Raw genomic sequence first — 112,005 nt, 5'->3', positions numbered from 1 at the left:
TGTGCTGGTCACTTCAGGGAAGTAATTTAGTCATTTATGATCACATGGTGCTGGGGCGCATCCTCACGATTCATTTTTAAACTGAAGTCATTCGTGGTGTTACCCGAGATTTAAACCAATTGGGAAACATTGCTCAATTTAAATATAGGACTATTTTTATGGGACAGTTCAAAAGCTGAAATTAATTTGAGGAGAAACACAAAAAGGTTTCACTTATTTAACCATCTTTATGTACCTACTTTCTTCCTTCCAGTGATGTTTAAGTTCATAGTAATAATGATATTGTTAACATTTTGATAAAAAATAAAGTGACGTCTTTCATGTCTTTCTTCGCACATGGAATACAAGCAATAACAATAACAAAATACAAATTTATTCAAAGAAGTTCGGCTTATCTTCCCATACCGTTATCAAAATGTTATTTATATTTGTTTTACAAAATGGAAGAATAACATTTTTATAGAGCCTGTCTGTCTGTCTATATTTGTAGTGATTTAAAACACTGCTCTCTACCGGGGCCTGTTTGCTTGCATAATGGAACATGACTGTGGGTGTTTCTCAATTCCTATTTGTGCATCCTCTATACTCATCCCCATTTGAGCTCCACCTCCTAAAGATGTGAGGAAAGGATGCAAGAAAAAAGAATTACAGCAATTGAAATGGAATTCTCACTTGCTACATAAAGATCATTTTCTATCATCAAATATCATTATACCATTAATTAAAAAAATGACAAATATAAAAATCTAAACTGCATTAAATCTAAATTACATTTTACATCAAAAATTCAAAAAACACGAAAACCCCCTGTCAAAGACATGCATAAACCAGGGGTGCCTCATACGTCCTGAAAAGTGAAGCTGCGGGATCTCTGAACATCCCCTGGTGACAGGTCATAAACCCCGCCCATTCCATGTAAACAAATGACGCATGAGCCACACACGTCGGATATTTTTCGTCAATTCATTACAATGGAAGGAAGCGGCATCAAGCTGTCCATCTGTTTTATATGGCTTAAACATGCTGTATACGACATATGTCAAATCTGTCTTGTACATTAATATACTGCCCGCATAGTATATATAGACTTCTGCATAGGATACACCCATGGACTTCCCATGAGGCCTCCTCACTTCTCATTCCTCACCTCCTTACAGTGCACTGAGATGTCCTACAAGATGGCTGAGCGCGATTGTTTTCTGGGTCACAGGCTGGAGGACGGAGGAATGAGTAGCACGAGGAAGCATTACCTTCAGTATACTGAGAATAGACTTATAGGTGGCTTTGGCTTATGGACAAAACTCCAGATATCATGTCTACATAGTACTGCCCCTGTTGCGTTCCGCTAATTCAATCAGGTTTGAACCATGTTTTATAATAACTGTATGATCATTTTAAATAATATTATTATTCTGTCAAATAAGGATTTGTACTGAAATTGAATCGCTGAAGGTTTAAAAGGTGTCTTCACATTGACATAAACAAATGTTTGTTTGATCGGAGATATAAATGATTGGACAAGATTGCCTGTGATGTTTGAGTCTGGTGTAAAAATCAAATTAATTCTGATCTTCAAGCTTTTATTATGCACTAGATGCAGATGTCAGTATTATTTTTACTGTTGATCAAGAACCATGTCACATGTGAGAAAACCAAAATCAGATGTCGGGCCACATATAGCGTTGGTGTGGATGTCGCCTTAACATTTTGCCATTTACCAGATGCTGCTACCTAAGGTGATTTTCAGTTCACCAAGTACAGGCTAAATTGAACATCTTACACTGCAGAATTTGCCTGTCTGTGAGCACTGCCAAAGATCAAGGTCATCTGCCAATACAATTCACAATAACCCAACATTCAATGAAAAATGGTCTTTGAAAACCGATTCAAACAAGCATCAATTGCCTTTGGCACGCTGAGAAGCCCATTCATCCAAAATATCTCCGTGCTGCATATCTCTACATCAGTATTGCTGTCTATCAAGCCGTCGTCATCTCCACACGTCATTCCAGACACTTGCACAAGTGAGCCAAGTGTCTGGAAAGACTCCACAGAAGATCTCCAGTGTGTCATTGGGTTTGTGTGGTAAATTCTCCCAGCAGAGAGCTGAATCATGAGCAGTGCAGGATTTATAAAATAACTCTTATACCCAGACTTGGGATCTTTGGTTCTTAATATGTGTGTGTGATTATGCAATCTGATCTCAACAGGAAATGTAACGATTTTGTTTCATTTTTTTTATAGGACTTTTCATACCAAAAAGTAGTATACTTGAACTTCACTAAACATAATCCAAATGATTTTAAGTATTTATTTTAAATACACTTTGTGTACAGTAGTAAATATACTATACTAGTGTAACACTACTTGGGATTAAGATGGTTCACTGTTTAGTTTACAAAGTATGCAGATACATTTTTCGTTTGTACTTATTGCAACCAGGGGCGATTCTAGGTTTTCACCAAAATACTCAGCCCGTTTTCATAATAAGAGTACTAAAGCAATCTCAAACTTGTGTGCAAATTATAGACTCTATGCACGTGGGGGATAACCCGCTTCAGCTTGCTGAGCCACTTCCGCACTCAAGGGGTGAGGTAATAGGTCACCAAGCGATAAGGATTTGTTTACAAAAAAAATGTTCACATTTCAGCGAACTGACAGCACTACAGTTCAGCATTCATTCATGCATCATTGCTTAAAGTCACAGTTTAACTCAAAATCATAATGCTGATTTTCTTACACAGCGTTGCCGTGGTTATTATAAATGACTTATCCATGCACATTATTCTTTTTTTTCCATTATTTGTGAATGTAGCTTGATTCATATAGCTTGAAGACTTTCCCCTTTTTGGTTGTCGATGTACGATGTAGTGTTTGGATAGTTTGACTTAACATTGTTGATCGTAATCCTGGATGCATCTTGAACAACCGAGTGAAAAACGTCACTGTTCCCTTTGGATACAAGTTCAAGACCAAAAAATTGTTGTTAATGAAAGTACACTTATACTCCGAATAAACTACTAGTTTATTATACTAATACTAATACCATTACTTTACTATACTATTTACTGTAAGTTTACAGTTTTTTAATATTATATTGTTATATACAATGTACAATAAAACCTTCAACAGTTTAACATACTACACATAAAGAACACAGTAACAAGTGAAATATATTTAGAATACTTTGTGTATTTGAAGGCATATTCCACCCAAAAAATAAAGATTCTGTCATGACCACCCTAGTTGTTCTAAATCTGCAAATATTTCTTTGTTCAGTTGAAAACAAAGAAAGATATTTAGAAAAATGTTAGTAACTGACATTTCTGGGACATCATTCGCCATAGTAGGAAAAATTAAAATAGTAGTCAAAGGTGGCCTTGAACTGTTTGCTGTAATAAATTCTAGAAAATTTCCATGAGGTTGTGATGAATAATATGGTGGAGGATGATTTTATAGTGGAGGAATGAGAAAGAGACAGGCGGAGAGGTAAAAGGTTATTTTACAGATGAATAAGGGATGTGGTTTTTGGATGTTGGTGTGCAGTTGCTTGAGTAATATTGATGGTTGCTAGAATTGTAATAACTTTTCCTCTGTGTTAGTTTATTTCTCACTTCGGGTTCGGCGAAAGAATATTGTGTGGGCGAGGGAAATATCTTTAGTGCTTTGGTTTGAATGTTGTAACACACGCAAGCACATTAAGACCCAGTGAGTCTAGTGGATGTGGAGGTTACTGCCTTTTCAATTATTCAGAGGACAGCTACATGGCGGCTGGTAATTCACATTGAGCAGGATGGGTTCATGCTGACGGTGTTCCCCTTTTCTGATTCATCATTAAACATTATGACTGTATGAATCAGAGCCCTAGCAAGCATTCAGCTGAGCTCTTCTGATGCACACAAGCAAGCGCAGATAGAAATATAAACCCTCCGTCATGAAATTTTAAAGGCTTTCATGAAAGGGCACATGAGTGATGAGCTGACGCTTATCCAAACTGCTGCAGGTTTGAGAGAACAGGCGAGTGCTTCTCTGCTCAGCATTTTTCAAGATGCTAATGGTCGCTCATCGCCGATGGAAATCGATACAGCCAGCTGGTGTGATGCCTCGGACCTTGAGAGTATCAGTGGCTTTGGAGGAAACTCTGGAAGTGATCGATACACATGTAGAGCAAGAGGCACTGTCTCAATGTCAACAGACAGATCACAGATCTAAGTGAAACAGCGATGTCCTCCAACACACAGCCAGATACATTTTTACACGTTTTTACCAAAACTGACATAATTCACTGTGTTCATTGTCTCTAAAAAGTGATTTCATCATTTGTTTGCCCTTATGTGGTTTATGACTCATTATGTAATTGTAAAGGTACTTCATCCAAAAAAATTAGAATTCGGTTATCATTTACTAACCCTCATTTAATTGTGGAACACAAAAGAAGATATTTTGAGTAATGTCACAGTGGTTTTGTGTTCACAATGTAAGTAAACTAGGGCCGATGTTGTTTGGTCACCAACGTCCTTCAGAATATCTTATTTTGTGTTCTGCAAAAGAAAGAAAGTCATACTGGTCTGACATGACATCACGGCAAGTAAATGACAGAATTTGAACAATCCTTTATGCACAACACTTTTGCTTGATCACGGCCTGTCTTCCAGGACTGTTACAGTATCAACTCAGACACAAATAATGTGCTAAAGTCAGCAAGCTAATACAGCTTTCTTTTCTGTCATACTGTCTGAGATCGAGTTGCTTCTCATTGAACAGCCTGGAATTCATCCTTTCATCAAGGTCAACAAGACCAACCTTCAGTTTCAACACTATTAAAAGCGCTTAATGGAGAATTGATGGGCTCGGAAATGAAGTCGCACGTTTTTATTTCCTTGTATATGTTCCATAAAAAAGAGAAATAGGTCCTGTTAGTCCGTGACCCCAGTTATGTGCACCTTCAATCTGTGTCTCTTTCATCCAGCATGTTTCCGGCCAGTGGCCCTGAGACCCTGATAGATCGCTGATGCTGACCGGATGCTTGCTTTACCTTGACTGTCACATCATTGGGACCAGTACCGGTGTTAACCACCATGCAAACCACGCAAATGGATAGGGCCCCGCATGCTTGGGGGCCCCCTAGCGGTCATAAGTGGATACTTTTTTGATGATAGCTTTTGACTTCGATGGGCATGTTTGCGCTTCACAGGACGCAGCTAATAACAGACAGGTCTGTATCGGTTGATAAACCAATAAAAACATATAAAGCTAAGTGGTGGGTTACCTACGCTATGACGCTCAGCCAGAGGCGCAATCGTCCGTTCATGACATATTGCTAACATTTACAGGAACAACATTCTTTATGTGAAGTCCTTCAAAATAAAAAAGTCATGTTGGAGAAAAGTTTAGGCTGCAATGGAGTAAAGTGACACAGCAGAATGTCAACATGTGATTTTTAAAGTGTCTTACAATTACTGCTGACTGATATTGTGAATAAAATGTTGCTGTTATTAGATGCATCTGCGAAAATTATATAATAATGAGTTGCTGGCTCCATATAGTGTTAAAAGCAAACTGCATGGTATATGTTTAATGGACAAATGAGTCATGAAAGACAAAAATATGATTTGAGACCAATGTCTTTAACTTTGGTTTCCCTGGAAACAGACAGGTTGCTTTTAGATCAGTTCAAATACCACCTAGCAATGATTCTGTTTACATTAGCCCATTTCTTAGGCACATCAGTAACTTGTAGATTTGTTTTTTGCTTGAAATTATATGAAACTGTTGTAATTGCCTAGTTTAAGTCAGTCTTTAGTTAGTTAGATCATAGCATCTATCTTGTGTTTTTTTTAGAGAGGAAAGTATATTTGATACCCTTAAATATGTCTTAAAAATTCTTGAAATTTTCAGCAATTTAATTTTTATAAGTGGTATGTTAGCTCACTGTAGTCTAGAAAGAAAGCACTGAAATCTTGAGGGTTCTTTAATCAAATTAATTTCTATAATATTTACTTGATTTGTGTTCATGCTATTTAGTTTAAATTATTATTAATAACTCAAATTATATTACATTTTAAATTACAGAAATTTGAAGTGCGGATAATAATAATAATCAAATATTAGATGCCAAAATAAAGAATGTTTATTTATACCAAACTGTAAACAATTTTTTTCTGTGCTGTTATGTGGTTCAAAAACTCAGGTTATCTATGATGAAATAATGAAAAAACTAAATTCACATTTACAAAAACTGCAACAAAACACTGCAAGTTTTAATGTGCCAAATCTACTGCATTGTAATTACAGCATTTATCGCAAGTTTGAAACTATTACATCTTATATGACAGATGCAGCTTTTCATCATATGCATTTTTTTCATGCTTTATAATATCACATAAATTACTCAAAATATAGAAGCTTCAAAAGTATATTTTTCTTCAAGAATATGATATAATGTTAATATAATGTTACATGGTATGCTTTTTTTATAAATATCATCTGTGGCCGTATCTGCCACAAAAAATGGTTCCCCTATGATTACGAGCTAAGAACCACTTTTGCAAACATTTTACATAACATTTTATATTTAGTCTGCTGATCTTGTAGCAGCGGACAGATCATTCCACAAATGTGGAACCGATCCAGAGAAGATACGTGAGAGAGATTCTTTACCTTTTTGGGCTGGCACCTCAAGGAGTTGTTCGTTTGCAGAGCGTTTGGATATGGTGGGTACATAAATCAGCATTAGTGATGGTCTTGTAGGCCTGGAGCAGAGTTTTGAATTTGATGCAATTGACTATAGGTAGCCAATATAGCATTAATGAAGAGATGGGTGACGTGTGCTCTCTTCGGTTCATTGAAGACCACTCTTGCTGCCACTGGATCATCTGTAGGTTTTGTTGTGCAAGCAGGAAGTCCACGTAGTAGCGCATTGCAGTAGTCCAGTCTGGACAGAAAAAGAACCTGGATTAGCAGTTGTGTAGCATGCTCGGTAAGGAAAGGTCTAATTTTCCTAATATTTTAAAAGATGAATCTACAGCACCAAGTGGTGCTGGCAACTTGATAACTGAAGTTTATCTGATCATCGATCACCACTCCCAGGCTTTGGCCATTCTGGAAAATGTGATGGTGATGAACCCAGTTGAATGGAGAGGTTGTGATGAATCTTTGTGTCGGCTGGGATTACAAGCAGTTCTGTTTTTGCGAGTTTCAGCTACAGGTAATGGTCCTTCATCCAGAGCGAGATGTCAATAAGGCATGTTGAAATGCACGCAGAAACAGTAAGATCGTCAGGATGAAATGATATGTTGAGATGTCTATCATCAGCATAGCAGTGGTAGGAAAAGGCATGTTTCCGAATGACAGAGCCTAGGGATGTCATATATACAGAAAAGAGCAACAGTCCAAGCACTAAGCCCTGAGGCACACCTGTGTCGAGATGTTGGGATTCCGAGACCTCACCACTCCAGGATACTCTAAATGACCTATACCTGAAAGGTAAGACCTTAACCATTGTAGCACCATTCCAGAGACACCCAAAGCCTTGAGGGTCTACAGGAGCATGTGGTAGTTAACGGTGTCAAAGGCGGCAGATAGATCCAGTAGGATGAGTACAGATGAGTTAGAGGCTGCTCTTGCCAGTCTCAGGGCTTCAATGACCGACAGCAGTGAAGTCTCGGTGGAATGTCCGCTCTTGAAACCAGATTAGTTGCTGTCCAGGAGGATGTTCTGCGTGAGAAAGGAGGAGAACTGGTTACATACAACACGCTCAATAGTTTAGGAATGAAGTGGAGGAGAGATCTGAAGTTATCAAACACTGCAGGATTAAGAGGGGGTTTCTTCAGTAGTGGGGTAACACGGGCCTCTTTGAAGACTGCCGTAAATGTACCAGTGGTGAAAGACGAGTAGATGATGTTGGTCAGAGTGGAAACAACCGATGTAGTGATGGCCTGGAGGAGATGAGTGGGGATGGGATCAAGCGGGCAGGTCGTTAGGTGTTTTGAAGACATGGCCTTGGAAAGGAGAGATTAAGAGGGGAGCGAGCATGTGTCGGGGTTTGGACGCGTTCAAGAGGTGGTGGGCCAGAGAACTGACTACTGATGGTGGTCATTTTCTTAATGAAGTAAGTCCGATGAAGGTGAGGGGGCAGGCAGGCAAAGAAGAGGAGAAAAGATTTTAAAGAGAGTCAGGTGAGTTGATGATTTTAGCATGGTAGTACACAAGCATGGGAGTTTTCACAGAGGAGACATCAGCTGAGAAAGAAGAGACCGATAGAGTCAGAGGTCAGTAGGAACTTTAGATTTGCGCCACTTTCTCTCAGCAGTCCAGAGCGTAGTGCAACGCTCACGGAGAACATCAGATAGCTAATGAGCAGAAGGGGATGCACGGGCAGGCCAAGATGTAAGAGGGCATACGCTGCCTAAGCAGGAAGTTCGTGTCGAGCAAAGAGTGTCGGTGGCACTTTTAGTATTCAACAGAGAGAGCTGTTCAGAGGGAGGGAGCATGGCGGAGACTGCAGAGGATAAGCGGGAGGGAGAGAGTGTTCATAGGTTGCGCCGGACTGTGACCAGTGGGGAAGCATGTGTAGTGTCTGGAGAAGTTAGGTCGGGTCGAGCACCATCTATCATGCAAATGATCCTTAATGGACGAAAGTAACTGTGTGTGTAGACAGTGAAGCAGCTCAGAGAGTTTGGAACAGAATCTTAGTGTCAACTGATGCACATTGATCAGCCCGGACCACAGAAGTCTGTGAGTAAACCCTGAGAAGCCTTTAATGTGTCTGCCTGATTTATAGAGTGGGCAGAGAACCTGTCTGCTCAAGAAAAAAACACATGTAAACCTGCAGACGGCCGATATAGCTCTGTGATACACTTCTAGCCTCACACAAACAAAACCTGTGTTTACTTTCACAGATCACCTGTTTCAAAAAGTGACAATATTTGACCCCTGGTTGGAACTTCAGGGCTATATAAAGGAAAAGTCACAGATGAGAAACTTTTGCTGAAGTCCCCAATGCCACAGATATTTCTCCCGAAGAAAACACTCTCTGTTAGATTGAATTGTTGAAATCTCTACCAAAACTCTGAGTTCAGATTTGTCAAGTCTGCAATCAAAGGTCAATATTATTGAAGATCTTAATATGAACTGTAACAGTTCTCATTAAATTGACCAAAATCCAGTTAATTTTACCTCTCAAATCTACATTAATTTCACACTTCATGGATTCAACAAGCAATTTTAAGAAAAATACAGAGACTACATTAAACTGTTATTTAAATTTTACACAATTGAAAACTCCACCACTCTGTTAACAACTCTGTTACTTTTACAAATTTTCTACCCACTTGGCAACTAGATCTGTTGTCTAGAATAAAATAAAATGGTAAATAAGATGTTCAACAGAAATGAACTAAGGGGCATGCAATGGCATTTTTTTCCTGCATTCAGTGTAGGATGGTTTGGTTGGAACATCTTTCTTTATGAGTTTGAGTGTTATCTTTCTTTATGACTATGTGTGTTAGGTGTTGGGTCTGAGGTCGGCTCTCTTGTCCTTGGCTTGGCACAACTCACAGAAAATCATCACTGACAGCATGTACTATATGATTCACAGCGTGACATTAGTTCATCACAGACCAGCGGGGCCTCTGGCTTTGGTCCTGGAGAAACTCTACAAAGAGAAATGTTCAGAAGTTTTCTTTTAGTCACTTTAACCTTCATTTAGGCCACATTTATTTTACTGCCTTTCCAATGGGACAACTATGTGGCCTAACGTTCATGTTTCTGTTTAGACTGCTACCATTTCAGTTCTAAACAAGAGTGACTTGTAATCATTTTTTTTAATAAACTGTACAACTACCTCTTTAATATGTCTCTGTTACTATAGTTAGGCTACAGGTCTTATTTAGAGCTACCAGGAAAATATAAAAGTGGCTTGACATTGGTTATTGATTGGTACAGACAGTACTGAAGCCGCTCCTGTAAGCGTTCCTAACACATGAAAAGAACCATGACAAACCACCAATGAGAATATGAAACTATGATGATAATGTGATTTATAACAATAGTGCAAAGACTGCAAAGTCATGTCTCAGATGTTGCTCTTTCATGACGTAGACCTTACCTACACCGGATGCGATGCGTTGCAATGAAACATAACAAATATAAATAGAATCCAAAATAATTTGATATTTGGTCCTCACTGGATGCGGCGTGATGTGACAAATGCCTTGTTCTTAATGGGTTGGTCGTGTAATGTCGCGCCACATCGCATCACTCACATCTGGTGTAGACAGGTTAGGAAATGTTGTCTTAGATGTTTCTTTTTAAAAGAGCTTATGAGAAATAGAACTAGATATGAATAAAGACCGTTTTTGACACACATTAACTAAACTAATCTGGTTTTCAGATCAATTTGATGACAAATGTATGAATGTAAAACATGAATGAAATGATTTCAGACTTAAATCAGACCAATGTTCTTCTGAACACATACTATACGATAGTTTTGTGAGAAAAACATTGTGAAATGTAAGTCATCATATCTTGAACATAGCAGTCTGAATCTAATTCTGGTGAAATTTAATATGTAGATTTTAATATGTACATTAAAAAACAAATTGTCGCTGTGCTTCTAAAATGTTAAATGTACAAAAATCACAACTTTTTAAATTATTTAATACTTTTGAATACTTCTTTTTTGGTTTGATATTTGCAAACACACAGTGACGAACAAAGGGTGACTAATAAAAATGATTTATGGCAAATATGGAGTTACAAGGTTTCAGAATGTCAGCAGCAATAATTATCTTTGAAAGAGGACACCGCTATTTTAAACATTTAAAGAACAACTTCAGTCATTTCAAAAGCAATGTGTCTGTTTTATTGCCTGAAACATCGTCCGTAACGTTGGATTGTTCATATAACCTCGAAGAGGTCCTTCTCTTGGTCTGTGTGAGTAATTACCCCGTCATTTATCATTCTTCCTAACTAACTTCTCCCTGTCAACCTTGAGTCTGTCCTAATTATATGCTAAGATGTCACGGCTTCTGGCTCACGGGCCACCATGCGCACATGCTACTGTATGTCTATGTGTTCTGTTGATGCACTTTCTGCATATGCATCAGGCAGCAGCACCACGTGACTTCAAAGCTGGAGCCAGCAGAGATTTATCAGCTCTGACACAAATTACAATGTTATGTATGTCATTGGCATACAGTAAATATTCCTCAAGAGTTAATGCTGGATTTAGAGGAATGTATTTTGGGTGTATAAATGCTGTCACGCCATTTGAACCTGCGGTTTGATTCAGGTCAGACTAGATGGAGGCTCCACGTTTAGGTTATGATCAAAAAACCTGCTCGCACCTGCAGGTCTGGCTATAGAACAGAGCAAATCTATAGTTTGTTGTACATGCATGTAAAAGCTATTGATTTCTAGCTCTCTCTCTCTCTCTCTCTTTCTCTCTCTCTTCCTATGACAATCAATACATATCCTGTGCAATGAATGCAAGGTCAAAATAACAGAACAAGGGATGTGATGTTATCTGTAGTGTTTCATACTACTGTCCTCAGTCATAGTATGAAAATTTCTCTTTTTATATCACTAAACATCTCACACATTTGTATTGTTGTCTTTGTGGGGATTTGCCATAGATTGGTCTTATACTGACCTTATGGTATTTCTTTCCCTCGATCATGCTTATAAAGCTAACCTTCACACAGCCTCATATGCAGGACTCTGTCCGTGCTGACCGCATCTATGTCGTGTGTATCACATCAATCCTCAGGACCTGGCACCAGCATTACCATTTAAACCCTGCAGAGAAAATCTGCACCTTTCTCTCTGTAGATGCCACATGGAGATTTCAGGACAAGGTAATTGTGCTTTATTTCTCCCCAATCCGTGTCTATAATGCTCCTTTCTCTGGCACACTGCAATCTGAAATTCTAAAATAGGTTTCCGTGCCTGGATACACAGGTGTCAAATCCTGCGGCTGAAGGGCCACTTCCTGCACACACCAGAGCCATCTGCACGAAGCCTTCAGGAATTCCTGGGCAAGAGTGTTGGAATAGGGTTGAAAATAAACTCCCTCTGCAGCACTGTGACCCTCCAGGATCCGGATTTGAGACGAGTGGTCTAGTGTTTCTCCAGCGTTAAGGGCTGCTGGAATCTTTGTATGTACAGGATGTTAAAAATGAAGTATTCCAGCCTGGACTAGGTCAATGATGTTGTATGATGTTGTTATTTTTTCCATAAATTCAATTCAATTCAATTCAAGTTTATTTATATAGCGCTTTTCACAATGTGTATTGTTTCAAAGCAGCTTTACAGGGGCAAACAGGAAAAACAGATAAGTTAGAACACAGCACAGTGCATGGTGTTTATACAACGAGTAAGATCATTCTAATAAATAATATCTAATTTCTAAATAAATAAATAAATGAATGAATGCAATGAATGCAGAATGAATCATTATTATTAGTCACCCTTCATATTTGAAACCTGGTTTGGCAAATTTCGAACTAATGAAATATATTAAGACGTGCTTGTCAACACAGTATTTAATCATTGAAAGGTGTTTTTTCCATTTTCTGAAAAACAGCGAATTTGGACATATAAGAAGGACAGCGACGATTGGTTGTTTAAATCACAAGGAACAATTCTGAACTACTTAGATAGTCAAGAAGTTCCACTTGCTCTAATCTGTGCAATTCAGCTGGATCTGCATCTCCAAAAAACTCTTACAAAACAGACCTCTGTCACTGAACTCAACTCTGTAAATGTGAGAAATGTCATGCAAACATGGTCCATCCATCCGATCATGACATTTATCCAACTCACACGAGTTACAGTTGTGTATAATTTATACAATATAATTTAAAATGTTGATACGATTTTTGTGAGGAACATCTTCCCTCTGTGTCTGATGCTGTTTATCTCCAAGCTAAATTCTGTGGAGCGGAGAAAGACTCTACTTGCTGAAAAAAAGCAGAATATGGCAAAAGAGCTTGAACATCAATATGTGAACATATCAGAGATCCAGAACTACAATCTAAGATAAAAAAGCCTTTATAAAGTGAGAAGAGGGAAACTGGAACTTCCCAATGACCTGTTCATAAGACTGCAAAGGTAATGGATCAGAAAGTAAGATGAGAGTTTGTGTCTGTTTGCAGAAAGTTTGTAAAATGCTTTGAAACACTGTTTATGAATAATATATTTATTACTTTTTTCAACATTGAACGGAATTGAAACTTTATGCACATAACAGTATAATTCTGTAAACCAATACTGCAAATTGTGCTATACAAATAAACGTGACTTATTTTGCATACACGGTCGATTTTGTTGTGAGGAATAAAGGTATTGGTTATTGTTCATGTGTGTTTTTGTTGTGTAATGTAATAAACACAGGGAGGCTGTGACAGCGCTGTAGGGATGTTTGTGGGAGGTCAGTGGATCTGGATGGAAGGCAATGCAGGTCTGGTGTCAGATGTAGATGCTGATGAGGACTGAAAGTGGGGCAAGAGCACATCCTGTGAAAATGTCAGCAGACAGAAAGATCACAGCACTGACAGAAGATCAGCACAAGAGAAAAGACAACAGCCTTGCTATCAACACTATTCAGACTATAAACATACAGATATTTGTGTCGTCTCTAAGGTTGTCTGCAGTTTTAACCTTCACATGATGGACGAAAAAACTCGAGACCTTTACACCTCTAGACTCCTTTTTTATGTGAACAGGAAATCAAAACTGACAGTCATTGTGCATTGTTCAATGCAAAACATCCCACCTGGAGCCGCTTCAAAAGGACTTTGATTCAAAAGAGTCAACATTAACTGAAATGAAAGGGATGTTTCAACCTTAAAATTAAGATTATTTTATTCCTCACGCTCATGTAAAAACTCTTTGACCTTCTTCTGCAGAACACATTTTCTGCAGAAAACATTTGAAAACATTTAAAAAACCACACAGAAAAAACAGTCAAATACAAGTTCTGAATGACATGAGGGTGAATAAATTATACATTTTCGAGGAATGTACTGTCCCTTTAAGTGGAACTACATTAGCCGTTTATTTTTGTAACACAAGCACAATGTCAAATGAGCTGTCCATTACTTTATCCCTTTCATTATTGCTGTTTACCACTTTTCTTTTCTTCGCCAATTTTTAACCTGAGATATGTATTATGTGTATTATGTGCACTTTAAGAACGAGTCAATAATTAAAATTAAAATACCTAGAAGCATGAAAATAATTGAGAATAAAACAGGCTTTACAGGATCCGGCCGTCTTGTGTCTGACAGAACGGACAGAATGTCTGGTTATTTGATAGAAAGTCATGACAGTAGCACTCGCAGGGTTCAGAGTGGAGGAGCTCAGCAGCTCGGGCCAAAAGCACCGCCCACAGTTCATCATTTATTCACTAACACAGCACGACCAGTCTCCCTTGCATCCGTTTCTCCTCTGCTCAACGTCTTCAGTATGTCATGACCAGTCACCTTTCACTGCTGCGTTAAGCATTTTTTCAAACATATTATAAAACAAACATGTTTAATAAATTAATTGACAAAACATATGCTGAAAAATTCTTTTGTAGTTTTTAAAGCTGTGAGTTTGGACACTGTACTTGTTAGTGTGATACTGTAAAACGTGGAAGTAGATTTTAATATGATTGGTGGAAAGTTCAGCACAGCAATATTACATGTTGTCAAGGACTCTTATTAACTTATTTTCCCTTCTTTAATATTTCTGAGAGGGGGATTATCTTGATTAGACACCTGTTATCTGAAGCGCTTTGAGATTAAGAATCACACTATGGTGTGTTGTCGTGAGCCCACCGTGTAGACGTCAATGACGCCCGGGGCAACACAAGTGACGCATTTATGTAACACCTGCTTCTCATAATTAATCAGAAACACCAGAGAAGACAAAAGGAGTGTCAAAGCTGCTCAAATCTCCTGCTCTCTGCTGGAAGTGAGTGAACCTGTGGAACTGATCAAATCTGTTCATTTCACACTTCAAAAATCATATTTCTTCAGACACCTTAACAGACTCGCCTCCCATTTAATATCACTACTAAAATGTTTCTTACTAAAGAAAAATCTTGCCTTCTTTTTTCTTAGTCTTTCTAAGGGTTTAAATGAAGTAATATTGGTGTAGTCTGGAGTGATAATGAGGCCAATAACCATTTTGTGTAACAGCAGTTATGATCAAATGTGTTTTGAAAGCACATTGAGACTTTGGGAAACTCTTGGATAATGCAATAAATTCTTCACTCTAGATTAAACATTTCTGTCAGATTTAAAACACAAAAACTCATCAGTTCACACGTCTTCACCTTGTGCTATCAACACCTCGCATCCTCCTGCAGCCTGTGGTCTGATGTAAGAACTCTCCGGTACTCTGCAGCCATCTTAGATCTCTGTCCGTTTCAAACTCATCATCTCAGTGTCAAGGGTCTCTCGTATACACTAAGCCTGTTATGTTTAGTGTTCCCACTGTACTAGGCCTATAATGGTTGTTCGCCTGTCATGCACAATAATTCCAACTACTTGTATTGAGTTTCAACTGCAATTTCAAATAAATTGGGCTTTGTTAATTTATCTCTATATTGTAATCTTATCAGGATGTTTTTGTTTTGTTGATTTTAATTGTTTTGTTGGTGTGTTGTTTAAATCGATTGTACAGCACCTTGGTCATCGACGGTTGTTTTTATTGGTGCTATATAAATAAATTAAAGTTATATCACACAGAAGAGTGGTCTTAAAGACCCTAATAAATCAGTTAATCGACTTTCTGTGGTATAGCCTTGAGATTATGTATATGATAGTGTTCTCCAAAACTATGAGACAGTTCCCATTAAAAATATATGTTTTCAATTCTTATTTCAATTATTTTGGATGATTCGTTCTTTACATGCAGATTTTCTGTCCAATCACAAGCTGTCCAAAGCATCCTGCCCCCTTTATTACAGTATGAGCATCACCTTGCCAGATTTGTTATTGATAGATGAACAATAGCTTATTTAGTTATCCAACTGTAAATTAGAATTTGATAAAATTATATCGAATGCAAATCTTTTAGTTTTCTAACATTACTAATTTTCTAAATGTCACATTCTAGCAACTAGATTAATGTCAGTAAGAGTTAACAGCTAATGTTGGTCTTTTTTCAGTACAGAAGTAAATGTAGGCAGCATATAATATATACCTTGAAATTTCAGTTTGTGCTGCGTTTTCTGAAAACATGAACCCAAAGAAACCGATCAGATCTCATCAGATTTGAGCTCTGATCAGATCAATTCATTTGACATGACAGGTGACTGTGGCAGACATTCAGAAAGATCAGTGTGCACATCAAGGCAATGGCTTGGTGACATAAGTTCAACACTTTGTCGTCTCGTGCCAGCATGTGTGTTGCGTGTTTTCTTGCATGACGGCTTCAGGAGGAAACCACCATGTCTTCTGGCAGGTGTGAATTGCATTTCTAGCTTCCAATATTTGTGTTTCACTTCACATAACAGGAAAATATTTGGTGTTTGACAACATGCTCAAGTTGTTTAAAGTGTGTCCTGTGCACATGCACATATGCACTGTGGTCTTTAGTTGGATTCCTGTCTCGAAACAAAAGTAATTATTTTGATTTAATAAAGCTATATTATAGTATTGTTATCAACCATTTATTTGACAATGTTAACATATTCAAACATTGTTTCAAAGCCAGATTTCGAATTTCTTGCCATTTTAACAGAATTGTAGCTGTTAATCCAGACTGAAGAAAAATAGACAGGATTGAAGTGCACAAAAATAAAACCAATCGACAACCTGCTCAGTTCCTCAGGCCATATCTATCATGACCAAGGACACGCTGACATCTTCATGTCAGACCTCATCTCACTCACATGCCCTGGACATCATTCTCTTCATACCTGTAACACTGCTCAGTGAACATTCTGTACTTGCTTACTTATAAGACATATGTATGTATTCATTTACTATTGCACATCCAGTGATTTCCTTCAGAACATTCTCACTCTTGTACATCTTATTACCCAACTGATCATTTCATTTCATTGAATTTTGAGCTGTGTCGCTAAAACAATGCCCTACCAATTGATCTACAGGAAAACGGAATGTTGGGAGGTTCTGAATGAGACAAATCTCTCAAGTTTTGTGAGAAAAGCCATTTAAACCACATCGTCTAATCGTGAAAATACGAATGGGTCATGTTTTCCGTTTTACACTTTAGCTGTGCATGTGAGAAAACTCTCGTTTCTTTTTTGACACTCGTTTCTGATTGGCTGTGATTTCTGATTGATTGTGCCTAGTCACACCCAGTCACCTCAGTGATGTTTAACATCTGTCAGCTGTGAGATTTAGATGCCATGACTCTAAATCAACCCTTTGCCTTCGATTTGCTAAATCCCTCTCAAAACATGATTTCACACAGCTAGAGCTTATTTTACCAGATCCACTAGCATTATAACACTCAAGATTTGGTTGTCTGGGTTATGCTGCTGTTATTCTAGCATGTCGACTAGATGTTCACACATTCTGTAGACATTCTCAATGTTTTCAACAGTACAGGTGCTGTAGCATAAGATTGGTCAATCGTCCAAGAGGGTTTTTCCCCTAAAAGTGTTAATTGTATTGTTAAAGAAGAGAAGAGATGCTCCATGAAAATGTATTGCAGGTGAATCATTGAGCCCTCAGGGAAATAAAAGGAGGTTTGGGGAAATTACAGATTTAACATTGCCACGACAGAGAGGTATGGATCCTTTAGGAAATAGTTTTTCTAATAGACAAAGACACAGATGATGCGTTCAGTTTATAGACTTAACACAATTTCCCATGGAAATGCTTGGATGGGTTCAATTTTGAGAACCCAATGTTATATTTCTACCTGGAAGAAAGTAGCTTGACAAAGTAAAAGAAAATTAAATCAAAATGTTTCCTTCTAAGTAAGTATGCCCAACTTTTGTTTTTGTTAAAGCTGTAATCTGTAAAATTATCCTCTCTATCGCCATCTCTGTTTGACACGTTAGATTGCAGGCTTCCTTGCAAAGTGAGTTGAAGTTAAATGACATCAAACTGACATTTCATTCCAAATACTATAATGAATCGTATTTGATTTCATTATAAAACTCACTATTGAAAGCTATTAATTAAGTTTGCCCTTGTAATACTGACTTTTTATGTACTTGCTCAATAATAGATTGTTGCCTATGTTTAACCAAAAAGCTACCGGTTGCAGCTTTAGCTTTGCATGGTTTTAAAGACACTCACAAAAGTTTCACAAAGTCAATAAAACAGGATTGGGGCATCACATCACTCACAGCTGGTGATGAATGTATCACCTGCAGGGGGGACGTCTCAGTCAGAGGTGACTAAGAGTAACCGTGACTATGTTGACTCAAAGGCCTGTGAAGCAGAGTTCTTTCAACATGTTTCAAGCTTTTAGAGCCGCTGGAATGGACTGAAGGAGTTTTGCCAAAACTGTGTCATTCAGCCTCTCCGTCCTTGCCCAACATTGACTCTTTCGGTTGCAAAAGTGGCAAGTACTATTACAGTTCACATTCATAAATGAAATAAACTTCTACAAAGTGTCTTCTTAAGATGTGTTGCCGGTCAAGTCCTTAAGGTCATTCAACTGTGAAGTCATCTGTAATGTAGTTGAATTTCTTGGCCCCAAGGGGTCTGAAATAAAAGGACCTCAGTTGCCCCTTAATTCCGGCTACTCCCTTCGGTTATTGCTTTTGTAAAGCGGGAACTGCTGGTTCTCCTTGCATCCGGAGTACAGATGCATGTTGGAATGAGCTGTGTATCCTATTCGACCTTGAGGAAATGACGTGTCGTGTGCCGCAGCAGGGCAGAAACTCATAAATAAGAATGAAGGATCGCCCAGGGGGCCCTGAGGGTGCAGAGTATTCTGGAAGCTCAATGAAGACACTAAGACTCTACCTCCCTGCTCACCTGAAGATTAATTACAACCACCACTGCATTACCAACTGACCCCTCAGAGAGACCTTGCCCCAACATTCCCAACCCCCACCACCACCGCAATCTCTTCCTGTTCGTCGTGTATTTTTGCTGCTCCCAAGGGACACGTGACACTTTAGCTGGGCTTCAACAACACATTAGAGATATTATTACTCTAATGAAGTGTCTTGAGGGAGTCCTGCTATTATGTGTTAAAATGTACCACCATTCCACTGTTATCTATGTGTTATTATCTTAACATGGGAATGTTTGGTGTTTCAAGGTCCTCTCATTTGTTCAGCGAAAGACTGTGAGTTTCGTAGGGGGGATGGATATCAAATTAAATGTAACATAAATGACTATGAAATAGCTTTGCCTAAAATAGTAGCAAGCATTGGGATTATCGATTGTGGTGTCAGGAAAATGTCAGGCTTTGTGGAAACCCTGTGGCTCTGTATGCTCAACAGTAGAAAAACTTCCAATTATTTTTGTAATGCAGCAGGTTGATACTTACACTTTATTTTTATTATTATTTCCAACCCAGTGTTGGGTCAAAAAGGGACGAATCCTGCCGTTGGGTTAAAGTAACAAAGAAAATCGTTTACATCTATCCATCGATTCCAACAATGGGTTAAAACAACCCTAGTCTCGCATAGCCAGACCTTCATACCGAAGGTCTGGGAAGTTTGACTGCTTTCATTAGCCAAAGCCCACCCAAGAGGCCATATGACTTACAGGTAAAGCAACCTGTCACAGCCAGTTGCTGGCACCCTGGGTCCCCATCTGAGGGTACCATATTGCTCAATGTTTCTGCCTGTTTTGTAAGGACTCCATATCCCATCATACCTTGTGTCTTGTGATTGTTAACTGGTTTCAGCTGTGTCTCATTTCCTGTTTGTCCCTGCATCTGTGTCTTTATAGCGTTCTTTATTGTGATCAGTTGTCTGTTGTCAATCGTTGTTGGATGTTACACCCACATGTCTCTCTTGTTACCTTGGATGCTAATGTTACCCTTTCGTGTGTCCCTGTGTGTTTTGGATTATTCTGTGGATGTAATGTCACGTCACGCTGTGGACTTTATTAAAGGAGTAAACGGTGGCCGCTAGGTGTCACTGCGCTGCAACAGAAGAAAACGCAGGCAAACACAAAAAACACAAGCAAACTCAGAAAGCATCTTCATTAGTTTGGCGACACATGCCCTGCAATTACTCGCAATACAAACAAACACAGTAACGCGCTGCATATACTCGCAACACAAACAAACACAGAAACGCGCTGCAAATTCTCGCAACACAAACAAACACAGAAACGCGCTGCAAGCTGCACAGACGACAACGGAAATGTTTCCGGGGGACCGCAAAAACTGATGCACCTGATTGAGACGCGCTTCATTTTGAGTGTTCAAATTCGTTTGTGATGTTGTCAGCCACATTGAAGGTAATTGCTTTATAACTTTATTTTAACTTTCTTAACATACGTCCGTAGGATATTATTAGCCTGTCGATTTGAACAGTTTAACAAAAACTATGAGACGTAGTAGCTGCTCGACTTACCTAAACAAGTGTCACTATAAAAAAGTTTAAAGGTTTAAAAAAATGATTAAAAACTTGTCAACTTATTCTAGTTGACATAGTCAATGTGGCTGACAACTCCACTAACGAATTTGAACAGTCAAAATGAAGTGCGTCCCAATCAGGTGCATCAGTTTTTGGGGTCCCCCTGAAACACTTCCGTTGTCGTCCGCGCAGCTTGCAGCGCGTTTCTGTGTTTGTTTGTGTTGCGAGAATTTGCAGCGCGTTTCTGTGTTTGTTTGTGTTGCGAGTAATTGCAGGGCATGTGTCGCCAAACTAATAAAGATGCATTCTGAATTTGGTTGTGTTTTTTTGTGTTTGCATGTGTTTTCTTCTGTCGCAGCGCAGTGAAACCTAGCGGCCACCGTAGGAGTAGACTGCACTTGGATCTGCTTCCTGTTCTCCTGCTTGCCCGATTCGTAACACAACCAATCACATTTTGTGCCGATGTTAAGTGGCGTAGAAATGTGCCCGCAGTAACATTCTGGTGTGAATTCACAAATGTGTCAAAGATTAACAGCAACAACAATGTTTACGAGTTTATGCCGTGAACCTCGCATACTTAAGAATTTAGCGTTTAGTAGTTTGTGATTCATTCTTATAGCAAACGTTGTAAACACGACAGCTTAGTACTTCAATCAGATGGCTTCGTGTTGTTTTTCAGGTGGAACGTTTATAAACGCGACACGCACGTCTCCTGGAAATCCTGTAGAATTCAACAAATCCAATAACGACTTTGAACTTGCTCAAGTTTTTCCAAGTAAGTGTGCCTTATGCATCAGCATTTTTAGTTGAAGCATAGGTTATTTTACAACCCAGCGGTTGGGTTTATCCCTTTTTGTCCCTAAGTTGGGTTGAAAGTTACACAGTAGATTTCAGATAGTAAGTGGTACTGTTGAACATTGTGCTTTAGCAACACAAATGTCATGTTCTTTTTTCCCCCACTGAAATAACTGTACACCTTGAATGCATTGTAAATTGCTTTTGATAACAGCATCTGCCAAATGTATAAACGTAAGATTCTATTACTGAACTTCGTGAGATCTCATGACAGAAAATTAAATAAGCATTAGTTTTCAATAGTAGTGTTATGCTCATTTCATCCTTTTGGGGTTTATTTTGACTGCACATCAATTAATGCCTTAAAGCAACACTACGTGGTTTTTCGACCTTAAAATAAACCTTTTGTTCAATCAGCTCCCTTCTTCAGTAGTCAGGACGCTGACCAGGGAGTCAGCCATTTTAAGGGCTGTCTCATTCGGTAAATCCTTCCAGTAGGCTACACTGAAATGTTCGTTCCCCAAAAATTCCCACAATGCACCGTATTGCTCCCTATGTTTATTTACGGGAAATCATGTGACAAGTTTTGAAGACCGAAGTTTTGATTTAACCCAAAATCACAGGAGCCAACTCAATGAACTTCATGAAAGCGATATAACTTAATGTATAAACAAACGTTGCTAGACAGGCAGGCAACACAATCTACTTGACAGTAAAATGTTATATTCAACCAAATTTGTGCACTGATATGTATGTGCATCATAAAAGTGTTAATCATATGTACTTCAACCAGTATTTAAAAATAAAGTGGGTTTTGCCGGTTGTTGATTAATACCTGCTGTGAAGTATCAAAATGCGCTTAAGCAGTCACATCACAGGAAAATAAGTGAATTTTATAGACAGTTTCATCTTAACAACATAAACAAACGTTACTACACATGCACCCTTTTGTGACCCCAACTGAACTTCCGATAAACATTCACAAACAATATAGTGCCTGAAGATTATTTCGGATAACAATCAAAAGAAACCGAGAAGAACCGTTATTTGGCTAAACTTGTCTCTCCGATATTTTGATTCTAGGCTGCAATACCAAGCTTAACCGCTAGGTGTAACGGTACCATACCATGCAACCGAACAACAGGACCCATTCAACAAATGGTTTATTAAATAAAATGAACATACAACGAAATTCAAATAATCATTTATTTAATACTATTATTATACAGTAAAGTAATAATACAAATGATTATTAACTTCAATTAAACTAAATATAAATTGTTAGATTATTAGACACTAGCCAAACACAAACTGGAAGTTAACTGGGGGTCAGGTGCATAAGCGTCCAATGAAATAGTCTATAAACCCTAAAATGTGCGTGGAAAATCGTGCGCACATTTTATTTGTGCATACAGAACGTTTATAATGTAAATGCAAAATGAGGCCGCTGGGGTCTCATTTCTAAACTTGTGCACACACACAAAAGGAAGATATATCTATAAAATGTATGTGTGCATAAGCTGAACTGTAATAGCAACACACACAGACAATGTGTTACCCAAGTCTGCCCTATACGCTCAAACATTTGTACTTTATATAAACTATTTAGGCACTATTTAGGCTACCAATGGTAGGCGTTTCAAATGTCTGTTATGTGTGTTGTCCATTCCTATGCACTGCAGTGAAGGATGAATGTGTCTTCCTCGCTTTAGAAGTATTGATTTAGCTAAAGCTGCCACACCTGAAATAGCACAGACAGCACACACACATAAAAGCTTGAGAGGAAACAGAGGACACTGGGGGATATGATACAATATTCCCATCTCATGTTTCTCTACTGTACAGAGCAGGTGATGAAAGGCTTTGTGTGCTGTATATACAGAACGTGCCAAGCTCACAGGCAAACTGTAACTAAAAATAGAACAACTGTACATGTTTCGCCTCAGTCTCTCAGGATGTAACCTGCTTTCCTTTCTTGAAGGAGCGTGAGGTTTTTTTCAAGCCCATCCTCTGTATACCTGAGTCAGCCATTAATCACAGGCAGGTTGAAGTGTGCTGTGGCAGCCGCGGGGAATGCTGGGTATGCAGAGCGGACACATTAATCACACACTGCATGCTAAAAGAGCTGAAAATGACAAAGCAAAGTAACTGTGTTATCCTGCTACTGGTGTCCTGGAGCACGATCAGCCTGTATTTAATACTAATACTCTCTATCTCTCTCTCTCTCTCTCTCTCTCTCTCTCTCTCTCTGATGGGTGTAGCATGATAAAGCAAACATTGTATGAAAAAATTGTGCAGCTCAGCCTTGCAAAAGCTACTTTGATTTATGCTGGCACTGGCTACGGAAGCGATGACGCAGAGTTTCGTGTTTAAACCTTATCTCACAGGAAAACGTAAAAACTTTATAGGGTGGCAATTGTCGTTTTCGTTTGATTATTTTAAAAAAGCAAACATAAAGGTCAACACCTTAACCCACTCATAAATACAACTCTAGAGCGAAAGCAAAGCATAAGAAAATGGAAGAATGAGATTATATTAGTTGCCAGCAAATCATTAAAACGCAAAATAGTTATGAGATTATGTTTTTACATTTGAAAAATAATGTTTAATGCACCTTTTTTCATTGTGCAAATGAAATAATCAACTCAAGGTTAGTAAAGGATTGTCAATCACCCGTTAACATTATTAAAATGTTTTTAAAGCTGTAATCGGTAAAAAACAGCAAAGAACCTTTTAGAGAACTGTGTTAAAAGAACCCTTTCTTATAGACGGTTTTATTTTAACAACATAACAAACGTTACTAAAAAGCATAAACAAATGCTTTTAACATATTCGTAAACAATTTTTCTTGAAGAATTTATCAAGTCCATTGCTAATTCGTACTGATGTCTATTTTGCATTTCTACAAACTTCAGTCGTAGACAGGCTGCAGTACTGAGAGCTGCTCATCTCATCTGGTCATCTTGACCTCTTTCAATGGGACACAGGTAGTCTATTATTTCACCTTTTACTCATGAAACCCATTTTGTTGTATGTTCCTTTTATTAAATAAACAATTTGTTGAATGGATCCTGTGGTTTTATCGCATTTAAACATCTAGCGGTTGAGCGTGATATTGCGGTCTAAATGAAAAATTTTTGAGTGACAAGTTTAGCCAAGTAACGGTTCTACTCGGTTTCTTTGGATCTTTATCAGAAATAATCTACAGGTGCTTGTGAATGTATACCGGAAGTTTAGCTGGGGTTTCAAAACTGCGCGTGCACATGTTGTTAAGATGAAACCGTCTGTAAGAAATGGTTCTTTTAACACAGTTCTCTAAAAGGTTCTTTGGAAAGCCAAAACTGGTTCTTTGCTGTTTAGCACCTATTTTAGGTGAAAAAAATAACACCTATTTTTTTACTATGATAATGATTTGTGGTCAGCTATGGTGTTAAAGTTCACTAGTAAAAGGAATTTATTTTTGGATCACAATGGTGCTGATGCAGTTTTCACAGTCCTCATTCTTGGCATAACACTGTCTCCTGATGGGGCGGAATCACAGCCAATCAGAACAGCGTGTGGATGAGCTCTCTCTGTTTGCTGCGTTTCTCACACTCATAAAACACATTCACAAACACATACCTTATATTTTCATGACCTTCATCACATACAGCAGCATGTTTTAACAGATGTCCTTGTTAAATGTGTTATTTAATATGTATATTTCTTCAACCTACACAATCCTTATCCATGTGTGATTTGTTTTAAACTTAGGTTTCACTATGGACGTGTGACTAAATTAAATGACACTTTTGCCAGTCTTCCCGTCATTAATGTCTTCTTCGACTGCTTTATCTTTCTTAGACTGCCATGTGTAACTGTGTTGACGGATTCTGGGTAATAGCAAAAGAAATTTAAGAGGTCAGCATTTTTGAATCTCTTGTAGGTCTAACCCCCCCCTGTCTCTAGGGAGGTCAGAGGTCACGGCACATTTTTAGTCCCTATGGGTTTAACCCTCAAATCTCCTGTTTCAGCGGATCCTCCATTACATTGATTTCACCTCACATGGTTGTCTGATCACAGTATGTGATAACTGTGAAATGTCATATAAATTCAGTGTTTAATTTGACTAATTTATTGCACTGCATTCTGGGATTATATTGTCTGTCATGTATAATATGCTGCTTCAGATAGATTTTTCTTGCTATCTGTTGTTTGGAAAAGCCTAGTGTGCTTTTGTCTTTGAATGCTGTATAGTCAAGCTAACTGGGTTTTAAATCGTATGCCCCCAAAATCAGAGCTTCATGCAGCTACATCATTTATGGGACTCGGGATGGAAAACAGGTTGGTGTAAGATGTTAGTCTTCAAATAGGACTATGGTTTTTATGAAATACATTTACATGAGTACAGACCTGATTCTTTTGCATCTTCATGATATTGATGGACTCGTGTGTGTCTGTGTAATGAGATCTCAGGCCAGGTGCTGGGTTGGTTTGGGTTCACTGCTCTAATTGGGTTTCATATTCTTCAAGAAGTGCAGTGCGGTCTTTTGATCTTTCTCCATACTGCTGTTGATGACAAGGTGGGAGGATTCATTACATTGAGCTTTTTGCTTATCTAATGTTGGGAAGTAATTAGCTTTGCTCAAACGGGCATCTCATCTGTCCATATAGTAAGTAAGATTCAATCTTGTACAGTGTATAGACTTATACTTTGTTTTACTGTTGTGGGTATAAAGCAGAATAGATTCATGTAAGTAGATCAGACTGATTCATTTACGTTTGCTTTCCAGAGGTCTATAGTGCTAGGGGTCGCCCTTATAAATCCATAGCTTATCAAACCTCCACCTCTTCCATCCAATGACTACATTATATCTAATTTAAAAGAATGCTAGACGACTTCATGTCCAGACAATAATCTCAACCCACTCAAAGTTTAGTCATAATCTGTTCAATTCATGACATCCACTTATTTACAGAGAATCTTGTTTTCAAGTGGCAGACTATAGCTGGGAATTTGATCAAGCAGTGTTTCCAAGGATCAGTCCTCTACCGGTCGCAGTTTACTTTTAAACTCCTTTTCTCTCTAGATATCTTTATATCATCTCCCTTTAGCTCTCTCCCTCATTTTACCTCTATGTCATCTCAGTGTATTTTTCTCTCGTTGTGTCTCTATATTTTAACCTTCTCATAAGAACTGTTTTTGCAGTTTTCACCATAAATTCTGGCTCACTTTTCATATTTGTTCTGTTCAATATTAATTTATCAGAACATAATAGAACATTATAGAAAAACAGAAGAGCATAATTGAAATATTATCAGGTGGAGTAACTGGAGTCATCAGAACATTATGGAGTCATCAGACCATCTGTGGCCTTAGAATTAAGGTCATCTCTGAGTTCTGAGCAGTTTTGAGATATTGAGCTTTAAAGGTTTTGCATTTCATATAGCAAAAATAATATGAGGACCAAATCTCTTTCATACATAAAACAGACAGAGAGCCTAAATTTATTCTAAATGTACAATATCATCATTTTCTGAAATTTTTGGAACAGGTCAAACGCAGATACAACCTTCTGATTCTGAAATTCCTCTGATTCTTTTTGGTTCTATCTGCAAATCATTCATTAAAGCAATACATTGTCAAACAACACAAACAAATTGCTTTTCATTTTTGATAAAACATGAAATTAGTGTTGTAAAAATGTAAAAAAGGTACGTTTACATAGTTTTTATGACATTTATTTCATATTTTGGACGCATATCTTTTTGTTCAAGTTAAGCATAAAAGGCTGTGCTAATTGTTTTATCCAGTGCAGCTGTTCATTTTAGTTTGGTATATGATGGGTATTTCACTACATTATTGTAGGAAAAATAAAATTTATATTGGTTTAGTCAGAAAGAAGCTACTGTGATCAGACCTAGACTTTATTCCACAGAAGGTGAGACAGGTAATTCATTCTAGAGATGAGTGTTGCTGAATAACATGATAATATTTATTATTGTAACTAAGATTGTTGACTATATGGCCTTTAGGGCTTAATATTGTAAAATGTTAGGTGCATTAATCGCATTATGGGGGTTCATGTAAACAGGAATTACGAAGCTATCAATTAGTGCTGCTGGCTAGTGTTGTGTCTATAACTAAATATAATATAAACTCCTCAACAAAACGTAAAACAAACAAAAAAATTATTCAGTTTGATCTCTCCTTGACTAAGAGTATTAATAAAACATTCAACCTTGAGGTTTCTTTTAAACATTGTTTTGTGTTGCACTGTTTCCTATATTTTCCACTGTCACTGAGGAGTCCCGTCACATGACAAAGAAAACTGATCCTGATTGGTCCTCTTGTGTGTATTCAAAGTGCTGATTGTATCGCAGATAAAACCTTAAAGCACCAAATTATAATTTGATTTTGTAGAACCTTTTTGTTTTCTTAAAAAAGTCCCAAAATGTACACATTCAAAAAAATATATGACATAATGTAAATAAATTGTCACAGAATAAAATTATGTGAATATCTAAATTTTGACACAAATGTCAGATATAACCATATAATTCTAAGGCGACGGATTGTAGAATTATTAGAACATTGCAGTTATCGTAACTTTATTGAATTATCAGAACATTATAAAGTTTGCAGACCAATGTATAAAGTCATCAAACTGTTGTATAATTATCAGAACATTATAGAGTTTTTAGAACATTATACTATTATTGGAAGATTGCAGCATCATCAGGTCTCACTGTATTGAGTTTTGAGAACATTGTACAGCTATATCTGAACATTATAGATTTATTGGAACATTATAGAGTCTTCAAACATTGCAGATTTATCAGAACATTGTAGAGTTATCTGAACCGTATAGTAGATTTATCATCTTTGTTTAAGCAGTTCAGCATGTTCAAGAAGTGTTTACGAAACTGTCTATGTGAAAATGGGAAGTGTTTGAGAAATTCACCTTCAGCAACAGCTTTGAGTTGTAAGTACTGTAGGAGAATATCAGAGCCATATTTACAGAACAGAATATTGCAGTCCTGCAAACGGGTGCTTTTTACAGGGGGCATTACACAACCATCCGGAAAGAGATAAAAACTGCATAGCAACACACAAAAAACGCTGTGACCTTAGCAACGGAATTACAATGCATCCAAATTTCACACGGACAAGCACCGTTGTGAAATATAATTTACATAAACATACTTCACGCATGTATATTTATATGACTATCCGTAAAGTTTCAAACAGAGCACTGAGGAGTTAATGAAGTGAAGACTGACCACGATTGACTGACAGGAATATGGAGCGTATGAAATAAGCATGTATGGAGCGTTTATGAGGCTTGTCACGTTAAGCGTGTTACGCTTGCTGTCTTATCTGTTACTGAAGGTGTGACCTCAGGCCGGCTTCATGACATGATTGAGAGAGGCCACTGTCTGTGAGCACAATTAATGATGTTTGTGGCTTCACAGGCCAGCACAGTTCTGCTAACAGCCTGCTGATGAATCCTTCTCCGCCTGCTCTTTACTTGACATTCAAACATTGATCCCAGATTTTCATCAGGCTTCGGGATTGAAAGAAGCCAAGCGGTGTGGCATAAATTTTCAAACCTGTATATCTCAAGCCATAAGTCAGAGAATGTGAGAATCGTGGAGCTCAAATCTCAGCCTTCCCCAAAAGTCATATATAATACAGGGATGTAATTTTAACAAAAGATACAATGCCAAAGACACCATAAATATAAAACTATAAACATGAAAGATTCTCATTTATTTTTTGTATCTTTGGACTGCAAGTGCGACTTTGCAACCTAACTTATTTTACGAGGTGCATGATGAATAAAATTTTCAGTCTAGAATAGTATGAGGGAATTAGCAACAAATTAATACATCTTTATCTTTTATGCAATTGTTTAAATGTCAGACATGTTTCTTTAAAATAAAAAGTGCTGGCAGAGCTGGGAAATCTCTGATCAGCGAGACAGCAGGGGTATAGAGATCAAACTCGTGTGTGTGACATCCTCTGGGTTCTTCACATCCTCTGGATTCTGATTTGCTCCAGCATTGGGCCATTCTCAGAAAGGTCCAGCTGATTGGCTCTGCTTCATCATCTGTCAGTCGATACCTGCAGCATCACTGTACAGAAATATGAGTCAGTCTTGCAGCTGAAATGTTCCTGCAGGTTTAAACTGTAACTGCATAGAAACAGGGAGGTTAAACAAAATATGAGTAAAATATGCATTAAAGGTCAAAGAGAGAGAGAGACAGGTGTAAGTGTCTAAAACTTATAATGGCATATAACACAACAGGGATTGCTAAAGTTAACCGATTCTATTAATGGACCTGCCAATCTATGTGTAAAAATGAAGAAGAAAAATGAGGCAGGCATCCTTACAAGTCATTTTCACCCAATAATTTGGCTAAGAATGGTTATTTTGATCCCCTCTATAAAATAGTAGATACACAAATGTTCATCAATGGCATATAATCATTTGGTTTTCTGAACGATTTATGTTTGTTTTTCAATCAATCAACCAACCAACCAATAAATCAATGAAGTTTTCAGGGTTGGTTTCCAAAATTAGGTTGATTTGTCTATTACAAAGACATCATTTTGGCCAAAACTGAGGGAAAATGTGGTATGTTTTTTATTATCCCAGAATGCACCACACTGAAAAAGCATTCCCAAAATGGCCTCCAATGACTTGCCTTGAAATAAATGTAAAACTGTTTATTATGTAATCATGTTTTTATTGTTTTACCTATTTGTATTTTCTCAGTAATTATGGCTAAAATCAAAACAAACCAACTACTGTTTGATTGATTTTAATTAGAATGCACGAATAAAAAAACACAGAATTCTCTTTTTGGAAATAAACTCTTCAAATATACGGATATTATCAATAACCGCGATCATCCATGATTATCAATATTGTATTATACTACACACATGAAAACACTATAAATTATTTATTTATAAAAAAATTAAAAGTTAGCATTTTGCTTTTTGATCGTGTTTCAGTGGCTAAAGGGATACATTTGACTAATAACATTGATTTATTGTTAAGAAAAGTCAATGCTATCAAAAAAATATTGTTATTGTGAATGATTTGGTCATGATAATGAAGTGAAAGTCATAATTGTGACGGACTGTTTTGCAAGACGTAAACACTGGTCCAGATGCACTTCCTGTTTCATGCGTATAGACGTAAATACAAAAAAAATTACGAAAAGAACATTCAAAATGTAATCCCAATGTTAAACAAACTTCTTTAAGATGAAATTAAATGCAAAATGGTGTACAGTGTATACCTATGCAACCAGTACTGTATTTATCTTAAACAGTGTTCCAGGGCAGATGTACTCACAGAGATATAGTGACACAATGACAGAGGCTGATGTCTTAACAGCTCTATGATTAATGTACACAGTGCTGAGCCTCACGTGGGAGCAGTCGCTCACTTACAGCGCGCTGGAGCAGCTAAATTTACACACTGGTCAGCACACACAGGGACCTCAGGGATACTCACCAGCGCACACACATTCTGCTGGGACCAAGAGAATGCTTTTAGATCCTGTTTTAAAAAAATAGTTCCCCAAAAAAATGACAAATGTCAATATTTAATTGATCCTTGAAACACAAAAGAAGATGTTAAGAAGCTAGTCCTGGTCTGGTGCATCTTACAGGGGCATTCCTAATGTATAATGAAGTGCACATGGTCTTGGACTGATTTGACGATATTGTTCTTGTTTGTCCAGTTTTTCTTTTAAGAAAGAATGAGGCATGAGGGTGATTAAATGATGACAGGATTTCTCATTTACGGTGAAGTGTTGCCTTCAAAGGACACTTCTTAAGAGGTTTGTGAAGGTAAGATCATGTGATTATGCTGTGACCTTTGAGTGTGTTTGTGTGTCAGCATCCTATGTATTTCTCTCTCTCTCTCTCTCTCCCCATAAGGTCAGATTCACAGTAACCCGAGATCTTTGCATTTTAAATACTTTGACATTGTGCAAAAAAATCTGCCTCGTCCAGGGTTTTCAAAGGTATTTTTAGTGGTGTTTGCAAACCCAAGCATGACTATTACTACTGCTGGTATTAGTGTTTGTGATTTGTGAACTACACTGTTTGGGCTAAATCAACAAGAGTTTTGGTGCGGCAAGAAGATGATTTGTCTCTTACAGGTTGCCATTTTTGATATCAGATTATTTAAATTCTCATTTGTTTTTCAAGTATCAACTTAGTCTCAGATATTTCTTCTAAAGTTGCTTAAACAGAAAAATTCGAACTGAAACAAAATATAGCTGCAAGCAGCAGTTATGGGGTAAAGCCCAACAATGGGCGAAATGGAAATATTTTGGACATGTCAGATGATCAGACTTTGAAAACCAATTAAAAAAACATAGGGAAAGGCACTTAGAACACGATGACATTTGTATAACTTGTGACCATTAGGTGGCAGTGTCAACACATTTTTACGTGGCAGACAAAATGTTCCAGTGATGCTACATACCAAGTTTCATGTCAATATACAAAAGTGTCGCGAAACAGAAACATGACCCTTTTGAGCGCTCATCATAGAGAACGCTGTATACGAGACCGGTCCGACTAATCAACACATCCATACCTTTTAACAGGAGTGTCCCTAGATGCTACACTACAGCTTTTCTGTAGCTCAGTGGTAAGAGCATTGCGTTATGGGTTCGATCCTAGGGTATTCCAAATACCTATGTAAAATGAATAGTATAATGCTATGTAAGTCGCTTTGGGAAAAAGTGTCTGCCAAATGCCTAAATGTAAATGTACACACCATATTTTGTGTAAATTGAACAAAAGCTCTAGAAGGAGTTCGACATACTATACTTTTCAATATAATTCAAAATGGTGAAGTATATGTTAAGCATGAGTAACTGTAAATATATGAGTAACATACCAATACGGCAATATTTTCATATGTTATTAGCAGTTCTATCAATTTTGTTATATCTTGTGACCACAAGAGGGCGATGGCCGAATTTTATTTTCTTGTGCTGTGCCAACGACCCATATCAAGATCCATATCATATATGCAGATGCCTGTAAAATACTGCATTTATGACTAAATTCAATTTTGGCGACACCCACAATGAATGACTGATGAACATGCAAGAATGGTTCAACCAAAAGACATGATCTTTGTCTGGAGTGTCTCTAGATGCTGCATAACACATTTTGTGCAAATGGGACATACGGTCTAAGAGGAGTTCTAAAAAGACTTTTTCAAAATTTCTAAATGGCGGGAAAATAAGCATGACGGAAATCGACGTCATAAGGTGCATTCGAGTCATAATAAACTTTGTGTCTAGACCATGCGGTTCAAAGCCAAAATGTAAGTGAATGTTTGGACTGTTGGTGGCACTAGAGGGTTTGAGTAAGAGAATTTGCCATGATGATAGTTCAGCCTGTCCTCTAACAGAGTGCCAAATTTCATTATTTTCCCTTAGGTGCTTGACCCCTAAAGACTTCAAATCCATGAAGAGTATGGAGGTGTAAAATAAATGTAGATTTTGGAGGTAACCTAATATTTAATGGGAAAATTTGATATTGAGATCTTCAATAATATTGACTTGATTGCAGACAAATCTGTGCTTAATTTGTGACTTTGTTGAGATCTCTTTTGAAAATGTGATGAAGTTATTTTATTATTATTTATTGGTAAGTAGTAGTAATCATGAAATGTGTGGACTAGTTACATTGAAATGTATTAAAAATCAATTCATTACCAACCCAAAGATTCACACACCTAGTTGATAACCGAAAAAGCCAATTTTAAGATTATTCAAATGAATTATATCTTTATAATCTGCAGTGTGCAGCAAATAAAGGGCAAATGTGATAAATATTTATGGAATAAAAATAAAGAGGCAACCAGACCATTGTTCAGACATCCCGCTGGGACAAAAATGTAGTGTGAGGCGCATATTTAATTCCTCCTCAGGCAGGCATAAAACAAACGCTTTAAAGAAAAAAGGCAGAAGATTCAGAGCTTCTCATTACCAGCCTATGAATTCTTTATCAGGTCATCAAATGACTGCAGTGCTCACAGACTGTAAGATCTGAGAGAAAAACAGCGGTGCGTCTGGATTTCTTTCTCATGCATTTTCAATACCAAATGAGAAAGACTGCGCCGGTGTTGCCTAAACATATCATGTGTGTGTGTTTTCTAAACATTTGCATGTCAGCAGGGTGATGCAGATTTTCGCGTGGCACCCAGTAACATTGCGGTACCGAGACATACACCACGCTGTACTAGACTCCATTTACAGAGGCGTTGCCATCTGTAAAGCTGAGCAGGGTTCACACGTTTACGTGACTGTGATAATGAATACAGAGGATGCGACGAGGATGAGGGGAGAGGTCGTTTAAAGGCACGGTTTCCTTTAATCTGATCTACATAAAACCAACATCATCTCATCGACAAAACCATTTCTGATTTAAAATGAATGATACGAGTTTGTTGCAGTTATAAACCAAACTTTGTTGTACTGTATGTAACTGTGACTGAAATGATTATTAGGATAATCTATGGTAAGAAATTATGCTTTATTTGCAATGCAAAATCTAAACCTAAAAATCTAAAAAGTTGAACGTTGAATTTTAATTAAAAGGTCAATTTTATATTGGACTGTTTTTGTTGATATTATTCTGTATTGAATGATATTTATAATCAATCTTTATCTCAGTGTTTTACATTATGCTTGTTGCACTGCAATTTGGGGATTTCCTTTACCCTTAGGCTGCTAAAATACAATACATAAGAATAAACAGTGATAGTTCACCCAAAAATAGAAATTCATAATTAACTCACCCTTTTGTCATTTCAAACCCGTATGACTTTCTTTCTTACGCATAACACAAAAGAAGATATTTTGAAAAATGTTGTACCCCATTCACTTGCTTTGGTTTTGTGTCCATATACGTAGAAGTAAGTGGGGTCCAGTGCTGCACGGTTACCAACATGCTGCTGAAAAAAGAAGGTCATAAAGGTTAGACATGACAAGAGGGTGAGGAAATGATAACAGAATTTGAATTTTTGGGTGAGCTGTCACTTTAAAGTCCCAGTGAAATAAAAAATTACAATGCCTATTTTTTCATGAATAATTGAAGCTTTAATTGTACAATTTATCTATGTGGCTTGTTCTCTTTTTAATATTTGTGTGCCCTCATAATCTTCAGTTAAAATCTGAAAATGCACTTCCGTCATAAATGACATATGTATGGCATGGATGGAGCATCCTTTAACTCCTCCCCTTCAACGTACAGTCTGCTGCAACGGCTCTTTTTATATATCCAATCAAATCGCAGAGAACGACGAAAGCCAGGTTTCTATTTTTCTCATTTGAAATTCCATTTCACTCGGAAATGCATCAAAATGAGGAAGCAAAACGATCACAACTTCTGATTCAAGGGGACTTTAAATAAAACAGTTCCATATATTGGAACTAATAATAATTCATTACATTTACAGTATATACCCCTTTTCTGGGTACTCAACGCGCTTTACGTGGAAGAAGGGAACCTCCTCCGCAACCAGCACCAAAGTGCAGCATCCACATGGATAAAACTAAGGGAACATATTTCAATATGTGAAAAAGTAGCAATACTTTATGTTTTATTTAATAATATATTTTACATTAGTATGCTATATATTTTCAAATAAATATTAAATGATTTACTATATACATGTGGCTCTAGAGGGTTTGAGTTAGAAAATTTGCCATGATAAAAGTTTAGCCTGTTCTCTAACAGAGTGCCAAATTTCATAATTTTCCTTCTGAGCTTGACAGGGTGTCTACAGATACAAGCAAGTTAAATTTAAGACTTTTTAAGACTATTTTAATGCCCCTTTATATGAAATTTAAGACCAAACCTGCAATGGACATACACATTCTAGTACATATATATTTCATATACACAGACTTAGAAAACCTGAGACCACTCAAATTACTTTCAGTTTTTCTGCTGACAGAATTTCACCCAAATACAAAATATAAATATTGCTTTATATTTGCACAAAGGGGTTTTCAGAATTCATAAAATATTTTTTGATGTATAAAGAGGTTTATAAAAATAAATGCATGTGACCCAGTCTGAGAAAACCAGGATAAAGTCTATGTGTAAGTGCTCTTTATAATCTAAAACAGGGTCTTTCTTGCCATGAAATCTATAAATTGCTTTAAATAATGGTTACAATGCGTCTGTAGGCATACGTAAGTTTTCCCAAAAAACAATGGCGACCTACAAGACTGTGGGGTAAGGTTGTGCTATGCTATACCTTTTAAGGTTTCTCCAGCAAAAAGTAGATTTACTGCAGCACTACAACCAGCGAAGGCCTGGCATGTATACTTCACCTCATTGTCTGTCTATTTAAAAAAATCTCTGGGGATCTTCTCCAATGTGCTATTCTCCCCTCTTGCACTTTCTTTTCACTTTTGAATCTATGGTTCTATTCTTGCTAACAAAATTTTAGAAATGAAACTAATAAAATTTCTCGTCTGTCATCGTCCTGTCAGTCATTGCGTCTCACAGAGGAGGCTGCTCCAACCACCTGCATTTGCATTGTGGCAATGCATTCTGTGACAGCCAAGCACTATTTACTGCAGCAAATGTGAAGGTCTAGTCTTCTTAAGTATTGTTTCTTCTAAATCCCTTTAATACCTCGATTCTCGGGTCTTAGCTGCACTGCCTGTAAGCTTATCTGTGTGTTTGTGAGTCTGCTGACAGTCAGAGGACAGCGCTCTGTTAAGGAGGTTTGTTTAGTGCTGGTGAATCAGACCAGAGTTTCTTCTCAGGTGACCGCAGCAGCATGAGGAAGAGCTTACGGTCTTATATCATGAATAATAGGGAAAAAAGCTGACAGAGGAACTCCAACCTGTCATTTATTCCCACATGCACACTCAATTCATATCAACAGCATTTAATACAACAGTAAAGAGATAAGCAGCCATGTGGAAGAGAGGATTGAAATACAGAATATGCTGATTATAGGAAACCTGCATTTGTCTGTCTGTTGCTGGGGTTATTTTTAGATGGTTTGTATTTAGTGATGTCCTGATGCAACAAAAATGTGTCAGTAAATTAGCTCACTAGGCATTTTATCAAAACAACTGTCATCTGAATGTATCCAGTACATATACACACAAGTCATGTTGGAGGCGATTATGCTTCATTCTGACCGTGACAGAGGTCATGTCGGGCAAAACAGGTAACAATAGATCAAAAGTCCAATGTACAAACAGATTTTCAGTGATGTGCATTGTGTTAAGCATTTGATATAATTTGCCCTCAGCTCGGAAAAGCTGTAAAGTGTTACATTTGAGACGAGACAACCGTTTCAAAATGTATACACTAGATTGTAGCTTACATAATCATTCCGCGATTCATCCGTCTAATCCCCTCCTATCCGCTAGCCTAATGTCATGTGATTGGTCACATGGTGTAGTCTGGGGAATGACGCAAGTGATGATAATGAGTGTCAGCTGTGTTGCATGGGTATCGCATCTCTTCGGAGGAGATCGGAAGCATAAAAGGACAAGGGACCGGAGTGTACGGCGAGAGAGGACCAGGCCTAGATTTTATGTTATGCTTTATTATGTTTGTGGGGACGGCAGTCGACCATGCAGGAGCTGCCAGCATTTTACTTTCGTTTTGTGGTTTGTTTATCTTTTATTAAAAGGGTTACACTCCTTTGGTGTCATTTGAAAACGAATTGTAACCATTGTTTCCTCAGAAGTTCTTCCTTTTGTAGTTTAAATAAGACACACTTAGTTTCACACCTTAGAACACAGGTTCTAGACGGCACACGAATCATGAACGAGCGACAGTGTTTTGGGGGAGGAGAGTGAAGTTTTTGCGGCAGTCCCAGCAAAACGTAGGCGGGGACTATGTCTAGTGACGTAGATACGTGGCAGTACTAGTTCACGTCTCGTTTGCTTGATTCAGAGTCGACTCCCTTTTTTACAAGCCAATAACTTTATTTATTCACCTTCGGGTTTACGACTTGGCAGACTGCTTACTTTCAAACACGGCAACATAACACACTGGATGAAATGTAATTTTCATGATCTAATGCTACTTACTCTTTAATTTAAAGACCTTTAAAACCTTTCTTCACAATGAACAGGAGAGTTTCTCTTGTAAATGTTTGTATGTTGTTTTAAGAAAAATCTAATTTCACAATGTTTATGGTTTTCGGAGATTTAACAGCAAAGAACTTCTGTAAATTCTAAAATATGAAATGAACTGTGTGAGAAAAGTAGAGCTGACTAAATACAAACACTAGATTTAATGACCAAAGCTCCTCTCAGCATGAGGTGAGACAGTCGCTGCAGTCGCTAATCCGTGAGGATTTACCTCTGCTGAGGCTTTTCTGCTATTTTAAGTCTGAAAGAAAATGAAGACAGTAAACCACCGAGGCCTAAAAATATCACCCAAACACACTTGAGGAGCCTCTGATATTCAGGAGATGCTCTACGAAAAGAGATGCTACACACTGTGTATCTTGCCACACCTACTTCACACATTTGAACATAATAATGTGTTCGCCCTTCAGTAGGATGCTCCTTATTGTTCTAAAACACAAGTACCTGCTTTTCTAGATCTTTCCTTGAAAACAGACCAGCTTAAACCAGATTTTTTTGGTTACATTTACATTTAGTCATTTAGCAGACGCTTTTATCCAAAGCGACTTACAAGTTGGGTAAACAATGGAAGCAATTGAGTCAAATATGAGGACAACAAAAAGCATAAGAACCATAAAACATCCCACAGAGCCTACTACAGTGAACAGAGCTGTCAGGATCGTGGAGTGGTGAGGGGTTAACAGATTTTAATATATAATAAAGACAAAACCAAAAAGCCCACGAGGGGGTTTATAATCAAACAGGGGACTATAACACCAGGACAGGACTAAGACTAAATACACTAAAACAGGACAAAAGTAAAACATGACATAACTACATATAACTAGACTAGATTAGACTAGACTAGACTAGACTAGATTGGACTAGACTAGAGTAGACTAGACTAGACTACAATCAACAGGGACTCACCACAATAACACAAACAACGAGTGACAATGAACCAGCACACGACAAGAAACACAAGGTCAATAGATAGGGAGAATAATCAATCGGGGACAGGTGTGGGGCATAACTAATTTACAGGAAACAACGAGACGAATGGGCGGGAAACACAGACGAGACTCAGAAATAGAGCATTCAAAGAGGCCCAAACAACCTCTCTCTCTACAGGAAACAAGGGATCCTGTCCTGGCTCTGCCACAAGACCAAGAAATATAAGACATGATGAGGCAGAACCCTGTGTAGGATCTGGCCAGACCAAAGGTGACCATTTGGCCATCGTAAAACACCATGACCTCTCAGCAGGAGTCTAACCGGCGCCAGCAAGTCTGATCCAACTGCCCTCTCTTAAAGCACCCATCATTTGACCAGGATAGATTCCATTACACTTCCCTGGACTTCAAAGGAGTCCCAACGAGGAGGGTGGAGTGCTCCCCCAACATGGACACCAGATGTTTCAATAGGAATGGGGCAATAGGTCATTCCTCTTTAAATTGTCTTCTTTTCTCCTTATCCACAAAAGAATGTTCTAAATGGATATACATCTATCTCTCCACATTGTAGGTGTGTTCGCATGTTATTCAGCCTTGCCTATAACTTTAAAAGCATGTATGTTTAGTTGTATTCTCGTACAAACTCCAGGTCAATGTACTTATTATCCTGGCATGTTTTATATCTAAATGTTTCTCTCTTCATTCCTTAAAATAAAGTGTATAGGACAGTAATGTGTTTTATAACATACTCATTTTATGTCATTCTAAGAGTTTTACAGCACCAAACTCCTAAGTGATCCTAAATGCAAATAAGCTAATAAGCGAAACAAAGAAACATTTATTTTGCGCCTAAAATCTTCTCATCGAATTGGATCGTCCACCTTGGAGGGGCGTGAACCCCCCAGGCTTAAAACATCCGTGAACGGAGCATCGATGCTCATCTTGTGTCCTCGCGCTCCTGCCCGGCACGTCATCGAGACCTGTCTCTCGCCTCGGAGACAGTCTTCTTCCGGCAGCTTTTACTTCGGCAAAGTTCGTTCTTCTTCGCCAGCCAATCCGGCTCCAAGAAAGAAGTAGACGGACTCACCCGCTTGCTTTGAAACCATCAGGACTCTGAAGTCCCAGCACACTCAGGAAACCAATGCAAGTATCTCAACTATATCCTGAATAGCTGCGTTTAAGCTGTAACCCTTTTTAACTAAGGAGACTGTCCTCGATGGTCCATGCAGATGTGAATAGCTGTTTGTAATACTGCCACTCTTTGCTTTGTCTATTTCTTCCATTTCTTTACTGCTTTTACGTTTCATGTTTGTTTGTTAGCGTTTGTTAGTTCTTAGTTAGCCGGTTTGTTTTCCCTTTAGTGTGGTCAATAAATCCGTATTTGTCTCCACGCTCAAATTGTTGCTGTGTTTCTTTATCACATATTAACGTCACTTAAACTGCTTGGTTTCGTTATAATTTCTGGAGCGGTACTGTACTACAGTAAGAGTGTTATGTTTCCAAGGCCAGGAAAGTAATATTTCTTAGATTTGATATACGATCTGCTGATCACTCGCTGGACGAGTGCATTTAGTTTGTCGCTATTATTAGGTCTGCTGAATCTGATAACAGTGTATAAAATAGTTACTGTGATCAAACTCATAGTTCCCCGAAATACACTACACCTGACACAGAGCCAAGTTTAGTTTATCTAAGCATGCATTTATTTATTTATTTATTATTTTAATGGATATTGTAGAAAAAGAGAATCAGAAATGATCCGTCAGGTGCTGATGGAAGAGATGTGTTTTCAGCCAATTCTTAAAGATGGCGACAGAATCTGCTGATCTTGTAGCAGCAGAAAGATCATTCCACAAATGTGGAACCGATCCAGAGAAGGTTCGAGACAGCGATTTTTTACATTTTTGGGATGGCACCACAAGACGTTTATGCTAGTTAGTTAGTGCTGGTTGAGCAAACAGACCATCATAAAAGAAAAAAATTAGAAGACTTTCAAATTCATTGGCCCTTCACCAGTCCTTCTCTTGCCCTTGTGATTTCCCTAGAATTACTTTAACTTGCAACATCAAGATAATGGCTCCCTAGTGTCTGGTCCCTAATTGCCACCCCCGTGAGTTAGTTACACCATATCAGTGTCAGAGTCTCTAGAGATCAGATTTACTCGCAGCAGTGCATCATGGGAATGATTGAGCCAGGACCTAGAACCTAGAGATTCTGCTAAGCTGTTTGGGCCTTAGTTAACTGCACCCATTCTGGATCAACCAGCTAAGAGCTACTTAGTGGACTTGCGCTAATATGCTTTCACTGAGTAGACTACAGTGGCTTAGAAACAATATTTTTTGTGGCGGGACTGTTCTCGTTGAATGCATGGGTAATTTAAGCTTTCCTGTAGCTCAGTGGTAGAACATTAACAATGCAAGGTTTTGGGTTCGATCCCAGGGGATGGTACATACCTATGTATAAATGTGTAGGATAATGCAATGTAAGTCGCTTTGGATAAAAGCGTCAGCCAAACGCATAAATGTAAATGTATGCTATCTGTCATACACACAAATGATTTCATATGTAGCAGCGTGCTACCGACACTGAGACTGTGCCCAGGGAATGCTTTCTTTTGGAAAAATGCTTCTCCCAAATATAATATACAATATTTATGTTGCCACCAGGAGGGTTGGTGAAATTTGTTTGCATTTATGCAACATTACCATGTTTCTTTAGGGGTTGGTTTTCTTCAAATCTTTTGCTCAAGGGTACAATGATGCAAGTAGGTATTCCAAAGCAGCAATTTTTGGGATTCTTTCCCAGATATATAACCACCACCCACACACCCAACATTTTTAATGTGTGACTGTAATTACATTATAACCTCCACTCACACACTTTAATGTGTGACTGTAATTACGTTAGCGCGCATTTTCTTTCTCTTTTGTTAGATTTTTGTGCATTTTGCCGTTAGCTTCTACAGATTAAGCTTTTGTATAGACATAAATATATTATGATAATCCAATTCAATGAATATTACCGAGATCAATGTGCGCAAAACTGCGTAACGGCTGGATTACATACCAGTTTTAAGTCGATATTGTTCGATATGCTCTGAATATTTATTTTTTGTCTTTGTCCCTCAGGTGAGATATTCTTTGATTTAACAAAATTGTGGCAAAATTCACGCTGCGTGTTTTGTCCCTCAGGGCCGTTTGAATAAGGGAAATTGTTCACACCTTACTTTACAACTGGAATTTTAGTCTCATTGGTGAAAACAGTATAAATCTTTTTATTGGACAGGAAACATAATGTGAGAAAACTACCCAAAGTTTCAGCACTCAATAAAACTCATATTTCAGCAGTTCAGTTACAGCAATTAAAATATTTCATGGACCACGGTACAAGAAACGATCAAACCTGCTCCCATGAACCTTTTAAATTATCTTCCACTGTTACACCAAGATCATGATTCCAATTTATTTTATGATAAGTCGTCAGATCCATCCGGACAAAACTTAAGCATTGCACATATTCAACCACTCACAACCACTGTCATTGAGTTCGGACTTCTTTGACTTCGTGACCGCAGATCCCACTCTGTGTTTCTGTGGTGAGTCAGTGTTTTCCCTGCCAGAATGAAAATTAGTCTTTTCCCTGCTGCCTGCCAAAATGCCTCCTACAGTACAGTGCGGAACTGTCCACAGCGATTATTGTGCTTCGTTATTTAACAGATGCTTTTCATCCATGAAAGCTAACGGGACAATAATGGCAGTCCTTGATACCCCTCTCTGGAATTTCACATTACACATTTCTGATCTGCTCAATATACTAACTGCCTGGAGATACCACAGTCAAATTCAGCGGAGCTATTTTTGTCTCAAAATGATGTTTTATTAACAAAGTTCGGGAGGAACCTAAGCATATAATCAGCCCGCCGGTATACCAGCAGCAATCAAATATAGCTCAAGCATGTGACATCATCACAATCATCTCGGCTGCTACAACATCAGCAATCACAGCATTCACCCTATCATCACAAGCAAGCTCCATCATAAATAGACAAGCAGTCTTACCTGATGCATCTCGCAAGTTCTACATCCCTCCTCCACCCCAGCTCCTCTCATTTTCCTCTTAGTCCCGCAGGACCCCCGGAGGGGTGTGTTCTGGGCTCGATCCGGTTCCGAGCCTGGCGCACTTGCCCTAACCAGGGTAGAGTGCTTCGGGTTCGGATAGACCCGGTGAGCCCACTCCTAGCACAGCACGCCAAATACGCATAACCTTCATATCCATGCTTTACCAATTCATCCTACAATCTAGCTGCTTATCTGCCAGGGTGAACTCGTGAATTTTCACGTAAAATTAATTCTGATACCTTTCCACTGTTTTAAAGATATCAGATTTTTTGGACAGAGAGGTTTTGCAATTCTGGTGTTAAATTTAAATTTCTCCTCTTTCCTTTTAAAGGGTAGTTGCTCAGTCATGTGAAATTGTTTGTATTTGTTGTAATGTATTTTACTTTAGAACCTGACTGTTGCCCGATTCACAACTGTACTGTACATTTTACACAATGATAAGTTAAACCATCACGTTTTATGTAGTGAGAAATAGCACATGTAAAGATTAATAACCTTCCATATTTTCAAACAGAGTTGGCGATAGTAGAGCGTGTATCAAGGCAACTCTGCACACAGATGCAGTCAATGTAAACCGACCTCAAAGCTTGCTTTTCATAGATGTGATCGCATCGGCTGGGTGTGTGCCCTGCTTAAGGCAACTGTGAAATCTTTTGATTAAATTTTGGTTAAATGTGATTGGACAGACAGCAGGACGTAAGGTAAAAACAGCACATGAAGTATTGCTTTAATCCCAATATCCCTATTCTCAACCCCAATCCTGTTAGGTAGTGATTTTTGGCACTCAGATTTTCCTTATTTGAATTTATTTTGTGTACTCTTGTGAATCACTGGATTTTGATAAAGGACTTATTTTAAAATGTAAGAGTTGTGCTTGTCGGTTGGATCCTCTAACAACTTTACAGTTGGTTAAGATGCGTTCATGGATACAGCACATATTACTATGTGGTAACTATACACTAGAGACTCACAGCTGCTTTATGTACCGAGCATTATGCTGGTGCTGTTGGAAGATTGCCAGTGTTTGCGAGATCTGTCCGACCCGAGTTCACCCTCCACTTCACTTTAGGAGATCCCCTGGTGTTCGGCTCGAGGCTTACACTGATTAACTGCCTTGCTATTCAATTACAAATACATAATCAGATTTGCTTTCGACCCTCCGGAGGATATAACACAATGGACCAAATCTACACAAGCACCATAACATCTGGTAAATTACATTTAGATATTTATACTACGGATTTTGAATCATGTTTACATTTCAATTCTTAACATACGTATTATCAATTCTAAAGATGTGCTTACAATCTTGAAAAGCAAGCCGTTATTTTATAGCAATTTTGTGTTATTTTTCATATTGCTATATACGCTTTTTATTTCAGTTTAAGTTCAGTTTAATTTTGAGTTAATCATTTTAGTTCATAATCTTATTTCACTTCAGTGCGTAGGCCACATTTCTGATTTTCATTTAGTTTTTTTAATAATGTTTATGCTTATATTTTATTTTATATATTTTTTTAATGGTTTTACCTTTAGCTAAACTACAATAACAGTTAAAAGTGTGTTATTTCTACCCTGTCACAGTGTGGACATCAGTAACAGTACGCCTTATAAAAATAAACAACACAATAGTTTTATAGTTTTGTAGTCTCATAATGGCCACACCATGTTTGTGCATTCTGAAAACATTTTATTAAAACAAATTATCAAAAAGGAAAAAGTTGATCATTATATTGTTTCCCATAGCAGAGCTTAGGCAAGAATAAATGTAACCATATATTGAAGTTTTGAATTCGTACACATTATCTTTTAAATTGTGTGTCAATATTTTGGCATGGACTAGATTATTGATATCCTTATGGATAACATATTAATACTGAAAGCCACAAAACATCAACTTTAGCTGTAGTGGTGATGGAGCAGTGCTTTCTGAAAATTACCCCTACAAACAGTGTCTTCATATTCTTCCTAAGGCCAGTGTTAATGTCGGAGAATGACCAGGAAAGGACACATGCTGGCTCTCAGTGTGACCAGCACCGCACACATGCTGCCTCCACATCTCTGACACACTTTGTTTGTTGTTGTTTGTTTGTGAAGCTCATGATGAATGTAACCGCCAAGGCTCATAAACTGTATTGATTGGAGCCAGCAATCTGCAGGTGAACCGGTGAGAGAATTATGTGTGTGTGTGTGTCAGTAGCCGCGAGGCCTGAACAAAACTCACATCATTCAAACCGCTCAGGAAAGCTTCGATAATAATTGGGTTAGAATAAATGGGGCATGATTCTTCAAGCTATTAAAATGTGGGAACCCCAGCCAACCCACAGCAGCTCCTAGTTAGAGAAAATCCAGTGAGGAATTCACCGTAGGGGAAACACAAGAGAGAAGAGAGGGACATTTACAGATACTTACTTCACATTTCACAAGTTAAAATACTTGGAAAACAAGGAGTTATATGATTAAGGCATTTGGTTCTCCATTACACTCTGTGATCCAGAGGTGTAAAGAGTACCTGAAAACCGTACCTAAGTAATAGTACAGATACCTCAGTTAGAGTCTGCTAAAGTATCTGATTTTAACAGTACTTGAGTATTTTACTCATACTGAATATATGCTCAAAGAAGCACTAGTTCTCAACACTTAAGAGACATGTCACCGTAAAATAAGAAACTTAACGCCTCAAAATTGCAACAAATCATTTTCGACACAATAACCTACGTCTATTATAAACACCCAAGTCTCATTTAAGTTCAACTGCTCATAAGTAAACAAAACTCCTTCAAAAAGATATCTTCAATATAAGGGATAAATAAAAAAAAGTTAAGTATAATAAAAAATTCAAAGCCTTTTTGCACTGGAAATGCTGGTTTTGGCCTGCAGTCATGTCCTCATTTCACATATAAACCACCAGCGATTGACAACTACCTGACTGTACTCGTATTAACATAAGGAAGCCATGTTGACAAGTTTTAGTAAAAAAGGGCGAAATCCACAAGATTATGGTACCTTCAATGCCCTGTAAATGGCAACATTAATTATTTTCTAGCAAAAATCAACTGGTGTAAAAAAGATAGGTGCCATGCCAAATTCAATGTGTTATTGCATTAGTCATTGCAAATGTAGTGTAGTAAAGAGTACATGTTCAAAAATGTAGTCAAGTAGAGAGTAAAAGTTGCTAATAGCTTTCTTACTTAGTACAACTACAAAGTAGCCAGTAACTAATTACATTTACTCTACTTTACTTCTAATACAGTGGCAAATGTTAGCAAATGCATTTACTTGAACACAAACCTGTCATATAACATGACAATATTTTATTGAGTTTAATTACAGCAGGTATGTATTAAAATATCAAATTAGAGACTGTATTCTTTCGATTAGGGCACTAAACAACACAAAAGATGATATTTTAAACTCCTTATGTAGCAGAATCTGTGCTGGTTTGTATTGGTCGCCTCCAGTTTTCCCTTTGTTTTGCCTCCAGCTAATGCCGTGACGTCTGCGCAAAAGGGATCTATGATATTTGTATAAAACAAAAGCAAAAAGCAATATGGCTTTTTGGGGGGCTTTTATGATATTTTTATTGGCAGTTTTGGTCTTGACAGTAATGGTCTCCATACAATTTTATTATATGGAAAAGAGCATTTGGATTTTCTGTACAACATTTATACAGTTACACATGTGTTCTTGACTTTGCTAAATGTTAATTTTCAATTTCTGCACCTTTATAACAACAGTCACACTGCTCCCAGAAGGCAGCATTTATTAACACAAATCCTGGGCTGATACATTCGGCAGGATCTTAAATAAAGATCTGTGTTAGGTGAAAGTGGTGTTTAGTTTCCAGTAAAAATTAAATAAAACATGCTTCACTAAAGTAATAAATGTAAATATACAGTAAATATTACATACTAAATAATAAATTAATAAATACTTTAATGCAAGGAAGAGCTGCATTTTGATGTTCCTAACACTTAAGGATTACAGTGCTGTCTAGGCAACGATGGCCACTTCCGTTTCGTGTTAGTACGTCCCAGTGCGTGAATACAGTTTTGCAACACACAAAAATGTATATACTTTTCCAAACCCCCAAAAATGTACACGCTTTAAGGGCATAGTATAAGTAGGCGAATTGGGAGACAGCAACTGTATTAATGGAATACAGTTTTCCACAATGCACTGCACTTTATTTGACTTCGCCTCTCCACTGTGAAGAATGAACCATTAACAGACTTTTCTTCAATCATTACACTGTCATATCTTAGATGGTATACATTATTACATAAAATGTATTTAAAAATGCAATATAACCAAATTCCAGGGATGAAATATGGTTATATTGCGTGGTATATATAGTGGCTTAATGAAAAATGTATGAGATTAACAGAGTAGCCAATAACTGATTAACATTTTCCACTAGATATAAGTGTATTAATTGTACCGATAGTTCTTATTGGCAGGATACCAGAATTCTTTGCCCTAAATAGCATCAGTCCTCAGCGGCAGGTGGTGAGATATCAAGCTAAGATGTTACCATATTTGTATTTAGATCCATGAATTCTTTGGCAGCAGAGCTACTGTGGAGTTTCTGTGGAGTTTTTTTGTGAGTTCAGAATCAGACAAGCACATGACTCAGCAGCTTCACTGAAGAGATGAGTCAAGCAAATGCACACATGCTGCATTATGGGTATGTGATCAGACCTCTGAAAGCAGCATTTTTATGGTTATGACAGGACAGAGATCTAATGGAGAAAAGCATAGAGCAAGACAACATTTTCATGTTTCGATTTTCAAGAACATTTTGAGGGTATACTCTTCCCCAAAACCAAAGGAAAGAAACCTGCACGGTTAATATTTACAATTTTTACAATATTTGATTAGATATAGATTTGTTTAGAAAGATTATTGCACTTCCAAATATATACTTTATTCAATTTGTAATACATTTTACAATGCAGATTTCCCCCATTGTTTAAATTTATCGATTTGATAGACATTTTTTATACTGTTTGATAGACATATAACAGGTGTCACAATACAACAATGTCACAATATACACAATTGAATTTGCCCTATACATTTTTTTATTTTTTTTACGCAACATCCAATCCCTTATTTGTCAATGTATTTATTTTCTTTGCCATTGTGGTGAAATGTGACTTATTTGTGAGATTCAATCTTGTCTTAGCAAGAATGTATCGTTGAGTTCTTCTTGAAGGACAATTTGATTTTGATGTAGCTGTCCAAAGCCAGAACTCCTAAATGTATTTCAGAATGAGATGGAATTGATTTTGTTTGTGTGACTTTTCTCCACAATGAACATCTCAGACAGAACTCTTGTGACGGTGGAAATGTGAGCCAATATGAATAAATATGAGACTTTGGTATGAAAGGTCATTTTTGAAGATTATCCAAAAACTTTACTTGTCCTAGAATATCATTTTTACCTCTTTGTAATATTTAATTGGTAATGTGTAACTACAGCTAGCTTTAATCCTAGTTTTACAACCCCCCAGCTTTTGTTGTTTCACCCCTTTTCTATATTTTGCATTTGTTTACTATCGTTTACTATTCTTTGCTCTTTGAGTGCTTTCCCGGACAGGGCTTAAGCCTTCACACTAACTTAAATGTCTGAGGTTTCTTGATCGTCTATGCCTCGCTATATATATATCGTACATATATATCGTAAATGTTTGTCTTAATTTATATTCATGATTTTTGAATATTTGCATCATAAAAAATCATCATTCTTTTTCAAAGGGAAGCAAAGAAGTGAAAAAAGTGACTGATCATTTTCTTTCAAATATTCATGATGGTTGTGGCATAGATGTGAGTTGAGTCCTCGGGGAAATTGAGGGTAGGCCGGAATGAATAATTTGCATTTAAGAAAAGCATTAAAGACGTATATAAAGGACGGGAACCTGGTAAACCTGGCCATCAGAGAGCAACTTCGTATGTGTTTGTTCTAGTAAAGTGGAGCCATGATGTTGTGCTAAGGCTTCAGGTGATTTATGATGCTGCCCATCTAATGTAACCTGCATCAATTCTGACCTGAACCGCCGGGGAGGAGAGAGGCCTGATGGAAAATAAATCACCACATAATAAACAATTCAACACCAGAGGAGAGAATCAGTGCAGTGACAAACTGAACACTGATGTTCATTAACATTCTTCTCAGCACACCACGTTCAGTTCACATCTCTGATCATTCAATCTTTGCTGATATGTAAAATTCATGTGGCTTAAAAACAGTGTATTCGATTTTGTCTTTAATTGGTCCTTTTTTATTATTATTATATTATTTGACTGAAATGAAAAGTGACTAAATCCACCAAGACCAACAGAGGTTATATCAGGTGGAACGTTAAGCTGTTTTGATTTGAATCGAATGGATAATAACAGTATTAGCCACTGTTTGTTATCAGAAATTGTCCTTACAATGGTGTCATTGCCGAAGAACAAATACGTTCTACATATTGTGTTTCCAGTCTGCTGCCAACTCTTAAATGTCTTATTAACTGGTTGCAGAACATTTTACAAACACAATATGCACTGCACACCCTTAATGATGTATGAAGTCCCCCCTACCACCCCATTCACACCCCGCAGCAGCGGAGACACAGCGCTCAATCCAGTCTCAAACTGAGCATCACTGTAGATCTTAAAGTCTAAATCTGAGCAATACATAGCTGCATCCTCTTTGTGCAAGCATGTTACAGTGCAACTGTTACGAATGTATACAGATAAAGCAGTTACTAATAAATTAATAAATACTGGCTTTTGGAACTCTTTCTGGTTATTAAAAATGAAACATGAACATCTGGTGAAAAACCTTCTGAGAACATCAACTTCCTTTCAATGACTGCAATGCATTGATGTTTATCCACATATGGCTGAACCATAGGGCATCATTTCTAAAACAATCTCTCACCAAGTAAACAGCATTTCATTGCTTTGACTTTATAAAATAAGAAAAACTCAAAATGAGCGAAAGTAAGTTCTGTTACGAGTGCAGCTACCAGAATCTTGTTTGAACTTGTAGAACACACAACTTGCTGTTAAAGAAAAATGACAATCCTGATCTGCGCATTTAATGAATTCTTTTTTAAATTTCTTAACCTCATTAGTCTTCATTTCCGCTGCTCAGTCTGTGTGGCCGCCCTAATCTTGTTAGACAGAGAACAGCTTTTTAAGCGATTAAGGTTGGTCATCCGGTGAATTTTATTGGCTGGCAAATGATGCGTAGCGTGTACATTTATCAGGGACAATTGCTCTGGCTAGAGCCGTCCAACTCACCTGCCAGCGCGGATAATAGGGAAGGGGAAGACAAAAAGAGAGAGACAGAAGGAGTTCAAGACGTTGCTCTGAAAGACAATACATTGCAGATGGCATCAATGGCAATTATTGACTTGTCAGTTTAGCATCTGTTAGGCGACTACAGTATGGGTTAAATTTTATTAACAGCATAAATGTAAATGTTTAGCTCTTACAAGCTTTCGTGTTATATTATTTTATGTCATTATGGGATGTGATTGCTCAGCTGAGGATACTAGCTATAAGGAATGTCAATAATCTGTTCCTTATCTACGAATTTCCATTATTAAAAAGTGAGTTTTAACTTAATCTAATGTCACCTTTAATACTTTTAGTACAGGTGTGTGTGTGTTGTTGCTGATAGGAGCTCTTAGAGCAATTTCACAGTAACCTGTGTGGACAGGTTAAAACATGAATTCTTAATCCATCACTGATCAAGTTGAAAATGTGTTATATCATGTTCTGATAAGCTGAAATATCAAGTGTTGTTTTGGTTGATTTGGTAAATAGCGCTATCAACCCTGTTTTAAACCATGTGCCAGATATCACCAGCATTTTGTATACAGAACATTTTATAATACATTTACACATTTGGCAAACACTTTCATCCAGAGTGACTTACTTTGCAGTAAAGATATACAGGTATCAGTATTTGTTTTCCGTGGAATCTGAACCCAATCACAATGCTTGACCAATTCAGCTATAAGGAACAGATAACATGAAATAATATGAAAAATAAATAAATAAAACAGATAGACACTGTAATAATCACTTACATGTTTGGGTTATCATGTACAATAAGTTTAATTCATAACGTTTGTTGTCATACAAGCAAAACCAATGTGCAATGATCATCTCACACAGTAAAATAGAAAAACACAGACTTATGACCGAGGTATGACACATTTCATTTGGCTTGGTAGTGAAATCAAAATCCTAATGAAAATCATACAACCCAGACATGAAAAATGACCAAATAGTACACTCAGAAATGCGTTTCACTAATAAATAAATCAATGCTCGTATGACGGATGATTATTTTAAATGATCTTTCATAACTTTATTCTGGAACATCAATTGCATCACACAATAATTTGGAAAACACTAATATACCCTTTGTATATATTAAGATCTCATTACCCATGTTTAACAGTCAATAAATAAGAGACTATTTTGACATTTGTGTTATTTCTTCTGTATTAAAATGAATTTGCTGGAAAATAAAAGGAAGTATACATAAAAGAGATTGGAACCGGCCGTGTGGTTCAGGAGAGACAGTTGTGCATTGCAGAGTTTCTGCAGCGCTTACAGGACACACTGCAGTCCAATGAAATCTCAGAGGGGCGTGTGCGCGCTCGCGTGTGTGCGTCAAGAAAACAAACCATCAGGTCCGTCATTAATCATCACCATGATAAAGAAGTGGATTTAATTCACAGTATAACATCCATCTCCGGTTTATTCAGTTTACACAGCCTTAACACACAAAGACCGGAGGCTCGATCGTTAAGAAAAGGAAACAGCCCGGTGTTCACCGCTGTCATGCAAGACCTTTTTTTATCAATATGCAAATCAATCAGGATAAAATTACAATGAGCTTTCAAGGAGACTGCATATGAGCTTCTGCAGCACGACGGGATCATGCTGCCATTCCCTCTCGTGTCGCGGTTTCACACAAAGGCCCCTGCAGAGAAACGACACGAGACCCTACAGCTTTCGGTGGATTTCTCAGAATCTGTGCACCTGAATTAACGGCATTTCATGCTTGCCTTTTTGTGTTAAATGAACAAGACTTTTTTGTAAACGTCTGGGCGTGCAGAATGCATCTCTAGCGTCTGTCACATTAAACCTTGCCGCAGCACGTGATGCAACCGCAAGCCCCAGTCCGCGCCATGGCGTTGCGCGGGTATCGTTTAACCGAGCATCCAACGCTCACATGATGTAAAACTCATCGCAGCATGCAGAATTACATTCACACATAACCCTATCACTGTCATTTGAAGGAGCTGTAAAAATCTCATGTCTGCTGTTGCAGGGGGTGAAGAGGGAAAGGGAGGGGGAGGACTGCAGTATACATAAGGCAAGGAAGATACAAGTTCATCTTTTATTAAAGCTTTGCCGCTTAGGTCCAGTACAGTCCTTTATGCAATAAAACCTCTCGTTTGGATCTCTCCGGTCTTTACCACTGCTCAGTAAGGACCACAGAGGTGTAAAAATCTCAGAGTTGTGCAATCTTGGAATGCATTTCCAAGGAGAGGGAAAAAACGAGAAAAAATGGAATATTGCACCATACAGCCAAGCAATTCACATTATTGTGTATTCCGTCTGTTATCAGGCTCCCCGACACCCTCCCCGTACATGAGGTTGTTCTCCCAAGAGTTCCATATGTGTCCGGACCAGAGCTTTCATTTTAATCCCAGATTTGCCAGGTCACATCCCGTCAGGTGTTGTGCTGTACGACTGGCCCCAGATGATCCCATCACTGTCCTTTCCAAAGTGTTAAGAGCCACAATGTTCTTCTACCTCTCTAGCTTTATCCCCCAGTGACCTTCAAGAGATGTGCCTTCCCATAACATCCCCATTAGTTTTTTCATAAGCGTCAGTGGAGGGGAGGGGTCATGTGTCAGTACCCAGCAATTTCACCCCTGAAATTGTCCAGATTCTCTTGAATATAAATTCTTAAACATGCAATACTTTCCCTTCAAGCTTAGAAATGCAGACATGGAAAGGTCTCTTCTCGGGGCACACACAGATGTGTCATAAATATGTGGTGGCATAAGAATAAGAATAATAATGGATAGTAACAATAGTAACATTTTAAATCTGAAAAAGCTCATCGTGATCGGACAGTAAAATAATGCACCAGATTTCGATCAAGGCCTTATATCATAAAAACTAGTCATATACATGTAAGCACGCGCCTGGTCATACACACTTGCATTGTCATCTGAATTGGAAGAGATGCAGCAGACGTGGCCAAGTAAGAAGCTGAACTGAGAGCACATATATTCTGGGTTTCAAAGATTTCTGGATCAGCACCAGAGCGAGAGAAAAAAAAGAGACCTTTTCAGTTCGTTTACAACGAATATAGTGAAAGCAAATCTGGACGCGCTAAGCATAATTGAAGCAATAAATCTGCTTTATGGATATGGTTATATTCTTCAGAATAAGTTTCGATATTTTTATGTATGTATATATATATATAGAGAGAGAGAGATATGCATATATTTATATACAGGTATGGCACTTGAATACACTTAAGCTCACAAATGAAAGAAGCTTTGGTGTTGAAATGAAGGAAATCACAGACTTTTAAAAGCGTTTGCGGCGCACATACTCATACAGACGTAACAGCAGTTATGGAGTTCATCACATAGCCTATGTTAAGGTCAATGGTGCAGTACAGGCAACGAAAGAGAAAGAAAGCAATCGCGTTTGAAATATTAATGAGCGGTGTTGCAAATCTGTAAGACTCTCGCTGTGTCACGTACAAAGTGCAAAACGCATTCGCTCCCTTCAAGTACTACAGTAGAGCAGCGTCACGCTTCACATGCCATTGCTCATGTTACAGTGATACCACATCAAGAATTCTTCTGTAATTGCATAAAATGATCGTGGTATGATAAATCATAACGGCATGCATCGGGTGTAACATGGGCACTGTGATGTAATGCGCAACCGCAGCTCGTTTGGAGAGGGAGCGCGCACTCAGGTACCGGTGTTTGCTCTTTGCGTACATCTCAGAGTACAAACGTTGCAAAAAAGTTGCATCACTGTTTTACAAACGTGTGGTCTGTCATCCACGGTAGTGGATGTAGTCTTTAAAACGGTAACAAAAACGTCCTACCCGACTCTTGCAACTCATGAACCTTACGAGGCGAAGGGACTCGTCCATATCGTTTCGTTCCGTGCGCTTACACGTACGCAGAGTCACTGGACTGCGTGCGGCCGAAGTTGGGCATGGTCATTCGGGGCTGATCTTTGTTCCTGATCTCATAGATTGACTTCCTGCGGGCCTGCACGCCCCTCACGGCCGTTTTGATCTTGCGCCAGCCCAAGTGGTTGAGCTCGGCCAGGTTGAGGATCACGCAAAAGCCGCTCACCGCGAACATGAAGACGAGGAACACGGTCTTCTCCGTGGGCCTGGAGACGTAACACTCCACCTCCTTGATGCACGGGTAGCGGTCGCACTCGTACACCGCAGGCACGTTGAATCCGTACAAGAAGTACTGGCCCACCAGAAAGCCGATTTCCAGAGCGTTTCTGAACACGATCTGAATGATGTAGAACCTCGAGATGCCCTCCTGCCGTCTCAATTTTGACTTGATGGGCTTCGTGCTCGAACCGAGCAGCTCTTTGGCTTCCAGGCAGTCGGGCTCGGAGTCCTTGGTGGAGTTGTCCGTGTTGGCGAGTACTCCGTTCACGATGGTGTTCTTGATCTTCTGGTTCTTGAGCTCCTCTCGTTTCAACGAGTCTTGCTCTTTATTGTCCACCGACAGGTAGACGGTGGCGGTGGAGAAGCGCCTTTCCTTGGGCTTCGCCGACTGATGGACCGAATAGGTGATGAAACAAAGACTGGGCGTGCACACCATTATGATCTGAAATACCCAATATCTGATGTGAGATATGGGGAAAGCCTTGTCGTAACACGCCTGGTTACAGCCCGGCTGCAAGGCGTTGCACACGAACATGGTTTGCTCGTCGTCGTACACCGTCTCACCCACTATAGCCACGATTAGGATCCGGAAGATCACCACTACTGTTAGTAGGATCCTGAAAACAAGCATACACAGAAAGAATGCGTATGTGCGTGTCAATGCGTTTTAAAAAGTCATTTTATTTGCAAATATCATGCGTGATCCCGTTTGTTTTCTGCTGCATTTTACGGTAACGCCTGCTGTTGTGCACAGCTGGGACCGAGCATCCCTTTTTACCTTTAAACGTGGTTTAACATGAAGACATATAATAAATGCACATAATAAACACTACACAAGTGTGTGTAAACGACAGGTCGATTGAACGGCGTTCTGGGTTCATGTGGAGGAGCTGTCCAGTACTGAAAATGAGATGCGTTCGGAAAAAAACTCTTTGTCGTAATTTCAGTACATTTTTACTGTGCTCCACTATATTGGGCAATATTGTTATGCAGTTATCTTTTAATCAAATATTTTTGTTTGCTTTTTTACGACATTATAATAAGTGAAACTGGAGGTAACGCCTGTTTTTGAGCACAGCTGGCACCAAAGCACCCCTTACATGTGTGGCTTTACACGATGAAATACATTTAACGCACACTATAAACATAAAATACGTGTGTAAATAAAAGGTCGCTTCAAAGGTACGGTGGGTTAAAGTAAGGGTGCTGTCATGGCGCGTTCGGGAAAATTAAACGCTTTATTGTAATTTCCCTTCAATTTCATCGTGTTCCAGTATAAGATTTTGTTGCATTTAATTTTTTTGCTGCATTTTAAATTAGTGATATTGCCTGTAACCCCTGTTTTTGTGCACAGCTGGTCACTTTGCCCCATAATGCGGCGTTCAGGGAAGCTAATAACAATATAAAAAATAATAAAAATGTCAGCGTAAGGCCGCTTCAGCATTATGAGCTGTCCAGTGCTGAAATTAGAATGCTTTCGTCTTCGCATACTGTTATATTTATCAATGTACTATGCAAATATTCATTGGTATGTCACGTTGGCTTTACATTTCTTTACAGAATTTTAAGTAAAAAAAAGCTGCAACGACTCTTTTTGTGCACATCGTCTTCAAACATGCAGCAATTGCATTGAAATTCAGTGTCACTTATTCACACTTACATTTGCCCCGATATTTGCTCTTACCTCCCTATCATAGTGGAGTGCTGCTGGACAGCAGCCTCCAGGAGTCTCTCTAGTATGGTCCATTCCCCCATTGCTGTTCATCCGCAGATTCTGCTCGAATTCCAGGGGAAAAAAGGCGAATATTTCCTGATTATTGTCCGCCGTTACGCGGTAAACGCATGGATGAGGCGCGCCAGCTGTTCACTGCACCGTGGCAGTGCTGATGCTGGAGGATCCCACACGTTTCCTCGCCCTCCTCGCCGCGCAGTCATGTAAGCCCTCCTATTTTCGATCTTCACATCAGATTGATGGGTGGGTGGAGGGTGGCTGCCTTTAATACGGCATCAGGATTGTGGATCGCCTTGCTGCGTCATATGGTCATAAGGGGCTTTATTTGGAGCTGCCAAAAAACATACGGATTTTACATTAGTGATATTCTTCAGATTGCAGGCTTTGTTGGATTGTAGAAGGGATTTTAATCCGGTGATGGTGACACCTGCACTGAGCATCATCTCTCATGCTGAAGAAGGAAGGTGTGACCTACACCCTTGTTATTTTTGGGACTGAGGTGTGAAACTTGCTGCTGCGTGTTTTTTAAAGCAGCTGTTTGAAAGCAAATGTCCTTGACTGCGGTAGGGACGCCCTGCCCCGCCCTTAACATATAAACCAGTCTTAAACATGTTAATCACCGCGGATTCTGGGGATGAGGTGAAAGTGTCATAGGAGGTGCTGTTTAAATAGAAAAGTGTTTGGCCGCGCCCACTGCTTGCGTAGACATGCGCAGTTTGGAAAAAAGGTCTACTTCATGTGCACATGGAACTACAGTGATGCCAAAACTTCCGGACACTAACCTGGGTGCAGTTCAGTACCCTGTTAAAAATACCAAGAACCAAGATTTAGGGATTTTGCAATGACAATGTTAAGGGGAAATTTGGTTAATGTATGACTTCGTATATGTATCAAGTGCAGTTCATCACAGTTACTATGGAAATGCCTACACAAAAAAGTGTCTTGATATATTCTCTTTATTTTACATGATATTGTTTTTGAGAAATGTTTGTTTTTCTTATAACATACATGACACTTACATGATGCGGTGACATTCAGCCATTATGGGTTTATTGTTTTTCACCTATTTGTCATCATTTATTCAACTTCATGTATATATTTTCTTGCATCTAAATTGGTAGTGCGGGCTGTATTCTAAACCATAAGCTTTTTATTAATATTTTATTGTATAAAAATTACATATAACAATCAATTTGTTGAATTTTATAGTATATTAATTTGATTAAATCAACTTGTTAAATGGGTCTTATAACTTTGTCGCATTTAAAGTTAGCCTAGAAATGGTTCTTCTACTGGTAACTCAAAATAAAACTGGCTAGACATACTTTAAACTTGCTAGCCAAAATTTCATTGTTATCTCTTTTATTTTTTTTGCAGGAAAATGTGTAGGTTTCAGCAACAAAAGCGTGCATGCGCGCTAACGTTTGTTTAAGTTGTTGCTTTGAAACCGTAGTAATCATTGTTTAATAATGATATTTGTAGTTAAACTAGTTTTATACAAATCTGCCAAAAACACCTTTACTATTAACGCATCCTTTTTCTAAAGGAACATTTATTTTATTTGATCTTATATTGTAATTTATTTTCTTCAGTCAAACACAATTAAAGTTATGAAATAATGAAATAATATCTCATTGGTTATGAAATAATATCTTGGCTTGTCCTAGCTTTGAAATGGCATTGAAGGGGGACAACACTTTTTAAAGGTCCATAAAAGAACATCCATATGTAATCCATAATAATTGTGTTTGGGTGAAGATAAATCACTTACACATAGAATGGCATGAGGGTGAGTAAATTAAGGGAAATGTTTTGGTGGGGGCATTCTGTATTGGTACTCCGCACTGAATTAACTGGTTAGTCGTTTATACTTCTGCTGCTAACAACTTTCAATAGAAAAGCACCAGACGTTGGAAAAATAATCCAAGAATTGAATTTACTCCATTGAGACATGTGAGCACCAGTAAGGTCAACGATTGGCGCTGGCTCTGAGGTGTTATTTATATCTGTTAAAAAAAGGATCAGGTCTACCAAGTGTGCCTGGTAACACATGGAACTTGCTAAGTAAATAAAGCCTCCAGTTCACTCAGACTTGTCAATAGAGCATTAAAACACTGTATAAAATTTCAGGAAACAACATCATATATAGAACATCCATAATATTCCCACAGAAACACCAATGTAAAGCATAAGACAGTGTGAGGAACAGTGATGGGAAGAATGGCGTTATAAATAAACAGCGTTACTAACGGAATTTGTTTTTTCAGAAATGAGTAATCAAATGAATTACTGTTTCCCCATTACAGCACTGTTACTGACAATAAAATCCAGCATTACTATAATTGAGCTGACTGAAGAACTCAATTATAGGGCTCTCATCGAGACCTGCAAAGTTTATTTTCTCTGCTGTCTGTGTTGAGTGCAGGGGCATCGCAAATGGGGGTAAAAGGGTGACTGAGTATATAGGCCCCTGGCATGTGAGGGCCCTTGAAGTTCCTAAAATTAAATGTGTTATTATTTTACAATTGTGCATCTATACTGTGCATCTGTGCAAATTCTCTGTTCTCAGTTAATTCTGAGAAGCTTCGGTAGACCTTTGGCATGCCTCACAGGAGCACAGCACGCATACAACGGCGAACTGCACTATAAACTGTACGATTGAAGTGAAATGGAGTCACATCCCTGCTAAAGGCATTCTGCTATGACTCTGCTAACTCACAGTAGATGATGGCTATCTCATCAACAGGTAGATGAAGTACATAATACACTTAACAGCTAGTGCTTGATCCGATAAAATAAGTATTTGAATAGATTGTTTTTAGTATTTTTTAAAGCCTGCTCAAATAATTGAAATCGATCTCAGTGGTCTAAATAAACACCAAATTCGCTGTTCTTAGCTTTCACAAAAATAAGGCAGGAGCCTGTGAGAGTAACATTCAGCAGACAAAGAAAAAATAGTTGGAATTGAAAATAGCCAACTGGGCAGAAAGCTATCTTTAAAACAATCACTTGAAAACAATGTACTATGAATTATGAATTGGCAATATCAGTTACAGCTATGAAGTGGCATTATTACTACCATTAATGAAGTAGAAGTACTAGATTTTTTTACTGTCCAATACTACACTGTCTCTATTTATGAAACATAAACTGTCAATTCATGTTTAAGGGGATATTGAGGTAATATATTTAGATTTAAGTATAAGCATATCACAATTCAAACAGAAATGAGATTCAGTGCTGTATTATAAATAGTGATGCGCCAATCCGATACTCTGGATCGGAATTTGGGGCCGACATGGGTCTTTTTTGCTAGATGGGGTATCAGACTGACGGGTTCCATTCGAATCCGATCCGTTGCGTTACCCGTGGATGTTACTCTTAAGCTTAAAAAAAAGACTAACTTCATGCACTGTATTCCACGTCATGTGTTTTGATATCTTTATGCCAAGAATAAACCAGTTTATCATAATTAAGAAACTCTGACATCCGCTGGTGATGTCATCTGTCAATCTCCATCCAGCGTGCATGTGTCTGGTAACAGTCAGGATGTTATGTTGTGCGTCATTCATCTACAATAAAAAAAATGAACTGTTAAACACATAACACATCTCTTGGGGAGAAAAGATCTTTTATTGACTTATATTTCCAAAACTGCAGCACTTGGACAAGCAAAAGTGTGCACGTTTGTTCAGACCCCTGGCGTGGGCCTAAGCACTTTTCTACGTCAAAGACCGTTTTTATAAATATGAACGTTGCCGTGGATTTTTGCATACTCTCCCTTTGCAATCAAATCTGTAAGTATGCAGGTTTTAAAAATGAGGCCCAACAATTAAAAGGTTAAAAACAAAATTTATTTGTGAAATAGTGTAGTAAAAAGTATGATGTGCTTTATAATGTAGGGAAGTATTTTTTGTCGAAAGTAAAAACACTGATAAAGTACAGATAATTAAAATTGCACTTGAAAGTAAAAAGGCTTCATTACAGCTACATTAAAATAATGTAGATAAGTGTACAATGTTTTATACAAATTATTTATTCGATTTAGTTTCTGCTTCATTCATTGAACATATTTAAAATTGGGGCATCCAAGTTATTTGAAATATTTGAACATACAAGGTAATGTTATAGTTACATTCCCTGGTAACTAGTTACTTTTATAATGATATAACTCAGTTACTAACTCAATTACTTTTTGTGCGAAGTGAAATTTGGTGACATCCATTCAGCTCACACTATTAATTTCTGCATAGAGAAATTAAGATGAATATCAATTCATGTATGCACAAACACACGCGTTCAGTACTGAGACACGATCAGGCCTGGTATCTTCTCCATGTGTCAGAGCTAAGTGAGAGCAGCAATGTGAAGCTGATCAGATGTTTCATGATCTTTCCATATGGCAGAAGCACAGGGAGGCCCTTTTCCATTCTTCATCTCACGCTTGAATTAAATATTTACAGTCCAACTGTCAAATGTGCTTCCTACACCACACGCTGTGAGGAGGGCTTGTGCACGGCTGCCAGCACAAAGTTGAAAATGAAAACCAGACAATTTTGGCCGGTGATGGTTCCCCTCGGGCTGCAGGGAGAGGGACAAACATGACATTCTTAAAAAAGCTTTAAGAATCATGACATTTTTTCTCAAACATTAGACAGGTAATAAACACATAGTTTAAATTTCCAAAATCTCTCAGAAATGACCCCCATTTCACTCACTTCTTTATGGTCCTTAATATGCGGAGGGTCACTGTCATATCAAAGCCAAAAGAGTTAAACTGCCGAAACTGTTTATTTGAACAGGGTGTCCACATAGTTTGCATGGATGGACAGACAGATGTCACCTTTAGCCTCCAGAGGGCAGTAATGAGTGACACTGCTGGATCAGTGAAACAGCAGTGTAGATTCACAATGCTTGGCTTTGCAGTTCCTCCCGGATGTCCTGCTAACATGACACCAGTGTCAGTCTCCTGTTTCCCCCTTCATCCCAACGCAGCAGAATCTGGTGAGAACTAATATTTCCTCTGATGTCCTGCACCTTGTTAAAGATGATGATGTTTGTAGAGAAATGAAGCCTGAACGTTTGACCTTTTCAGCAGCATTTCACATACACATTGTCATTTTCAAGCACCTTGTGCTTCTTAGATGTACACTCAGTTGAGGAACACTTAAGCCTGTGGTATACTTCTTTTTCCTTACAGCCGAACGCGCTCTTCTTTGTAAAGTATACAGCTTTTGACTCATGCATGTACACATGCGCAACCTGTGCATACTTTTAACAGGAGGGAACAAAATTCTGGCAAGGCCCGTACAGTACGTGCGTATTATTCTGATGATGAAATTTGCGTAACGCGCACTGTATGCGTAAAAAAGGAACTCAAAGCCCTTATCCTGGGGGTCACGGGGGTGACATCACAAGCAAATTACAGAATTTATTTTTATTTAGAATTATATCCAACAATTGTCATTTGAAATGTATAATTTTCGATTTTGGCATTAAAATTTTATAATTTCATAATTATTTTTATTACAATTTTATGTTTCTGTATTTACAGCTGTTCAAACTATTTTGTATTTTTTCTTTGCAGATGTTATTCATGTGTAAATGCATTTATCACACCTCTACGGAGCATAAAAAGAGACTAAATGTAGCTGTTCATGCTTTAAATGCTGGTATAAATATAACGTCTTTGCAAAGCCCCAATTGACTTCATTGTGCTGTCATCGCCACATACTGAACAAATATGTTACTTTAATAATTGTACGTTTCCCAACAACATCTATGTTAACTGAAGTATGACATGTAGAAAACTGCTGCTTCCAAGGTTACATGCATCATTCAGTGGTAGTTTATTTTTTGTGGGATCATTGGTATCAGGTTTACCTGCTCCTAAAAAAACCTAAATAGCCACTTACAAAGTAGATCAGACGTAATGCTGATAGTCACAGCAACACAAACAACTTCAACTTCAAATTCAATTTCTTTAAAAAAATGTTTTTTGCCAAAAACAGGCTTGCACAGAGAGCAAAGGACAACATTTAAAGACTTTAAAGATGACTAATGTCGAGTCTTACAGGGTTAAATGCTCAATAAATTGCATGTTAACAAAAGGAACACAAGAAAAGCACCTTCAATATTACTGTAGTTAAAAAAAAACAAGTGTTAAACTTGAACCAAAAGACTTTGATGAAAAGGCATGTGATGTTTTCAAGGTGAGCTCAAGGGTCGAGGTGTCAGCACAGTGGTTTGCCGTGCCTCATGTTCTGGGCACATCTTCGGCCCAGGTTCGCCCCCTCCATCATAAGGTCAGCAAGCCGGTCCAGACCGACACAGACGGTGAGAGGGGCGATGAGACCGTAAAGCCCTCCCAGGACGATACTCAGAGGCCAGCCCAGAACCAGCAGAACCACCAGCCAGACGATGGCCCAGAAACACGAGCCACACGTGGACATTCTGAGCTACAGCGATTAAAAAAAAAAACACAAGAGGGTTACATACTCTGAGGTTTCATGACAAAATGTCAGCTAGATTTGCATTTCCTGAGAAAAGCAAGGGCAGCTAAAAAGGTCCAGAAATCAATCAATCAGAATGACAGAAAATGAAGTGGTGACATCAGCAGGATGGAAATTGTGACAAGATCAGAGAGAGTGACTTTTTTGTCACTTGGAAAAATAAAAAAAGGTCAGATCAGAACTATGTATGCAAGAGAAGGTCAGTCACAGAACAACAAAATGACTGTTGGTTAAATCTTGAATTTCTAAAAATGTAAAATGTTTACAAAAAACTGAAGTATAAAGAATACCTAAGACTGAAAATATCAACATGAGAAAATCTGATTGATCCCTGTACATTAAGCAGTTATATAATTGTTGTACAACAGATATAAACAAAAATATAATTGTTAAAATATATTACTGCTGTTTCATAAATAACAAAACAATTATTTTAATCAATTTAATAAAAATGTTTTTGAAATGGATGACTTGGAATAAACAATCAGTCTATAAGAGGTCAGAATATTTTTTAAGAGTAGTAATTCTCAGTAAGATTAGTTTACTATCATTCTAAAAGGTGAGTGCTCAGCTTTTAAATAATAGTGTATGTAAAAACTTGCAGCTCTAACATATTTTCAACTAAAATCTACACTTTGTGTTAGTATTTTAGTATTAAATCACATAGTATAGACAAATGTCATATAATGTGGGATGATATAAATAATGCTTTACAATCCGAGACAAAAATCTCACGGGGCTTTCATATATGTGCATGTAGATTAAGTATGAAATAAAACGTAATATTGCCCTCTTATTTTAAAGAATACAAAAAGCATGTGATCAACAGAAGCCACGATAACCATGATTTGAGGAAATCACATGATACTGCACATTTTTGTTCTGCTTTAAACTGATGCAATTTCACCGAAAATTCTTCCATGATCTATTAACTCTCATGTCATTCAAAACCTGGATGACTGACTCTTGCTGAACACAAAAGAAGATATTTTGAGAAATTTAGGTATTAAAAAAACATTGACTCTCATTGTATGATCACAAAATCTTTTCTCAAAATATCGTTTGTGTTTCACTCAAGTAGCATGGAGGTTTTTGTATGACGTGAGGGTGAATAAATGAAGATGGAATTCTTTTGGGGTGACTCATACCTTTAAAAACAAAACGTACAATAAAAACATTAAACAACTTAACACAAGACTATTTAAATTATGTGTTAAGTACAATTTTTATCATTGACCAAGCACCACTCTATTCGTGATGCCACACCAGAATGCAAACTTACTTGGGGTGTTTTTCTGGGTTGCGTTAAGACTTCCTTCCTGCAGTCGAAAAGTTTACAAAGTCTCTGTTAAAGTTTCCTCGACCATAAAACCTGACTATAGTTTCTCGATCTGAGATGTTAGAGACCCTGAGGCAGCACGGAGAGCTGAAGACAGATTCTTCTGCCTGTCTGTCACGAGTTACACAATAAACACATTCATGTGACCTGTTGTCAGATATGTGCTCACAGCATAAAGACAACATCCTACACAACACACCACCTTTAAACACATCTAATCAAAAACAGAAATACTTGAAACCTTGCCATGGGTGTATTTTCTGGAATAAAACTTTACAACACAGCGCTGATGGTTAAATTTAGTTTTATTACAAAAATCTTACAAAAAGTAAATTACCATTCCAAAGCCAAATGTTCAGTGAACAGAAAAAAAGTAAATAACAACAAGTTAGACAGTCTAGCGTTCTTCATCTTCATCGCTGTCGCCACTGTCACTGTCTCTGCCTGGATGCTCGGGCATTTTAGCGGGACCTTCCTTCTGCTTATCTTCTTCACTGGTTTCCTGCTTCATCTCGGTCTGAGCCTGGTCTTTCTCTACCTCAGCCTCGTGCGGTTGTTCACTCTTGCTCTGAGTCTCAGGACGTATATCGTCGACCTCCATGGCCTCCTTTGTCTCTGGGAACTGCCGTGGAGGATCCAGAAGGTCCTGCTGGAGAGAAACACCACACTGTGAGGTTAAACAATATTTGAGAAACTAACAAGGGAACAGTTGGCCTAGAAACTGGACTTCAGGGTGGAAACATCTACACGGGCATTACAGTCGACATGAAATCAAAACTGACCTGTTCACTGTCTTTATACACATTCCAGGATTCAGCAGCAAATAATATTTAAAATGTTTTTCTTAGAATAATGTAATGTGATTTATATATTTCTAGAAATAAGTAACAAACAGGGTAAGAGGGTTGACTATTAACCAAGCCGCATATGTATTTTACTTTACTGCGTTTGTCTCCTAATGTTGTTTAAGTTAACAATTTAATAGTTCACTATGTAATTCTGTTTGATCATATACTGTGTGTGTATATATATATATATATATACACAGAGAGATGATAATAATGTGGGTTGTCAGACATATTGGTGATAGTATGAGCACACTTACTTGTCTGCTCTGCTGTGTGCTCTGAATCATGTGCATGTACATGTTGTACACAAGGTTAGCCATCTCCGGCATGTCCTTGGGCACCTGGTCAGGCTGGGTGGAACGCTGCTCCATCTAGAAGAGAGAGGACACTTCATCACATGTTTCAAATGAACAAATTCTTTTCCGTTTAGTCACAAGAGTGAAATTAATATGTCCCAACATATCTTTATATTTCCCTGGGAGAGAGTTAAAATAAAGAAAACCAGATATCAAGAAATACAATTTAGTGAACTAAATTCACTAAAACAAAGCAGCCTATTAATGTCTAGAATCTAGAGTGTCTGTAGTGAGGACATTATTGTTTAAAACGGCTACAATGGAAGGATTTTTTTTATATTTGCCGCCTGTGACACGAGGAACGTGCAACGAGATATCAAAACTAGTGCTGGACTGTATATTACATTATATGACATATTCAATAGTAATTCGGCTAAAAAACACACATGAATGATTTTCATTTTTTCTCATGACAGCAACAGTGCCATGTATTACAAACCACCTGTCTAGTATATAGATGTTTTAAATTACAGCTCTTAAAGTTATTTAAATATCAGACAAATCTGTGTTTATTTGATTCATTACCACCAACAAACTATTTCTAAGTGTTTATTTGAGTAAAATGATTAACAGTTTTGTTTGCATCATCAACCAAAAATACCATACATATGGCTTTTATTAGAATTGGCTGTTATAATTAATTCATAATAATAAATGATTAAATATCATTCTTCTTTGACAATTCAGAAAAAAAATTAAACATGCCTTGAATTTATTATTTAATTTCTATAAACAGTCCTTACACACACACACACACAAACAGAGAGAGAGAGAGAGAGAGAGAGAGAGAGAATGAAAATAGAGAAAAGAAAGTGGCCCGCTCCCACCAGTCTGCTGTTTCACCTCTGGACCTCTGAAGACAGTTTGAGGTCAGTGATGTCCACATGAGCTCACTGAAGCTCTGAGAGCATTAAACTTACCGAACAGGAAACGCACATCCAAATGATGCCCACTGACATATAAAGCTTTCCTGTAGTTCAGTGGTTACAAGCATGGCACTAGCAATTCCAAGGTCGTGGGTTCGATCCCAGGGGATTGCACATACAAATGTATAATATAATGCAATGTAAATCGCTTTGGATAAAGCGTCTGCCAAATGCATAAATGTAAATGTAAGAAAAATACTACTTTTGCTCTACTCTAGATGTTTAGTGTTTCTGCTTTAGTCAGGTGTGTAATAATCACAGAAGTGAAGTACTCACTCATACTATACTATAGATTTGTAGCACTTGTAATGGAGTAGAGTGCATTAGCACAGAAGTAAAGTACTTGCTCAGACATGTAGAACTTGTTCTGGACTCGCAGACACATATATTACTATTAGATATATGGGACTTGTGCTACTAGTGGATGTGTAGTACTCACAGATGTGAAATATTCATGCACTACCCGCAGATGTGTTGCACTCGTGCTATACTCACAGATGTGTAGTACTCGTGCGGGCGGATGTGCAGCTGAAGAGGTCGTGCGGTCAGCTGGTTGAAGGTTGGTGTCAGCTCATAGCAGTTCTGGAACAGAGACACTCGAGCAAAAATGTAGAGGCCGAGCCTTGCTCGAGACATTGCCACAACCAGACGGCGCACATCTCTGCAAGAGAGGATGAGAATAAAATGAAACTTGAAACACACATCTGTTTAAATGCTTAAACTTGATAAGACTGGATGTTATATGGTAATCCTACAGATTTAAGGACTCTGATTGGCCACTGTTTGAATGCACTCAGTAAAACAGTGAAGATGGTAATTCACAATTTTCTCATTTTGTTGATAGCAACAGTAGCAATCAGAACCTGGATTATATAATTAATGGTTTGATCCTGACTGCCATGATTCTATGCATATATGGATGCGAGACAAAATGAGTGACTTGTGACAGAAGATTCACCTCAAGTGTCCCACAGCTTTAGTTCGCACAAGAGAGAGGATGATGTAGTCGTTCTGTTGACCTTGGAATCGATCCACTGTGGTCACCTGAAAAACATAATGAAGTGTTTAACAACCGTCCCTCTGACATCATGACTCCTGCGTCAAAACCAGCAGATGTATTTGGGCTCCATGTAACCAATTAGAACAGCTTTCCCTCAATGTAAACAGGTCATACTGACAACAGCATTTTCTATATTTCTTTTGTTTTCCTGAATGGTTAACTAAGCTAGTGTGTCATTTAGGGTCAACGATGAATTAAAAATATAATTTAATGTATAACTCAGAATGTTGTGGAATCTTGGAAGTTTAGAATATCTTAATCAGAAAATAGCACCGAATGGGGAATAAATTCAATTTGTGCTTTTAAATAACACAAGTAGTGATTCAGACGCGGTTTAAATATGTAATCTGCCTGTTCTGCATGTCTCTGAATGAATGATTCCAGCAGATTCAAGTACCACACGCATGACACTTCTGTTAACAGCATCTCACTATATGGGGATGTGAACACGTCTCCAGAGCTGTTCTTAGAGTTTGCTTCATGAGCATTTCACCACTTCATTTGAGTAAAGCTTCGGTCAAACATGCACTAAAAGTCTTTGTGACAACCTTGCAAAATAAAAGTCCGGTTAACTTAAATATGACCCACAGTAATACACTATAGTATAGGATGATGTTTCCTTTATTAAATTAAATGGTCTAATAAAAAAGGTAAGTAAATGATGACAGAATTATAATTTTTGGGTGAACTAACCATTTAAATAAGTGTAAAAAACAAAAATGCTCTGGAGAGATGCATGTTTATATAAACATATATTTTATGGATTGTTTTTCCGTAAGGTAAAAAACTGTAGTGTCTTACCATAGCTAATTAATAAATGATATAGCATACAGAAGAATTTCCCATGTGGGCAAAAATATGACTATTACAAAAAAAAGAAAACACATAATCCAGAAAAATTCATACTTGGGGAAAAAAATCTAACAGATTTCATAGGGCCCTCGTCATTTTAATTCTGCTCTTCCTCTGGCACAGTTACTGGACTGCTCCCTCTCAGCAGATGGTCTGCAATGTGAAATTTATCAGCAGGTCTCGGGGAGCGTGGACACGTGCCGTCGCCCTGTTTCATACATGCTGTGCATATTCAAGTGAATGGCCTAATTCTGCAGTGAAATGTTAAATGCTCAGGGCCTGGTTTGTGATCTCTTCTCAACCCAGATCATAGTTTACTCCATACAAACAAAATGGTCTGACATTTGGCTGATCTTTTCCATTTACACAGGACGAGAATGGTATATATGGTCATTAACATAATGTCACTTTGCAGGGACAGTTCAACCAAAAATAATCATTCTGTCATCATTTGAATATGACTCTTTCTTTGGTGGAACACAATAGAAGACATCTTAAGAAATGTATTTGACACAAAATTGTTATGGAAGTCAAGAATAACTATAATATCATCTTGCTTTGAGTGGTCAGTAAATGTCATCAGAATTTTCATTGTTGGCTGAACAATGTGGACAATGTGGCATTATTATTTCTCCTAGAGGAAAAGGATTGTGTTTTTCATTATAGTGTTAAATGCTCATTTGCAAAATGTCTGCTTATACAGTGGCAGATACAAATTGTCTCCAATTAACCCGCTGACAGTATCTGCTCGAGGTTTGCTTTGTTTTACCAATTCTGACATGCTCTTAGCAAAGCTTCAGCCAAAACAGAACAGCAGTGATTTACAATCTTTGGTCAGTGATTCTGCCCATCACGCTCAAGTCCAGCAAAGTTCAGCCTGTTTACAGCTGCAAGCCATGCAGAAGAATGAATGCTGAACTGAAGAAACTGATTGTGCAGAGGAGAGCAGCATAACTCACCAAACACACTCACACACACACACAAAATCTGCATCATTCAAGCTAAATGTAAAGTATGTCAGACACACATTAAATAACAGTCAGCTGGTCTTACTTTATTGGGCTGCCCAAAGAAGGGGTTGTTGGCACATCTCTGGTTGATGACATCACGGATGAGATGCTTCTGGCCGTTGTAGGTGGTGAGTATGCTGATGCGCTCGGCGGGATATCCCAGCAGACGCATGTACATGAACATAGCAACTGAGTACTCGGCTTCAGCCAGATTCTACGAACAAATCTCATGTTAGACATGTTTCAACCAAAAACTCAATAACGCATCTGGAGGTTATACTTAAGTTTAACTTGTAATGCGTAAACAATTTATTATAACACATTATCCCTAGTTTAAGTAAATCTTTATTGACACAAATGCTGTCATTACCGTTTAATAAAGCTCTTCTAATGGAAGTCTGTTGAGCAACACTGTTGAACTGGCTGATGTCAGATTATTGCTAACTGCTACATACCTTGCTAAAGTCTTTCAAACCATGTCTGACGTCTCGCACCTAAACTCATTCTGTGTCTATGAATTGGAACATCACTAAACTTTAACTAACAAACCGCTGCTGACATGGCAATGGCTTTCAGTAGGACACTAATAAGGGTACAAGCTACTAATGAGAAATGCTTCACCAACTGCAGCAAGCTCTTGTTGAGCAAACACAGTCCATCCTATTGCCCTGTGACAGACTCATTCATACGGCCCATTAGAGCCACGCGGGTGTGCGGTTGGGCCGTCTGCATCTCCATGGAGACCGTAAGGAGGACAAATCCCTCCAGGTTCAAATTAACGCTTTCAGGAACACATAGCAGGACTCATATGATTTCGATGCTCAAGGTGCATTGTCTTCAATTACAAACAATGCCGAGCTTCACGGGAGACATACACTGATTCCAGACAGTACCTGCTGAGCTTGCCAACACATCCATAGCATGTATATCAAAACCCATCAACCTCATTTTTACGTACATGCAAATAAACACAGGCTGTCCACAGATACGTGAGGAGGCGGTCCCGCTCACCTGATAAAAGTATGGGTTGGGTTCCGATTCGCCAACGCCGTTGAAGTCCTCAACGTTAATGAGCTGAAAGTCGTAGGTGAATCCGGGGTTCGGGGCCTGGAATTCAGGCAGGAGCTGGACATGAGGAAGGTTTCCCAGCTGCTTATAACGCCAGTTGTACAGGTTACACAGACTGTCCGAACATGAGAGAAAATGTCAGTAAGAACACTGAAATCTGCAGTTTCATTTGTGAGCCTGTCTGTGAAATTCAGGCTAAAATCTTAAAATGTAATTTTGAAATAATAAGCATAAAATGCGATTTTAATAATTAATTTCACTATGATTTTGATCTTTAATCTGACCTTCCTCAATATTAATATTAACATCAAGGATATAATTTCAAAGTTCGCTCCTTAAAATATGTAACATGATTTTTTATTGTAAAGTCATTTGACTGATATATTCACCCATACTGAAATATTGTCATACCCCTAGTGGATGTACAACCGAATGCTAAAAGAGTAGTTCACTCCACAATTCATCCTCATTGAAATTCCATAGTAGAAATAAAAATGGAAGTGCCTCAAATTTTGAACTTAGCTACTCCTTAAACTGCACGCTAATGCCAAAAGGTCTTCAGAGTGGATTAACTTTTAAAAAGGTTGCTAATTGTACCGACCTGGCCCGGGCTCTGCCCTGAGCGTCCAGGTCTACAGTGGGCACCCCCAGACGCACAAAGCGCGTGAAAAGCGACTGCTCCATATTGGAGTATTTCTGAAAGGCCATGTTCTTAATGACGGGTGGCAGCTGATGGTGATCACCAATCATAATCCAGCGTTTCAGTCGACTGTAGCCATCCTCCGGATTCTGGAGAACACAGAAAGTCAAATAACTATGCTGCAGAATTATGGGTAATTGAGTGAGAGCTTTGGTAAGCATTCTTTCAATGCATTCACATTCCTCAGTGTTTAATGAAATGAGTGGAGGATTCTGGTTCTTTACACTGAACAATTGGGCCATAGAAACCATCTGGCACATTCAGAATAGCCATCTGCTCAGAGACCCTCATAAACACAACACATGTGCATCCAAAGTGTACCATTCCAAACAACTGCACAGATAAAGCAAATTATTAAATATTTGTATCATTACAGTCACATAATTCTTATCTAAAGATAAGGAATATATTAAAGGGGTCACATGGCGCGAATACGTGCTTTTCTGTGTCTTTGGTGTGTTATAAGTTGCCCATGCATGTATAAGACACGTAAAATTGCAAAAATTAAAGTGTCGGAACAAAAGATGCATTCTATCTAGAGCTGAATTAAGACCGCCATGATGTATACGCAAGTAATGTGGACGTACCTGTCAGTACAATTGCTTTGGAACCTGATGTTCCAAATATGTGACCCTGGATCACAAAAACAGTCTTAACTAGCACAGGAACATTTTTAGTAAATGACAAAAATAAATTGTATAGGTCAAAATGACTGATTTTTCTTTTATGCAAAAAAATCACATGGATATTAAATAAAGATGATGTTCCATGAAGATATTTTGTGAATTTCCTACCATAAATATATAAAAACTTTATTTTCGTGAGTGGATGGCTTACCACAGTGCAACTTCAAGGTTTTAAACGGTTGTATCTCATCCAGATATAGTCCTATTCTAACAACTCATAAATCAATAGAAATCTTATTTATTTAGCTTTCAGATTATGTAAAAATCTAAATAAAAAAAAAAAGACCTATATGGTAAGAGGCGTTGCATTTTTACTGGACGCGTCATGTAATGAATGAAAACCATTATCTTATACTACAGTTTACTTTAGTAAGTAATAAAATATAGGCTGGCAGTATGTTGGCTGGCAGTATCTTACTGCAATTAACCTACAGCAAATTAAAATTCACTTAATAACGCTACAATGTTTCATTTTATGATAATAGGTAATGATAAATGGTTATATCACCTGTCAAATGCCTATTTAACTATCACATCCAGTCCAACATTATTGATGGTGTATTTTTTAGGTTATTGTTCCTGTCCCCCTCTCTAAACTTTTTTGCACAAGCAGCAACTGAAACAATTCAGAGTGATAAAACTTCTTCACAATTATTAAAATATATACAATAAATAAGAAAACAAGGAAGAGGGAGAGAGAGAGACAGGGGGTACCTGTAGCAGTAGAGGGATGAAGGTCTCAATCTCCAGGATCTGAGCTGCTTCCTCCATTAGAATATTATCATACTGAAGACATCAGAATTCATTTAAATAAACCACCCCAAAATAGTAAAGTACATTTACTTAGAAAGAACATTTATATTTGTCTACAAAACCAATTTATTTAAAAATGAGGCAGACTTTAAATCAGAAAATTATTAGAAATGTATAGTCATTAGAAAATTATAATTTTGATTCAACTGAATTAAGTATCTGCTCCAAAGAAAGACATGTTGCGAAACACTAGCACAAGGCATTGGTGATACCTTGAATCCGAGCTCCACCAGATCATGGCGCTTGAGAGCGGCGTGCGTGCAGGTCATGGCGATGATTTTGGCTTCTTTCACCAGCAGATATTTGGATCTATCCAGCCCACTTCTCAACAGCTCAAATGCCCTGAACTCCTGCAGACGAAATGTTTGAAAAATGTCTAACTAGTAGAACGCTTTGTGTATATATATTGATAATGCATCAAAGGTCTTAAAATGTATATGCAAACACTCAAACAGTTAACAATACAGTGATATAATACCACTCTCAACGTCTGAATGGAAGTGTTAAAAGCTGTTTAAATCCCTGTCAGTTTCATGTCTAATCTTAAAAATGAGTTCTTTTGGTCATCCTCAGAACCGCAAACAGTGAAGAGAGGTTGACCCAGCTGCTTATTTTCAGTACTGTCTCCAGTGAGAAAAGAATATTTGATGTGCAACTGCATTAATAATAATCCCATTGTAATGAGGTTCATTAAAAGGAAGGAAGGAGACGGGAACCGGGAGACATTTAAACATTTAATAAAGTTATAAGAGCCGGCGGACAAAACAATAAATATAAATTCAAACATGTCCGGGCCCGGTCCTCCCTCTTCGACGGTACGGTCGCTCACTCTCTTATATGCTCCCGATCTCCTACGTGATTCGAGACCCTTGCGCGCACAGCTGGCGCTCATTCACAATTACTCATCGGTTTCGAACCACGGTCTCACCCCGCCTACTCCACTACACCCATCAAACATTCAATATTGATGAGGACATTTTTAACCCGCAGTAGTTACAGCGACGCGGTTTTGCGATGACCAAACAGAAAAATACACACAGGCGCTTCCCCACACAGTGTAAAACTACCTTCAGGTTAGAGCATGGTGCTCACAACACCAAGGTCATGGGTTCGGTCCCAGGGGATTGCATATTTTAAGAAACAATGTATAGTATAATGCAATGTAAGTCGCTTTGGATAAAACCGTTTGCTAAATGCATAAATGTAAAACGTCCTTGCGTTCCATATAAATGCAACAGCTCTGCATTGACAACAGTGAATATATCTGCCTACTGAATGTTAATACTGATCATCAAATTATAGAGAACCGTGTAATAATCGGCATGTTGTTAATTTTGTTAAATTAAAAAAAATTGATTATTCCATAACAGACTTAATTTATATTTAATCATCAATTTATATTTTAATGTGCCGTCTATGGAAATGCGAATCTGCATTAACAGCCATCTAGAAATAATTATTTATTTTCCCGATTTATTTAAATGCTAACCTAGTGTTCATCGAGATACTTTTTTTATTAGTGTGTTATTAATTATTAAAGTAAACTAATGATTAAAAACAATCAATTTAGATCAAAACTGCAAATAGAGACATAAATTGTTATAATGGTGATATGCATTTTCCAAATGTCACATGCATATATTAGATATATAAAGATTTAGTAAAAAACTGCAGATAATTTGCTCCTTATACTTTGAACAAAATTAGTTTTCCGTCACACTTCCTGTCTCACCTCCAGCTGGGTAAAGATCTTGCGGATGTGCCGGTAACAGCCCTCGGCGATGTCCATGTCCTCTTCGTACGTTTGCTTTTTGAACACAGGCTGGGGGGCGTTGGCGAAGTACTTGTGGAATGGGAAATGCACTGCTACGTCTTCTGTCTGCACCTCTCGGCCAGGCTTCGCCTTCACTTTACTCATGTATTCTTCCCAACGGGACATCACCTGCGACAGACAGATCATTTCAGCGCCACTCATTCATACAAACAGCCTGGTCTTAAAACACACTTCAATAGACCTACGTGTGTGGCAGCAGCTCTGGTGTCAGAGCTGAGGGTTGATGATTTTTTGCACTTATTTAATCGAGAAGACAGCTGCCTCCTTGCCGCTCACTGCCCAGAGTAAACGCTGAGAGAGGCAATGCACTGGTACAGCGAGACCTCACACTTTTCTAAGTCCCTTATTGGGCAATTCTCCCTGAAAAGCACATCCACGCAAGGCAAAAGAAATAGCCCACCCACGCGTCAACCGACGAGCGAGATGAAGACCCGCTTACCATCAAGATTGGCTGCACTGTGGGCCTGTTACTCTTGCGATAGTTAGAGAAGTTTAGGTGTGTTTGTTTGTTAAGGGCACATCAGTGATGGATGGAAAAAATGATTTTTATCTAAAAATAAAAAAGTTGGCGATACCTAATTTTAATCAGACCGGGTAGCGACGACGTACCGGGTCAACAGTATACTGATGCTCTGTCTGACAAGTTGTCAGTCTGAAAATTTTAATGGACGCAATAACACGTGATGATCCACAAGAGATAGAAAACTAACAGAGTTTTGTGGTGAAAGGAGAAAACATTCGGATTTATTTGAACAAGTTCAAAAGCAGTAAGTTTAAAATTCTGTTAGCGTTTGCATTATGAATGTTGAATCATATGTTAAGTTAAAGGTTAAATTAAAATAAAAGTCCCTGTTTGCGTGTTAATTTGTTAGCGCAAATGCTAATCCAGTCAAGTGTCCTTATCAACCATTTAATGCTTTTATAACTGTAATGGGGCAAAATAAATGGGAGGACATGATGGGGTTTACAGTACCTATTTTAAATAGGCCTATCTGAGATCTTTGTGCTAGAAAACAATAAATGTTTGACTAGTAATGTGTATGTCTTGGAAAGATAACTCTACAAGGTTTAAAAAGACACATTTTAACTAAAGAAAAATATATCTGTTGCAATTATTGTTACCTTAATGCAAGTAATTCTTGTATAAAGGCAGTAATAAAACTGAGGTTTGTTTTAATATTTCACATGCATGTTTGTTCGGTCAGTTGCACTACTTAAGTTTATTCTATTTGTCTTATACAGCAGCAGACTCCGGAGGATGTTCATCAGTAGTGAGCACACAACAGTTTCATGAAACAATTATCTTAGCATTGCTTTTTATACATTTATATTAACAATGAGCTTTATTAATAAAATGTGTTTCAATTAGCATGTAGTAGTGTTTTGCTTTGGTACCGAAATTGGTACCGAGAACCGTGGAATTTTACTGGTATTGGTACTGAATACTGAAATTTTGGTACAGTGACAACACCAAATGGATGTCATATAAAAGGTGGAAATAACGCTGGATTCGGAGATCGTTTGAAACGGAAACATGGAGCGGTCCCATTGCTTAAAGTCGCCGTACATGAACCGCACGCTGTGAATTTTTTTTACACTGATTGTATTGTAATTCTGACCTGAATGTGTTTATGATTCTGGCATTCATTGACCATTGTCACATATTCATTGTCACATAACATTATGCTAAGTATCTAAGTGAAGTGTTGATATTTAGTTCATTGAGATCTAATATAGTGTGACTTAGGTGTTCCCATAAAGTGGCCGTAACTCAGACAGTTTCTTCATATCTCATGTTAATCTTGAGGATTTACAAAGTAGTACTGTACTCTTCAAATATCCGTATTTAGTTTGATCACATTTATAAAAGAGAGAACCAGCTGTATGATTCTTAATTAAATTGGCTGCACACCACCTGAGGGATTTCTGCACTTTCCGTCTTTGAGGACGAACCGCAGGTTTTTAAGGCCGCGTTACACCTTGAAACCGGCCCATGCCAAGCCCATTTTAATTTCATTTTTCAAAAATGACAGTGAGGTAGAATGTAGCTGAAAGGGGAAGTTTCGTGACGCTTTAAGCCCTGTTCAAGCCCTTAATTGTTCCCGCCATTTTTCAGAGCAGTGTACAAAACATAGTTTTAAACTTTTTTAAAGTTATGCTTGAGATTTTTTTGTTAAAACTCTGATCTATGTTTTATAACGGTTTAAATGCAGGTTATGCTGGTTGAGCTGGACAAAAGCATTCCCACCAAAATAAATCTTATTCCAATTTGTATGAAAACTTTGAATAAGATTTGCATCTCACAAAGCTGTAGAAAACGACAAACATGTTTGTGTGCAATATATTGTAAAACTAATGATGGGACTCAGTATGAGGCCGAGACTCATTTTGGAAGGCTGTGAAAGGTTTGGTAAAGTACCTGGTATAGATAAAAGTGTCCAGCAGTCTCACAGGTGTAGGAGACATCTCCAGGAACACCCAGACTCTCCTGCAGACGAGCAACTTCCTGCAGGAGTTCCAGACGGCGAGAGAGCACGTAATTTACTCGTCCGTATCTGACGGGGAACAGAAGAGAGTCATTACCAAAGAGAAGCTGAAAGAACACAGCAGCCTGTCCTCATACCAGAACCGAGTGTTCTTTCTCAATCCCCAGCAGTGACCGCGGCAAGAAATGTCAGAATCATCTGATCACTCCATTGTTTGTACAAAAACACGCCTCATAAGTGGCAGAGGTACGAGGATGAGAGCCTAACACCACACATGGGAATAAACAATGCAGCACAAAACAGTTTACCTTCAGAAGTGACACTGACGTCTATTCTCTCCACACATAATGTGTTATAAAGTGCTAATCTCTAAAACCTAACATGAATTTTAGTAATTTTAGAGATAAAAGAGTGTGAAAATCCAGGGGATCAGAAATTCAAAAAATATGCATTGCAGCTACACGATAGGCTGAACAGATAATCCAACGAATATGAATGTGTTGTTGTTCCTGTCTCTAACCTGCTGAAATCTTTTTCGGTCTCGAGTTCTTCTTCTCCATGACCCATACGCAGCAAATGACGTTCATCGATGTCCAGTGCCATGATCTTCTCAAACAACTGATTCAGAGCCTGGAAGACACAAACACACGGTTAATTTCTTTCAGCACCCATTAACCTGTGGAGCTCGTAAACCGGTCGGTGGCGTGTACCTGATTCGAGTGAGTGACGATAAGTGTCCTCTGCTCTGGAAAGTTGTGGTAAAGATTTGAGATAATCTGAACAGCCACGTCTGTTTTTCCTGTTCCTGGAGGACCAACGACCTGCAGCATCAAAGGAGTAGAAGTCATTATAACTGCTTGATTTAAAGGGATAGTTCCCCAAAAAATTCTGTCATCATTTGTTCTGCTGAAAACAAAGGAGGATATTTGGAAAAATGTCGGTAACAAAACAGATCTCAACCCTCATTTACTGCCATAGTAGGGGAAATAAATACTATGGGAATCAATGAGGGGATGAGATCTGTTTTGTTACCGACATTTTTCCAAATATCTTTGTTTTTATCAGAACAAATAAATGTGTCAACTGAAGTGATAATTGCTGAGACTAATATGGGGGTAAACATATCCTTTACCATAGTAAGGCCCGGCTGCATGCCTGCACGAATGGCTTCGATCTGGGTTGGTGTAAACTGAATGGTATTCCTGTTAGAGGAGACAAACATATCAACGTCCAGAGTGTTTCAACCACAGATTAAAATCAATAAATTAATATTATGCTGTTTTATTATTAAGTTTACTATTATGTAGTCATGAATATCATAAAGTCACATCATGTGCAACCCATTTAAATCTTAAAATGATGGCCCATATTCTCCACCACTGCATGGATGTAGGGCTGCAACTAACGATTATTTTAATAATCGATTAATCTGTAAATAATTTTTTCGATTAATCGATGAATCGGATAAAAACCAAGAAAAGCATTCATTTCCAACCCTTTATTCAAAAACAGAACTAAAATCTTTAGAAAGTGCACAAGCATGTTGCTCCTTGAACATCCCTGAGCTGTTATAAAAATAATAAAATCAAATAAAAATGGACTAACACAAAAAACATACACATGTATGCTTTACATCTGCCAAATATATAGACTTTTTTAAATAAAAGTGCCACCTGAGCTGCCAGAACAATAAATAATTTATAAAAACTAAAGAACAATACAAATCAGAAAACTTAACAGGATTTGTTTGAATGTAAGAACTTGTTCTCTACACTACACTCGCAGATGCACACACTCGCAAACGCACAAACTTTTGCAGACGCACACACTGACAAACACTGACACACACACACACTCTCTCAAATTCACTTGAAGCTTATTCATTCAATTACTACCATCATTGTAGTAAGTGCAAGCTTCATTTATACACCACATTTTAACAAAGCTTAAGATGACCAAGAGCTATAAAAGAACTTTAAAATTAAATTAAAAAGTACAACACACACAAATATATTTGTCAATAATAACCTATATGGGAGAAAGCACAGAATATACACTGCAAAAACTGCTTTTCTAACTTAGTAGTTTTGTCCCGTTGTCAGTCCAAATTTAAAAAAAATCTTATGTCAAGAAACATGAACTAGATACATGAAAAAGCATAAGAAATTATGTCTTGTTTTCTGAAAAAACACCTCAAATTAAGTGATTGTTTGCTTAAAGCAAGAAAAATTATCTGCCAATGGGGTAGAAAAATAATCTTAATGAGATATAATTTCAAACAGAAGTTTTAAGCATCAATTAATTTTCTTGTCTAGTAATCTTGATTTAAGATTTTTTAGATATTCGGACTGGAAATTAGACAAAATTACTAAGGAAGTTTTGCAGTGTAGCTATACATGACAACAGATTGATAAATGAATGGTCCAAAAAAGGCGAGTGAATAAAAACGTGTCTTTAGTCTTACAATGCAAAGTGCAAAGTAACTACACCACCCCTGATTATACTGTTATTAACGAGCTAATGCTAACTTGTGATGCTTGTCAATCTGGATAACGAGTAAACATCCGCACCAGGGACATTACGTTCTTCACTTCGAAACGGAACAAAAGTAGGATTCTGTAGTGACTTAACCTGCTGTTGAACTCCCTTCCTCCTCATCACAGACTCAAACATGTTTGCGTTTCAGGTGCTGGATCATTGCCGCGTTGCTCCCGCCATGTCGCGTTTGCATATTTTGTAGTTAACACAGTTTTTCTGTTTATTTAGTGTGAAATGCTCCCGCACCTATGATGACTTGGGTCGCGGGGATTTCTCTGCCTCCGTCATGTATCTTTCCTCCGCTCGTTTTTTAATTTTTGCTCCGCCCTGTATATGAGGCGCCGAACTCTGCTAGCATCAGTGCGCGAGAGAGACCGAGTGTGTTTACTTCGCTCCGCGCTCAAATAAAGTTTTTTTTTAATAACCAAACGTCTCCGCGTCGCGCGACACAACGAATCGATAATGAAATTCGTTGACAACTTTTTTACTAATCGATTTTTATCGATTTTATCGATTCGTTGTTGCAGCCCTACATGGATGCACTGCATCTCTATTTGAGTCATACACCTTTGGTGCTTAGAACAACAAGAACCTTTAGGGGCAGGAAATGTGTACCGTTTGGGCTGGTTATAGGGATACGGCCCCCTGTTAGGAATCCTGTGCGGCTCCACCACCAGCGTGCGATCTTCCTCATCTGGCAAGTCTTCCTCTTCTGCTTTTCGCTTTTTACCCTTTGTGTTCTGCACTGGGAATTGAATTCTGCAGAACGAAGACATCAAAGTACAAAGACATCTTTACCTCGTACCATCACTAAATACTGATGGGTTTGTCAAAAATAACACAGCAAAAAACGGTGGGCAACGCAATAACTGAACTCTTGTTTTACCATAAACGTGGTTTAAAAATCAACATTACTGGAGACCTCTAACCTGAAAGGCGGGACCTGTCGAACAGGGTCCTCCTCTGTGACCTTCACAGTGTAACCTGGGAAGCAGGACTTCATGTGCTCGATGGACAGGAAGGTGTCGTTAAAGTCCAGAGAGGAAATCTGATTCGTCATCTTGGAGTAATGAGCACTTCCAGGATCTCCGTAGCCCAGAATAATGTCATGAAGCCAGTCGGGTACCACGCACTCGGTGTTCATGAGGTTACGGATCGTCTCCAGCACAGCCTGAAAAAACAAAAATAAAATGTCAAAATTAAACATTGGTGACTTGTAACACTGTGACACAAGGGACATGTTGTACCGCTCTATTTATTACAGTTATTTGATGTATTATAGCGTTTTAATTGGTTTACGTGTTTTCTTTCATCCATTGTTTTCTTCTTAACCTTTTTAGTGTGTATGGCTTTAAGAAGTGCAAAGTTGGCCTGTCATGTGACTGGATATATATATGGTGAAACCAGCATGGTCGAGGAAGCTTCTCAAACAACTTTTAACCTGAATTGTGGAGTAATCATCTTGTGGACTTCAGGCTTCTTTTCATACTTTTGGATTTCACTGTTCTTGGATAGTACAGTATATACACTGGTGGACACTCACACTTGGGACTTTTACAACACACTTGGATTCAAGGACTGTTTTAGGGTATGGCGCTATTGGACTGTATTCTTTAACAGCCTGAGTTTTCCTGGTTTTGTTGTGTTGTTTTATAGTTTCATGTGAACATTGTAAATACGAAAACAATAGGTTTCTAGCCCTTCGGGCTTGAACCCTAAATACCACATTTATTGTATAATACAGTTTTATGTTATTCTTTTAACACGACAAGATCTCTCACAGTATAATCTGACCCGATCTTTTAACATTGTGATGCCTCCGATAGGGCTGGTTCTTACAACTTTATGCTGAAACAGTCCAAGTCTATCAAGAGGAGTCTTCTGACCTTGAAGTTGTTCTCTTTGGGTTTGCGTCTCATGATGATATTGAAGTTCTCGTATGGGTCTTCCTCTTTGTTCTGAATGCTGTTGGTCATGTCCTGCTGGTACTGGTTCGGGTCGAGCCATACACGGAATGTTCTAGCGTCGCCTTTCAGCTTTGGCTTTGGTTCAGGACCTTGACAGAAAACATTCATATATAATTACCAAAACAACCTTTCTGGTAAGTGACCATTGCATATTACAATAAACATGATCTCAAACCAAATGCAATTCATAAATGCAATTCTTATTTACATCACTAGAAGATACTTCTAAATTAATGTGAATTAATGCAATGGTCTGAATGACTAAAATTAATCTCTAAAACAACTGTAATCTCTAATTCAACTCTAAAATAACTGTAACAGACAGCCTTTCACAGTTTATTAATTAAAGAAACCTAATAATTTCTGGTCCAATAGTTTTGCCTGTGATTTCTACTCCACTTGTTTTTATTTTTGGTGGCAGGGCAACAAACAATAAGCAGCCACATTTCAATTCCTAAATATTAAAGGAACAATTCACCCAAGTATTTGCATGCTGTATGTTTATAGTCCCATTAGGGGTAAAATGAAGTCATATTAATGATTAAATATAAATTTAAATTGAGTGTAAGGGTAAGTTAATTAAATTTTTATTATATATAATACATATGTTCAGAAATAATATATACATTTAAAATGGATTTTAATCCAATTTTTTAAGCAGTGCATTCCATTCTCTTACCTTCCTCTATGACTCGGCCCTTATCATCCAGCATGCCCTGCACCTCACAGCCTCTGACGTACACCAAACCGGCCTGGTCCACAAACGGCTGCCGGCGGTCAAAGCGTGTACCGTACAGCAGGTTGGGCCGCACCGTTATTAGAAAGCACACGTCATGTTTACGAAGCCCTGAAATAACCAAAGAAAAATGTGAAGAGCTACGATCCAGAGAACAGAATACACAAGTCTCTGTTTATGCCATAAAACTAACAGCACATCTTACAAAAATCAAATATTCAAGTAATTGTAACGCATTGTTTATAATAAATATGAATGCAGAATTCATATGTCACCCTTCTGTAAAAAAAGGAAAAGATTCATACCTTCCCACTCATTTTTAATATGATCGCGGACGTTGAGGTTAATCGTGACGTCTGCACGCACACGGGCAGGCCAGTTCTCGCCGATGTTAGGTTTCGCCACCTCCACTATAGTAAAGGAACTGATGGTTTGTGCCATTCTAGCCCAGCCTCCGAACACCACCCCTCCATATTCAGACTGCCTGTGACACAAACATCATTATCATTATATATATATATATATATATATGTGCATACATGCAATTTACTACAGGATTGAATTGTGACACTGAAAACCAACCATGGCTTCATTCGTAACACAACGTCCTCAATGTCTTGACGGATCTCATAGGTGGACTCCAGACGGAAAAGGTTGAAGTTTCTTAATAGGTAGTCATGCAGTGTGAGGAACTGCAGGTTCAGCTTTGGGAGAGCCAGACAACCTTTCGATAAAAAACGAAACAGTCACATGACATCTTACTGAATTTCACAATACGTTTGAAGACAAAAACGATTAAAAGTAAACCACTGAGAATGAATTTCAATGAAACACATGCATGTGGCAGTTATGCACACCTTCTCCTGAATAATACTCGGTGGGAACGATGTTCTCATCCCAGATGATCTTCTCGGTGGGGTAAAGAGGCATCTGGTTGAGCTGCTCGATCTGAGAGATCCGCCTCTTATGGTGGGACACCTAAACGGAAATGAGAAAGAAGACACAGTTCGGTGGGGTTTTCGAGAGGCTGTGTTCACGGTCCGAGTCTGGGCTCAAAATAAGCATGCGCCACACATACAACCTTCATATATTGAACAGTTACACACCCACAGACATAATTTATGAGCTATTCAACAGTCCAGAAATGACAGTGAGTGAAATACAAACCATCAATTTTTGGAAGTATTTTTGCGGAAGATCTGGGTTGTTGTTTGTAATTGTTTTAAATTGAGTAGGACAATTATTTGGTTCAAATTGCGTTATAGATTTGCCATTAACAGCTTTTATATAACAGGGGACAGTAATGAGAGGGCAGGAAAGCATTGAGTGAGAGTCGTCAAACGTGTTATTGTGCAATATGTTGACACACAGCACTTTTGCTGTCAACTTTTCAGGTTTTAATGCAACTAATTTCGTTAGGGTTAAAAGAAACTCATGTTTAAAGAGATGTTAAGCCAGAGCTTAGCAAGCTGTTTTGAGCGATTTCACTCAAACCTCTCTGGTGTGTGTAACAGTCTTAAGCTGTTTCTTCTGGAAAACTAGAATACTTAAGCAACTGCACACTATGTAAATTCGTCTGATGTGTTAAGCTTTGCTTTAAAACATAAAAGTTTTCGACTTTATGACTGAACTGTATAAATCCAATCTATCAAGCTATTGCCTGTACTTTAAATGGGGAGACCCTACGAGAGACATGCTCTGCTGAAACATTAAATATGAAATTAAGTCAATAGGTCCACGTGACGCAAGCGCTGATTTTTTTAAACCGGATGAATGAATCAGGAAAGTGTCAGACAGATTATCCAAATTTAAGTTTTATTAGTTTCCTTTGGGTTGTGACCTGCATTAACTCTGTTGTTGCCGGCAGCACGTGCACTTTACCGCACTTGACCTCAAATTACTGGCCTGACACTGAATCTATTAACACAGCCACATCACAGATAAAAGCGTAATTAAAACAGGCCAAAGCAGGGTCACGAATGGCCCCAAAACACCCACAAGAAAAGTTCAAACCAAGCGCTCTAATCTGTCAAAGCTGTAATGGAGTTTATATAGGCGATCATGGATTTGACTCTCAGTGAACAGGGATGCTGAAGAAACTTTTGGATCATAAAAGCATCTGCCAAATGCGTAAATGTTAATAATATTCATTGAAACACTTTACTCGATGTCCAAAATGATAACCCACAAGAGAAGATATTTTGAGAAATGTCTCTGTGGTTTTGTTGGATGTCAAATGGGGTTATTTGGTTACCAACGTTCTTCAACACATCATTATTAGTGCTTCCTCCATCTTGGATTTTTAAAAAGGTGATGGTACGACATATAGTTCATGTGTTGCTTATATAGGGTATATACAGACATCACGGAGCTAAATTTAATACTTTTTAAGACCTTTTTAAAGACTCTTTCCATACATTTTAAGACCTCATTCGCCTAATCGGTTTCATTGGTGACACTTTAACTAACATTTTCTAGATACTTTTTTGTAAGATAGCACAACTAAACAGTCTTGGTTTGTCATTACTCCTTATTAATGCAACAGATTTCAGAAGGGTGGGAACGAACCACAAGAGAATTAATTGAGTGAATAACCCAATGTAAGGTTTATTCAGGTATTAAAGTGGTATACAAATTCAGGTATACAAAAGTATTAAAGGAAATTTGGAAGAAAGTAAGGCCCTTAAAAAGTATTAAAAAGGCTTAAATGCCAATTTCCAAATTTTATATTTTGTATCATCTTTTCATATTTCATATCACTTTTATTCCAAAGTGGTCATATGTTAAAGATGCCTGAATTTCATCATTGCATTGTCCACTTACACCCGGTTGTTAAACAACATCGTTGACCAATGGGGAAATGCAAGTTTTCATGCAAATGGTTGGAGGATAAATAGTTGGAACCATGGCCGAGGGCCGTCTCTAGGAATAATTGTGATGTGTACTGCTCTATGTGTTGGAATGCGATTAGCATAGCCTGATGCCTTTCCTCTTTTTGGTTGTTGATGTATGATTCAGTGTTTGGATAATTTGATCCGTAATGCTCTTCTTACTGGGATCTTGAAATCAATCATGTAAATTACTGTATGTACAAAACTCAGCTGCCAGAATCCTGCCAAGGACAAGGTCAAGTGAGCACATCACTCCTATTTTAGAGTTATTCGAAAGTCTCTTGATCAGGTTTCATATATAATACATATTATGGATTCACCTTGAGCTGGTTGAAAATGGATTATAATATGTGATTATTCAAATTGGTTGGGTTTTGTTAAATAAATTACGACATGTTTTGAACAGCAGGAGGCACTATGTTTCCAGCAAACGTGGAAAAAGTGAATATGCTGATATATATATAAATTTTTTTAAACAACTAAGTTAAGAAAAGCACAGAAAACTTGCACTTAATGATGAACTTACCAGGAGCTCCAGCAGGAATTCTTTATCGTAGGTCGTCTCCTCATTGTCTGGCAGCTCAGGCAGGAGACATAGGTATGCCGATACCCGGTGGAGGGTGTTTGAACTGCAGAAACAAACAATGCCTACTATAATACTTTCTGTCATGTGTCAACTTAACCAGAGGTCCCCGGCTATTTTTTTTCTTTTTACAGAAGCCAAACCAACATCTGGAGTGATGTTAAAAGATTATGAAATGCCACAAATGAATAGTTATTAAGTAATCGATGAATTTGTAGAGGGAGGTAAAACTTTAATTTTCACCTGAAATTTGGAGCCATATTAGAGGGGGTAAAAAATGAGATGAGAAATATTCCAGCATTGTAATTTTATTTTTACACAGAGATCGGTACATATATATATTTCGTATAAATATATGAGTAAATCTGTTCATTTTAGCAATCCTTTATGCATTTTCTGCCAATGGTGAAAGCTCAAAAATGAAGAAAGGGCACTTTTTGTGTCATTTCTTGTGCATGCCTGTAACTCCAGAACAGTAAGAGATACCTTCATGTCCTTTTATATTCTTGTAAATGAACCGCTTGTCTTTTGGGGAGTACATTTTTAAAGCCCTATAAGCTTCAGTCCTAGAGAAATGAGGATCTCAATGCGGCTTCATGAGAAAACTGTTAAAACGGACACATTATCAGTCATCAAAAACGAAATGTGAATAATTTTTTTAAAATCCCTAATTTCAATTCTTTTAAAGAAATATTTCTGAAGAACCAATAATGTTGAAATGTCATTCATTTTGAAGGTTCTGACAAACGGAGCAATTCCTCACATCATCTGTGTTCAGGCCGTAAATAATAACATCCCTTTATCAAAATTTCCCTGTAACTCGAAGAAATATAGAATCTTATAAATGAACTATTCAGAGCAAGTAAATGTGCCTTAACCCAATAGTTTTTGACAGTAACTCAGTGCCAAAAGGACACTGAAATGGTTATGTTTAGTGAAGTTGTTTTAATAGAAGAAAAGAGAGACTAGTTTCAACCATTCCCTTTTAAAGTAAATGAAGTGACAGATTTTTTTAAAATTACCCACATTTAGTTTTTGATCACTGAAAGTGTCCATTTTAACAGTTTTCTCATGAAGCTGCATTGAGATCCTCATTTCTCTAGGACTGAAGCTTATAGGGCTTTAAAAATGTACTTCCCAAAAGATAAGCGGTTCATTTACACAAATATAAAAGGACATGAAGGTATCTCTAACAGTTCTGGAGAAACAGGCATGCTCATTTTGTAAAAAGAACACAAAAAGTGCCCTTCCTTCATTTTTGAGCTTTCACCATTGGCAGAAAATGCATCAAGGATTGCTAAAATTAACAGATTTACTAATATAAATATATATATAAAAATAAAATTACGATGCTGGATCTCATTTTTAACCCCCTCTAATATGGCTCCAAATGTTTACCTCCCTTTACAAATGAATTGATTACTTAAAAACTATTCATTGGTGGCATTTCATAATCGTTTAACATCAATCCAGATGTTGGTCTTGCTTCTTTAAAAAAACTAATTTGAGCCGGGGAAGTATAAGAATTGGGTTGATTTGACACAGAATGACCCTTTAACTTTTTCACGCTCTGATCACACTGATGTTATAGCATCAGGTGAAACATCTCTCACCTGAGATTGCCGAATTGTTTGGTCAGAGATTCACGAGTGTCCACGGCCGCCACGTTTGACAGGGCGAAGTCGTTCAGCTCGGGGAAATGAGCGAACGCTGCTCTCTGGAGATATACAAACACAAGTTAACGTCATCGAGTGTGGAGATCATATACACAGATGAGAAAGAAATGAGAAGGCTTACTTGTAGAGAAGTGATTCTGTCGTAGTGGAGAGTGGTCATTTCTTTCTCTGTCAGCGCGGTACCCGTCTGATCGTTGATCTCGAAGCCGGTGTAGAACTTCAACATGTCCAACAACTTAAACACAAATCACTTGGGTTATCACATATATTTATGTTTCATGTTGCTATATAAGTTAAATTACAAACCAAACATGGTAACTGCTAACATTAGTTAACTGAACATTCCCGGTACAGTGCAGTTTGTAGGAGTGTTACCTGGCAGAAGAGGTGACCCTCCTCCTCTCTCTGGGTGAGGTGAGACAGCTGGCAGTTCACCACCAGATGAGCATCATCCTGCACAGTGTTGAACCAGCGGCGGGTCGGGAGCAGAGCCTGACCGAACAAAGTCACAAATGAAATGGTTACTGTTCTGCTAACGAAACAACGTCATGGGCACCGAATTTTCATTTTTGGGTGATGTTTCCCTTTAAAGGCAGATCAAACGTCTCTTACCTCCAGGTCAATCATAAACTCGATGAATCTCTCGCAGTAATGAACCTTCTCCATGGAGATTGAACCTGAGGGAACACACACAAACATTACACCAGTGATAACACACATCATTTCACTCATGACAGTCATGAGCAGCGGGGGGGCCCTACATGAACAGGTGGGTGGCTGAGCGGGCATGTGTAAACAGAACGGTAAGAAATGCCCGCAGGCGACCGTCAGTTGCTTAAAGCTGGGTCAGATCACAGGAGGAGAAATGAAGTCACAACCAAGGGGTGGCAGGGACAATGAGGCATTATGGGTAAGAGAAACCAGCCCCATCTAAACAGGCATCACTCTATTTAAAGCCAGTGAGCTTCAATGCCAGATTCTACAGAACACATTTCTGTAATAATATAGTGATAGCAAAAAATGCAAATATAAAATTGATGAACTTAAATTGATGTAAACCTCTCAGTAACGACAGATCTGAACGACAGTATGAAAATGTGTGGTATTTAAATCGTTCTTCTGGAATAATTGTTCACCTGATGCTGGGATGGACCTGAGAACCAGCAGGAATTTCTTGATGAGCTCAGCCAGGAAGGTTCGTTCCATTTTAGCCCTGTGACAATTCGAGAAACATTTATTAAGTTATGTCTGACATTATTAATATTGTTTCTTTCAGATGCACTACGGGTCATGAGATGTCTTACTGTTCCCTTTCCTTCGCGTCCATCTTCTCGTAATTTTTCTTGATGAGGTTCCAAAACTTATGTAGTTTTGGGACTTTCTTCAGTTCCTGTTGCAATCGATTCTGAACAACAACAAAAACCAGAGTAAGTGTAACCATTCCAGTGGAAAGGATGCGTGACATTTTCAAGATTTCTCACTTTCAAAAGCATTCAGACCTTACGATTTTTTTAAAAAGAACACTAAATAATGTGTAGTAGATGATGTGACATAAAATAAGTGTAACATTTCCATATTCACCGGTATTAGACACATCCACATGGGCAGAGAAACCAGTTTCTGCACCTGCTCACGTATCAGATCCACTTCCTGTCATGAAGAACAAATCACACAAACTCATATCTCCGTTGTGTACTATACAGTCAAACCAAAACTTATTCAACATTTATGAAATGATCACAGTTTATTCACAGTAGTTAAGAAAATGGTAATAAAATATATCAAGAAAGCAGAGTAACATTATCTCAGAATTCACCTAATATAGATTTAGATTTAGGCATTTGTCAGACGCTTTTATCCAAAGCGAATTGCTTTACCCTATACATTTTACATAGGTATTTGCAATCCCCTGGGATCGAACCCACAACCTTGCATTGTTAACGCAATGCTCTTACCACTGAGCTACAGGAAAGTGGATATAAAATACTCTCAAGGTTACAGAAATGACCTGTACTTTATTATCAACTAATACAAATTCAACTAGCATGATATGATATTATTGCGATTTTTCTGATATTTTGTGTGGTTTCCAACGCTGAATGAAAACCGTCATTTGCTGCTCATTATATTATAATATTGTAAACAAACCAGCATCAGTCATCAGTACTATTATTAACCGTGATGGCTTATATCGTGATGATACTCTGCACATTATAATATTGTAAACTCAGCATCAGTAACTCTAGTATTATTACAGTGATGACTGATATTGTGTGTGGCTCTGCACATTAGAAACCAGCATCAGTACGACTAACAATATTTACTTCCTGATATCGCACAGACACACTGCGCAAGCTTACTTGACAGACCTGAATATCGGCAACTCTAATTGTATTAACTGTGGCTAATATCGTGATGACACATTTTAATACTGTTTTACCCAACAGCACTACCAGTGATATTAACTGAGTTCTACATGTAAATGCAAGTTTTGTAAATATTTCACACATTATAATGGTATAAAGAATATGATTAAATAAATAATAGATTCATAAAGGGGTCAATGACACAGTTAAATAGATTAATATCATTTGTTTTAGATGTAATGCAAAGTGTATACAGGATTTAAGGTTAAAAATTCTGTATTTCCACATTCCGTGGATGTTTACTAATATAGAACTTTATTGAGTTTAGTTTCATAGCATAGAGAATATATTGCAATAATACCATGTATTTGAATCTTTTATTATTATTATAAGTCCAAGATTTGCAACAATGAAAATTGTGAAAAGCACTATATAAATAAAATTGAATTAACTTCTATGTCACATGCTTTAAGAGAGGATTTTCACACTGTGGGTGTTCTTATACTTGGCAATGTCTAAGGGTATTTTAAATGAACAAGACGCATCACCTAATAAAAGACGAGAGCATAAACATGAGCTTTCCTGTAGCTCAGTGGTAATAGCATTGTAAGAGCATTGCGTTAACAACGCAAGGTTGTGGGTTTGACCCCAGGGGATTGCAAATACATATGTGTAAATGTATAGGATAATACATTGTAAGTCGCTTTGGATAAAAGCGTGTGCTAAATGCATAAATGTAAATGTAATAAATGTAAATGTTAATAAGGGAAAAAAAGTCACGCAAACCAACCAGACTGTTGAAGCAGTGATCGAGGAAAAGCAGAAGAACAGTTTGTTCTCGCAGCGACAGGCCGAACTGCTCGCCTGACAGACATGCGTCCATCACGCACTTGAAGAACTGCGGGAAGTGCCCAGGTGCTTTCTTAAATACCTGAACAGGGATGAAAAACAGAGTATCAATGCATCTCCACAGGAGATCTGCACAAACTTTACATTTAATGACGTATAGTAAGATCTACTATTGATTTAAATCATGCACTAGTATTCATGTAGAAATCTGTTCACACACACTCTTTTTTTCCCCTTCACATTATTGTCCCTTTTAAACCAACATTTCACACAAACCTCCCAAGCAGGAACGTTTTCACGAAACTTCTCATTGATAATACAGCAGATAGACATCAGGAAGCTGTTTGTGGACGATTTAGGGGTGTAATTCACCCACAGATAGTTCTCAAGATACTGGCTGCAAAACAAACGCACAAAAGGTAAGAAACACCACTGTTGCAAATGTAAATCACATAATATCATTGCAAAATATTTTAGTAAATCACAAACCTGAATTCCAGCAACATAATCTTTCTGATGGCAAATCTGAAAAAAAGATGGACACGAGAAATATACACAGATTGATCAAATTATTTATTCTGTATGGCTGTGCTTACAATACAATAAAAAAGGCAGCTCCATTCAACCATGTTCTGGGAACTTATTGATAAACGTACTTTGATTTAAGAATCTCATTCTGGTACACATCTTCAATGATCTGAGAACAAAAAAACATTTCAGAAAGATTAGGTGAGATTTTGACAGGTCCACTGTCAATATGTAACCAGTGCATTTTTGACCTTGTTATGAGTGTTATATATCCTGTAATTGCATATCTCACCTGAGCATCGAAGGGAAGCTTATTTTTCACGTGAGGAGCCCAGTATTTATTTGCAAGCTGAAGGGAGAATACAAACAGTTATATTTAGTGTAAGTTACAGTCACACTAAATCAAATTAACAATCTGTTTTTATTTATGAAATTGCACTTGCAGAGGAAATAAATCCTTAAAAATTCACTTAAATTAAAAAAATGATTCTCTTTGGATAAAAGCGTCTGCTAAATATATAAAGGCAAGTTAAACATTGTGTAAATAATACATCTAAGTAACAGGTTTTTCTTACTCACCTGAGTGACATATTCAGCATTGATCTGTGACACTGAAGGCGCAGACGTCTTCATCACTCTCGAATCTTTCTCCATGTTTCGATCACTGGTCATTTACAACAGAGTTATGAATTATATAATTCAATTAATAATAACCTAAAATCAAACGATCATGCTAGTTCCTGCTCCGCCGACCCGCTCTGAACATCAATGTAAATAAAAGAACGGAAAAAAACAAAGTTTAAATCAACATTGTTCTCCCGTGTAAGAGCAAAAAATTTAAGGGTTATATGTGAATTTAATTAATATTTAGCAGTAAAACAAACTTTGTTTATGACAAAAACGATACGAATACGTTACGACAGTTTGCTAACATGTGCAAACAAAAGTCGCGGCTGGTGACGACTTCCGGTAACTGAGTTTTGAATTTGATAGCTTTCAAAATAAAAGGCTCGAGACTTTTCTTTTGTGTGACTTTTGTAGACAAAATATAATTGCGCAGACACACGAATTTCTTTTATTAGAAAAAAACTTTACATGTTTTAGAAGGATGACTTGGGCGAAATAGCGAAGAGACAGCAGCCAATATGAGAAGCATGTTGAAATATTTCGTACGTTTAACAGTTTACATTTATCTTTACAAGTGTTTTAAGACCTCAGTTGGGGTCCGGTTCATATAAGAAAATTCACTGCATAACGCGATGTGAAGTGGTGTCTAGCATCAGTTGTGAGTCTTGTGACATTAGTTCAATAAAAAACGCTTATTAGATCAAAATACTGGCATGAATTAATGAATTATTTAAACAGATAAAATCAAAACAAAATTAGTACCGGTGATGACGAAAATCTATATGTTAACATCTAATTAAAATAAAAAAATCACAGCAACTGTGTTAAAAGTTTACAATGTATTACCGAATAATAGCCACAGGATGCCGCTATTGTGGTACTTCTTGATTTAGGTGACGGTGTCTGTCTAGGCCCGATGATACCAATATAAAGTTTGGAGAGGTACCAAATTTCCCCCCTTCTCTTTCTTTTTTTTAGGTTTCATGAAATACAATAAGTTTAATTTGATGTTTTGGTTGGAAGATTACTGTAGTGCTACTGGATATTTACTGAACTAAGATTATGTGACTGTGACGTCTGCTTGAGGCTCGCAGTGAACATCAAGTGCCTGGTGGTAAGAACTGAAGCTAAAATAATTACATTTACTTTAAATAATTTAATTGGAAGAAAAGCTGTTTTTATGTGTTACTTTTTTATGTAAAATAAATGTCATCCGGTCAGGTCTGAGCCTGTGTAACCAGATTCACACTCTGTAAGAGGAGCATCTTTATTGTTTTACTGTGCCAGCCCTGTCACAAAACTTCAAATACAAAACATACAAAAACAGCTCGATATTTTAACAAGCTAGGCCCATGTGGGAATGTCCACATTCACTGAATGCAGTTTTACACATTGGGGGCCCATAGACATTCCCAAAACACCATTATGAAGCACTCGTTGTCCTTCAATCCATGTTTTCTAAGGTTGTGATATATGTTCAGTCACATCAATGCCTGGCTCCACGAGGGAAACCAGTGTGGGCTTTGCCCACCCTATCAGAAGAAGCTTTGCTCCCCCTGCCTCCACTAAGATCCGTTGAGATAGAGGATCCTTGAACCACCATTGCTGTCAAAAAAACTGTTCCATTGCAGTGAAGGGAGTTGGCGCGACTCTTTCTCTCAGCGACTCTGAGTCCACCTGCCCCAAACTACATAACAGCCAATCACAAAATGAATGTGATATTTAAGTCAGCTATCCTTCTGTTTCCCCTTTTTTGGGAGGGGGGGGGGGCATTTTAGCTCATTCAGTTATATATATATATCACATCATAGTGTGGGCTTGTGAATCTATTGGTCTCCACTGTTTGTATGTTCTGAGAGTTTGACTTCAACCAGACACGGTGCTTTGCTGTCAGACCGCCATTGCTTTTCACACACATAAGTTTGTGTATGGACAAAAATACCAAGTGTGTGTCAAAACCATATGAAGCATAAACATCTCAATGAGATTAACCTAAGAGCTGTGCTTAAGTCTCCTGCTTCTCAGAGGATTCTGCAAAAAAAAGATCCCAGTTTTAAAAGAGGACTTAAAAGGATACCTCACCCCAAAATGAAAATTCTGTCATCATTTTTTTTTTTTGAACACAAAGGAAGATATTTTGAAGAATATTTACAATTTTCAGTTCTGGGACGTCATCCACTGCCATAATAAGAAAAAATATTGTATATTCTTTGTTCTGTCGAAAACAAAATGAGATTTTTGAAGAATTTAGGAAAGCAAATTGCTCTGGGGCACCTTTGACTACCATTAAATTGCTCCTACTATGGTAGTCAATGATCTCCCAGATCTGAAAATTACTAACATTCTTCCAAATATCTTTCTCTGTGTTCGTCAGAACATAGTCATTTCTACATGTATGAAATTACACGAGTGTGAGTAAATGATGACAGAATTTTCATTTTTGGGTGATTTATCTCTTTAACATGATGTCAGGCTGGGGTTTGATTTGACAATTAAAAGCCATTTTTGAAGTTAACACTCACAAAATGATGAACTCAAGTATGTCTCCTGATGTGTAAATGAGGTCAATCTGACCAATGGAATTTCCGCTTGATCTGTTGTTTGCGTTTTATACAGTATGTGTGATGTTGCATGTGTCCTGCGACATCAGATCTGTAGCTCATTACATGCCGTGCTACAGGTGGTCTGTCCGTGCTCAGGGTCTGGCAGCATATTTCATAGGAACACAGCATGTACTGGACAGCATCATTGAGTCCACATGGAAAGCTGTGAACATTTGAGACGCTGCCCCCCTCTAGTGTGCACTCATTCGCCTCATTATTGCAAAGCAACCACACAAGTACACATGCAACAGATGTCTTTAACTGTCGAAATTCCACATATTTGCTGTTGTATTTGAAAACATTGTCTAACTTTGAATCTCAACCTTACATCAAATCTACGCAAAGTATATTTTACAGGTAACTTCAGGACGACAGAGCAACATGTACACTTTGCCAATGGCCTTCAGGCATTCATTTACACACTTTCATAAACAGCGAAGTTCTAGCATCCCTATAGGCTACCTCGGTGTTCTTAAAAAGTACCAGTAAGGGATTTTCCTATTTGACCCAATAGCACATGTTATCGTTTTACTCCATAAATCCACCAGCAAAACCATCCTTGCTGCTTCTCCCAATTCTTTCTTAAAATCCTTCTTGTTGCTAATATTATATTTAAACATTACATATTTATTCATAATGTCACGATGACTTTATATGGTACTAGTGCACACAGATATCGCTGGATGATGAGTAAAATATGTTCAAAGAATCAGTCGTAGGAGCCCAGCAACAACTCCTCATAAATCTTGATTGCATTTAAACTCATACTGGACATGTTGGAGTACACCTTTGACCGCTCACTGTCTGACTGATTCACTAGCTGTGTAATCCAGCCGTATAAAACAGATGTTTCTGCAAGTTGTCTTTGACTACACTTCTATATAATATTATCACTATTTTTTGAGAAGCGTGTGTGTTTAAAAAAACACATTTACAACGGGTTGGAAAGAAATGAGGGTGTGTCAATTATATATATATTTTTTAGTGAACTGATTAACTTCATGAAAGAGCAGTAAGAGAAAACAAAGATTTAACTGCTTACATCGACTGTAAAATGTTGATGTCTGAAACCATAGAACCATTGAATGCTTTCTCTCTGAAAGGTGTTGTAAAGAAAATCACAAACAGACTAAAGGCCAGGCATGCAGTTTGAAGAAGCGGACTGCTGGAGAAGAATGCAGACTAAAGAAGGATGCAAGCTGCAGGAAATTATGCAAACTGAATGAGAAAAATGCAGACTGGAGAAACAGGATGCTAATGGCAAGAGGATGTAGGCTAAAGGAGAGGCCTTCCGACTGAAGGAGAAGATGCATGGCACAGAAAAATGCAGACAGATTGAGAAGAATACAGACTGAAGAAGCGGCATGTAGACTGCAGAAGTAGCATGCATGCTGCAGGAGAAGGATGCCGACTAAAGTCGAGACATTCAGTCTTCAGGAGAGGCATGTAGACTCCTGCAGATGAATGCAGACTACAAGACTTTAGGAGACGCATGCAAACTAAAGGAGAAGAATGCAGCATGCAGTAAAAGGTATAAAAGGACTGAAGAAAAATCATGGAGATGACATGAGAACAATGAGAGAAGGATGCAAACTGAAGGAGAGGCATGCAGACTGACAGCGAGCATGCATACACCAAGAAAAGCATGCAAGCTCCAGAAATATGCAAACGGCAGAAAAATCATGCTGGCTGCATTCAACAAGCATTCAGACTGTAGGAAAAGCATGCATATTATCTTTAACTATGTTCACTTTTCCCCCTCTCTCTTAATAATAATAATATATATATTTTTACTATTGCATTGCTGTAGACTGCCTATGCCCTCAAAAAAGCATTTCAATACTGTCACTGACAAATAAGCTTAAAATGGACAATGACACTTGCAGACGGCAGGAGAAGGATCCCCACTAAAGCAGATGGCATCAGACTGCAGAAGCAGAATGTAGACTGAAGGAGAGGCATGCAAATGGCACAAGATGTTTGCCAACTCCAGGAAAAGGGTACTGGCTGCATAAAAAGTATGCAGACAGAGGGAGAAGCGTGCAAGCCGCCAGTGGCTGTTAAACGCTGTCAGACATAATTTGAAAAGTTCCAGACAGCCTCTGCAGCTTCAAACTTCCCAAATGAAGGTCATCAACACTCATTAAAGACAACATAAACAGGATATCAAAGTCAGACGTTGTACTGACATGTTTGAGAAACATGCCTTGTAAAATGAGAATACTTTTTCTCTCCAATAGCGGTGTATTGCTCTCTATAAAATGTTGTGAAGAGTGTTATTGAAGTGAAGATTTCATTATATGGCACGTAGAAATTTTATAACTCATCCTGTATTATTATACATCCTGTATCCTAGACCAGTTCATGGTTCCTCTTGCGTATTAGAATTGATATTGTTGTTTCTGATATTGTACATGTTTTTGAGATCAGTAGCATTATTTTTGACAAATGAATGCAGCCCATAATGGTGATGAATACAGCTTTTGATGGACACTGCTTGTCCATGTGAGGAAATGAAGGCCTTACGTTCAAGCTGGCTGTTTTTAATCATCAAAAACATAAAATGTAATTGTAGCCCTTTCTTTAATGTAAGTCTATGTAAATAGGATTGTGTTTGATGAGTTGCTCTCTAAAATTAAATGAAACATTTTTGACTTCCAGCACTCTCAGGACACATTAGGAAGGGTCTGTTTTCGGCCGGTAAACATGACCTTCTGAGGGACTAGTCAAAACAAGCCCCTACTTTCCGATGCCACATTACATTCATTTATCATCTCCATTGTAAGTCCTTACAGTGCTGGAATGGTCACCGCTGAGCTTTGATGTTTCAGTCGAGCTGTGCTTCTCCCTCACTGCCTCTGTCTTGCTAGCACATGTGGGTCAGTGAATGTGCCCTTCTGAGTGCACGTGAAACACGTGAAACGGTTTAAGTTGACTTTGATACCTCATTCTTCCTCTGAAAGGCTTTTTTGGTGACTACAGAGAAGTGGCAGATGTTTTGGTCAGGTGTGGCTCAAGGTTTAGCTGGTTAGCAATGTGACAAATGGGAATGAGAAACAGATTTCTCCAAGGATTATAGACCATCTTAGCTCATCTCCACAAGAGGGCAGCACAATACAAGAGAGCTTGAACAAAATCCAAAGGAACTGAACTGTTTCTGCTCAAAAACCTCCATCTGAACTGCATTCACTGACCGCAGTTATGTTCTACTAAACTGGATTTATGCTGCGTGTTAGACACTTTGAAGGAGCATCTATGGTCGTCCTGGGCCTCTTCCACCCCATCACACACACACATACTCTTTTGTGTGTGGGAGCCATGTTTTAAGAGGGAGCCATGTTTCTTTTCTGGGGTACAGCAGCAGGGGAAGAGAGAGGAGAGATGTGGGGTCCGCAGGTCTGGTGACCACATGTCTACCGTTAGCTTTGGGTCTGGTAATTTCTGGGTTGGGTTTCCCACTAAATGTCTATACGAGGTCTGAAAAGAAACCTGAAGACGCTGTGAGTGGTAGCAGAGGACAGGGGTCCGTCTGATGACCCTTGTGACCCCTGTATACTACAAACCATCTGATATTACCTTCCATCATCACCACACACACACTTCTACTTAGCTATCTAAATGAGGACATTCCATAGAATTCTATAGTTTACACAGCCATCCTTACAAAAATAGTCTTATAATATTCTTTAAGTATACTTAATATTTTTAGTACATTAATATTGATGTACTAGAACTATACTATAAGTGTTCATTTTAGTTTATATACTTTAAAAGGTTGTTCCACCTGCTGCGCTATTTTTCATGTATGGTTCTTTATATTTTTGTATGGATCAATATCAACAAACATGTGATGTATAGATTTACTTTATTTTTTGTGTTCCCATGTTATGTAAGGTAATATTCACTTTGATGTTAACCTCATTTTAAAACGTGTGAGTGTCTGGATGAATCTGATCATTGTTTATCAATATGTTTCACAAAATATTTTCACTGAATTGTAAATTGGTGTCCATTGTGGAGTTTATCAGCTATTGTAAACTATTGCGATATGCACATTTGTGATATTTTGATCATTTCCATACATCTTACAACTCCAGAAGCAATGCTGCTGATGTATTAAACGTTGGCGGTTTGAGCCTCAGTACCAGCAGGGATTGTAGGTGGGGGGAGTGAATGATAAGCGCTCTCCTCCACATTCAATACCACGGCTGAGGTGAGACCCTTGAGCAAGGCACCGTTCCCCCCAACTGCTCCCGGGCGCCGTAGCAATGGCTGCTCACTGCTCCGGGTGTGTTTACGTTGTGTGTGTTACTCACTGTGTGAGTTTGTGCCCTTGGATGGGTTAAATGCAGAGCCCAAATTCAGAGAATTGAGCACAATACTTTGACTCAAATCACATCACTTTTCACTTAAATACCTCTAATGAGAATTCAATTTGTAATTGTTGTGCTGCTCCCTAACACTTGAAGTTTAAGTGGTCAAAGTTCATTAGAACTGCAATAATGAGCGCTGTCAATGCGTTTATCTTGTTTTCTGTTGAGTTGAACTGTATGCATAAGACTGGGGCTGTGTCTAAATCCGCTCCTTATCTCCTATAAAGGGGACTTTATTGTGTTTCCGCCATTTTGTAGTGGTGTCTGTTAAAGTAAATAAACGTGGCAAACTGTTGTTTTGTTCTCTTTGTTAAAAACTAAATCAAAATCGTGACAAATAAGGTGAAAATTAACTTTACCATTCTATTAAGCAATCCATGAAAATACACAGGTGTAAGGTAACTGTTATGTCGAATGTCCACGACAGTACTGTACGACCCAGGTTATATTGTCTGTCGTTAGTGTCTGAAATCGTTCACTCATTTTCATTCACTTCCCCATATAGTGTACTCAAATGTCATTTATACTATAGGGAATAATGAAGGAGTGAGCGAGGGAACGGTTTCCGACACACCACAGGTGTTTTGTACTGGCCCTGTACATGCCACTGGCATTAAATCACAGTTAATGGTTTTACAGCAGATATAGATGTCTACTTGTTATAACAATGACTCTAATACAACAATTATTCCTGATACACCCAATGTTTTGTATAAAGTGTCTATTTTTGTCGTGTTCTTTTCACAATAATTTTTCTTTGAGCCAGGTTGTACGTGTTATATGCTTGAAGGATAATAGGTGTGAAAGAGCAGAGATGGAGTGCATGTTTTGTTGACCGTGATTCTTTACATCTCCAACATTAAACATTTCTCTTGATGTAGAACAAAATCAAGGTTTACTCTATTTCGAGTAAAGAAATTGCACTTCTCAACACTGAAAACAGTGTAAACACAATTTACCACTAAGGGGAAATGAGTTCTGATTCTGATAAATATTTTTTGAGTAATATTTTATCAACCATTTTGGGTCACTAAATTAGAATTAAGCAATCTAAAAGATTTAATAAGTGTACTTATAATAAGTACTTCTGTAGTGTACATTTAGCATTTATGGATTTGGCAGACGCTTTTATCCAAAGCGACTTACATTGCACTATTATACATTTGAAGAGTTTGGTTCTAAAATGATTCTCAGAACTCTCTCATGTTTTGTATTATATTATTGTGTTAATTAGCTGTATTTGAGTTATTATGGCTTAAATCAAAACAAACCAACTATAGTTTGATTGAATCGGTTGTACCATATTTTACAGGAATATCAAATGGTCTAAAATGACAATGCTTACATTTACCGTGCACCTTCCAACTCTGTATGGATCCAAATGCATAAAAAAAATCATCAAAACAGTTTCCAGTAGGATTAAATGCATGACATTTACAGTTTTCATCTATTATAGCAATGTTTTTGCAACTTGCGTAACACTGGCATCTTACATGTACAACAAAACGAGAACAATAGTCTGTGCTGTGGCGCTAAATCCACTTTACGTATGATGATGATTTTCAAGTGCTGATTGAACAAAACTTGCTTGTTTTGCCCAGAGCGAATGGGGAAAAGGTCGGCCCATCGGTTGTTGTCTCACGCCCAAATAGCCCTGTCACCGTGGTGGAGCCCGATACCAAGTTCGCCATGCTGCCCTTCTTTCCCTTTTCTCCGCCTTCCAAACTCACAGTTAACGGTTTGTTGTGCTAAAACGTTTTTTTACCAGCATCTTTACTTTCCACAAACATCATAATTCCTGATAAATTCCCAAATTATGTGATTTCTACAAGCACTAACATGTAAATCTGTGATCACGTCAAGTAATTATAAGTCTAACAGCAGTAATGCAGAATAATACAGTTGTTTTTTTAATACCCAAATCATTACGAACTGTTAAAATAAATCATTTGATAAATCCAGGTTACTAAGTGTGTCACGGCATATGTCAGATGAACCCAAGGGCAGGCAGCAGTACAGGGTAACAAAAAGACTTTAATAATACTAATAAAACAAAAACCCACAATGGGGTGCAAAAGGGCCTGACTTATAATGAAACTGAAAACAAAGATTTCCCACGTGTGGGCAAAACATGAGGACATACTCAAAACAAACACTCACAAATAAATATCCAGGCACGGGCAAAGGAAATCCAAACAGTAGGGTAACACGAACACGAACACGAACACGAACACGAACACGAACACGAACACGAACACGAACACGAACACGAACACGAACACGAACACGAACACGAACACGAACACGAACACGAACACGAACACGAACACGAACAAAACCAGGCAAGGTAGCAAATACACTAACAGCACATAAGCACAAGTGCAAGTACAACGAACGAGCACATAGACACAAGGATATTTTAAAGGGAGACAGACAAAGGATAATTAACAAGGGAACAGGTGTAGGGAATCAAACACTCATGGAAAGCTAACAAGGAAACGAGATGGCAAGAACAGAGACGAGGACCGGAGAGAGAGTATATAAGGCCGAAAGGGTCAAAATCTCTTTCTCCACATAAAACCTAGGCATCGCCATGAATCTGCCACAAGACCAAGAATAGACATGACATGATGAGGCAGACTCTAGACAAAGTGAAGTTACGCTGCGTAACTTCACTTAGTTACCTGAATTTTTTAAATTATTGAAAATGTACAGTTAAATTAAAAAACAAGATGTAGCAGGTTATTTTTAAACATGACCTCTACACCTTCTGTTAAGCTTTACACAAAGGTTACATTAAGCTCATAGCGCCGTTCTTGCTTTAATAAAACTTAAATTGTGAAGGTCAATCAAAGATTTAGTGATACAAAAATGTTATGGACACCTATAATCTCCGGTGGTCTGAAAAATCATACTTTGAGTCTATATTACTATATATTACAATAAGTCCAGTGTTACGCTATTTCACTTATTGACTATAAGACTAAGTTATCATGTCTAATGTCATACATGCAAAAACTCAACAAAACATTTAAATACACAATGATATTGAGTAAATTATAGTTACTAATATAGCTACAGCCTTGCTTCACTTAAATATTGCAATATTTGGACCATGCAATATGCAAAATTAATAATAATCCATTGAGACGTCTCGTAATTTAAAACACGTTAAGATTTAAACAAGTAATCTTTACTATTACACTGTGACCAAATATCTATTTCTTAAATCGATAACATTGCTGTAAAGTTACGCAAGTTATTCAAGAGTCTACATTTCATTGTGAGAAAAAAGAAAATTGCGGCAATAAAATATCGTAATCATGAATAATTTTACCTTTTCCGCATGCAGTATTGCATTACAATGGTTATTGTTTTAATATATTTTTTAATATCTCTAATTATTTTGAATCTGTATCAGGGTCAATGACAAATAAGAAAATGTCAGGTGGTGCGACCATATATTAATTAGCAGTGAGACTATTATCGCGCGTTAAAAAAATTGTCGCCGTTAATCTATTCTCAAAGTTGGGTTGGGAGCTGGGTCTATACTACGCAAGCTATGATGATTTTCACCTTGATATTTTAGCGCGGATGTATACCAGCTTAACTGCACTGTACGGGGCGAGAACGAGATTTTTCAACTCGCGTGATTCGCGTCATTCGCGGAAGCAGAAGCAGCCTCATCATCTCATAACCAGGGCTTCATTCTCGCAGCCTCATCATCTCATAACCAGGGCTTCATTCGCGCGATTCGCGCAGCAAGTAGGTCTATTGGCTCTTTTCATTAACATATAAATCACTCGCGCTTGACGCGCCATTCGCGTTTGGTCTGAACACAACATAACGTTACTGTGAAATTACCGCATCAAACGTGACGTGCTAACATGGATGCAGCTATGAAGCCGCCGGGTTTGCTTCAGGGAATATTAATTTTTAAGAAGCTTCCCAATAGAAACATCGACAAGACTAAGGTTGTTTGCACCTTGTGCAATGCGGAATTGGTTTAAAAAAAACACTCTCTCAACAGGTACTGGTCTAGCTTTAGTTGAAACCAGTAAATTTGTATTGAGATCTAATGTATTATGGCTCCTGTATGACATATCGCTTGTTGCTCACTGACTCTTTGTAAGTCGCTTTGGATAAAAGCGTCTGCTAAATGACTAAATGTAAATGAACTATAGGAGCTCTTCCAGTCTCAAGTACCACCTAAATGGAAATCATCCCTTAGCTAATGCGGAAGTAAACACAAGTTCATCTTATTGAACACAATTTAATTTTCATCACCAATTATCATAGTAGAACAGCTTTCTCAAGCAGTTTGTGATGCATTTTGGAAACAGTAGATGAGCCCCTGGTCTAATGCGCCACCTGGCTTGAGAAACCCGTTCTCAAAGACTTACTTTTAGTCATTATTTGGGTAGCACACATATTCTGAGTGCCTTCGGCAGAATTCAAATGAGCCATTTTAATCTAGATTAATCTAGATTAATTTTGGAATTAATCTAGATTAATCTAGATTAAAAAAATTAATCTATGCCCACCACTAATATTAATTTAAAATAATATACATTTAATGTATTTCGCACTGAGTATTTTTCCCCTCATATATAAGAAATTTAACATAAAATCATGCCAAAATATTTTATTAAGAATTTTATTGAGAAAATTAACATTTATTTCTCAGTTTTGTTCTCTGTTTGTATGTTCGGACGGTCGCACCACCTGACATTTTTGGTCTTTCAAACACCAAAACTCTATTGAATTTCAATAAAATGAAAAGGGTTTCTTATAAAGGACATATTGTAGATCCATTTGATATATGACATGTATTTATTCAAATTCTTTTTAGGAAAATAATGAATTTGGACACAAAACACGTCATTGACCCATCAACTGAAAGTTTGACTATATGTTACTTTCTGAAGTTTTAAAATCATTCAAAATACTGCAGTCATTGAGATTTGCACGTTTGCAATATTTTGATATTGTTCATATAACCTATCTTCCTGTCCTAGCAGCAACAAAGCTAATACAGCCCACAACTAAATGAGAATTAAATTTGTAATTATTGTCCTACTTTATAACACTTTGATATAGTGGTTCATGTTCATTAAACATTAATGTTGTAACTACGCATAAAGCACATCTTGTTTTCTTTTGAAATTAACAGTGTGCATAAAACTAGGTGTGTTGTACTTGCACTGTACATGCCTCTGGCTACTATTAAGGTGTCATTAAAAGACACTTAATGCTTTTACAGCCGATTATAGACGTTTACCTTTTCTAACAACCAATCAGTCTTGTTTAGAAAACAATTTATTATTGTACATTCCCCACATTCTGTTGTTCTATTTTTGTCATGTTCTTTTCACAAATTGTTTTTGCCCGTGCCAGATTATCCACGCAATCTGCTTGAAGGATAATTGGCTCTCATTATTTTGTTCTATCTCTTACCATAACACAAAAAGAGCAACGTTTTCAGACAAGCAGTACTAGACAGTCAAAGCCAGGTTAGTGACTCAATGCTCTTGGTTTTCCCACATTAAATTCAACTTCAATCAATTTGTCATGTCTATTAATTTGCTCTTTGATAGCATTGGTCGAGTCAAGTCAACTGTATTTATAAAGCACTTTTTGCAATTTTCATTGTTACGAAGCAACTGTAATGAAACATGAAATATAAGCAAAACATTAAAGACCAAAAAAGTGAACACACACAGAAAACAGACATGCACACATTCACAGGATCTGCGTCTGAAGGCTATAATTTGTTTGAATTTACAATTTGTTTGAATATTTTTTTTTATTTCAGTGGATCATGGTGTTGATAGTCAGATTAGATTTTTCAGCTCGGTGTCCAGAAAGAGATTGGTGGAGCCGAAGCAAGTCAAGTTCTTCCCCAGTTCTGTGATTATTGATAAAGATGACATCTTGACCTAAAATGTTTGTTTCCTTTAAGGTTGACATTTAGTCCTTGAAGCCTGACTGACTATATATCAGATTTTTTTCCCAGATGCGGAACAACAAGGTATTTTGTTATTTAAAGGGACCACACACTATTTTTATTCAGTCATTTTGACGCTGCAGTATTTATCCAATCATGACTGTTGACACCGCAAATATGCAAATAAGAATGTTAACACAGGGTTTAGTGCTGTACAGTGTGAAACATCAGGTTATGAATACACAGGGTAATCTCTTAACCCCTATAAACAGTGTGAAACGTGAAACAGATAACTCCAGATTCTGTTTACCTGGGGTTAAGAATAACCCGGGGTTGAAGATTTCAAGTGTGAAAAGCCCTATAGTTAATCCTCCTGCCATGGGCGTAAATCTAATTTAACAGTAGGGGGGACAACACATATAAAATTTCTCAAGAGCAATTTTTGAAGGGGACACAAATAATACAGTCAAAATTATACTAACTACAACAATATGCGACATTATGCATTAGGTTTATAGGTTTATCATGCAGACTTGCAGTCATATTATAACTAGTGGTGGGCGCCGTTAACGCAGTGAGACTCTTATCGCGCGATAAAAAAAAATGTCGCCGTTAATCTATTCTCAAAGTTGGGTTGGCAGCTGGGTCTATACTACGCAAGCTATGATGACTTTCACCTTGATATTTTAGCGCGGATGTATACCAGCTTAACTGCACTGTACGGGGCGAGAACGAGATTTTTCAACTCGCGTGATTCGCGTCATTCGCGGAAGCAGAAGCCGCCTCATCATCTCATAACCAGGGCTTCATTCGCGCGATTCGCGCAGCAAGTAGGTCTATTGGCTCTTTGCATTAACACATAAACGTTACTGTGAAATTACCGCATCAAACGTGACGTGCTAACATGGATGCAGCTATGAAGCCGCCGGGTTTGCTTCAGGGAATATTAATTTTTAAGAAGCTTCCCAATAGAAACATTGACAAGACTAAGGTTGTTTGCACCTTGTGCAATGCGGAATTGGTTTTAAAAAACACTTTCTCTCAACAGGTAGTGGTCTAGCTTTAGTTGAAACCAGTAACTTTGTATTGAGATCTAATGTATTATGGCTCCTGTATGACATATCGCTTGTTGCTCCCTCACTCTTTGTAAGTCGCTTTGGATAAAAGCCTCTGCTAAATGACTAAATGTAAATGTACTGTAGGAGCTCTTCCAGTCTCAAGTACCACCTAAACCCAAATCATCCCTTAGCTAATGCGGAAGTAAACACAAGTTCATCTTATTGAACATAATTTAATTTTCATCACCAATTATCATAGTAGAACAGCTTTCTCAAGCAGTTTGTGATGCATTTTGGAAACAGGAGATGAGCCCCTGGTCTAATGCGCCACCTGGCTTGAGAAACCCGTTCTCAAAGACTTACTTTTAGTCATTATTTGGGTAGCACACATATTCTGAATGCCTTCGGCAGAATTCAAATGAGCCATTTTAATCTAGATTAATCTAGATTAATCTTGGAATTAATCTAGATTAATCTAGATTAAAATAATTAATCTATGCCCACCACTAATTATAACTGAACGGAACTGTCGCATATTGTAAAACAAGTGAACAAAATAGCTTTTTTCCATTTATATCTTTTTTGTCTCTGTGAAGACAGGAAACAAATATTAAAACACACTACCCATGATACTACATGTTAACAATGAATCATTTTTTAAACCCTTTTAAAATGTTATCCTGAATAATAAAGCAACATCGTCTGACAAAGTCACTGTACATCGAGATTATTGAGTGCTTAAATTCTGTGTTGTACTCATTGATGAATCGCCTGGTAATCAGCATTTTTTTAAAACAACTAATTTATTAATGAATCAGAATCAACTGCATTAAAGAGAATCACTTCATTTAAAGTAAATATAATAGCCTTCTTACTAGAGTTCAACAACGACTGATAAATTGAGCCGCATACCTGACTTGAATGTATTGCGCAATGCGCAGGTGAGATGAACGGGGAGAGCAGGCAGTGGGCCAAACCACTGTGAGAGGCAGGGGAGGGGGAACTCAACAGTTGCCTCCTGCTCTGAACCTACACTTTGCTTTAGCATACAGTATACAAGTGATTGCAATCTGTTAGGTTTGCTGGCTTGTTTCTGAATGATTCCTGTTTTGGGTTTTAGTTCTTTCACCCTCTTCTGATAAAAATATCTACGGCTGAGATATACTGTATAGCATCACTGATGTCATTCCATCTTTCTGCGTCTTTGAGGGCCTGTTTGATGTGTCACAGCCAGTGCTATGGTAACTTTCTCTGTTGACTTTTAGACTACTTTTTAATTGGAGTCTGGTCTCCTGTATTGTGATTTCTCAACATTGAGGATCTTCAGCTAAGTATTCATAATGACTTTTGTTTTGGCATCATTAACCTGCCAGTAACAGTGTTCTGAAATTCCAGCTTGCTGGTTGCACAATTGGTAGTTTTTGCCTCCTTCTTTTTTTGCTTGGTGCATAGTCTACAGTCTGTGTTAACCCTAAACTCCAAGCACCCATTAAGGGTCACATTCTTTGACCATCAGCATCAAGGACAAGCTACATAGCATTTTGTTAAACTTGAAGTGGTATTTATACGCAAGTTCTTTGAATGCCCTTTTAGATATAACATAACAATCTTATATATCTTTCCTGTAGCTCAGTGGTAAGAGCATTGCGTTAACAACGCAAGTTTGTGGGTTCGATTCCAGGGGATTGCAGATACATAAGTTTAAAATGTATAGTATAATGCAATGTAAGTCGCTTTGGATAAAAGCGTATGCCAAACTCATAAATAAATAAAATACAAAAATATATAATGTATTAATAATAATAACATAATAATACATCTCAGATCAGCACTGTACAAGTTTTTGCATTCCACAATGCCGAAATGAAAGTGCTATGCTATGATTCATTTTGCTTTGTTAGCAATGTATGCTGAAGTAAAACACACATTGCATACATGGTTTTATCACGCACCACTAGTGATTTTTTTTTATACATTTTATTATTATGCGTGTTTCTTGGGAATCAAACTTACAACCTTTGCGCTGCTAATGTAATGCTCTACCAACTGATCTACACTGGTGTAAAATAGGCTTCGTTTGATAATATTTTTATGCTCTTGTTTAGGGGGTTACATGTCCTCCAACAAAAGGAAAAATAACCTCTAGGCCATATATGCCCAATAAAAAGTTTGTCATCCTGCATTGTTCTGTAGAGTTTTACCAGAAATGTCTGTCGCTAGAAAGGAACACTATCTAGTTTCAAGCTAACCCTCCCATTCACACACACCCTAAAGGACTTTTGAGATCAGACCCTGGCCTTTAGAAGCCGAGTCTGTTGTCTTTAATAGATGACAGATGTCTGTGAAATTAAGCTGTTGCGTGAGGGTTTCATGTTATCTCACAGCATGATGAGCAGAGAAACAGCTGCGGATGAACAAAAATGTTTAGGCCCTCACGATGCCTCCACTTATTATCATTGGGTCCAGGTTCTGGCTCTTTTTTGCTTGAGTTATGTATTTGTAGAAATAAAGGCGGATGAGCTGTGTTTGTCGCAGTAAATTTATGGATGTCCAAGCTCTTGAATAGAATCAGCAATTTAAGAAGAATAGCTCACCTCAGTATCTTGATATCTGAATTACAGCATTGAACAGAATTGTTATTTAAACATTTTCTTTTACGATCGGTTACCGATTTTTCACATAATTCACTATTAATTAAAGACATTAAATCAAAGGCAAAGAAATCGCTATAACCCTCCCATACCAAACTGACCTTTGTGAAATGTAGCGGTGGACCTGTTGAGTGTAAATAGCTTTTAAAGGGATGTCAGTTTGGGTAACTCTGTTAGAGTGGATTGGGTTTGAAGAGACTGTGTATGTGCTGGCATGTCTATTAGATGAGTAGTCTCTCAGTTTTCATTAACCGAGACCTTTAAGTTTGTCTTTTTGTTGAGGGGGTAAAATCCTTTGAAGCCACGTTGAGTCTAATGAGTGAATAACCTGCCAGTGATCCAGAGAAGCCCTTCGATTTTACCCCTTTACTCTGCATGAGGGACCACAAACCTGTCCTTCATCTTTGTCCTAAATCAACTTCATTTCATGTATACTACCCTTCTCTGCCCTGATTTCACAAAATAGACAGAAATAAAGTTAATTGAAAAGCAAAAGTGGGGGGCACAGTGGCTTAGTGGTTAGCACGTTCGCCTCACACCTCCAGGGTTGGGGGTTCGATTCCCGCTTCCGACTTGTGTGTGTGGAGTTTGCATGTTCTCCCCGTGCCTCGGGGGTTCCTCCGGGTACTCCGGTTTCCTCCCCTGGTCCAAAGACATGCATGGTAGGTTGATTGGCATCTCTGGAAAAAATTGTCCGTAGGGTGTGAGTGCGTGAGTGAATGAGTGAGTGTGTGTGCCCTGCGATGGGTTGGCACTCCATCCAGGGTGTATCCTGCCGTGATGCCCGATGACTCCTGAGATAGGCACAGGCTCCCCGTGACCCGAGGTAGTTCGGATAAGCGGTAGAAAATGGAATGGAATGGAAAAGCAAAAGTTTCCATATTCTTCTTCCAAAATCTTGGGTCACTTAAATTATTTATATTTGTTTTATATCATAGTCTTAATGATTAAACTTATTTTTCTAAAATGTAGAAATAATATTAATTAGTGAGTTAGCTGTCAGGTACATGTTTGGTGGTGTTGTGTTAGCATGCATGTTGAATTTCTCCTCACAATTTTCCCAGTATATCTCCAGTGTTTTTGTTTTATTATTAAAAAGTAATGTACCAGGGGTACTCTAATACTCTCTCGATGACCACACTAGAGACCTGACTTTTTTGAGGCTTGCCTGCCCGTAGACAGTCTTTGGGAAACTTTTGCAGCCTTTTTGGAATGGGTTCTTGTAAAATGTGGTTCCTTCCCCAACATCTGTAAGGCAGAGGACACAACAAGGACTCCCAGGTCCTCCATCGCACCAGAGCCCAAGCCAGAGCCTGCAATGGCCCATGAATTTGAGCAACTTTCAATCAGGGATCCTGTGCCGTCCAGAGCATCCATCCTGGAGCTGGTCACCATGTTCATGCCAAGGCTGGCGGCGATTATCTGGTCCCGTCTATAGTATGACCTGCTGGTCAGTCCACCAGAAGAGTTCTTTAGGAGCAATGGCTCAATGATCCATTTTCTGCCCTCACTCCCCCTCAGTTTGTTTAAATGAGTTTCTCGAATGACTTAATCCCACCTCAAATTCTGCTTCCTGCTCTCTACACCCACTTTGCTGGATTCACCAGTTTATTAGCTACTTTGACCCGACTGAGCTCCTTGGCTCCTTTGGTACCGCTAATCCTGCCCAACTCCTTTACCCTCTGCTGGATCTTTCTAGCTCTTTGGTTCCTTCTCCTCTGCTGGTTATGCCCAACTGGTTCTGATTTTGAGGTCTGTCATGGAACATGGGGAGATTGCAAGCTTGCAGGCTTCGGACTGGACACCAGCAGCACTGGAATGGACACAGGCTGCATTGGAATGGACGCCGGCTGCACCGGACTGGACACCTGCTGGATCACCTGGAACTCCTCAGAACTGCGATGACCCTCAGCAGAGAGGGCTCTTCGACAGCATGTCTCTCCTATCTTCTTTCATTTTTCTTCTTCTTTCATTCATTTTTGAATGTAGATCCGCTACAAGTGCTCAAATAGAGAGCAACACGGTCGCAGTGGCAATGGGCTGTGGCACACTCTATTCCGTCTGTCCTCCATCTATCCTCTATCCATCAATCATCTATCCTTTGCCGGAATCTTCACGATGAGTGCAACTCATAGTTGCATAGAAATGGCAAACGCCACAACAGGGCTCATGTTTTCCACATGTTTTTAGATGCGAAATGTGTTTTCTGACACTTTAATGGATGTCTATGGGCTAAGCCCCAAATCTTCAGTCACCCTAGAACCAGTGATAAATTCTGAAAATAACAGTGTCATAAAATGTTCAGGTTAGTCCAGGTAATGTGAGTACAGAACACAGAGAACGCCACTACCGAAATGTTATTCTTACCTTTCCTGTTGCCGCCACAAATGTGATTTCTCTTTTTCAGTGCTGATGCTAGACATCTGGGGGCCTTTGTGAAGGGCCCTTGTCATAATAGTATAAGAAATACAAAATAACAATTAACACACTTAAACCAATAAAAACGGAAAGACAAAAAAACATTTAACTGTTTGTATAAGAACAATTAATAATCAAATAAAAAGTTTTGATTGAAAAAAGTTACAAGTGGCTCTACCATCCAGATATAAAAAACACAATAGTGCGCCAATGTGGTGTTGAGCTTTAAATAATCGTATATTTTGTATTTGCCTAGATGGGTTTAAAATACATAGCAATATTTACATTTGATTTGACAGTTTATTGTAACAAATATAAAAAATCTAAATTTGTGCATTATAGCTGACATTCACATGAACACCGTACAGCTGGTTTTGTGCTGTAAGTAATTCCCTTTAAATCTTACTGAAGTTAGAAACGTGTATTAACGTGCATGTTTATTAATGGTCCTTTAATTCACTCCATACAATTTTTGAATATCAAATATCCAACGTCAAGCCATCTTTATGCCAGTGGACAAATACTGAATTTGTAAATCTGTACCTGCCTATATAATTTGGCAAAAAAAGACTTTGAAGTAGTACGAAAACCCATGCCTCCTTGTTCTTTTGCTTTCGTATTGTTTATTTTTCTGCTCCAGACATATAGCTCTGATTTAAACCCATGGCCATATGTAAAGACACATCAGCACATCACGTGCATCTCTTTCATAACCTGGCGCGCACTGCATGATGTCCGGGTATCGCACAATAATTAAATAGTATTAAAAGCCTTAAAAAGGACATTTCCAAATGATTCCTTTAAAGAAGAATCTGCAAGTTATGAAAACAGCGTCTTGTCAAAGTGTTTTGATTCGGTACTCAAGGGGGCCGGGGGCCCTATACTTGCGTACTTTGCGTATTAAAAGAATCGGCTCTTGTACAGTTCAATTCAATTCAAGTTTATTTATATAGCGCTTTTCACAATGTGCACTGTTCCAAAGCAGCTTTACAGGGGCAAACAGGAAAAACAGAAAAGGTGAAACACAGCACAGTGACCTCTATATCTAAAACTCATATCAATATTCTCACTTTTTGTGTGATATTTTTACAGGTGCTTTACTAATTCATACTTTCATTCAGGTTATAAGCTTTTTAGACTGAACATACCAATAAGTTTCTCCCACCCTGTGAAAACAATAAGCGATCCCACAGTTCCCAGTGTATTATTGGAACGTCTTGTTGGATTGTTTGTATACTCAGAGTTTGACAGGTGGAAATTTGAAGTCTTGAGGTTGATGTTTTAATTATAAAGAATCCCAGATGTGCACAGAGCCGAATAAATTAGTACCACTCCAAGGGGACCGGCACGGCCAGCATCTGCTTTTCATTGCTGCGAATGTTATTAACGGCCAAGAATAAAAACAACCTTATGCAAAGAATATGTGTGACTCACCATTACTGACACCTTGAAATCTACCTAAACCGAAATGGGCCGTATAAAACATGGGGTGGGGGTGTCACTGATGGAAGTGAGACATTTATTCCTTTAAATGTGTGAAGTTAAAGCAGGAGGAGGAAACAATAACAAGCGGAGAGCATAAAGGGAACAAAAGCAACAGGGGGGGGGTCTGTGTGCACACGGCCTCATTGGCTTGTTCGAGCATTAGTGAAACTGAGTGTTTGGGGGTCGCACCGGGGAAAAAAGTCTGAACTTAAAATGGGAACGAAAAGCAGAAAAGCCTGTGGAAGACTAGCAGAGGTGAAGTGGCACAGGAACTCTCTGGAGTGTGATTGAAAGGGTGAGAAGTTAATTTGGCAGCTTTTCCTTCACGCTTTGCTAATGTTTCCCCAAAAGACCAAGAGGTACTATCGCTCGCCCCCACCTTCTGCATCCCAAAGGCCCACCAGTTTTTCCTTTTCTGACCAGCTGCCTGCCACTCCTACCGTCTTCAGTATCCACGTCTGACCTCCCCGGACCACCTCATCTCTGACCC

General features: G+C 38.0%; 2 protein-coding genes and 1 long non-coding RNA gene across 4 annotated transcripts; all 3 read right to left on the bottom strand.

Moving 5' to 3' along the window:
* Window positions 1–50,634: 50,634 nt before the first annotated feature.
* Window positions 50,635–56,095, bottom strand: LOC130436450 (gap junction delta-2 protein-like). The gene is made up of 2 exons (XM_056767094.1): window positions 55,682–56,095; window positions 50,635–54,614 (listed from the first exon to the last, which is right to left on the bottom strand). The coding sequence occupies exons 1-2, from the start codon at window positions 55,750–55,752 to the stop codon at window positions 53,756–53,758; spliced, it is 930 nt and encodes a 309-aa protein (XP_056623072.1). The 5' UTR covers window positions 55,753–56,095; the 3' UTR covers window positions 50,635–53,755.
* A 3,558-nt stretch (window positions 56,096–59,653) lies between these two features.
* On the bottom strand, window positions 59,654–63,711 carry LOC130436973 (uncharacterized). Its single transcript, XR_008909127.1, has 3 exons — window positions 63,524–63,711; window positions 60,448–62,187; window positions 59,654–60,310 (listed from the first exon to the last, which is right to left on the bottom strand). It is a non-coding gene; the product is annotated as an uncharacterized LOC130436973 (long non-coding RNA).
* Window positions 63,712–63,867: 156 nt separating this feature from the next.
* Window positions 63,868–91,311, bottom strand: aqr (aquarius intron-binding spliceosomal factor). 2 transcript variants are annotated; one of them, XM_056767996.1, is made up of 35 exons: window positions 90,933–91,311; window positions 90,646–90,702; window positions 90,482–90,522; window positions 90,315–90,350; window positions 90,102–90,222; window positions 89,767–89,907; window positions 88,192–88,260; window positions 87,915–88,015; window positions 87,747–87,823; window positions 87,223–87,287; window positions 86,986–87,102; window positions 86,732–86,845; window positions 86,548–86,651; window positions 84,878–84,980; window positions 82,318–82,438; window positions 82,043–82,184; window positions 81,766–81,944; window positions 81,404–81,571; window positions 80,644–80,813; window positions 79,687–79,928; window positions 79,373–79,516; window positions 77,352–77,421; window positions 76,930–77,040; window positions 76,740–76,849; window positions 76,153–76,288; window positions 73,632–73,841; window positions 72,112–72,249; window positions 71,801–71,872; window positions 70,302–70,489; window positions 69,644–69,815; window positions 68,676–68,846; window positions 66,669–66,754; window positions 66,206–66,371; window positions 64,686–64,799; window positions 63,868–64,229 (listed from the first exon to the last, which is right to left on the bottom strand). In XM_056767996.1, the coding sequence occupies exons 1-35, from the start codon at window positions 91,023–91,025 to the stop codon at window positions 63,978–63,980; spliced, it is 4,401 nt and encodes a 1,466-aa protein (XP_056623974.1). In that variant the 5' UTR covers window positions 91,026–91,311; the 3' UTR covers window positions 63,868–63,977. The 2 variants fall into 2 exon arrangements, with proteins under 2 accessions (XP_056623974.1, XP_056623975.1); XM_056767997.1 differs by having other exon boundaries at window positions 63,868–64,226.
* Window positions 91,312–112,005: the final 20,694 nt, after the last annotated feature.

Source organism: Triplophysa dalaica, chromosome 15 (assembly GCF_015846415.1).
Source record: "Triplophysa dalaica isolate WHDGS20190420 chromosome 15, ASM1584641v1, whole genome shotgun sequence".
NCBI lineage: Eukaryota > Metazoa > Chordata > Actinopteri > Cypriniformes > Nemacheilidae > Triplophysa > Triplophysa dalaica.
The sequence above is the reverse complement of the archived record's forward strand: the minus strand, read 5'-3'. Positions and strand labels throughout refer to the sequence as shown.

Coding starts and splice junctions, on each gene's coding strand:
- LOC130436450 (XM_056767094.1), bottom strand. CDS start 55,752: ATGGGGGAATGGACCATACTAGAGAGACTCCTGGAGGCTGCTGTCCAG. Junction 54,615..55,681: donor CACTCCACTATGATAGGGAG/GTAAGAGCAAAT, acceptor GCTTGTTTTCAG/GATCCTACTAACAGTAGTGG.
- aqr (XM_056767996.1), bottom strand. CDS start 91,025: ATGACCAGTGATCGAAACATGGAGAAAGATTCGAGAGTGATGAAGACG. Junction 89,908..90,101: donor AAAACGTTCCTGCTTGGGAG/GTTTGTGTGAAA, acceptor ATCCCTGTTCAG/GTATTTAAGAAAGCACCTGG. Junction 64,800..66,205: donor CGCACGAGTACTACACATCT/GTGAGTATAGCA, acceptor TCTCTCTTCTAG/ATGGAGCAGCGTTCCACCCA.